Below are 144,179 nucleotides of genomic sequence, written 5' to 3' on the forward strand. Positions count from 1 at the left end.
AGGATTGGCTTTGCTGGGTTATTTTTTCCCCTCCTTTTTATGCTCTGTCATAACAGATTTGAAAAGGAGAAAAAAAAAAAGCAGACCAAGAGGAAGGACACATTGGGAAATGCAGGTTATATAAAAATAAGATATAAATAAAACATTTTCCCCAGAAAAGTAAAACTAAAAAATTATTTTAAAAATTGTACTTATTTTAGAATTTTGCCAGGAATCAAAGTCAAGCTCACTGTCCTATAGTTAACAGATTACATTCTCTTGTCCTTTTTGAAAATCTCAACATTTGTCCTTTTCTGAGCCTGACCTACCTTTTCTGTTCTCTACAACCTTTCTTTTTTCTTTAAAAAAATTTAATTGCTATCTTTTGTTTTTATATTATTCATTTCTTTTTTTATTAATTTATTTTGAATTATCAACAATCACTTCCATAAGCTTTTGAGTTTTAAATTTTTCTTCCCCTCTCTCCTTCCCAAAGATGGCACACAATCTGTATATCATTCATTTCACAATATATTCCTGACAATAGCTGAGCAATGACATCTGCCAGTTCTTTCAGTACCCTAGGCTGCAGGTTGTATGGGCCTGGAGACTTGAATTCATCAAGGACAGCTAGTATCATCTTGTTGTATCCAAACTTATCTTCAGTATTCACTTCCCTTGAGTCATTTTGACTATCCTTTCCAGCATAAAGATCAATTTTATTTGCAGATAAAGCAAAAACAAGGTAAGAATTAGGTAGCCCTATTTCCTCTTTCAGCTATCAATTACCATTGCTTCATCCACCCAAGAAGCATTGTGCCTTGAGGGACTTATTTTTATAGATTAGAGTTGATCAATCTAGCCTATGCATTTGCCCACCATTGAAGAGTAAATGCTCTCTAAATGGGTGGTTTTATGGTAAAAAGATTAAAAAGACACTCTACACACTTTTTTTATCCTAGTGAAGTTTACTAAAGAATATAGGTTATAGTGGGTATCTCAGTTGAAGAATTGAGAATTTAAAGTTATAAATACTGCAGTTTTCTTCCAGGGATTTTTTCCCCAGGTAATTCTCAAAGCAAGAATGTGTCTTTGTCCAGGCTTTGTTTAGGCCAAGTGTCATGTTAATTGCCTGAGTTACACAAGTGCCCGGTTTCTACCTAAGTCCATGAGATCATAGGACCATTGATTTAGAGTTAGAAGGGACTTGAGAGGCTATTGAATCCGATTCCCCATTTTACAGATGGGAAAACAGAGAGGTTGAGTGATTTTCCCAGGCTTACACAGCTAGTGTGTGTCTGAGGCAGGATTTGAATAGGTTTCCCTCATGTCAAGTCTAGCACCTTGTCTACTCACTATACTTTGCTTCCTCTCAGTAGAGATATAGCAGCACAAAATTCCAGCTTTCCCCTTATAGACAGAAAAAGTCCCATCTCTGGTTGGTAGGTGATGCCTTATTTATTATCTCCTAAGCAAAACAAGTCTAATTTCTCTTTCTCCTGACAACCCTTCAAATACTTGATAACTCATGATAGATCTATTATTGAACATTTTATTTAAACCTACATGAACTGATTTATGCTTTCATAACTCCTGGGATAATGAATTCCACATATTTATTGTTCATCCTGATATGTATTGTGCAGAAGGACTTTGAAGTAAGGGAGAGCCTTTGAAGTGTAAGTGTATTTATTTATTCTTTGACATTAATTGAGTGCCTACAGTGTATGAAGGACTGTACTAAAGAGGTAATAGCTAAAGCTTTTATTAAGTGCTTACTATGTGATAGGTACTGTGCAAAACAGTGAGAGAATATAAATACAAGGGGAAATAAAGTCCCTTCACTCAAGTTACTGTAAAGTAGGATGGATGGGGGTGGGGTGGAGGGGGAGGCAGGAGGGAGGAGGTATGGCATGGAAGGGGAAAACTACCTGTGTGGAGGTGAGTCAGGAGAAAAGTGAGCATAGTTGGCCCTGGGCATGTCCTTCAACAAGAGGTTCCAGGGAAGAATTCATCAATCTGAGAAGGGGGTCACATAGATGAAGGCATCTCCAGGGTGAGGAGCCTGCTGTGGGAGAGGAGGTAGAAAAGTCCAGAGACTTAGGAGGGGAGCCGAGAGAGAAGTGGGATGAGTATGAAGAAAAATGAGATACGTTTCTCAGAGTAACAATAAGGGGACATAAGAAATGAATATATTAAGATATACTATAATACTTAAAACTATTATGGACTTATATTCTTAATGTAATGGTTTACACCAAAAATAAAAGACTGTTATAAATAATGATGCTATAAAAATATTGGAATGGATAGCTTTTTTGTTTGGCTTTCATAAAATTCTTAGTATATATGCTAGACAATGGAATTATTGGGTCACAAGTCATTGCTACTTTTAAACCTTTACTGCAAACAATCACATTACTTTCCAAAAAATATTCTACTCCTTTGCAATTTCACTGGCACTGAAAAAGCACACCCATTTTTCCACAAGTCATGCAGTTCAGTTAGATCAGACCTCTTCATAGAGATGAAGGGGGATATGCAGATAGAGACATCTTAAACACTGTTGAGTATCTCAATATAGTGCTTATTCCAAAGGAATTCTGCTGACCCTGTGCTTCATCTTGTCTGATTACCCAAGACTGGTATATTTACAAATGGATCCACTTCCTGTTGCCTACCCTAGTATAAAACCTCACAGCCCTCTAAATGGTTGGATCATTTAGTTGCTTGGGAAGGGCCTGAGCTTGTTGCTTGAGATTCAGCTACCTGATGGGGTGACTTCACTTTCCCAAAGACTCTATCTTTGTCTACTTTTTTGTCTCTATACTCTCTCACTTTAGTGACCTCATTAACTCCTATGAGTTTGGTTTTCATGCTGAGCTCCATTAATGCATCTCCAATTGCTTATTGAATATTTCTTTTTTTCTTTCATTTTATTTATTTTTAGTTTTCAACATTTATTTCCATAAGATTTTGAGTTTTAAATTTTCTCCCCCCCTCCCCCCTTACCAAGACAGCGTGCAGTCTGATATAGGCTTTACTTATACATTCATATTAAGCATATTTTCACATTAGTCATGATGTAAAGAAGAATTAGAACTGATGGGAGGAACCACAAGAAAGAAAAAATAGAACAACAAAAGAAAAGGAGAGCAAATAGTATGCTTTCATCTGCATTCAGACTTCATAGTTCTTTCTCTAGATGTGGATAGCATTTTCCATCATGAGAATTTTGGAGTTGTCTTAGATCATTGCATTGCTGAGAAGGGAAAGTTAGTCATCGCACAATGTGGCTGTTACTGTGTACAGTGTTCTCCTGGTTCTGCTCATTTCACTCAGCATTGGCTCTTTCTTATAAGTCTTTCCAGGCTTTTTTGAAGTCTGTCTGCTCATTGTTTCTTATAGCACAATAGTATTCCATTACATTCATATACCACAACTTGTTCAGCCATTCCCCAATTGATGGGCATCCCCTCAATTTCCAATTCTTTGCCATGCTTATTGAATATTTCAAGTGAGGCATCTTAAACTCAACATGTGCAAAAATTGAGTCCATTATTGTTTTCCCTAAATCCCCTTCATAATTTTCCTATTTCTGTCAATGACATCACCATTACCCTTGACTCCTTACTCATCTCATCCCCGTATGTCCAACCAATTGCCAAACCTTGTTTTTTCATCTGCAATCTGTCTCTCATAAAATTCACTCGCGAGTCAAGACATCACCCTTGTGATATCATTGGTCCTCTTTAAGTACAAAGGACAAGCAACAGCAATAATGACAACAACACCATCATCATCCTCAAATAAAATTATAATGCACTTAACACAGTGTCAGGCACATAGTAGGCACTTATCCCTTTATCTACCCCCTTCATTCTACTCATCCTACTACCCTAGTTTAGGTCTTAGTAGCTCTCACCTGGACTATTTCAATGGTCTCTTAGTTGACCTCCCTGTCTTAAGTCTCTCCCTGTTCTAATCCATCCTTTGCTCATCTACCAAAGTGATTTTTCTGAGGTTTAAGTCTGACCATATCACTCCTCTACTCAATAAATTCTAATGGCTTTCTATTGTCTCTAGGATCAAATGTAAAATCCTCTGTCTGGATTTTAAATCCCTTCACAGCCTGGCTCTAATATATCTTTTCAACTTTATTACATATTACATCTTTCACCACCATCCAACCAGACTGATTTCTTATTGTTCCTCACAAATGATACTCAATCTCCCCTTTCTGGGTCTTTGCACTGGCTGTCCCCCATGCTTGGAACGCACTCTCTCTTCACTTCCACCTCTTAGAATTCCTTGTTTCCTTCAAAACCATTCAAGTGATTTCTTTCCTATTTTTATATATGTATATACGCACACACACATACATGTATATATGTGTATATATACATATATGCGTATATATACATCCACACACAAACATATATACACATGTATATGTGTATATAGATGTATATGCATATATGTATATATACATATAAGTACATACATACATACATATACACATATGTATATATGTGTATATAGATGTAGATACACACACACACACATATATATGCCTTTCCTGATCTCTCTAGACATCAATAACCTCTTCTCCCTCCTCCTATATTTATCTTGTATTTTTTGGTAAATATTCTGCAGATACTTAGATATGCAAATGTTACCTCCTATTAGAATGTAAGCTCCTTGAGGCAGGAACTGTTTGATTTTTGCCTTTGTATCCCCTAGAGCAAGAACAAAACTGAATCCGAACTTCACAGAACAAATTGGGGATTTGTTGCTGTGAGGTTTGGATTCAGTCAAAGGGCCACACTTGAGGACCTAGAGGCCACATGTGACCTCAGTTTCCCCACCCCTGTTCTAGAGCCTAGCACTATGCCTGGCTCATAGTAGATGTATTAAAAGTCTCTTGTTGATTGGCTGACTTTCCCACACCATGACAAAGGAGTCTTAGTGATGGCAATGAGGTGAAGCATGCACACATTTTGTATGTATGAATGTGTCTTCCTGTGGGACTGCTATACCAGGAAGCTAAAGTTGTGCTCATGCTGGTGGAAACTCACTGTATTTTGAGACCAGGTTCCTACCATACTCACTATAACCAACAGATGGCAGCAGGGAGGCTTTTTCTGAGCAGTCTGCCAGCGAACGCCAAGGAATTTGGCTGGCCTGACTGCATGGGATTTTTAGAATTGTAGGGGAGTGGGGTAGAGAGGGAAAATAAACATTTATATAGCAGCTACATTTTGCCAGGTACTGTGCTAAGTTCTTTCTTTCTTCTATCTTCCTTCCTTCTTTTCTTTCTTTCTTTCTTTCTTTCTTTCTTTCTTTCTTTCTTTCTTTTTCTTTCTTTCTTTTCTCTTTCTCTTCCTCTCTCTCTCTCCCTCTTCCTTCCTTTCTTCTTACCTCCTTCCTTCCTTCTCTCTTTTTTTTCTTTTAAAAATATTATCTAGTGCTTGCTTCAGCAACACATATACTAACATTGGAACAATACAGAGAAGATTAGCATGGCCCCTGCTCAAGGATGACATGCAAATTTGTGAAGCATTCCATATTTTTCTTTTTTTTCCCCTCCCCTTATGGAATATCATTGCCATCTTTGATTCAGCTGATGATATTTGTATTTCTGTATCTTGTTCCTATCATAGAAAACTACAGTGTAAGGGGAAATTCATTCTTTTGTCAAATTGGCATTATGATTTGGGACCAATGAAAAGTTAAGGGGTTTTGTTAAAACATACTATCTAATTTGATCTTTACAACAAGGTAGGTGTTATTATTATCACCGCCATTTTACAGTTTAGGAAACTGAGGCAAACAGAGATTAAGTGACTTGCCCCAGATCACACAGCTAATAAGTTCCTGAGGCTAGACTCAAGGATCTACTGTGCCGCTGGCTTCCTGTAAAGGCCATTAGGGATCATATGGTTCTTTTTACAGAGGGAAGGGAAGTGTAGGGAGTTGAAATGACTTGCCCATGATCGCACAGTTTATAAATGGCACAGCTGGGCTTTGACATGGGGCCTCTACCTCTAAATCCATCTCTTTTGCTGCTAAACCAGCCTCCCTTATCTTGTCTGATCCCTTTCTAGAGCATGAATTCTCTCTCTCTCTTTTTTTGTTTTTTTGTTGAGGCAATTGGAGTTATGTGACTTGCCCAGCATCACACAGCTAGTAAATGTCAAGTGTCTGAGATGGGATTTGAACTCCTGACTCTAAGGCTGGAACTCTAGCCACCGCACCACCCTATGGATTCCCTTCTACAACAAGGACTTAGAGCTTTCACTTATCACTTCCAGGGATGGAAAACTTATTCTTAGATTTTGAGCAGCTCTTGTAGAGAGGAAGTGACTCCTTCTGTTAAGATGAAGCCTTCCTCCCTGTAATTTCCATCCACTGATCCTGGTTCTCCCCTCTGCAGTCATGTGGAATACTCTAATCCCTCTTCCATGTGATGATCTTCAGATAATTGAAAACATCAGTTGTGCTTTGCCCTCTCTGAAAACAGGTGGGTGCAAGACGGCCTCGGAGGTCTCTTCTGAGACAAGTTCTATGGGCGTAGGATGCTGTAGTCCTGTGAAATCTTCTCGTCATCAGACTCAACCTCCTCCCCTTTATAGAATGAACCCTAGTGGAGGAGGCTATAGAGACAACAAAACCTTCATAGATTCTTTATGGCTTTATAGCTTATAAAGTGGTTTTATGTGAATTCACTCAAACTTGAAGACTCAAGAAATCCTCATATTCTCATTATGTTTTGGAAGCTTCACAGGATCTAAAGCTTGGAGGTACTTTAGAAATCATCTAGGGGGTTCTTAAATGTTTTTTTTTTCTTTTAAAAAAACAAGCTTTTATTAGATGTATTTTTTTTAATATTATCATAGTTTCCTCTAGCATCCCTGTCCCCTCACTCCCCAAGAACCATCCCGTATAACAAATAATATTTTTAAGATTAGAAAAAGAAAAAGAAGAGAAAAAGTGAACATAACTGATCAATACATCAAAAAAGTCTGAAGATACGTGCAATCTGCCATGCTTGTCCCCCTCCCACTTCTGCAAAGGTACAATGGGAGTGTCTTCTTAAATCTCTTCTTTCAAGCCGTGCTTGTTCTTTATAATTTTAACATTCATTTTTTTTTGTAATAGATAAAATATTTTATTAGTATCTTTTTTTAAAAAAATAAGTTTTTATTGATATATTTAATTTATGGCATTATCATAGTTATCTCAAATATTCTTTTCCTTTCCTTCCATAAGCACTATTCCCTATAACAAATAGTGTATACATGCACATGTATATGCTTATCTATATGTATACGCATATATGTCTATCTATCTATCTATCTATCATCTTTTAGTGAGGAACCTCCCACCCCCAACACAACTTATGATTACACTGAAAAAGTCTGAAAATATACACAATAGGTAACACCTGTGTGCCTCCCATCTCCATGAAGTGGTGGCTTGGAGGTGTCTTCTCATATCTCTTAATTCCAGTTATCCTTGATCTTTATAATTTTGTTAATTCATTTTTGATTTTTGGTGTGTGGTTGTTCTTCCCATTTACATTGTTGTAGTTACTGTGTATATTATTTTCTCAGTCCTGCTTACTTCTCTCTGCATCAGTTCACACGGATCTTTCCATGCTTCTCTGTATTTATCACACATATCATTTCTTTCTTTTTTTTTTTTTTTTTGGCTAGGCGATGGGGTTAAGTGACTTGCCCAGGGTTACACAGCTAGTGCGTGTTATGTGTCTGAGGCTGGATTTGAACTCAGGTCCTCCTGAATCCAGGGCCAGTGCTCTATCCACTGCACCACCTAGCTACCCCACACATATCATTTCTTACAGCGCAGTAATATTCCATTATATTCATGTACCATGATTTCTTTAGCCATTTCCCAATTGGTGGGCATCTACTTGGTTTCCAATTCTTTACTATCAGAAATAAGTGGTGCTATAAGTATTTTAATACATATGGGAGCTTTCTTATTGATGGATTCCTTGGGGTATAAGCCCAACAATGGATTCTCTGGTTCAAAGGTTATGGAAGTTTTAGTCACTTTGCAGAATTCCAAATTGCTTTCCAAAATGGTTCTATTCTATGAAGAATCCATCTCCACAGACGTGAGAGGTATATGATCTGCTTCTCTTCTATTTTTAAAAATAGTATGATCTTTAATATTAAGGTTGTATATCCACTTAGAATATATTGTGTAACATGGTATAAGGTATTGCTCTAAGCTGGGCAGGTAGGTGGTACAATTCCAGCCTCAGACACTTATTAGCTGTGTGACCCTGGGCAAGTCATTTAACCCTCTTTGCCTCTGTTTCCTCATTTGTAAAATGAGCTGGAGAGGGAAATGGCCAACTACTCCAGTATCTTTTCCAAGAAAACCCCAAGTAGGGTCATGAAGAGTGGACATGAGTGAAATGACTGAACAGCAACAACAATTGGTCTCAACCCTAGTTTTTCCATACCATTTTCTAGTTTTCCCAGCAGTTTCTTAAAAAATCAAAAAAAGATTTTTTTTCCCTAGGTAATTTATATTTTCCTCTTAATCAAACATTGGGTTATTGTGTTTTATTATTTCTTATTCTCCCCTGTCTAGTCTGTTCCATTGACCTATCTGTCTGTTATTTAATTAGTGCCAGATGGTTTTGATGACTGCTACTTTATCATGTAGTTTGAGGTCCGGAAGTATTATTTTCTCTTCATCTCTACCTCTTTTCATCATTTCCTTTGATATTCTAAATCTTCTGTTTTTCCAAATGAATTTTGTTATTTTATCAAATTTTGTAAAGCATCCTCCTCTTGGTTAATTTGATTGGTATAGTATTAAAAGTATAAATTAATTTTGGAAATATTGTTATTTTTATTATATTGGCATGGCCCAGCCATGAGCACTGAATATTCCTGCAGTTATTTAAGTTGTGCTTTATTTCTTTAAGGAGCACTTCATAATTGACTATGTAAGTCTTTTGTGTGCTTTGGTAGGTTGACATCCAAATACTATATGGATTTTACAGTTACTTGGACTGAGATTTCACTATCTATTTTTGCTTCTTGGGTTTTGTTATTATTATATAGAAATGCTGTTGATTTTTTTTTTTTTTTTGACTAGGCAGTGGGGTTAAGTGACTTGCCCAGGGTCACATAGCTAGTGCATGTTATGTGTCTGTGGCCGGATTTGAACTCAGGTCCTCCTGACTCTAAGGCCAGTGCTCTATCCACTGTGCCACCTAGCTGCCCCAATGCTGTTGATTTTTGAGGGTTTATCGTGTGGCCTGCAACTTTGCTGAAGCTATTAACTGTCTCAATTAGTGTCTTCACTGAGTCCCTAGGATTTTCCAAGTATATCAAATATACAAGTATATCATCAGCAAATAGAGATAGTTTTATCTCTCCTTTACCTATCTTTATGCCTTTAATTTCTTTCTTTTGTCTTATTACTATTGCTGGCATATCCAGAACTCTATCAAATAATAGTGGGGAGAGTGGACATCCTTGCTTCACTCCTATATTTATTAGAAAAAGTTTTAGTGTATCTCCATTGAATATGATGCTCACTTTTGGTTTTAGATAGATACTCTTTATGATGAAAAAGACAAAAAAAAAGGTCTCTCTATGCCTATACTTTGTGGGGGCTTTAGCATACAAGAGATTGTGCTTTGTCTAAGGCTTTTTCTGCATCTATTGAGATGATCATATAGTTTTTGATGTTTTGGTTTTTAATATGATTATGTTGATTGTTTTCCTAATGGTGAACCATCTTTGTATCCCTGGTATAAACCCCACTTGATCTTAATGAATGATTTCTTGGACAAATCACTGTAATCTGATGGGATTTTATTTAAAGTTTGTGAGTCAATATTCATTAATGACATCAATCTATAGTTTTCTTGGTTATATTTCCCTGGCTTAGGTATTAGGATCCTATTTGTCTCATAAAATGATTCTGGTAGGATGCTTTATTTCACATTTTTGAGAATAATTTGTGAAGTGTGGGTTCTGTTCTTTAAAAATTTGATAGAACTCTCTTGTCTCATCAGGACCAAAGGAATTTTTTCCTTTGGTAGTTCCTTAACAGCTAGATCTATTTCTTTTTCTGAAACTAGGTTATTTAAGATCTCTATCTGATCTTGTAGTTTGGATATTTTATATTTTTGAAGGCATTCCTTAATTTCTTTCATGTTCTTAATTTTGTTAGCATGTAACTGTACATAATATGCTCTGATTGTTCTTTTTATTTCTTCTTATTTTGTTTTGATTTCACCTTGCTCATTTGCTATTTTATTAATTTGATTTTCTGCTCTCTTCTTTTTAATCAGATTAGCTAAGGGCTTATCAACTTTATTAGTCTTCTCAAGGAACCAGCCCTTAATTTTATTTACCATTTCTATGTTTTTGTTTCTGATTTGTCTATTTCCCCTCTAATTTTTAATATCTCCTCTTTTGTGTTTATTTTAGGTTTATTTGTTGGCTTTCTAATTTTTAAAAGTTCAGATTCAGTTCATTAATCCTTTCTTTTTCTATTTTGTTAATGAATGTTTTTTAAGGATATCATTTCCCCCGCTAAGGATTGCTTTAGCTGAATCCTAGAAATTTTGGTATGTTGTTTCATTATTATCACTTTATTTTATATAGTTACTAATTGTTTCTATGATTTGTTCTTTGGCCCACCAGTTATGTAGGATTTCCTTGTTAAGTCTCCTTGTGGGTTTGTATCTTTTGTTTCTAGTCCCTGAACCTATTACTGTTTTATTGCAATATGGTCTGTAAAGGATGTATTAACACTTCTACCTTTTTATATTTGTTTGCAATATCTCTGTGCCCTAGTACATGGTCAATTTTTATTTTTTAAATTAAATTAAACTTATTTTTTGTTACATTTTGTTTCAAATGTCTCCCTCTCTCCCTCCCTACTCTGCACTAGAGAATGCCATTATTTGATACGGATACACACTTTCCTGCTTTATCTATCTATATCATTCTTCCCCCTTTTTCCTCTTAGTTAGTCAAGTAGATTCCCCGTTCTTTCCTCCCATTCAAGTAGTCCTGTTCATTAGTTTTTTAAATTTCATTTTTGTGCCCCTTTCCAGAAAGGATTTCTTTCACTCTTCATTATCCATCCTCTCTTTCTGTCAATTCTAGATTCTCATTCTCATGACCCTATAATTATTTAATCTCTTTCTATTCTCTGTATTCCTATGCAATCCAAACTTCCAAGATATCCATTCTAGACTCTCCCCTCTAGGAAGCTTTTGTTACTACCTTGGAGAGTTTGTCCCATGGATCCCCCCTTTTCATTATGCCTCACTCTTAGAACAATGCCAATCATTGCAGGAGTCAGAGTGACCCATAGTAGAACCTATTATGTAGCCCACCATTGATCAAGACTCTTTCCCAATTACCCCTTTCCCCCCATTCCCTTTAAAATCTTCACTCTGAGTCTATGCCCTCCCATTCTTCTGGGTGTCAGTTGCCCCAGGAGGTCCAACTTCCCCTTTCCTAAGGTAGAATAAGTGGACTTTTCAAGCACCAGATCTCCTAGATTTCCCTTCATAGATCATCTCTCTTCACCGATAGGAACATTAAGCAGTGGAACCCGCTCCCATCACCAAAGCAAAGCCTTCCTTCTCCGACCCCCCTTTCCAATCCTTCCTTCCTTCATCCTCATCACCCATTCCCCTGCAGAATCTTCTCTGAAGTCCAGAGGAGTCACCTGACCTTCATTGGTAGCTCTCAATTTGACCCTGGAAAATCACACATTCCTCTCTATTCTCAGCTCCCCTTATCCCCTTTCATGTACTCTCCCATGTTATAATATAGTCTCAGAAAAAACATTGATTCAGGAGTAGCTAGGTGGCTCAGTGGTTAGAGCTCCGGCCTTGGAGTCAGGAGGACCTGAATTTGAATCTGGCCTCAGACACTTGACACTTACTAGCTGTGTGACCCTGGGCAAGTCACTTAACCCCGATGGCCTCACCAAAAAAGTAAACAAAAAAACAAAAAACAAAACAAAACAAAAAAAAAACAACCCAACAAAAAACCCATTAATTTACCTGTAGGCACATGTCTACAGGTTTCGCCCCTCATGCCCCATGCGTGCCTCTTCAATGTTGCCTTCCCCAGATTTCCACCTCTACCCTCATCACCTTGTGTACATTCAGAAAGGAGTCTCTTCCTGCTGTCCTTGAGGTCATTGTTTTGCTTTTAGTCTTTGGCTACTGCAATTTAATCACTCTTGCATTTCTGTTGTTTGGGGTGTTCAAGAAGCAGATGATTTCTTTTCTTCTAATTTTCTTTCTAAAAAGAAAAGTTATCATTGAATGTCCACTTTTTTCATTTATGGTTAAGCTCAGATTTACAGGGTAGATCACCTGGAGGTTTCATCCTTAACTCCATTGCTTTCAGGAACACATTATTCCATTCCCTCTTACATTCTCTGGTGGCTGCAGACTTGCATTATTTGAATTTTCTTTCCTTTATATTTGAAAGTCTTTATACTGATAGTTTTCAGGACTTATTGCCTCTGAACTGAATTGTTGAATTTAACCATCATATGTCTTGGACTTATAGCCTTAGGTTTTTTTCTGGATGTGATCAATGAATTCTTTCAATTGGTATTTCATTTTCTATGTTCAGAAGATCTGGCCAATTCTCTTCTATTATTCCCTGCATTATGATGTTGAGGTTTTTTGTCCTGTCACATTCTATTAGGAGACCTGTGATCCTTAGGTTGTCTCTGTGCATCCTGTCTTTGAGGTTAGTATGTTTTGCTGTCAGAACGAACAAATTTTCTTTTAATGTTACTGGTTTTTCTCCTTCTGTTCTATGTTGTCCTTCACTTCTGTGTATTGTATATTATTGTATATACTTGTTGTATATACTGTATATAATTGTATATATTATATATATTGTATACATTTATAGTAAACATTATTGTATACTCTTCTGTGTATGCATAACCAATCTATTATCCTCTCTTTTGTTTCTTTGGTGAGACTTGCCCTTGCAGATTCCAGTTTTTCTATTCTATCCATTGGAGATGCAAATATTATTCAGTATTAGGAAAGCGATCAACATAATTAATCATTTAAAAACTGAAATATCCCAAACCACATGATCATCTTAATAGATGCAGGAAAAGCTCTTGACAAAGTAAAACACTATTTTATGCTAAAAAAAACCCTGCAAAGTATAGGCAAAGAGGAGCCTTTTAAAATTTTCACAAAAGACATTTATCTAAAAACAAAGGCAAGCATCATATGCAAAGAAGATGCACTGGAACCTTTTCTAATAAATATGGGAGTGAAGTAAGGATGCCCATTTTCCCCACAGCATTCATTTTTAAAATACTTTATGGTTGTTCTTTCTTTTTACATTATTGTAGTTACTTGTATATATTGTTTTCTTAGCTTTGCTTTCTTCACTCTGCATTAGTTCATGTAAATATTTCTATATTTCTTTGTATTCATTACAGTCATCATTTCTTATAGCACAATAATATTCTATTATATTAATGTACCACAATTTGTTTGGCCATTACCCAAATGATGGGCATCAACTTTATTTCCAATTCTTTGCAATCATAAAAAGTAATGCTTTTTTGGTACACATGGGAACTTTCTTCTTATCAATGATTTCCTTAGGGTATATGCCTAGTACTGCAATCTCTGAATCAAATAGTATGGACATTTTATAACTAATCACTAACAGCTATCATTTATATAACACTTACCACGTGCCAGGCACTGTGTTAAGTGCTTTATAATTATTGTCTCATTTGATCCTCACAACAACGTTGGGAGTTAGGTGCTGTTATCAGCCCCATTTTCCAGATGAGGAAACTGAGGCAAGCAGAGGTTAAGTCACTTGCCTAGGGTCACACAAACACAGTAAGTATCTGAAGTCAGATTTGAACTCAGATCTTTGTGACTCCAGGCCTGGCATTTTATTTATTATGCCACCTAGTTGCCTATATTAATAACTTAATTTGTACAATTCCAAATTGTTTTCCAAAATGGTTTACTGATTCACCAACAATGCACTAGTATGCCTATCTTCCCATAATGCCTTCAATATTGACTATTTCATCTTTGGTCATCTTTGGCAATTGCAGCATGTAAGGTAAATCATTTCTCCTACTATTAGTGATTTAGAGAAGTCTTTCATGTGGTTGTCAGTAGTTGGCAGTTTTTATTTTGAGAACTGTATGTCCATATCCTTTGACCACATATCTATTGGGGAATGTTTTTTTGTTATACATTTTTACATATATCTATATCTATATCTATATCTAGATAGATAGATAGATAGATCTGTTAATTGTTTATTTATCCTGAATGTCAAACCCTTTTCAGAGAAATTAGATACTAAGACTTTTTTCCCATTTGATCACTACTTCTCTTCTTATCCAAAGCTATCTATTTTACCTTTTCTAATTGCCTCTGTCTCTTGTTTAGTTAAGAATACATTACTTACCTATAGCTGAGACAGGTATATATGATTTGCCTTTCTTCTAATTTTTTTTTGTGAGGCAATTGAGGTTAAGTGACTTGCCCAGGGTCACACAGTTAGTATGTGTCAAGTGTCTGAGGTTGGATTTGAACTCAGGTCCTCCTGACTCCAGGGCTGGTGCTCTATCCACTGCACCACCTAGCTGCCCCTAATTTTTTTTTAATGGCATGACCTTTAATATTAGTAATTAATATTAATACTATCTAGTTAGAATATATTACAGAATATGTTGTAAGTTGGTGGTCTAAGCCTGTTTTCTAGGTTCCTAATTTTTTGGGGTCACAGACTTTTTTGTCTTTCTGAAATCTGTGAATTTCTCCTTTGTTGTTTGTTGCTGTTCAGTCACGTCTGACTCTTTGTGACCCCATTTGGGGTTTTCTTGGCCAAGATACTGGAGTGGTTTGCCATTTCCTTCTCCAGCTCATTTTACAGACAAGGAAACTGAAGCAAATAGAGGTTAAGTGACTTGTCCAGGGTCACGCAGCTAGTAAGTGTCTGAGGTTGAGTTTGAACCCAGGTCCTCCTAACTCTAGGCCCAGCACTCTGCACTATGTTGCCACCTAGTGCTCTGAATCTCTCCTTAGAATAATGTTTTTAAGTACACAAGATAAAATACATAGGATTACAAAGGAAACCAATAACATTTAAATGCAGTCATCAAAATATTTTTTAAAATGTTTACAGAGCCCAGGTTAAGAACCCCTGATTTAATCTGACTTGCTCATTTTACAGATTAGAGAACTGAAGCCCACAGAGGTTGTGACTTGTCCAGAGTCACACAGGTAATGTGTCAGAGCTTGTTTTCAAACACGTTTGGCTCCCAATCCCACCCTCTTTCAACAATATTCTCTTGCAGACCTCAGAGCTGAAACTCATCTTTTTCTTCCTCCCTACTTCCTGCTCACTCCTCCTCACCCTCTAAGCCCATGCAGTTAATTTATGGATCTAATTGGGGCAGCCAGGTGGCGCCGTAGTGCACAGAGCGCCAGGCCTTAAGTCAGGAAGACTCATCTTCCCGATGAGTTCAAATCTGGCCTCAGACACTTACTAGCTGTTTCACCCTGGGCAAATCACTTAACTCTGTTTGCCTCAGTTTCCTCAACTGTAAAATAAGCTGGGGAAGAAAATGGCAAACCACTGCAGTATCTTTGCCAAGAAAACCCCAAATGGGGTTATGAAGAGTCAGACATGATTGAGAAATGACTGGACAACAACATATAATTATCCTGATCATACATTCTCCTACCCCTCAACCATTCTCTCCATCTGGGAAACATTCCTCTCTCCTCTCCATACATCCTTAGCACTATTTTTGCTTTTTTAATAATAAAATTTTATTGTTGTCATTTGATATCACTTACATTTCCCTGCCCTTTCCCTCTTCCTGAGAACTGTTACTTATAAGAAAGAAGAAAAAAGTGGGGAAAGATGTTCCACAAAATGAACTAACATATCAAAAAAAAATCTGATGTTGTGTGCTGGGCTTCACATCCGGCACTTCCCATCTCTGCAAAGAAGTAGGTAGAGGTGCCTTCTCCTATCCCTTCTCTAAAATCAGACATGGTCATTTTCATGTAGCAGGAGCTGGGATCTCCACAGAGTGCGTGAACACGCTCAGCAGATGCAAATGCCCTGCTTGGAGAGTCTGAGGCGCCTGCTTCTCAGGGAGTCCACAGATAGCCTTAGAAAGACTGTCTAGCATCTGTGGCCATTCTGTAACTGAGTCCGGTCAACTAGCCACGTGGTGTGAAAGGAGGACCTTGGTTCAGCTGGCTGCATAAATGAAACCGGAGGCTTCTCAGAAAGTCCCGCATCCGCGTCAGCCTGGTCCCTTCGGTCCATTTCTCTTGGTCCGCCTTCTCGGCAGGTCTTTTGGACTCTTCGCTGACAGAGTCCAGTGAGGGTGTGCTGTAAGGGGCAAGGCCTTGGACCCTTCCCGCTGAGGCCATTTGCCAGCTATGTGACCCTATGCAAGTCACTTAACCTGTCTACCCTAGACTCTTCATCTGTAAAATGGAGATATTAATAGCACTTATCTCCCAGGGATGATCAAATGGGATAATACTTGTAAAATGCTTTGCAAACCTTGAAGCACTATATAAAAGCTAGCTAACATCATCATTATCATCATCATCATCACCATCACCACCATCATCATCATCATTACCATCACCATCACCACCATCATCACCATTATCATCACCATCACCACCACCATCATTATCATCACCATCATCATCACCATCACCATCACCACCATCATCATCATCATCATCATCACCATCACCACCACCATCATCATCATCATCACCATCATCATCATCATCATCATCATCCAGAATTGATGCTGCATTTGGATGTGAAGGTAGAGGGACCAATGCTATATAAAAATGAATTTTGAGTGTGCCCCTAAGGTGTTGGAAGGAAATATTTATACTTTTGGTTTTGCTATATTTTTGAAGTAAATATCCCTTTGTGAAAGCCAACCAATGTTAAGTGGTTAGATGGAACTTGTGCTCTGTTCACTGGCACCTCACAGCAGGGGAAACACAGCTAGTGGGTTCAAGCCAATGGCAGTAGAGAAAGAGACACTCAAACCCTTCAGGCTACCCTAAAAACCTGAGGGGCAGGTGTAAGCCTGCCTGGCTCAGGGAGAGTGAATCAGAACATACTTTCTATAGACAGATTTCAGTTTTAATTCTTTTGTGTTGTTCTTTTCATTTACATTATTATGGTCATGCATATTATTTTCCTGGTTCTATTTCTTTCATTTTGCCTCAGTTCATATAAATCTTCTCATGCTTTTCTGTATTAAAAATTGTTTTATTGTTTTCAAGTGTCTTACACAGTTTACCCATTTCCCAGTCAATTGGTAATCTGCTTTGTTTCCACTCCTTTGCTAGGAAGTATAAAGTAAAGCCAGATTTAGGATCAGGAAGACCTGAGTTTGGATTGAGCTTCAGATCCTTAGTATCTATGTAATCCTGGACAAGTCACTTAAACTCTAAACTTTAATTTTCTCATCCCTAAAATGGGGGAAATAGTGACACTTCACAGAGTTGTGAGAACCAAATGAGAATAGATATGTGTTTATATATATGTATTATATATGTATAATACATATATATGTATATATGTATTTATTGTTTATATATATACATACACACATATATATACATGCACACAGCTTTGTAAATATTAAGTATTAACTATTATTATGATTATAAAAGTGCTGCTATATTTTGGTGTCTGTGGGACCTTTCTCTTTGAGGTATATGTCTAGCAGTGGGTCAAAGTATGGAATATTTGGTAATGTTCTTTGTATAATTCCAAACTGCCTTTCAGAATGGTTGTATTAATTCATGGTTCTACCAACACTTTATTAGGATGTCTCTCTTTCTTCCAACACTTCAGCTTTGACTATCCCTGTATTTTACCATCTTTTCCAATTTGTTGGACATGAGGTGAAACCTCAGGGTTATTTTGATTCACGTTTTTCTTATTATTGGTAAATTGGAGCATTCTTTCATATGGTTGTTAACAATTTGCAATTCTGCTTTTCCTAACCGTATTATGTAGCCTTTAACCTTTTATCTATTGGGAAATGACTCTTTTTTTTTAAGAGTTGTTTTAGTAATTTTTTGGTGGTTTTATGTCCCTGTTTCTTCCCTGCCTTCCTCCATCTCCTCTATTCTGCCCATGGAACCTTTCCTTACAGCAAAGAAAAGCAGCTAAATAAGACAAATTGTTCCAGCCAAAAGCATCTGACAGTGTATGCAAAATTCCAGCAGTGTATGCAAAATTCTATATCTAGAATCTACCACCTCTCCACCCAAAGAAGGAGAGTGTATTTCATCATCAGCTTTCCGGAATCCAAATTGGTCATTGCATTTAATCTGCATTTTAGCATTTTCATTTGCATTAATTTAGTCATGTATATTTTTATATTCATTTTGTCTCCACTGCATTATTTGAATGAGTCATCCAGATTTTTTCTGAATTCTTCATATTCACCATTTCCTTTCCTGTAATAATGTTCCATTGCATTTATGTGCAACAATTTGTTTAACCATTCTCCAACAGATGGGTACCCACTTTGCTTTTGATTTTCTGCTACTACAAAAAGTGCTGTTGTGAATATTTTACTAATACATGCTTGTTGACATATAGGACCTTTCCCCTTTGTCTTAGGTCATTGTGGGATATATGTGGATGTGAACAGTTCAATGACTTTTCTCACATAATTCCAAATTGATTTTCAGAATGATTGAATCAACTCATAGCCCCAACAGTGTGTCACTGTGCCTGCCTTCCTGCATCTCCTCCAGCATTGACTATTTCTGTCGTTGATTATCTTTGCCAATCTGATGGTTATGAGATGAAACCTTAGAATTATTTTAATCTGTATTTCTTTCATCATTAGTGATTTGAAGCATTTTTATATGGTTGTTGACAGTTCCTTTCATTTCTAAACTCTATTGGAAACTTAACCTTTTTCAGGTTAGGAAAGACTTACCTTGATCCTGTTTGATAATGCCAGACCTCTTCTCATCTCTTGCCACCAATGGTATTACTACCCCTGACAACTACAGCAGATGATCTAACCTCCTACTTCACTTAGGAGATTGAGGTCACCTTCTGAGAATGTCTTTGTTTCCCTTCCTCTATTTCTCAAACCTAAATATCATCAGCCCTTCTCCTTTTTTTCTGTGAAAGAAATATCCATCCTTCTCCTTAAATCTAATCCCTGAAGTGGTGGTTATCTCTAGTTGTCCTGATCCATATCTGGCCACTGGACCAAGATGGCTCCAGGAGAAAGTGAGGCTGGTGACCTTGCACAGCCCTCCCTCACTTAAATCCAATTCATTTGCAAGTCATGGCATCACCTCCTTGATGTCATGGTTTTCTTCAAGAACAAAGGACAAACAAAAATCCCTCTAATAATAATGGCTGGTATTTATATAGCACTTTATTGTTTGAAAAGCAATTTACAAGTACTATCTTATTGATCCTTATAATAGCTCTAGGAGGTAAGTATTATGATCCCTATTTTATAGTTGAGGCTAAGAATCTTGCCTAGGGGCCACACAGGTAATAAATGTCTGTTGTCAGATTTGAACTCAGGTCTGTCTTGACCCTATGCCCAATGCTCTATCCACTGGACCACCTAGCTGTCTCCTGCTATCCATGGTCTTCATCTTTTCCTCTCCCACTCCCTCCCAATTCCTCTCTCTTCCTCTCATGCATTTTTTTTTTTTTGATAAGGCAATTGGGGTTAAGTGACTTGCCCAGAGTCACACAGCTTGTGAGTGTTATGTGTCTGAGGTCAGATTTGAACTCAGTTCCTCCTGACTCAAAGGCTGGAGCTCTGTCCACTGCATCACTAGCTGTCCCTCTCTTATGCATTTTCAGTCTGTCCTTCACCATTGGTTCTTTCCCAACTGCCTGTAAATAAGCTTTGTTTTCCCCAATTTTATATTGCCTTCTCTGACTTATTCAAGCCCATTCAGCCCACCTCTTTTTTCCCCTTTCTCTTCTAAACTTCTGAAAAAGGCATCTATAACTAGAAATCAGATTAAAGGCAGTGACTAATCATGGTTTCAGGGGACTGGTGGTGGAACTCACTTCCCTCAGGAGAGAGGTGGTAGACTATGATGTGATGACTATAACATGATTTTTCTTAATTTGTTTTCTTTCTTTCTAGGCAGAATTCTGCAGGGGTGGTGATAGTGTTTGGGAAGTGCCAGTGGTGTGAAAAGCAAAAAGCATCACTAAAGTATTAAAAAGAATTGTCTACACCAAATGGCTCTAATTTCTTGCCACTGTCTCCACCCTTGCAACTGAGCTTCCACTCCAACCATAATACTGAAACTGCTCTCTCCTAGGTCATCCATGTCATCAGCAAATCCAGCCACCTTTTTCTGGTCCTTAATCTCCTTACCTCTCTATGGCTTTTCATCCTGTTGGTCACCCCCATCAGAATGTATCCTCTTTCTTTCCTTGGCTTCCTTCCCTCGTTCTCCTCCTCCCCCTAATGACCAGAGGAATGCTTCCTCTTGGTGAAGGTGACTGCCTCCTTTCTGTCCTTTGCCCTTTTCTCCTCTCTCCATACTCTCTTCCTTGGAGATCTCATAACCTCCTGCAGTTCAACTAGCCACCTTTGTATGGATGGCTCTCAGATCTCGATATATGGTGCTCACTTCTTTTCTCCTCTCTCCATACTCTCTTCCTTGGAGATCTCATAACCTCCTGCAGTTCAACTAGCCACCTTTGTATGGATGGCTCTCAGATCTCGATACATGGTGCTCACCTCTCTTCTGAGCTCTAACCTCCCATCTCTTCTACCTCCAGCTCTCTTTGTGTGACCTGTGCTCACGCCAGAATGAGAAGCTCTCTGGTCCTGATGCATGCTCTGTGGGCCCTTCACCTCCTTGCTTTTGCACATGCTGCACCCTATGCTAAGGATACCCTCCCTTCACCCCCTTTGACTGCTGAATTCCTATTTGATCCTGGTGGAGATAGGGGGCTATTAGAGTTTACTGAGTGTGGAGGTAATAGGAGGTCCTGGCAGGCTGAATGACTTAGGAGGTCACAGACTTAGAGCTGGAAGAGACTTCCAGGACTATCTAATTTAACTTGAGTGTTTTTTCTGATGAGGAAAATGGAACCTAGGGAAGTTAAGTAATTGTAGAAGGAAGTCGCATGTAGGATTTGAACCTAGGCCCCTCCCTGCAGAGACAGGGCTCTTTCCCCTGTGCTGAGTCCTTTTGCTCGTATTTCTATAGTAATGAAAATGAGGATGACAAAGTTTGTGTCAGCCACCTATCAGGGTCTGTTGTCTGGACTAAAGAAATATCACAAAAGTATTAGATTAATCAGTCAATGCTGAAAGCAATGGGCCCTTTTGTTTGGCCTGCTGAAGGGAAGACTTCTAGGCTTAACTGGAAATACCCAATGTAGTTAGAGGCCAGGTTATCTAGGGTAGGGTAGTGGGTGGCATGTACTGGAGCTGGGGCTGATAGCTGCAAAGCAAGCTTGGGAAGGGGTAGGGAATGGATGCGACCAAAGACGCTCTTTGTTGCCAAGAGCTCCATGGCCCAGCAAGAGGTTTCTCCTGAGACTTGGTGCATGGACACATCAAGTGCCCCGTCTGAGGCTCCTGGGTCTGTGCTTCAGGGGACCTCCCTCAGCTCTGAGGTCTGAAGCCTTCAGGGAGGGGATGATTATGTGTGTCTGATGAGCTTCCCAGCCCTGAAGACACAGATAAAGAGACCCCAATCATCCAGGAAACTGGAAACTTTTAAAAAAATATTTATTTTAAAATTTTGATTTCCAAATTCTCTCCCTTCCTCCAACCCCTACCAACCCACTGAGAAAGCAAGCAATATGATACCCATTATACATGTTAAATCATGCAAAAAATGTCCATGTTAGCTATATTGCAAAAATAAAATAAATTAAAAAAAATGAAAATTTAAAAATATGCTTCAATTTGCACTCAGATTCTCTCTCTAGAGGTGGGTAACATTTTTCATTGTGAGTTGAAACTAGAAGTTTCTAGCCCAGAATAGAAGATTCCAGATATGAAAGCTTTCTAAGAAGGAGCAGGAGGGACTACTAGGAGGAGACAGAGTATGGCTAAAGACAAGACTATTTACTTGTTGGACAGAAAAAGACTAGACCACAAAAATCAGAGGTTCTCCAGATTACATCATAACTTCATAGGTTATTGTGTAAAAAATTATCTGTCCCAGCTCTGCTCCCAATTCAGTAGACTTTGGTTTCTCCTCAGTGGCAGACTCCTCACCCTAGACATGCTTCTGCCCCATTGTCCCTCTCTTCTGATTGATGGGTCCTTGGCTGGGACTGGTAGATACTCAGAGCATCCATTCTCATTCTTCTCTTGAATTCACTCCTGACTCTCCAGACTTTTCCACCTCCTCACTAGCAGCCTTGCCCCTGGGGATCCTTCCTCCTCTTTCCCCTCCCTGTTCATTTTTCTAGCTCCCTTTTTATGTGTTGTTCCTCACCCCCATTAGAATGTAGGTTCCTTGAGTGTAGGGACTATCTTTTTTGTTGTATTTCTATTCCTAGTGTTTAGCATAGTGCCTGGTACATAGTAAATACTTAATGAATGTGTACCATTTCTCTCTCTTTCTTTCCATATGTTTGTCTCTCTCCATCTATCATCTATGTAATCTCCATCTCCCTATCACTCTCTCTTTCTGTATCTCTCATCTGTCGGTCTATTTGTACCTCTCTATTCTTCTGACTTTATCTATCTCTATCCATCTATCATCTATCCATCTAATCTCTTTCATTCTTTCTATCATTCTGTCTCTCTATCCACTGGTCTATTCATATTTGTCCTTCTGTTGTGGTTTGGGGTGCTGGGAACCCCAAAATGTAAGGGTACAAGGCAAATCTGCCTGGAATGAATTCAAGCACTCAAGTCTTCTTTTAGTCAAAGTAGTGAGTCTACTGTAACACCAGTGGCAGGAAGATTCCTAGTAAATCTGCAAATTAATGAGGATGGGACTGATACATAAAAAAAAGGGGGAAAGAGTCAGTGAAAAGATCTTAATGGGATTAAGGAGTGGTAAGTATCTTGGGGTGGGCCAGGGGCAACTGTGAAAGGTCTAGATAGGATTAAGGAGTGGTAAATAGCCTGGGGTGGGTCAGGGGCAGACAATGAAAAGAGTTAAGTGGTGGAGAGCCGCTGGGAAAGGGGTGTTAAAAGGATTATTGAGTATCTAGGAGGGCTGGGATGGACCAGATGGCTCTAGCAAATGCCAGTGTGGGAAAGTTCAGAGACTGAACTGCTTTCAAAGACATGGTCTTTTCCTTTTAGGGGTCCGGGTCCCAACACTCCATCACTTCTATGTGTATCTATCTATCTGTCTATTTATCTGTCTTTCTATTCTATATGAATGCAAGTTATTTTTATTGGGGTCCTCTAATCCAAGTCCTGTCTGAAGTCTTCTCTACTATAGCCTTGACAAGTGGCCACCCAGATTGAATGCCTCCACTGATGGGGAGTTTATTATCCACCAGGACGTCCCATTCTACTATTGGACAGCTCTCACTAGTAGCAAATTATAGGTGTGGTAATAAAATAGAGCCCCAGATCTAAAAGTCTGAAGACCTGAGTTTAAATCCGGCTAGCTCTGCCACTCACTGACTGTGTTCCTCATCTGTAAAATGAGGGCATTTGATTGCATGACCTCTGAAGTCCCTTCAAGCTTGAAATTTAAGTTCTTTCTTATACTGAGCCAGAACCTGCCATCTTATTGCTTCAATTTACTGGTCCTAACTCTTACTAGCTGTGTGATCTCTCCTGGGGAAAGCTGCTACCACTTGGATAGCAAGGAGCTCTACTAAGGTGCAGCATGGACAGGGAGATTGAAGTATGAGTTCCTGAGGCCCCAGGCCAAGAAGGCAGTGATGGGTGATGCCGTAGATCACTGTTGTTGTTCAGTTGTTTTCAGTTGTGTCTGACTCTTCATGACCCCATTTGGGGTTTCCTTGGCAAAGATACTGAAATGGTTTGCCATTTCCTTCTCCAGCTCATTTTCCAGATGAGGAAACTGAGGCAAATAGGGTTAAGTGACTTGCCCAGGGTCACACAGCTAGGAAGTCTTTGAGACTGTATTTGAACTCACAAAGATGAGTCTTCCTGGCTCCAGGCCAGGTGTTGTATGCACTATAGTGCCACTTAACTATCCCCATAGATCTCTGAGGAGCTTTCAGTGATCTTCAGGCTCCAGAGCTCCCTTCACAATTGGCCGGAGAGCAGCAGTAGCTACCTCTATAGAAACTGGTGGATAGAGATCCTAAGCCAGAAAGATCTGGGTTCAAGTCCTGCTTCTGACACAAATTGACTGTAAGTCACTTAACCCTTCAGTGCCCCATGCAGCTCTCTAATACTGTAAATTGCAGAGAAGGCATCAACCTGTATTGATAAAAAGACTCCTTCATATGGGAGTTCCCTATACCAGTGAAATCATTGGTCCAGAGGCTGTCTCCTGTGACTGTAATATTAGTGTGGATAAATAAATGGTAGTCCTCATCTGCCAGCAGCGCTAGGGAATTAACATTCCCTTGAGAAAAAGGAAACGATGGACTGAGTGAGGAGTTCAGAGTTCTAGATATGGTGGCCACGGAGGACTTTTTTATGTTGTATCTCATACAGTAAATATACTTTAGACTATAATACAAGTGTCTTCTTTTTTGGGTCATAGGGTGTTGGAAAGGATGAGATAGATAGACAGGCAGATAGATAGGTAGGTTGAGATATAGATAGATTGATTGATCAATCGATAGACAGGCAGATGGACAGATAGGTAGGTAGAGAAATAGATCAATCAATAGATAAATAGATCAATAGATAGATAAATGGACAGACAGATAGTTAGATAGATGGATAGGTAGGTAGGTAGGATAAAAAGACAGCTAGATAGATTCAGGAAGAAAAATAGATCAAAAGAGAGCATTTATTAAGTGCTTACCATGTTCTAGGCATGGTGACATTAGTAACTAAGCAGGTTAAAGGGAAATGGGGGCACATACTCTGTCTGGAGGTTTTCTCAGAGTGTAAGCAGGATGGAGTCAAATAAGCCTATTTGTGCTATTTGTGAAATATTGTGTGCAATTGACTTTACATTTTAAACTCTAGACTAAACTGAGAGGAACTCAGTCCAAGACACTGGGCGGCAGGACCCAGAAAGGTTCCTGGGTACTGTTGACCACTAATCTGTCCCTCCTCTAACTGTGCCCACATAGGGAGCAACTGCTCCCTATGGCAAAGTATACTGGAAACCATCCTGTCCCACAGGCTGCAGTAGCCTCAGTCACTTACGCCTGGGGACACTCACCCTTTCTATGTGCCAACAGATAGTGGTCCTGAGGGCCAAATGAGATAATGGACTTAAAGTGCTTTTCAAATTGAAAAGCTCAGTAAAAATCCCCAGCTCTTGTTATCAGCTGTGGTGCATTGCAGTGGGACCTTATGGCAGCGGAGTGGGAGCTGGACAAGGAGTTCTCTCGATTATTCCATTGAAAATAATTTGAAATATTTGTAGCCCAGGGGAACTAGGTGGGTGGTAGGGTGAAGGGTGGGGAAGTTTGGTATGTGGGAGTCAGGGGGCTGCAGAAAGGAATTCTCAAGTCGTTCCTTGGTATAGGGCCAATGAGCACTTTAGAAAATGAGATCTGGGGGTGAGAAGCAAAAGATAAGCTTTATATCCTTTATTAAGTTTGTTAATCGTTGGGCCAAATGGGGGATGATGGGGAGGCTGCTGAGATTTGGCAGGCAAGAGGCATAAAGTTATCTCTCTGGAGAAAAAAAGCAGGACAATCTCACTTTCTTTCTTTATCACTGTGGCTAGAGAGCAGGGAAAAATTGGCAATTTTCAATTCCACCTAAGAGCTCTCTTTTCATTTTCACAGAGACCTTGGAAGGGTGTGTATGAGTCATGCTTCCAAGAGCTTTGGAGACAGGAGGCAGATTCCAGTAGTCTAGATTTAGATCACAGCCAGCAACAGTTATGCCTCCAAACTTACCACCCCTTTCCCTCTCCATCCTGCCCCCATCCCTGCTATGTGTCTATACTGGGCTCTTCAGGGATTCATGAGAGAAAGGTTTACAGTCCCTGCCTTTGGTGAGCTCTTGGTATGGATATGGGAAGACAAAGTTGACCCTAGGGAGCTTCCAGTATCATTGAGTGAAATGAAAATACACATAAACAGAAATAATTTAAAAAAAAACACATAATCAGGATACCAGTATTTATTTTGCTCTTGAAGTAGAATCTTTGCCTGTACTCCCTGTGAATTTGATATAGTCTTATTTGCACATGATGGGAGTATAGTATTTCCTCTCTGGGGCTATCCCTTCTCCCCTACCTCACACTCAAATATTGAGTAATCCAGATGACACACATCTATCCTGTGTTTAATGTATTCTGTGGGTCTATATACTTGAGACTATAATTCATGAGCGCCCACCAGTGCGTTTACTTTTAATAGTCAGCCATTTCACACAATTAAATAAAATGGCAAAATATGAACAGTGGCAATGAAACATTCCCCCCATAAACCTGGGATACACTTTGCCACAAATACAAACAATGCCAGTGGGAAGAGTGGGCGCACGCTGCTACCACTACTATGATAGTATGGTAGTCATAGAAAGGCAAATATCAGGAACATGTATGGTCAAGGGAACTCATACCTTTATCACTGTAGGACCTAGATGTCCTTTCTCTTTTTGTGGTATATTTGTGCTTTTTGCCCTGAGCACAGCATTTTTGCTGATCAGGTTGTTCAGATGGTTTCCCTGAACCTCCTTCTATCTATAGCTTAATTCCTAACTATCAGGAATGACTGCCTACTCTGCAGCTGAACTTTCTGGATTTGTTGCCTTCTGAATTAATTAATTTAATTAATTTTCTGCATCTCCTGTTGGTCAGACTGCTTTGTTGCAATATGTTGTTGCTAATGAGGGAGGGGGTGGGGAAGAAAAATCCCTTCCTCCCACTGGACTCTGGAAGAAATGCAAAGGAAGAGGCAAAGGAAGGTTTTCTCTTAGAATTGGGTTCTTCCTTCATAGCTGGTCTTCTTTTTCATTAATGGAGATGAATTTCTCAACTGAGATGGCACCTGTAATAGGACTAGGGTTTGCCTCATTTTCCAGAAACTAAGATTAGTTTTTCTTAAAAGGTAACTAAACTGTACCTGGGACTTGACTGCCCCTTGTTTCCCTTTCTGGTCACTTAAGGATATAAATAGTCCCACCCATGTGAAGTCAGTATGCCTCCAACTACTGTATGGTTAAACACTATTCAAGTCATCTTAATTGCCCTGCTAACCAGATGTATTTCCAGATATAGATGAAGAAGGGCTGTAGCCAGAGAAACTAAATGCCATCGTATCCTGTTGTATATCACAGATGTTCTAGAGCAAAGTAAACTTTATTTTGTTAATTTTTCAGTGACTTGTTAGAGCCCGATTTTGTCCCATCATTGAATCTGAACAGGATGCTAGAATTAAGGCCTCCCCTAATTACCTCTTTTGTCTTAACCACCCTCAGAGCTGGAAAGCTTGATTTTTTCGGGGGGGTGGCAGTTGGGTTTAAGTGACTTGCCCAGGGTCACACAGCTAATAAGTGTCAAGTGTCTAGTCTGAGACCAGATTTGAATTCAGGTCCTCCTGACTGCAGGGCTGGTGCTCTATCCACTGCATGAAAGCTTGATTTTAAAGTCCACAAAGGGTGTGGTTCATCCTGTCAGCCAATGGCTAACCACTCTGGGTGCCATCCCGTTTGATGGAGGAGCTTCATAACTCACAAAGTAGGAACTCTTTTTTTACAAGCTATGAACACAACTAATTATTTTCTTTGTTATCTGAGGGACCAAATTGATTAGGGTGACCTGACCAAACCCCTTACTACAGTAAGAAATTGGAGTCAGGGTAGATCTCTTGATGACAGAAGACATATTGAAACTTACAACTGGAACAAAACTTATTAACAATCAAACCAAAACCTCTCTTATTCATTACTTATTAATTATGTGATTCTGGACAAGTCACATTACCTCTCAGACCCTCAGTTTTTTCATCTGCAAAAATGCAATAATAATACTTGCACCATCTCACAGCGTTGTTGTAAGGTGTTTGGTGTTTAAAACCATTCATAACCTGATCTGTTCTTACCTGTCCAGTTTTCTCATACTTTACCTCTCTCTGTATACTCTGCAATCCAGTGACTGGCTTTCTTGATAATCCTCAAACAAAATATCCCATCTCAAACTCCAAGCATTTTCATTGGCTGTTCCTTATGCCTTGAATGCTCTCCTTCCTCATACCCATCTCCTGGCTTCTCTCTCATCCTTCAAGTGCTGAGCTAACATTCCACTTTCTACCTAAAGTCTTTCCCAATCCTCCTCAATGCTAGTGCATCTCCTCTGTTGATTCTCTTGAATTTGCCTTGCGTATAGCTTGTTTGTACATGGTTGTTTGAATTTTGTCTCTCCCTAAAAAGCAGGGACTGTTTTTATTCTTTCTTTGTATCCCCAGAGCTTATTATTGCCTGGCAACTAATAGGTTTTTTGCATTTCCAGTCTATTATTCTCTCTTTTGTTTCTTTGATGAGGCTTACCATTGCACTTGTTTTTCTATTCTGCTCATTATTTTTGTTGTGCATGACATAAATTCTGCTTTCAAAATTCTCAATTCTCTTTTAAACTACTCAGGAACAATGTGATGTGGTTCCAAGTTTTCCTCAAGTTCCACAGGGTCTTCTGTTTCATCAAATGTTAGATCATTTTCCAAATTTTGCAGTATTTATTCATAGATACCTCAGCTTGTTTACTAGATTTTGAGGCCATATTTGCTTCCATTGTTATTGTTTTTCCTGTTGATTTATCTGCCTATGTTCAAGATCTTTGAGTTTTCTTCTTCCTGAAATCTTTGGTGCTTTCAGTTTTTTTTTTTCTATCTTATCACTCACTTCTCCCTTCCCTCTGATTGTGGCTTCTTTGGGGGCTGGATCTCAAAACCTCTCAGCCTCCTTTCCTACTGGGCAATTCACAGTTCACCAGCCTAGGTCTCTACCCCAACTGACTTTTGGATGGTCAGGCCTGGCTCCACCTTGATACTATGCCCTTTCCGTCAGGACTGGTGGAGTGCTGCACAGTCAACCACATGCATGGTGTGCTGTTCTGGTGACCTGTCCCACTCTCTTTGTTCCTCAGTTCTCTGGCCTAGCACCAGGAAGTTCAGAGTTTTGCAGCACTGGTGCTTATGGGTTGCAGCTCCCAAGCAGGCTTTTGCTTCTGAAGGTCTGTGGCCAAGGTGGTTGTTGAGCTCTGAGCAAACTTTCACAGCCTGGAGCTGGAGGCTTCACAGCACTGGAAAGAGGGAGGGGCGACTGGGGTGTAGGGGTGGATTTAAAAAATATTTTTATTTACTTAAATATTTTCCAGCTACATTAAAATTTTTAAACATCTATTTAAAAACTTTTTTGAATTTAGGGGTAGGTTTTGATGTAAGTATGTGTTGTGTCCTTGCTAGTGCAATCTTGATGTTGGTAGTGTGGGAGTTGGGGGAGGGGTTCTGAGTAAGCTCAGGGTCAGGGAGTATCAGTTTCTGGTTGTTTTTTTTTTTTAAACTTTATTTTGGATACTGGGTATCCTTGGACACAGCTGAAGTTGTTTTATCTTTGGTGCATAATTTCTGTTTTGGAGAAGTTTGGGATGTTGTAGGGATCAGAGAAAATGTCTCATCTGCCATCTTGCTGTTCACATGACACAGAATAGTAACTCTTAATAAATGCTTTATGTCTTGACACGGAATCATAGAACCTTAGAGTTGGCAGGTATCTCAGGGAGCATCCAGTTCAACCTGTACCTGAATCTCCTCTATAATATGCCAGACAAGTGGTCTTTCATCCTCTGCTTGAATACATCCAGTGAGGGGGCACCTACCACCAATGAGTGATAAGATATCTTTAATTATTAGGAAATGTTTCCTGATATCAGACCTAAACCAGATTTTTTGAAACTGCTACCCATTCTGCTTGGTTCTGTCCTCTGGACCCAAACAGGTTTAATCCTCCCACCACATGACAGCTTCTTAAATACTTAAACATAGCTATCATATCCCTCCCTTAGTCTTCTCTTTGCCAGGATGAACAGTCCTTGTTCCTTCTTCTGATCTCTATACAGCATTAATTGAAACAGATAACTACTTATCACCTGTATGAGTTGGGACAAATCACTTCATCTCTCTAGGCCTCAGTTTCCTAATCTGTAAAATGATAGGGTTTGACTAGATGATCCCTAAGATCCTTTCCAGCCTGAAATCTATGATCATGGACTTTATAATATTATATAAAGTGCTTTATAAACTGTGAAATGCTATGTAAGTATAATGAGGGACTGGTCAATAAGGATGTGGTCCTTAAAGCATGCACTTTGTCCATGTGGAGCCTTGGTGAGCCTGCTTTGGGAAGTGTATGACGGAGGGACCCTTTTCTTCCATGATTCAGAGCATACACAGGTATTCAGCTAACTGTATGGAGATTTTAATTATCTTTTTAATTGTCCTTCTAGTTTTATGGAAAGCCACAAATGAGTGTGCATACAAGATTCCAACAAAATCTTTCTCTTTCCTGGTGACTAATGAGGCAAATGAGTACCAGAGATGGAATAGAACCATTTATGACCTTGTTTGCTTCAAAAGGTCAGAAGAGCCAGTAGAATGCCTAGCAGAGTCTGTTGGTAGCTGCAACAGCCAAGTGTGGACAGCAGCCAACTCTGAGGAGTCCAGCAGCCAAGAAAAACAAGGGAAAGACTCATCCACCAGCTATGCCACACCTTGAAGTAAACTTGGTGGGGGGAATGTTTTGAGACTATCCCTTAAAATTTGAGTCCACTCTCTCCAGGGATCAATGTGGTGGAGGAGAGTGGACTCTTGGTTTGGGATTTTGTTGTGTTTTGAGTCTTCCTATTTGATATGAATTAGCTAGGTGATATTGGGGACATATTAACAGCCACTCAATGAAGGAACATATTGGATGGAGGCTTATTATTTTAGAGATGTGTTCACCCAGCTAATTTAGAGCTGAGACAACTTCCCTGTCCAGTGTTATTTCCTCTCTAGAAGCTTAATTTGTTTTATTATTATTTTTTTGCCTTTTTTTTTCTTTCGGCTAGGCAATCAGGGTTAAGCGACTTGCCCAGGGTCACACAGCTAGTAAGTGTCAAGTGTCTGAGGCTGGATTTGAACTCAAGTCCTCCTGACTCCAAGGCCAGAGCTCTATCCACTGTGCCCCATCTAATCCACTCTAGATAAATAAAAGCTAATCTCAGTGGGAGAGACTGTGATAGTCATTCCAAAGATAGTCTGGGGCTGAGATGAGTGTAGACAACCTCAGAACCATAACTAGCAAGGACAATAAACTGTAACTGGAGCAAACCTGTAAGGCTTCTGCTGGGGAGGCTTTAGAGGTGGGGTGGGAAACAGGGTCAGGCCCAGGAGGACCTCACATGGGATGCTACTGTAGTAGAGGAGGTCAGGGAGAGAAAGTTGATCACAGTGTGATGCAGGGGAAAGAACACCTGCTGAGGAGTTAGAAGACCTGGGTTCAAATCATGCCTCTGATGCTTATTACCTGTGTGACCTTTGGGTGAACCACTTGGCCTCCTTGAGACTTTGTTTCCACACATGTAAAATTAAGGGGTTTGATTAAAAAGCCTCTGAGCTCCCTTATAATTCTAGATTGATGGTCCTGTGATTTAGTAGATTCTTATTTTAACTAATTATTCTTGATTATTGGGTGCTAAGCTCTATTGTTCCTTTGCTGCTTAATGATGGCCATCAAATTGGGCGGTACCCCTTAAATTTAGTCCACTGAGCAAAGCTCTAGTTGCCTCACCCTAGGTGTGACTGGGGTCACCATAAATCAAGAAAGTGCCTTTGCTCACCTCTCCCCCACTTCAGGACCAGGCTAATGCTCAGTAAAGGGTACATGGTTTGCAGAATGTTCCAAAAGTCTTAGGGCAGTTTTAAGCTTATAACTGCCCTAAGACTTTTGGAACGTCCAGTTCTTTGGTATTGAGTACAAAATGGATCTACTGATAAAAGCTCTTAATCAGAGAAAAGGTAAGAGAAGGACATCAGCATTTACATAGCACCTATTATGTGCCATTTGTATAGCACCTACTACTGTGCTAAACTGGGAGGTAGGTGATATTATTTTCTCCACTTTACAGTTGAGGAAACTGAGGTAGGCAGAAGTTAAGTGACTTGCCAAAGGTCACACAGCTAGTAAGTGTCTGAGGTCAGTTTTGAACTCAGGTCTTCCTGATTCCAGGCTTAACCTTCTATCCATTGCACCCTCTAGCTGTCTCAACATCACAAGAGTTTCAAGATTTAGATGAGATAATGCATGTAAGGCAGCTTTGAAAGGGGATCTATCCCAACTCTCACTTGAACTGATGAGTCAGGTCCCCAGAGCCATGCTGCTCTGTCCCCTCAGGTCTCCACCTATATGCCATGATTGTCAGTTGATATTAATTTGTTAGCCAGACTTAGTTCAATTTTGTTATTGTTGTTGTTGTTCAGTCATTTCCAACTCTTTGTGACCTTACATGGGGTTTTCTTGGCAAAGATACTGGAGTGGTTTGCCATTTCCTTCTCCAGTTCATTTTACAGATGAGAAAACTGAGGCAAACAGGGTTAAGTGATTTGCCCAAGGGTCCCTCAGCTAGTAAGTGTCTGAGGCTGGATTCGAACTCAGGAATATGAGTCTTCCTGACTCCAGGCCTGTCACTCTCTTCACTGCACCACCTAGCTGCCCCTATTTTAGAAAGGAATATTTACCAAGGTGTATTAGTAACAACAATTGGTACAAATATCTGTGGTTCACTCTTCCTTCACGTAATTGGTATCGGGGAAAATGGGCTCTAGCTTAGAGACTGCATTGTGGTGAAGCAGTAACTTACAACTCCTGGAAGTCTGTTTGCTGGAGCCCTACAGACATTCTCTTTTGGAGACAAATGGTGGAGTTTTTCTGCTGAACTCTTGGTAGGACCTTGGATCTCCTTTCCTTCATCTTGTCCAGTTTGTCCTTGGCTCCGATGGAGATACTGCTGCTAGCTGCTGCTGCTATCTCAAGGTTACTGCTAAGATGCCAGCAGGAAAATGAGAAGTCTAAAATCCTTCTAAGTACTTGAGGTCCTCCTCTGATTAAGGGGGAAGAAGGAAACCAAGACAAAACCTTCCCTTATTTGATTCCTTCTAAGAGGTTTATCTGGAGCACTCTCCTCTTCACTTTCTTGGACACAAACTGTTTCAATATTTTATAGATGACCCATGGAGTATGATCAAAATGAAAATACTATATGTTCAACATTGTTCCAATTGTTCAAGTACTTTTCCATACTTCGTTTAAAGTCTATGATTAATTGATTCAATGGAGAAGTATTTTCACCTGGTTAAGATATCAGGGCCTAGCATCTTGATATTTGCATATATATACATTCGCTTTAAATAGGATGGGGGATGATTTCATTTATTTATTCAGTTGGTCCTTGGGACAGTTTTCAAGTAGGTGCTAAATGATCACCTGTGGGATAGATTATAGTGGGGATTCTTTTTTTCCATCATCATTTATTAATTTATTTTGATTTATCAATATTCACTTCTATAAGCTTTTGAGATTTAAATTTTTCTCCTCCTCCCTCCTCACCTCTCTCCCCAAGATGGTGCGCAGTCTGATACAGACTATACATACACATTCCTATTAAACATATTTTCACATTAGTGATGTTGTAAGTAAGAATTAGAGCCAATAGGAGGAACCACAAGAAAGAGGAAACAAAATAAAACAGAAGAAAAAAAGAGCAAATAGTATGCTTCGATTTGCATTCAAATGCCACAGTTCTTTCTTTGAATGTGGATAGCATTTTCCATCATGAGACCTTTGGAGGTGTCTTAAATCCTTGCATTGCTGAGAAGGGCTAAGTCTATCAAAGTTAGTCATCATACAACGTGGCTGTTACTGTGTACAATGGCCTCCTGGTTCTGCTCTCTTCACTTAGCATCAGTCCATACAAATCCTTCCAGGTTTTTCTGAAGTCTGCCTACTCATCATTTCTTATAGTACAATAATATTCCATTTCATTCATATACCACAACTTGTTCAGCCATTCTCAAATTAATGGGCATCCTCTCAATTTCCAATTCTTTGCCACCACAAAAAGAGCTGGTATAAATATTTTTGTACATTTGTATGATCTCTCTGTGATATAGCCCTAGAAGTGCTAGTGCTGGGTCAAAGGGTATGCAAATTTTTGTAGCCCTTTGGGCATAGTTCCCAATTGCTCTCCAAAATGGTTGGATCATTTCACAACTCCACCAACAATACATTTGTGTTCCAATTTGTCCACATCTTCTCCAACATTTATCATTTTCTTGTTTTGTCATGTTTGCCAATCTGATAGGTGTGATGTGGTACCTCAGAGTTGTTTTGATTTGCATTTCTCTGATCAATAGTGATCTAGAGCATTTTTTCGTGTGAATATAGATGGCTTTAATTTCTTCATTTGAAAACTGCCTACTCATATCCTTTGACCATTTATCAATTGGGGAATGACTTGTATTCTTATAAATTTGGCTTAATTCTCTGTATATTTTAGAAATGAGGCCCTTATCAGAGACACTGGTTGTAAAAATTCTTTCCCAGTTTTCTACTTTCTTCCTAATCTTGGTTACATTGGCTTTGTTTGTGCAAAAACTTTTCAACTTAATATAGTGGGGATTCTTTTGTTTATGGGTTGAACTCAATGGGGCAGCTAGGTGGCTAGGTGGAACATAGATGAGTGGAATGAAGAAGACTCATATTCCTGAGTTCAAATCTGGCCTCAGACAATTGCTAGCTGTGTGACCCTGGGCAAGTCACTTCACTTTATTTGCCTCAGTTTTCTCATCTATAAAATGAGCAGGAGAAGGAAATGGCAAACCACTCCAGTATCTTTGCCAAGAAAACCACAAATGGGGTGGGGTCACAAAGAGGCTGAAATGATTCAACAACAGTGAACTGAATGGCTGCTGAGGTCTCTTCCTACTCTCAAATTCTGGATCTTAAAGTTCGATAGAAATACCAGTTGTTATTGTGTTAGGGAGGTTGGTTGTTTGGGATGCCCCTTGTGGGCTGCCTTCCAAAATTATTCATTCAGTATTTCATTATTATTACTCATAGTTGTTTCACAGGTAAACACATAGGTAACACCATTTGTTAGGCAGGAGAACATGGGAGGGCTCTTAACACTAACAGGTGTTTTAGCACAGGTTCACTTTTGATCTGGTCAGATAGGAAGACAGCTTTGGAGGGTTTAAATAAGTTTACTTTATTCTAGTTTAGTTTTCTCAAAAGGGTTGGTGATAATGGGAGCTCCAACTCCCACAGCATTCCCTAATCACTCTTCTCACTGGGGTGCGGGAGAATGGTAGGAGCTACGACTCCTACTGGTCCTCTAAGTCTCAATGGAGACCGGGTAAGGCAAACACAGATTCCCCCCAAGCCTTGATGGGGGCTGATCAAGGCAGGTACATGCATTACCCAAATCCCCAAAATGGGTTCCCCACTTACTGAACAGTGCCTACTTCCTTTATAGGGCAACAGACAAAGAAGGCATCTTGCCAACATTAAGCTCACAGGCTAACTTCAGCAATATCGTCATGACTCAGCACAGCACAAGTGTATATTATGTCACCCCTATATCTCTACTGCAACTGCACAGTAGAAGTTCTTTTCAACCATAATTTGTGAGAAATATTGTCTGGGATACTGGAACTATTATCTAAAAAGAATAACAAAAATTCTCTTTACACACACTAAAATTTACCCTACTTACAATAGCAGTATTAGCTTTGATGACAACTGTGACAATGGGCAAGTTCTTTCTGCCTTCAGCATTGGTTTCCTCACCTTTAAGATAAGGAAATGGAACCAATTCATCTCACAGAATCACTGGGAAACTAAGAGGATATAAAACAGAGATTCTTATCGTGAGGTCCAGGACCTCTCCATGGATAGGTTCCAGGGGGTCTGTGAGCTTAGATGGGAAAAATTAAAATTTTGATTTATTGAAATTTTATTTAATATATTAATTGTAATTAATTAATTTCTTAATTTCACTAACCTGTAACTGAAATTTTGCATTTCCTTCAGTTATTTAAAAACCTATTCTCATTGGAAAAGATCATGTTATTGGGAAAGACTGAAGGCATAAAAAAAAAGGGAACAGCAGAGGAGGAGATGAATAGTATTGTGGAAGCAATGAATATGAGCTTGGACTGCTTTTGAGAGACAGTGGAGGATAGGAGGGCCTGGCTGTTGTGGTCCATGGAGTCATGAAGAATTGGACACGACTGAACAACAGCAACAAGAAAATTCTCTGAAGGGGTCCCTAGCTTTCAGCAGACTGCCAAAGGGATCTATGACACAAAAGACGTGAAGGACTTCTGCTATAAAGCGTAGGAACACGTCTACTGGGGATGACACACACAAGGGAGTCTGATTGCTGCTTTCGGATGCATAGCAAAGGCTACCTTCCTGTTGCCCCCTGAGGTCATCTCCCCACTCGTGTTTCTTCTCCTTTCTCACCCCCCTCCCCAGCCGTTTGAAAGGGCAGGCCCTGGGTCACTCCATCTAGCTGGCTGGTAAGAACAGGCAAATGTATCTCCTAGGAGTCATTCTGGTTGCCATGGAGCTTCGTCCAGCCTCCTCTCAGGTTGCAGTGGGGAGTGAATAACTTTGAAGCAAATAGAGGAAGGCAGAATTGTTTCTCCTAGGCATGTGGGCAACTGTAACAACTATCTATTCTTGTTGAAGACCTCATCTAGCACCCAGCCTAGCACAGCACCCCCTCCTCTCACTAAGGGAATACAAATTCAGAACCACCAGGGGTCTGAGACATGAGTTGGTTCAAGCTTCCTATTTTACAGAAGAGGAAAAGGAAACTGAGAGAAATTAACTGACTTTGAACCCAGGTTCTCTAGCTCCAGCTAGGTGGCTCAGTACTGGGACTGGAGTCAGGAAGACCTGAGTTCAAATTCGGCCTCAGTTACTTACTAGCGCTGTGACCCGGAGCAAGTTACTTAGCCTCTGTTTGCCTCAGTTTCCTCATCTGTAAAATGAGGGTGTTGGACTTGATGACGTCTAAGGTCCCTTCCCACTCTAAGTCTGTGACCTTCAGTCACAGTACCTGGCACATAGTAGATGCTTAATAAATGTTTATTGAATGAATGAATGAATGTAATCCAATTTCTTCCTGAAGTACAACTTTGTTCTACAACATACTTATAAGTTGCCATCCATCTTTTAACTCATAGACTTGTAGTGATGGAGAACTTACCATCTCCTGAAGTAGCCCATTCTATTGTCAATTAGGTCTAATAATTATGATATCTTCCTTATTTTGGGCTGAAATCTGGTTCTCTGTAAGTTTCTCCTGAAACTTCAGCAAAAGGATATTTTGGATCCTCAGTCAGAGAATTCAAAGCCACTTGATTTAATTCTTTTCTCCCATCTCTGTGCCTTTGTCCTGGCCATCCTCTATGATTGGCGATGGCCCTGGATGCGGTGGATGATCTTTGATGTCAGACCAAGCTCTAAGCTCTTGTTGGAACAAATTATTGTCATTCACCCATTCCACCGGGGCAGGGGTAGGGAACCTGTGGCCTCGAGGCCACATATGGCCCTCTAGGTCCTCGAGTTCGTCCCCTTGACTGAATCCAAACTTCAGAGAACAAAGTTTGGAGTCAGTCAAAGGGCCACACTTGAAGACCTAGAGGGCCACATATGGCCTCGAGGTCACAGGTTCCCCACCCCTGCACCAGGGGAAGTCTTCACATGCTTGGGGTAGACATCCCCCTAACTCACCACTGTCAGTTACCCTCAACCTGGTTTAGCTGGCTGCTGAGATGGTTTACTGGGGTGTGGCCGATGTGCATGCTATAGCTTCTTGGAGCCACAGGTGAGAGCTGGGTGACAGGTAGACACCAAAGGTGGATGAACAACCCAGCAAAGGGCTCAGCAGCCATCACACCAGAGGTGCTGATTTTCCCTGAACATCCCACGCACCCCTGTTAGAATGTAAGCTCCATGTGAGTAAGGATTGTTTTTTGTTTTGTTTTTTTGGCTACGCAGTGGGGTTAAGTGACTTGCCCAGGGTCACACAGCTAGTAAGTGTTATGTGTCTGAGGTCACATTTGAACTCAGGTCCTTCTGAATCCAGGGCCGGTGCTCTATCCACTATGCTACCTAGCTGTCCCTAAGAATTGTTTTATACTTTCTATTGATATCCCTAGTGTCTAGCACAGTGCCTGGCACATAGTACGCACTTAATAAAGACTCAACTGATTGATGGGAAGCAGGGTAGACCAATGTATTGATGATGCCTAGGGCCAAGATTCCTCACAGCTCCCTAGCTCATTCCCTTCAAACATTTTCTTCTCCTTTTAAGTGCCCAACTACGCCCTCACTCTGAAGCTTGCAGCTGATCACCTAGTTTGCTACATCACCGAGAAGATGGGAGCCACAGATGGGAGCTCTTTCCCCTTCAAAACACCCACTCTCTCCTCTCCGGTTACCAAAGAAAAGATGTCCTACCTTTGATCTCATTCCTTCCTACCTTCTCTAGAACGGTGCTTCAGCAGTCATCCCAGCTCTGTCATGCACCTTCTGTTTCTCCCTCCCATTAGCTCCTTCCCATGTGCCTATACCCATTCCTTAGTTTCTTAAATATTAAAACAAACAAACAAACTCCTGTCTTTGATCATTCTTCCTCTATCCTTGTTTCATTTCTTGCTTTTCCTCAATGGACAAACTTCTTGAAAAAAGTTGTCTATATCTGATATCTCCACTTTGTTACTACCTACTCTCCTCTACCTCTTGCAATATGGCTTCTCCCATGTAACTCCTCCCCTGCCCTCTCCCCGATTCTCTCATAGGTCATCAATGTGCTCCTAATGGGCAAATCCAGTGCCTTCTTTTTCAGGCTTCCTTGTTTTTGTCCTTCCTGTTGCATTTGACTGGTTCCCTTTGCTCCTCTTACATACCCCCTTCCCCACCTCTTCTTGGCTTCAGAGCCATCATACTCTCTTAGCTCTCCTCCTGCCTCACTAACCACTTCTTCTCAATCTTAAAAAAAAACAAAGACTAGTTCCTCATTCTCATCTTGACCCTTTGAAGTTAGCATTCCTCAGGGCTCTGTCCTCTTTTCTCTCCGCACTTGCCCTCTTGGCATTTTCTTTCATAGATCATGGACCCAGAGCTGGAAGGGTCCTCAGAAGCCATCCACTCCAACTGCTCTCGTTGTGACATATGAGGAAATTGAAGCTTAAGGAGATTAAGCAACTTTGCCAGGATCACACAGGCAGACAGTGGCAGAGCTGAGATTCGAACCCAGGTCCTCTGACTCCAATCTGATGCTTCCCTTACTTTACCATCCTCCCAAGGCTTCCACTCTCACCTCTGTGTAGGGCGACTCCCGGATCTAGAGCTCCATCTGTGACTTCTCTTTGGAACCTTAGGCTTAGATTTCCAGCTGCCTCTGGGATATTTCCCCCTGGATATCTTACCAGCATCTCGAACCAAACGTGTCCAACACAGAGCTGCAGTTTCCTTTTAAACCTATCTCTCCTTTCGACTTCAGTTTGTCAGTGACACCACCATTAATTTACCCACCTCTTACGTTCAAGAGATCCATGTCATCTCTGACTTTTTCTGCTCTCTCAATTCCCACATCTAATCTGTTGTTGAGCTGTATTGATCCTCTCTCTGTCTCTAGCATCTTCCACATATGTCCACCCCTCACAGTTCTCACTGGTACTACTCTAGTATGGGCCCTCACTCCCTGCCCAACCTATTGAAATGGGTACCTAACAGGTATCATCATCCATGGTTTTCCCTCTCTTCAATTCCTTTTTCATATTGCTACCAGAATAATCTGTAAATGTAGATGGGGTGTTGTCATGCTTTTGCCCAAAACTCTTCAGTGATTCCTGAGTCTACAGAGTAAAGTTCATACTCCTTTATCTGTTATTGGAGGCTTTCCATCTGATCTTTCCAAACTTCTCTCCTTTTTCCATGGACTCTGTGCTCCAACCAGGTTATATTTCTCTCTGTCCTACCAACATATCCTTTGCTTTTTTTGTTTTTTTACCTCTGTGCTGTTCCCCATGCCTCAAATTTTTGTCTTTTCCCTCTTCATGCATTAAATATCTATCTTTCAGATGCCGAGCTCTCCCCAAAGCCTTCTTTAATTAGTTCTCTTTCCTTCACCCATTAAATATCTATCTAGCTATTCTTCAGATGCCTAGCTCTCCCCAAAGCCTTCTTTAATTGATTCTTTCTTCAACTGCTTTTAAACACTCTTTGACCCTCACATGGTTTTTTGTTTTGCATCTCTCTAAGACATTTTTCTGTATGTGTGGCTTAGGTGCAAGCAAACTCTAAGATGGCAAGGTACAAGAAGTAGCCTAGAAGATAGTCATGGAGGCAGAGCAAAGGAAAATAGACAGACAGATGATAGGCAAGGTCCCTGCGTTATCTAAACTTGCCATCTCCCCCTGAGCTTAGCAACAACAATCTACATTCTGTAGTAGGTACTTAATAAATGACTGTTGAATTATTTAACTGAATGGAAGGAGCTCTCGTAAGGCTTGGGGCTGTGAACACTCAGTCTGCCTGTACCTTAGATAAATCCTATAATTCCTTCTAAGGAGAACTGGGATAGGAGTGGATTTGGAGGAAGGAGGAGATATAGGCACTGCTTATGGGAAGCTCCTATTTTATACCCCCATAGCCCCACCCTAGTTGTAGCTCTGGAAGCAGATTTGCTGCAGAAGCCAAGAAGGTGGCAGGGAGTAGGCTAAGGTTCAAGAATCAAATGATGCACAGTTAGAGAATGAGGAGCAATTAGAGACAATTGGATTTTATGATTAGGAGAGCATAGCCATCATAAAGTGACCTTAGAGCTGGAAGGTCTTCTAGATGTCATTTAGTTCAACTCCCTCATTTCAAAAATATTTTAAAATATCTTTTCTTTATATTGCTTACATTTCCCCTTGTACTTATTCTCTCCTACTCCCAGAAAGCAAATCCATATAACAAAGAATATTTTTAAGAGAAAAAAAAGAGGAATAAAGGGGGTAAAATTAGTAAAACTGATCAATACACCAAAAAATCTGACAATACAATGTATGTGATGTTCCCAATCTATGGACCTAAAACTCTGCAAAGGAGTTGGGGGTGGAGGATGGTATCTTATCTCTTCTTTGGGGGCTAAGCTTTTTTTTTTTTTTGTAATTTCACAACATTTGCTTTTGATTGTTTTGTGGTGTTCTTTCCATTAACATTATGATGCCCTTCTTTTACAGATGAGGAAACTGAGGCCTGAACAGGTGACTTTAACATAGATAGTAAGTGGCAGAGCCAGGATTTGAACCCATGCCCTCAGCCCAAAACATAAGTCTCTTTCTACTACCGTTACGGGTGGATGTGAGTAGGTGGAATAGGCTCCAGTTTCTTCATGCTTGGAGCTTTTGCTGTGTTGGGGAGAATCAAACTGATGGATTATCTAAGTTCCATCTCTATCTCCACTCCAAGCCATTCCTGATTGACTGGAAGACTATAGTTGCCATAAGGTTCTTATCTGAGGGGGCAGGAGGTTGTGGAGATCTGAACTGAGAGTGGAAGGAAGTTCCAGGAGAGTCTGCTTCCAGGAACCTCCAGAAATTCTTGCTCTAGGGCAGAGGTATGAGTGAGCCTGCACAGCTCCCTCTCCCCACTTGAACTAGGGAAGAAGAAGGAAGAGGTGTGGGTGGATGGGTGGGATACTGTAGAGGTCAATTATCTAAGCTAATTGTGGGAGGCAGGAGTAAAGAACAGCAGATAATAAAAAAAATTGTCATGCTTGGTTCTGGAATATCTTCTCAGGCTTTGTTACTGCAAGTAGAATGTCCAGGACTAGCAAGAAATTGTCCCATTGTCTATTGCCCTGGTTAGACTACGTTCAGAGTTTTTCATTCTGTTTTTACATGTTAGGACAGATATTGAAAAGCTACACTGTAGGGGTGGAGCCAAGGTGGTGCAGTAAAGGCAGGGAATGACCTGAGCTCTCCCAAATTCCCCTCCAAAGAACATTAAAATAACACATCAAAATGAATTCTAGAGTGGCAGAACCAACAAAATGATGGGGTGAAATAATTTTCCAGCACAAGACAACTTAGAAGGTTGGCGGGAAAGGTCTATCTTGTTGGAGTGGGAGTAGAGCATAGTCCAGGGAAGGCCACCCAAGGCAAGTCAGCATTGATGCCCCAGGCCCCTGCCCCAGGCAGCCAGTGGTGGACTATACATAAAGTTAAAAGTGAACAGAAAGTTAACAGTCAAGAAAAAGGCTAAAAAAATGAGCAAACATAAAAAAAAGAACCCAATCAAAACACAAACTCAGAAGACAATGAGATCAAAGCAGCTACATGCAAAACCTCAAAGAAAAATTTAAATTGGTCTCAGGCCCTGGAAGAGCTCAAAAAAGATTTTAAAAATCAAATAAGAGGGACAGGAAAAATGGGAAAAGAAATGAAAGTGATACAAGTAAGATCAATAGATTAGTAAAGGAGGCACAAAAATTTGAAGGAAATAACACCTTAAAAAGAATAGGCCAAATGTCAAAAGAGGCAAAAAAAATCTACTAAAGAGAAAAATTCCTTAAAAAGCAGAATTGGTCAAATGGGAAAAGGGGTACAAAAATTCACTGGAGAAAATTAACTCTTTAAAAAATATAATTGGCTAAATGGAAAAGGAGGCACAAAATCTCACTGAAGAAAATAATTACTTAAAAATTAGAACTGGACAAGAGGAAACTAATGACTCCATGAGACATCCAGAAGTAACAAAACAAAATCAAAAGAATAAAAAAATAGAAGAAAATGTGAACTATCTCATTGGAAAAACAACTGATCTTGAAAATAGATTGAGGAGAGATAATTTAAGAATTATTGGATGACCTGAAAGCCATGATAAAAATAAAAGAGCCTCAACATCATATTTCAAGAAACTACCAAAGAAAACTGCCCTGATATCCTAGAACCAGAGGGTAAAATAAAATGGAAAGAATCCACCTATCATCTCTTGGAAGAGATCCCAAAATGAAAATTCTCAAGAAAATTAAATTCCAGAGCTCCCAGGTCAAGGAGAAAATATTACAAGCAGCCAGAAAGAAACAATTCAAATATCATGGAGCCACAGTCAGGATAACCCCAAATTTAGTAGCTTCTACATTAAAGGGGCATAGGACTTGGAGTATGATATTCTGGAAGGCAAAGGGGCTGGAATTACAAACAAGAGTCACTTGCCCAACAAAACTGAGTATAATGCTTCAGAGGAAAAAATAAACATTTAATGAAATTGAGGACTTTCAAACATTCCTGATGAAAAGACCAGAGTTGAATAGAAAATGTGAATTTCAAACACAAGACTCAAGAAAAGCATAAAAAGGTAAATAGGAAAGAGAAATCATAAGGGATTTAATAAGGTTAAACTTTTTACATCCTACATGGGAAGATGATACTTGTAACTTCTAAGAAATTTTTTTCTTATTTAGGACAGTTAGAAGGAGTGTACATAGACAGAGGACATGGTTGAGAGTTGACTGTGATGAGATAATATCCAAAAAAATGAAGTTAAGGGGTGAGAAAGAGGGATGCACTAGAAGAAGGAGGAAGGGAGAGGTACAATGGGATAAATTATCTCACATAAAAGAGGTTAAGAAGAGCTTTTACAGTGGAGGGCAAGATGGGACAGGGGTGGCAGGCAACACTTGAACCTTACACTCATTGGAATCGGCTCAAAGAGGAAATAACATACACACTCAGTTGGGTATAGAAATCTATCTTACCCTATAGAGAAGTAGGAAAGGAAGGAAATAAGAGATGGGGGGGACTAATAGAAGGGAGAGCAGAATTGGGGAGGCAGTGGCCAAAAGCAAAATAATTTTGAGGAGAGACAGGGTGAAAGGAGAAAGGGAGAAGGATAAACAGGGAGAAAATCGGGGCAGAAGAAAATAAACGGTAATCATAATTGTGGATGTGAGTGGGATGAACTTACCCACAAAATGGAAGTGGATAGCAGAGTGGATTAAAAACCAGAATCCAACAATATGTTGTTTACAAGAAACACATCTGAAGCAGAGGGATACACATAGAATGAAGGTAAAGGGCTAGAGGAGAATGTATTATGCTTCAGCTGAAGTAAAAAAAGTAGGGTAGCAATTGTCATCTCAGACAAAGCAAAAGCAAAATAGGTCTAATTAAAAGAGATAAGCAGGGAAACTACATTTTGCTAAAAGGTACCATAGGCAATGAAGTAATATCAATACTAAACATACATACACCAAATGATATAGCATCCAGATTCTTAAAGAAAAAGTTAAATGAGTTACAGAAGGAAATAGACAGTAAAACCATACTGTGGAGTGTCTCAACTTGCTCCTTTCAGAACCAAATAAATTTAACAACAACAAAAAAAAAACATAAAAAAGAAGTCAAGGAAATGAATAGAATTTTAGAAAAGTTAGATATGATAGACCTCTGGAGAAAACTGAATGGGAATAGAAAGGAAAATATCTTTTTCTCAGTGGTACATGGCACCTATGCAAAAATTGACCCTGCTTTAGGGTATAAAAATATCATGACCAAATGCAGAAAAGCAGAAGTATTAAATGCATCTTTTTCAGATCATAATGCAATAAAAATCACATTCAATAAAGGTCCATGGAAACATATGTTAAAAATTAATTGGAAACTAAATGATCTAATCCTAAAGAATGGGTTGGTCAAACAACAAATCATAGAAACAATCAATAATTTCATTAAAGAGAATGACAACAATGAAACAACATACCAAAATTTATGGGATGCAGCCAAAGTAATACTTAGGGGAAATTTTATATCTGTAAATGCTTACATCAATAAAATAGAGAAAGTGCAGATCAATGAATTGGGCATGCAACTTAAAAAAAACTAGAAAAAGAACAAATTAAAAATCCCGAGTGAAACACCAAATTGGAAATACTGATAATCAAAACTGAGATTAATAAAATTGAAAGTAAAAAAACCATTGAACCAATAAATAAAACTAGGAACTGGTTGTATGAACAAAAAATCCCCAGTAAAATAGACACATCATTGCTTAATTTGATTAAAAAAAAGAAAGAAGAAAACCAAATTACCAGTATCAACCATGAAAAAAGTGAATTCACCAATAATAAAGATAAAATAAAAGCGATTGTTAGAAACTATTTTGCCCAATTGTATCCCAGTAAATCTAATGATCTAAGTTAAATGGATGAATGTTTACAAAAATATAAATTGCCTAGATTAACAGAAGAGGAAATAGAATACTTAAATAACCCTATCTTAGAAAAAGGAATTGAACAAGTCATCAGTGAGCCCCCTAAGAAAAATCTCCAGGACCAGATAGATTTACAAGTGAATTTTACCATACATTTAAAAAGCAGTTAATTCCACTACTATATGAACTATTTGGAAAAATAGGCAAAGGAGGAGTCCTTCCAAATTCCTTTTATAACACAAATATGGTGCTGATATCTAAACCAGGAACAGACAAAACAGAGAAAGAAAACTATAGCCCAATTTCCCTAATAGATATTGATGCAAAACACTTAAATAAAATACTAGCAGAGAGATTACAGCAATATATCACAAAGATCACACATGATGACCAGGTGGGATTTATATCAGGAATGAAGGACTGGTTCAATATTAAGAAAACTACCAGCATAATTGACCAAATCAATAACAAAGCCAACAGAAAACATATGATTATCTCAATAGATGCAGAAATAGCTTTTGGCAAAATACAAACACCTGTTCCTATTAAAAACACTGGAAATCATGGGAATAAATGGAGCTTTCCTTAAAATGATAAGTAGTATCTACCTAAAATCATCAGTAAGCATTATCTGTGATGGGAATAAGCTAGAAGCCTCCCAATAAGATCAACTGTGAAGCAAAGATACCCACTATCACCACTATTATTCAATATTGTACTAGCTATAGCAATAAGAGAATAAAAAGAAATGGAAGGAATTAGAATAAGCAATGAGGCAATAAAACTATAACTCTGCCGATGATACGATGGTATATTTAGAGAATCCTAGAGAATCAACTAAAAAACTAGTTGAGATAACTAGCAACTTTAGCAAGGTTACAGGATATAAAATAAACCCACATAAATCATCAGCATTTCTATATATTATGAAGTTCAGCAGCAAGAGATAGAAAGAGAAATTCCAGTCAAAATAACTGTAGAGAATGTAAAATAGTTGGGAGTCTACCTGCCAAGACAAACCCAGGAACTATAGGAACACAATTACAAAACACTTTTCACACAAATAAAGTCATATCTGAACAACTGGAAAAGTATTAATTGCTCATGAGTACCTAAATTTACTTATTCAGTGCCATGTCAATCCAACTATCAAAAATTATTTTATGAAGCTAGAAAGAAATAATAACAAAATTCATCCAGAAGAACAAAAGGTCAAGAATATCAAGGGAATTAATAAAAAAAATGTGAAGTAAAGTGGCCTAGCTGTACCAGATCTCAAACTGTATTATAAAGCAGTAATCATCAAAACCATCTGGTGCTGGTTAAGAAATAGAGTGGTGGATCAGTGGAATAGATTAAGTACACAAGACACAGTAGTTAATGACCATAGTAATTTAATGTTTGAGAAACCCAAAGACTCCAGCTTTTGGGACAGGAACTTACTATTTGAGAAAAAACTGCTGGGAAAACTGGAAAACCAACATTTCACACCATATACAAAGATAAGGTCAAAATCGGTACATGATTTAGACATAAAGAGTGGCGCCATAAGCAAATTAGGAAAGCATAAAATAGTTTACCTGGGGGCAGCTAGGTGGGGCAGTGGATACAGCTCCAGCCTTGGAGTCAGGAGGATCTGAGTTCAAATCTGGCCTCAGACACATGACACTTACTAGCTGTGTGACCCTGGGCAAGTCACTTAACCCCAATTGCCTACAAAAAAAGAAAGAAAGAAAGAAAGAAATTAATTTACCTGTCAGATCCATGGAAAAGGAAAGAATTTATGACCAAACAAGAGACAGAGGGCATTACAAGTATAAAATAGATTATTTTGATTATATTAAATTAAAAAGTTTTTTCAAAAACAAAATGAATGCAGCCAAGATTAGAAGAAAAGCAGAAAGTTGGGAAATTTTTTTAAAAAAGTATCTCTGATAAAGGCCTCATTTCTCAAATATATAGAGAAACTGGGTCAAATTTATAAGAATACAAGTCATTCTCCAATTGATAAATGGTCAAAGGATATGAACAGGCAGTTTTGTTTTTAATTAATTAATTAAATTTTTAGGCAATTGGGGTTAAATGACTTGTCCAGGGTCACACAGCTAGTAAGTGTCAAGTGTTTGGTCTGAGGCCAGTTTTGAACTCAGGTCCTCTTGACTTCAGGGCCAGTGCTCTATCCACTGTGCCACCTAGATGTCCTTGTTCTTTGTTTTGTTTGTTTTGTTTTTAACAGGCAGTTTTTGGACAAAGAAATCAAAGTTATCTATAGTTATATTTTAAAATGCTCCAAATCACTATTGATTAGAGAAATGAAAGTTAAAACAACTCTGAGGTACCACCTCACACTTCTCAGATTGGCTAATATGACAGAAAAGAAATGATAAATGTTGAAAGGGATGTGGGAAAAAAATGGAACACTAACGCACTGTTGGTGGAGTTGTGAACTGATCCATCCTATAAATCTGTGCATACCTTTTGACCCAGCAATACCACTATCAGGTCTATATCCCAAAATGATTTAAAAAAAGAAAAAGGATTATTTGTGATGGGAATAAGCTTGTACAAAAATATTTATTGCGGCTTTTTGTGGTGGCAAAGAATTGGAAACTGAGAGAATGTCTATCAATCGGGGAATGGCTGAACAAGTTGTATAGATGATTATAATGGAATACAATTATCCCTTTCACATTGTGGAAAATTTATGTAAAAGTTTTGGCTCTTTCTTTGTAGCAGAGAAGAAGTCTGATTTTTTTCTTTTTCTTTTATGGGGTGTTTGCAGTACCTTATTGTAAAAATTGGGTTAAAGTCATAGGCTCTGTGTTGCCTTCTTCACTTATTGCCTGTGGCTTCTGCAAAACTCCCCCAAAACTCCCATTTAATTTCTTATGCTGCCCCATGATATATTGAAACCATGATGGGGAAAGTCACAATGTGGAAAGGATAACTATACTATTGTGCTGTAAGAAATGATGAGCAGAATGCTTTCAGAAAAATCTAGAGGGGCAGCTAGGTGGTGCAGTGGATAGAGCACTGGCCCTACAGTCAGGAGGACCTGAGTTCAAATGTGACCTCAGACCAAATACTTGACACTTACTAGTTGTGTGACCCTGGGCAAGTCACTTAACCCCAATTGCCTTAAAAAAAAATCTAGAAAGGGGCAATCAGGTGGTGCAGTGGTTAGAGCACTGGTCCTGGAGTCAGGAGGACCTGAGTTCAAATTTGGCCTCAGACACTTGACACTTACTACCTGTGTGACCTTGGGCAAGTCCCTTAACCCCAATAGCCTCCCCCTGCTCCCCCAGAAAGAAAAACCTGAAAAGACTTACATGAACTGATGCAGAGCGAAGTGAGCAGAACCAGGAGAATATGGTACACATAAATAAAGAGAAAATAGTATAATGCAATCTGTATTCCTGTTCTATCAGTTCTTTCTCTGGAGGTGGATAGCATTTTCCATTGTGAGTCCTTTGGAATTGTCTTAGATCATTTTTTGCTGAGAAGAGTTAAGTCATTTACAGTTGATCATCATACAATATTGCCATTACTGTGTACAGTGTTCGGGGAGGTAGATTTTAGCTGGAAAGACTTCTAATTGGATCTGTCCAGCAGTAGAAGGGGCTGCCTTGGATGTTCCTAGCTTAACACAAATAGAAAGAGATCCCTGCAGGTTTCATATTGACCTAGAAAACCACAAATTAATATTATCTATATTGTAATGTATTTTTATTTATTTTTGTTAAACATTTCCCAATTGCATGTTAATCTGCTTTGGTGACGCTGGCGAGTTTTGGGGGCAGTGAGTTTGACATCTTTGCTGTGGTTCACACTGCAACAAAAGCTCCCATTTCTTTGGTGATTTCCAACTCACCAAGTGCTTTCCTCATAACAACCTAGTGAGGTAGACAGTGCAAATGTTATTATTCCTATTTTGTAGAAGTGAGACCTCAAACACAGAGAGAAGTGGCTTGCCTGACGCTTGTAAATTTCTGAGCTGGTATTTGACCTAAATGCAATCTTAGGAGACATTAAAAGATGCTTAATAACTTCCAGGAAGTGGAGAATGACCATTCTGCTAAATTTTGCCCTTGTCAGGCCATATCTGAAGTATAGTTCTGAGAATCAGACTTTAAGAAGAAACATTAATAATAAAGCTTATCTAGAGGAAACCAACCAGATGGTGCCTTGAGTTCATGTCATATGAGGATGTTCTAGTTGATACTTCAGACTGGAACAGACCTAGACAGTCTCTAAGGTCCTACTAATTCTGACAGTCTCAGATTCTATGGAATGATTTTCTTCCACATTAAGTATATGTAACCAGATCTCATGGGTTAGGCTGAAATGAGTTTTCACTCCATATCTACATAGGGATGATAGAAATAAAACAAGAGCATGGATGTAAATGTGTTTAGAAATGTGAAATGCCACACAAATGCAAAGGATTGTTGTAGCTTTCATTTTGGTCTCACCATTTTATGTTTCTTCTGTAGCTTGTGCTGTCAAATGGGGTGAAGGGAAATGGAAATATGAAGGAGATGTCTGGTTAAGTCTGATAATGTCACTGTACTCAGTCCCAGACACATGTATAGTCTTCTCTTTGTCAAGCAAGACCTACATTCCCATGTGTACCATTTTCAATAGTTTCCCGAGGGATTTCCTTCTTGGTTTGACTCCTGTGAGTTTTGGGTTTGGGGGAGGGGCTGGGTTTGGCCTCTTGCATCCTTCTGACATCTTGGGGTAGTTCATGCTTTTTCTCATTTCATTGCTTTAGAAGTTGGGAATGGAAACCCGTTAGAGAATTCTGGAAACATCAATCACCCCACTGACCTTGATACTGAAGGACTGCATAATGGAGCATGCAAAAATCCAGCGTGTTTTTGGTGATTCATCATCAATTCCCATGTGAAAATTACCCCCATATGGCAGCGGAAATGATGTATTCCTTTCTTTCTAGCTTATTCTTTAATACAGAATCATTTTAGAACAGAGAATGTCAGCGCTTAAAGGGGAATTAGAACACAAAGGGTCAGAAATGGAAGGACATTTAGGACACATAAGATCAGAGCTGGGAGGAATCTTAGAACACAGAAAGTCAAAGCTGGGAGGGGCCTTAGAACACAGAATGTCAGAGCTGGGAAGAACCTTAGAACACAGAATATCAGAGCTGAGAGGGATCTTAGAACACAGGAAGTCAAAACTGAGAGGGGCCTTAGAACACAGAATATCAGAACAGGGAAGGACCTTAGAACATAGAATATCAAAGCTGGGAGGGATCTTAGAACACAGAATGTCAGAACTGGAAGGGGCTTTACAACATAGGATACTGGAGCTTGGAGAATATATAATACTAGAGACAAAAGGAATTTAGAGTTGAACCAGCCCAACCAATTCATTTTATAGATGAGGAAATTGAAGCCCAGGGAGGGGGAAGTGATTTGCTCATTGTCACGCAGTTGGGAATGGAATGTGTTGACTGACTTCTAATTTAATGTACTTCTTCCCTAAACTGGCACTGGGAAATAATTTTATTTTCTTTTTTAATTTAATTTTTTAATAATATTTTCCCCAATTACACGTAAAAACAATTTTTAACATCTCTTTTTAAAATTTTAAGTTTCAAGTTCTCTCCCTCCCTTCCCTACTTTCCTTCCCTTACTGAGATGGTAAGCAATTTGATATAAATTATACATGGGCAATCATGCAAACATATTTTCATATTAGTCATGTTGTGAAATAAAACACAGACCAGACACACACACAAAAGTGAAAAATAGTATGCTTCAATCTGGATTCAGGTTTCATCAATTCTTTCTTTGGAGGTGGATAGCATTTTCATCATTAGTCCTTTGGAATTGTCTTAGATCATTGCAGTGCTGAGAATAGCTAAGTTATTCACAGTTGATCATTGTACAGTATTGCTGTTACTGTGTACATTGGCTCACTTCACTTTGCATCAGCTCATAAAAGTCTTTTCAGGTTTTTCTGAAATCTGCTCATCATTTCCTATAGCACAATAGCATTTCATCACAATCATATACCACAACTTGTTCAGTCATTCTCAAATTGACAGACCTCCCTCCATTGTCCAAATCTTTACACCACAAAAAGAGCTGCTAGGAATACTTTTGTACATATAGGTGCTTTTTCTTTTTCTTTGGTCTCTTTGGGATACAGACCTAGAAGTGGTATTTCTGGGTCAAGGGGTATGCACAGTATGTCCTTTGGGCATAGCTCCAAATTGCTCTCCAGAATGGCTGGATCAGTTTCAGAAACTATTTTCATTATTAAGTTTTGAAAGCTAACATGATTCTCTAATAGCCACTTAGCTCTTTGCACCTCAGTATCTTCCAATGTCAAATGAAGGGATGAGACTAGATTGTCTTTAAGGCTTCTCCTAACTTGGACATTCCATGCTCTAAGGGCCCTCTCATCTCTGACATTCTCAGCTTCCATGATTCTAAGATAGTTTATACAGAGGTATCAAACTTGGGCCAAACAAAAACAAAGATAATGTTAATTTGTGGCTTTCTAAGTCAATATGCGGAGCAGCTAGGTGACTGAATGCATAGAGCACTGGGCCTGGCATCAGGAAAACTCCTCTTCCTGAGTTCAGCTCTGTCCTCAGACACTTACTAGCTACATGACCCTGGACAAATCACTTCACCCTGTTTGCCTCAGTTTCCTCATCTGTAAAATGAGCTGGAGAAGGAAATGGCAAATCACTCCAACATCTTTGTCAAGAAAACCCCAAATGGGGTCATGAAGAGTTGGGCACAACTGAATAATAACTGAACAACAGTCCTTTTGAGTTTGACACCACTGGTCTATGAGTAGAGTCACAACCACACATAGCAACGATAACACTTGGGTGCATGTCTGGTCAGTGGGGCCATCTCTATGGGTTAACTGCAAGAGGTATATGGTCACATGAGGGCAGTGTTGGGTGCAGAAGTCACCCCCAGACTCAAGGACTGGGAACTCATTTCCACTGGTGCCTCTTTTATTGGGGGACTCATTTTGGGGGTTGGTTTGGGGGAAAAGGACAGCACAGTGACTCTGCTGCATCTTGGGTAAGGCTAGGAGACAAGCTGAGCAAATAATCATCACCTCCTCCTTCAACTCAAGGATTCTTGTCTCTACTCAGTTCACAAATTTAACTCAAAATTTAAGTGCCTATTATGTGCAAATGCATTTGGCTAAATGCTGAAGAAACAAAGATAAAGAAGATCTTGTCTTCAAAGAGTTTAAGTAAAATCATGGATGAATAATCAGTCCCATCCACTCTTATAGCTCCAAACATCACTTCTGCGGAGCTGACTCTATAGCTAGATATTTATCTTCTTTGAGCTCCAGGCCCACGTCTCTTACTTCCTGCTGGACAGTTCCACCTGGGTAACCTGCTGGCACCCTTATGGAAATGTACCACATTCAAAATTGGCCTCATTGTTTCCTCCAACTCCTGAACTTCTCTGTTAATGGTACCACCACCTTCCCATTTGTTATAATCAGGAAAACCTTTCATTTTTCTGAACTCATCTTTCTCTGTTTGGCAGGCTGTTTATTCACCAGACTCCTCCTCCTATCTGGTACCCTCTCCTACTTGCTCTGCTCCTTCTCTGAAACCCTCCTCCCCCATATTTGGAAAATTCTATTCTGGGCTAAAATCTCCCAGTTTCCTAGCTGATTGGATTCCCCTCTCCCCACCCCAAACCTCAGGGATAAGAAACCAATCGCATCTGCCAGAGCAGACCCTTCTCCACCTCATAAAACATCTGAGCCACTGATCCCCAAGGTGTCTGAAGTGCCCTAATGCATGGATCCCTGCCGGAGTCCTAGACCATTAGGAATTCCTACCATTGCCTTGAAGAGCATAGTGCCTAAGGTCCCCTGGCAACATCCCTGATGTTTTCATTTGCAATGTGGCTAATATGGAAATATGTTTTGCATGACCTCATGTGTATAAATAATTAAACTACTTGACTTCTCAAGGAGGGGGAGGCATAGGAGGGAGGAAAAGAATTTGGAACTTAATATTTAAAAAAAATGAATATTAAATTTTTTTACACGTAATTTAGAAATATTTAACAAAATAAATAGAATTTTATTTAAAACAACAACCCTGCCTGAGACATGAAAGGGCTTATTGCTCTCTACCATGACTAGCTCATCTGATTCTTTAATCCCAGCACCAACCTCTGACAACATTCCTCCAGGCTCAAAGGCTCATTATCATCACAGACTCTTTCCTTGGTCCTGAACATCCAGACAGTTGCCAGCCCCTGTCAATCCTACTTTCTACAAAATCAGCTCTCTCTTTTCTTCCTCTAGTACACAGCCTCGTCACCTCTGGCATGCACAATGACAACAGCCTCTGGACCCATGTCCTGGTCTCAATCCCTTCTCTTCCCTCCCCAGCCCTCCAATCCAGCCTTAATGCAGTTGCCAGGGCAATTCTCAAACCACAGGTCTGATTATCTCCTTCAATATTCCTGTGCCTTCTCCACCAGTCAGTCCAACCATATTTCCAGTCTGGTTGTCCTTCTTGCTGTCCTACTTTGCTGTTTTCCAGTTGAGCTGGATTACCTATTCCACCCCCTCCTTCTCATCTTTCCCTTTTTCGTCACCTCTGTGCCTTTGCAAACCTGGACTGGTCTCCCCTTTATCTTGGTCTGCTGCCTTCTTTCCCTTCTTTCAGGGCCTGGTTCAGGCTTCCTAGATCTTTTCCTGATTTCCCCTCCCCAACCCTCTTGAAGTGAATGATCTCTTCTTTCCAGTCTCTCAGTCCTTTTTCCTGTGCACTTATTTACCTCCGGACTTGTACTGGAGTTATATGTGAACTTGTCATTACTCCCCCCTCTCCCCTCCCCAGACTGTAAAGTCCTTGAGGGCTTCTTCTGTCTCATTTCATGTATGGTGCCCAGCACCTACCTAGCACAATACCTTGCAAACAGGATAATAATAATAATAGTTCACATTTACATAGTTATTTATGTATATTATCTCACTTGATCCTCACAACAACCCTGTGAGGGAGGTGCTATCATTATCCTTATTTTACAGGTGAGGAAACTGAGGCTCAGTGAGGTTCAGTGACTTGCCCTGGCTGACAGAGTGAGTGTCTGCGTTGGGGTTGGGACTCAGGGCTTCCTCATTCCTCCTGACTCCATAGACAGTACATTTTCTGCCTTGCTTCACCTTGATTTAGGACTGAAAGAGAAGTCAGAGTACCTCTAGTGCATGGGTTCTTAACCCAGGATCTCTGAATTTGTTTTTAAAATAATCTTTTGATGACTGTATATAAATATAATTGGTAAGAATAAATGACTAGCCCAAGGTCACACTAGCCCAAGGGACCAAGAGACCGAGGCAGGACTCGAACCCAGATACTCTGTCTCCAAAACTAGAGTTTTGCACCAGGTAGCCTGCGACTGTATACGCTGAATTAGTGTTGTCAGTCAGTCAATGAGCATTTATTACGTGCCTACTATGTGCCAAGTACTTTGCTAAGCGCTAGGGATACAAAGAAAGGCAAAAGACAGTCCCTGTTCTGGAGGAGCTCACAGTCTAATGGGGAGAAAACATTCAAACGACCAGCTACAAACAAGAGGTATATAGGATAATTTGGAGATAATCAATAGATCGAACGCAGCCCCACATTGCTAGCCAGGCTGCACCAGGACCAGTTGGGAGCGGGGGTCTGGTCTGCCAGGCTGATGCAAAGTCCGCCCCCGCAGCCTGGCAGCTGCCCACGTGGTGCACCACGTCTGAGGAGCCGGCAGGTTTTCTAATAAATCGCGCCGGGGCTAGGAGTGACGGCGAGTCAGGGCTGGGGCGCACACTGGAGGGGGAGCCCGAGGAAGCCGCGCTGCGGCTGGCGAGGAACGAGAGTGATATCCCGAAAGCCAGGGGGCTGCAGCCTGCCCGCCTTGGTGTCGGGGAGCTGTCTCCAGGGTCAGCCGCTCCTTCCCCGCAGCGGGGCTGGGGAGTGCCAGGGCTGCGCCTGTACGCGCTAAGCGCACAGCACAGCGCTGCAACCCCCGGGGGCTGCCTCGGTGTACTGGCTCGCCCAGTGGCCAGTCACTGCAGCCTGCTTGGGCTCCCTGTTCCAGTCTACGGGAGAAGGAGTGAACCGGTTCGACCGTCCTGTCCCATCCCGACCCGTCCCGTCGCGTCCCGGTCAGTCCCAGCTCTCCCAGTTCGACCCTGCCAGTCATGGAGCCGGTCCTTCTGGCAGACGCTGAGCAGGCGCCCCATTTCCTTGCTAACTGCTCGGGCGCCAACGCTTCGGAGCCGGAGCCGGAGCCGGAGCTGGCTAGGGGCGGCCGCAGCGCCGCGTCCATCGCGCTGGCTGTGGCTATCACGGCTCTCTACTCTGCTGTGTGTGTGGTAGGACTGTTGGGCAACGTACTGGTCATGTATGGGATCGTAAGGTGAGGCCGGGACCTGGGGCGAGGGCTGGGGGTGGGGGAGGAGGCATCCGGAGGCCTCCAGGGTGATGGACAGCGCCCAGGAGCCCCTGGTGTGCAGTGTGTGGTGTGTGTGTGTGTGTGTGTGTGTGTGTGTGTGTGTGTGTGTGTGTGAGTGTGTGTGTATACCAAGTGCCTGTGGGCACTTGGGCCCTATGCAGGAGAGGATGATCAGAGGCTGTCCCAGTGTGTCAGATGCAGACTGCGTGCCGCCGCTGCCACCGCCGCTGCCGGGGCTTTGTTTGAGGGGCTGCTGCTGCTGGCCGGAACCGTGTGTGTGTTCCTGTGCGTCCATCCACATTGCAGAGCTGGTGTCTGGAATTTGACACAGGTGGCCACAGGTGCCCTGCCTGCCTATACTTAGCTCCCTTTGCAGGGGGCCAATCTGCCTGCCGGCAAGCCTGTCTCTTGACATAAACTGAACTGAACTGCCATCCCCATCCCTGCTTCCTTAGACCTTCCTACGGGCGATCTCAGGTGTTCTGCTTGCCCTTATTTCTATAGTCTGTGTGCCCTCACATGTGCAAGTGTCTTGTATCCTCAGTCCTGTTTCTTAGTGACCTCAGGTGCTCTGGGTTCACTACAGCTCAATATTTGTGTGCCCATTTGCACTTGGAGAGAGAGCCCAGGTTTCCAAGTCACCTATGTAGATATAAGTGCTCTCATCTCTTTCCCAGGAGTCATTTGGCCAGGAGTGTCTGAAAGCACTTGATGATTACTCAGTCCTCACGTCACATGAGGTCTCCCCTACCCCCAGGTTCAGGGTTGTATTACTATTATTTTTTGAAGAAGGCCACAATGCAATGTTGGAGAACTGGTAAGATATTGATAAGCTGGAGGGTAAGCAGGTTGATGAAAGGATTGGTGACCACCCCAAAGAAAGATCATTTGAGGGAACTGGAGATTTTTAACCCAAAGAAGAGGAGATGTGGGTGAGAGGAGGTAGATGAGGGATGCCACATGAACATTATTTCCAAGTATTTGAAAGAATGTCATGTGGAAAAGGAATTAGGGTTTTCCTTGAGACAGAAATCTTGGGAAACCCTGGAAAGAGCCTTGAATTTGGAGGTAGAGAATCTGGGTTTGAATCTAAGCCTTGTTTTTGAGTACTTGGGTGACATTGGGCAAGTGACTCTGTCTCTCTGGGCCTCAGTTTCCTCCTCTGTAAAAAAAACAAGAGTTGGACTAGATGATTTCTTAGGTGACTTCCATCTCGAAATCTATAAACCTGTCCCTAGTTCTGCTTGGCCCTGTTAGCAATTTAGACACTTTAGACATCCAGTCAGGCTTGATGTCAGGAAGAACTTCCCAGCAATGAAATGGACCCCAAAGTGGAAGGGGCTACCTTGGGAGCTGGTCTCATCTCCTCCATGGGAGGTCTTCAGGGAGACCAGATGAGCAGATGATCATTGAGGATGGGGATACCTGCCTGGGTGGATGGCCTTTGAGGTCTCTCCCTGATTCTGTGAACTTGTTTTGCCTGTGGAAATCTTTGATTTTCTGGGACAGGTTTATGCCTGTAGGCAGCCCAAGAATCCCACAAAGAAAGGTCTAAACACCACCTCTCCCATCTCTCATCTCCAGCTGGGGATAAGCCTCAGTCTAGTAGAATTCTTTTGGAAAGGGCAAAGAGCCTCTCATGTTTGCCTAGGGTGTCATAGGGCCCCGAGAGTAATTTCTCTAAGAAGTCCTGCAGAGCTAACTTCAGCCCCGTCAAGAGAAGGGAGATGGAGAATCATTTGTTTTAAGAGGGTGAAGGCAGCCCTGATTCTGTGGCTTCCTTGGGCGTTACATGGTTCCTGGCAGATGGTGAGATGGTTTTTTTAACTGTGCCTGGAAGAGCTACTCTGTCTCCGGAGAGCAGTGCTTGAGAGGGCTTGTAAAGTGTTCTTTTCCCGATGACCTGCCTTTGACCTTGCCCTTCTGGGTAGTGCACTCCGGGAAGCAGGGAGACCCTTCCCTTCCCTCACATCCATTTCCCACTGGCTGTGTTCTCTTATATGACGGGCTTCTACTTCTGCCCCCACCCCTACTGTGAGCTGGCCTTGGTATCCCACAGATATCACACTGCTGGTAGATTTCTGCTGAATGGCAAGGCAATAGTGTCTGCCTTATCTAATGGTCATTTATACCACTCTGCTTGTCCACTTATCCAGATTCCCTGAAAGAAGCAGGGGGGAAGGGGGAAAGACTTTGCAGCCACAGCAATTCATAATGCCCTTCAGTCACTGGAGACTTCCTCAGGTCCTAACTCCAAGCCTATTGTCTCTTATTTTAGACACAATTCTGGCAAGCTTAATTAATTTGTGTGGACTGAAAATTCAGGTAGGAGCAAGACTGCTGGAGACAGGTACTTTGACAAGGTACCTCATAGCTTGAGAGACAGGAGAAGAGACAGAAAAATTATTTTAAAAAACCAGTCCTGACAACTCAAAAAGCAAAATAGTCTAGGACCAGGGGTGGAGAACCTTCGGTCTTAAAGCCACATGTGGCCTTCTAGGTCCTTGGGTGTGGTCTTTTGACTGAGTCCAAATTTTACAGAACAAATCCTTTTATTAAGGGGATTTGTTCTGTGAAGTTTGGATTCAGTCAAAGGGCTACACTTGAGGATGTAGAGGGTGGCCTCGAGGCTGCAGGTTCCCTACCCCTGGTTTAGGACCATTCAGTGTGGTAGCCAACAGCGTGAAATCATTCCCTCTGCCTTGATATCACTTTAATATAGTCTAGAATAATGGATACTTACAATGCTTATAACCAAGACCCAGAGTCATTGAGAAAACTGTGGTTGGTATGCTTTTTTTGAGAAGGCATTTTCAGGAAGGTTTCCATGTTGTTGTTCAATCATGTCCAGCTCTTTGTGACTCCATGGACCATATTGTCCATGGAATTTTCTTGGTAAAGATACTGGAGTGCTTTGCCATTTCCTTCTCCAGTGGATTAAGGTAAATAGAAGTTAAGTGACTCGACCAGCATCACACAGCTATTAAGTGTCTGAGGCTGGATTTGAACTCAGATCTTCCTGACGCTAGGCTCAGCACTCTATGCCCTGAGCCACCTATCTGCCTCCTTGAATATTTCCATCCCAAATGATTGTAATAAAAAAATTCTGGCATTTAAAAGGTGAAGCTTTGATATTCTAATGCCATTTCAGAGGCCTGGGTTCAATTCCTGTCCCATACAGGTACCTTTTGAGAAGGAGAATGGTATCATGAATTGGACATTGGACTTGGAGTCAGGGAGACCTGGGTTCAAATCCTGCCTGAGCCACTTACTAGCTGTGTGACTCTGAGCAAATCACTCAACCTCTGTTTGCCTCAGATTCCTCATCTATAAAATGATGGGATTGGACTCAGTGACTTTCTAAGGTTCCTTTTGACTCAAGATCTATGATTCTGTATGTCATCTTGTTTCTCTGGTCTTCAGTTTTCTTATCTGAAATATGAAGGGGTTGAACTGGGTGATTTTTAGGTCCTCTCTAAGGCAACCAGATGATGCTATGCTTCACAGAGCACCAAGGAACACCTTCCACAATGCAGATCGTGATTCTTAGGAGTCCATCTGAGGGGAACATAGAGATTGAGTGACTTGCCCAGTGTCACACAGCTAAGTAAGTGTCAGAGACAGGATTTGAACGCAGCACTACATGAATAAGTCCTTCACTCTATCCACACGGCCACATTGCCTCTAGTTGCTACTGATGCCTGATCAAAGAGGCATCACTATGCAATGGAGTCACCTCACGAAGGCATTTAACTTAAGTAAATTAAACTACTACCACTAAGCAAAGAAAAAGTGAAAAATAGTAATAATGTGAGAAATTTCACCCTTCACCTGCCATTTCAGTCAATGAGCATCTGCCCCAGAATGAGCCGAGCTGGAGATGGAGAGGTGAATTTGCTGTTTCTTCAGTTGGATCCGGTTCCTTCCATCCCTCCTCTCCAAGGATGAATGTCTCCCTTGTGCTGAATGGGATTCTAGAGCCTCACCTTCTTCACACCTACTCACAGTCTATTTATTCTGCTTAGGTGGGTGAAGTTAATGAGAGGGACGGCATCCCTTGGCCTTCCCAGAATTTCTGGTTAGCTAGAAGGCCCCTGCCATGGATGCCCTTCCTCTTGCCTCTAGGCAAGAGAAGAATCAGTTTCATGGGATCCATCAACTCTTTAATATTATCACATTGTGTAAAACCCTTCCAACACAACCAGCAGCTTTCCAACTAGCTAAGTCATTACCTATTCCTGTTTTCTTTCCATTTGAAAAATAAGTCTTAGTTCCTGATTCTCTCTGGATCAATAGCTTAGCTGGGTGTTGTGAAAAATAAAATTTACATTCAGTTGTTTCCACAGCAACCATCTTAGCTCCTTCTGCTTCCTGCCACTGACTGCTTTTTAAAAAAACTTTGGTTGCAGAGCACTGCACATACTGTCAGCCTGGGTTGATGGGTTGGTTAATTCCACTGAACTGTTATTTTTCTCTTTTTTTTTTGCCATGAATTAATTAATGTATGCATGTATGTTACAAGGGATGGATTCCTGAGTTTTGTGTGTATGTGTGTGTGTGTGTGCAGGGGAGGGAGTGATGTATTCAGAAATGGAGGTGACGTGATACAAAAACTACCAATAAAAATGATAAAAAATGATCCTCTCTCCAGCTGCAACTGTTTAAAGACACTGAACTTTATGGGTAATTTAAGGGATTTTCAAATGAGCTGACTTTAGAACCTCACCTCCGCAGTAAGATATGACTCTGCTGTAATTGATAATTAGCACATCTTCCCATTCTCCTTAAACATGGTACAACCACCCACCCACACAGAGCCAGAGATGGGAAAAACCCTATGACTCTTGCTGAAGGAAGAGATTCATTCTCCCACAACTATCTGAGGTGTTGGGGTGACCTTGTTTGAGTCAACTAGGCACCCATGTATGCCTCTCATCCCTTCAGGAGGACAGGCTACATACTATTGATAACATAGCCATGGTGCCCCCATGACCACCACCCCCTAACACTAACCCCTTCCTCCTATAACCAGGTTGGGGGGAGGAGGATACCCACTTCGTCTCACTCACCAAGAAATCAGTATTGTGAGTGCATGTGAAGGGGGGACCCTTCCTCCCCCTCCATCCTTAGGCTCAGCTCCAATCTGATTCACTCACATTATATCATCTCTCTAGCCCCCCCTAAAGCTGGAAACAGGAGGGAGGCTTGGCAGGGTGAGGGGGCACCCCTATCCTGAGGTATTAGATGGAGTTGGGACATTTGGGTACCCCATCCCTGATTTCCCCCAGCCTTGAATCTCTCTCTCCTCCTGCCCTTCCTTCCCCTCCAGTAAGTGTCTGAGCCCTGATCTCCCCTCCTTCCCCTATAGTGATTGTCCCTGGTGATCACTTTTGATCTCTGTATCAAATGACATTTCTGATAGGAACAAAACATAGTTAATATTTAAACCTAATGTAATTTTCTTGGTCACAGCTTTTATTTTACCTATATTTACTGTAATCTTATCTGAAATTATGATTACTACCCTAGCTTTTTTAAGCTAGCAAAGTCTTTTACATACATTATTAATGAGACTAAAAACAACTCTGGGTGGCAGGTGTTATTATCATTTATTATTTTTATAGATGAGGAAATTTCAGCTCAAGTGAAGTGATTTGCCCAGGTTCACAAAATTAGTCAATGTCTTAGGTGAGATTAGATAGAACCCAGGTTTTCCTGACTTGATTCATTATGTCACCTTCCCTCAGGTAGCTAATACAGTAGTGTCCAGGAGCTCAGGGTATAGTTCCTCTAGCATACCTCTCTTAGCACAGGGACCTTTGCTCCAGAGCCCTCTCCTTCCTTTCCATTTATACCAGCCTGATTCCCAACCTGGAAAATTACCACTGGATGACAGATGAAAACTAGGGGCCGGTATTCACTCTTTTGAAACCTGTAGATCGTTGAATGCTATATCCAGATCAGCTCCCTTACTCAGTGAAGGAGGACAGTGGAGCTGTCAGGGAGTTCTGTCATAACTGCTCTTGAGACCTTCATTATCTTGATTTCTCTCTCCTTTTTATCAACTCTCTCCTTCCAGCTTAGCAACATCAGTTCAGTTTCCCCCTCAAACGGCCTTTGGTTCTTTGTCATCATCACCATCACCCAACCCCCACTTTGGTGTACAGGAGGTCTCACCATTCTATTTCTGAGTAGTTGAGGCCAGAGCACCTCGCAAGTATCTCTAGACCAGGGGTTATGACCTTTTTTTGGGGGGGAGTCATGGACCCCATTGGCAACCTGGTGAAGCCTATGGACCCTTCTTGGAATGTTTTTAAATGCATAAACACATGGGATTACAATGGAAACCAATTAAAGTGAAATAGCTATATATGTATGTAATTTGGAAAAAAAAAAAACAAGTTTAGAGACCCCAGGTTAACAACCTCTGCTCTAGACAATCCTGTCCAAGTGGATCCTAGGGTGTGGGGCAAGGTGCCAATGGATAAACTGACAAATCCACAGAATGGGTAGCTAGAAACCTGGTATCTCAAAGTGCACCCCCACACACACACACATACCCTGAGGCACTGAATTATGGAGACACAGAGCATCTGAGGCAGCCTATCCTAATGTCCCAGAGACTCATTCTGGCCATATGAGAACACAAACACTCAGAAGTCTGTGGTTGCACCTGGAGTCACCTGTCCTAAGATTCTAGGAACTATGCCTGGTGATATGCACACATAGAATCAGAAGACCTGGGTTTTGATACCAACTCTTATTAGCTGTGTGACTTTGGGCAAGTCACTTGACCTGCCCCTCCCCCATCCCCCATCTCAGTTTCTTCACCTGTAGAAATGAGGGAATTGGATTAAATTATATCAAAGGTCCCTTCCAGGTCTAACATTCTGTGAGTCTTAAGTGCAAGGAGGAGCCCAACCTATGGGACTTCTCCGAAGCTGTGTTGGCAGCTTCTTTCTTTCCTCTAGTGTACTACTTCCTCAGTTTTCACATTTGTAAAATGATGGGCTTAGACTTAGATGGCCTAGAAGGTCCTTTCCAGATCTAAGTCTGGAAGGAACTTAGTTTGACCTGCAAGATTTGGAAGAAATGCAGGGGCTGAAGAAATTGACTTGAGTTCTTAGCTACTCTTTGTTAAGATGCATACTTGGAAAAAGTAGCCAGAATAACTTGGAAACTCACCAGAAGCATTAAAGAGTATTTGAAAATGTGCACCTTTAATTTTCAATCAAGAAGTTGTCATCTTGACCATGGCCATAACTAATGGAATAACCATTCTCTTTATTCAATCCTTTATTTTTTCCCCCTCAGTTGGGGATCTTGTGTAGATGGCTGTCTTCAAGGGGCAGATTCTGTCAAGCAAACAAAAGAATGAAATCTCTCTCTCTCTGTCTCTCTGTCTCTCTGTCTCTCTGTCTCTCTGTCTCTCTCTCTCTCTCTCTCCTTAACTGGTTATATATAGAGATCTCTCCCCAACACCAGATTAACACCAGCACTTGAGGTAGTGAGAGGTTAAGTGATCCGCCCAGGGTCACACAGCCATTTATGTTTCAGAGGCAACACCTGAACCCAGGTCTTTTGGACTCTGGCTCTCTCTTCATTATACCAGGGCTGCCTCTTCTGCAGCCCTCTTACAGTCTTTCCTGAAGACTTATAGAAGTTCCTTGAACAACAGCAATTTATGAAGCTCATTCACTGATGTCAGTCAAGGAGAAATGACCTCAATTTCTCCAGAAAGGTGAGATGGTACAGTCCTCAGCTGCCCCTCTACTCCAGCATTGTCACCCCACTCAGCCAAAGCCTTTGAGTTGGCTTCTAACTTTGAAGGTTGCCATCACCTTGGAGAGCTCCTCTGTCAGCGGGTTGGGTTTCCCCAGAATTTGAAATCTTTGACGGACATATTATGTAAGGGTGTTTAACCGTGGGATTGATTGGACCCTCAGATTTGGGATTGTTTCTCTTTTTCTTTCTCTGTATCTGTCTGGGTCTCTGTCTTTCCCTTGTTTCCTTCAGTCTCTACCTTTATCCTTTTGTAAGTCTCTCCCTTTCCACCTCCCCCCTTTCTCTGACTCTTTGTCTTTTCCATGTTTCCTTTGATCTCTCTCTCTGTCTTCCTCCCCCCTTTCTTCCTTGTGTTCCAGTGATTTTTTACTTTGTGTCTCTTCCCCTTTCTGTTCCTTTCTCTTTCTTTTTCTATCTCCCCTTCTCCTCCCAATGTGTTTCTCTCTCCCTGTGTCTCTTTGTTTCTTCCTATCCATGTCTCTCCCTAACTCCCTCTGCTTCTTCCTCTCCCTTAGTCTGTGTATCTCTCTCCTTCTCAAATCCGCCCCCCCACCCCATTCTCTGTCCTCTACCAATCACCAAGCTCACATCCCTTTCCTTTTCCCAGCCTCTTTGGTCAGACACTCAGGAAGCCAGACATTTCAGCACCATCCCCACTGACCATCCCCTTCTCTCCCTAACATGCTGAGATGCAGGGAGCATCTGATTTCTGCTCTTGACATCACTCTCTGAACAGGCCAGCTCCCTCTGGAGCTGGAGCTCCACTGATTTCTCTGCTGAGGGTCTATGAGACAGCTCTCATCCTGAGAACAAGGTGCCAGCATCATCCGGTTGGTTGGCTGGCCCAAAGTCCATGCTTCGCTACACTGGGGATCCCTCACTTCAGACCTTCACATACGTCTGCCTTTGGGAAAGGAGCTTAAAAAAAAAAGCTCATTCTTGTTAATGTTTGGACAGAGAGGTGTGATAGAGTCAATGTACTGAGTAGGAGTAGGGAAGTGGGGTATAATGAAGTAAGCTGGGTTTGGGGTGAGCTCAAATCCCAGCTCTGCTGCCTACTACCTGTAAGCAGTCACTTACCTTCTCTAGGTCCCAATTCCTCATCTATAAAGTGGAGATCAGAGTACACAGCCTCTAAGGTCCCTTCCATCTCTAAATGGATAATTCTCTAACATACTGATGAATCATACTCTTCTTTCCTCTCCCTCTTCTCCTTCTCTTCTTCTTCCCACTGTTCTCCACCCACTCCTCCCTGAATCCTTAGCTTTTGTTCAGACAAGAGGAGAGCCAGGCAGTCCATATAGAGATATTGGCTCGAAGAGCAGGGAATGAGCATGATCTATTCAGGGAAAGCTGAAAAGAGTTATTTAACTGGAACAGAGAGTTCCTATGGGAAGATGGTGAAAGCTAAACCTGGAGAAGTCAATAGGAAAGGCCTTGAATGTCACTCCAAACTTTAATGTTTGGGCATTGAAATAGTTTTGAAGGCTTTCTGCGGAGAGGGATGACATTGGCAGTGGTATTTTAGGAGGGTTAATCTGACATAAATCATAATCTATCATTTATGATTATGATTATAAATCATAATAAATCATTTATGCCATAATCTGGCATAAATCAAAAGTGTCAAACACTGCAAGTGGCCCGCAACACTCTCAAGTGTGGCCAGAACCAGCCTAAAACATAACTGGGAAATAATTAACAGAATAAATAAAAATAAATATGATGTAAATAATATTACATTTAAAAACTAGGTCAATTTGTGGCACGCAGGGATCTTTGTGGATGAACTAGTGGCCCTACTTTTCCATCCGAGTTTGACATCACTAGTGTAAAGGATGGATTAGAAAGTCAAGACATTGGAAGAAAGGACATCTGGTTATTGCCATAGTCCAAACATGAAATGGTGAGGACCTGAACTAGGAGGGAATATTAAGAATGGAAAGGAGGTACTGTGATCTTGGACAGATTCCATAACCTTTCTGGGCCTTGGCTAAAAAATGGGAACACAATGGCTCAGTAATGATAACTCTCATTTCTATGGTACTTTAAGATTTACAGAATGCTTTAAAAATAACAATGTTGTTTTTCAGTTTTCTAACTCTTTGTGACCCCATTTGGGGTTTTCTTGGCAAAGATACTGGAATGGTTTGCCATTTCCTCTTCCAGGTCATTTGGCAGATGAGAAAACTGAGGTAAACAGGGTCAAATGACTTGCCCAGGGTCATCCAGCTAGTAAGTGTCTGGGGCCAGATTTGAACTCAGGAAGATGAGTCTTCCTTACTCCGTGTTCATCATTCTATCCATTATGGCACCACCTAGTTGCTCCCAAAATAACAATAGCTTACATTTTTATCATACTTTGCACAACAACCCTGGAAGGAAGGTGCTATTATTATTCCTATTTTACAGATGGGGAAACTGAGTTTCAAAGCAATTAAGCGACTTATCCAGGGTCACACAGTAAGTTTCTGAGGCAGGATTTGAACCCAATCTTCCTGACTCCAAATCCAACTCTACTACCCTATTTGATTGGAAGGTAGGAGTAGATCACATGATCTCTTGAGATTCCTTCCATGCCTGAGTTCATAGGATCATATGGTTAGATCTAGAAGGGACCTTAGAGGTCACCTAATCCAACACTCTTGTTTTATAGTTGAGGAGACCTGAGCAGAGAGATGTTAATAATAATAATTAACACTTATTAAGCATTTATTATGTGCCAGGAATTGTGCTAAGCACTTTACAATTATTATCTCATTTGGTTCTCATAACGACCTTGGGAGGTAGATGCTATTATTATCCCCACTTTACAGGAGAGGAAATTGAAGCCAACAGGGGTTAAATGACTTGCCAAAGGTCTTACAGGGAGTGAGCCACCGAGGCACAATTTGAATATGGGTTCCCCTGACATAAGAGCCAGCTCTCTGATTCTTTGAAGGAACTTGAAAAAAGGAGAGGAGTCTTGGCCAAGAGAGAGGTCTGAGAATGCAGAAGAATTCACCTGACCTCCACACTATTGACAATTTCTGCCCCTGTTCTTCCCTCATCCTTGACTGGCTCGCTGGCTGCTAGCCATGACTTAGTTTATCCATTATCCATTCTTGACCAATCTGTGATGACCCATAGACCCATCTGTTTGTCCAGAGGATACCATGAAGCTCCAGCCAGCCGCACCTTGGGAGGAAGGAATCGTGCAAGTGCAAAGTATGATTTCATTACTGCTGAGGACTGGGGCCTCAAAATCAAATTGGCTCCCAGGGAAATCAGAGCAAGCACAGGAAGAGGGTGAATAGTGACTGAGAGAAGAAAGGCTGGGTTAAAAGCCATTCACCATGCAGATGCCCTGGAGCAGTCCTGGCTCTCCCTAATGGGAACGGATGCTCTGTTGGAGCTTCTGGTTGAACTAGCTAGCACAGCTGCAGAAATCAATGGAGACTTGTCTCTGACCAAGAAGGGGGGGGTGGGGAGGTAGGAGAGGAGGACCAAGAAGCCTGTCTTCTAAAGTGTTCTGAGGGAGACTGAGAGACAAAAGGGAGAAGGCTCAACAGAGCAACAGATGCCATGTCCCTGGATGGGACTGGCCAACCTCAGGAGGCATTGATGTACCTACTACTAGGTAGTTGTCTAGTTGTTTCAATTGTGTCTGACTCTTTGTAACCCCATTTCAGGTTTTCTTGGCAAAGATATTGGAGTGGTTTGCCATTTTCTTCTCCAGCTCATTTTATAGATGAGGAAACTGAGGCAAACAGAGTGAAGTGACTTGCCCAGACTCACCCAGCTAAAAAGTGTCTGAGGCTAGATTTGACCTCAGGAAGAGGAATCTTCCTGACTCCAGGCCCAGGACTATCCATTGAGCCACCTAGCTGCTTGGGTCATTACTGGAATGAAAACTATGTCTACCTATCAACCCACTCTAGCAACACAGCAGTGAAAGTACCTATCTTGTATCAGGGAGATAGTGGGGACATGCCCTTTTGGGTTTTCTTCCCGCTGAGGAGGTTTTGGAGACTCGTAGATTTAGAGAACGAAAGGAACGTAAAACCTTTCTAGTCCAATTTTCTCATGTTTCAGATGGGGAAACTGAGGCCTCAGCAGATTAGGTGATTTGACCAAGTTGGGGATACCCACCACCTAGGAAGCTCACTCTACTTTTGGATATTTCCAATTGTTAAGAAGTTTTCCCTGACATCAAACCTGAAGTCTCATAGGCAGGTGACAAAGTCTGGCTTTCATCCCAGCGGGAACTAGACCAGATGAGGTATGGGACTCCTAATACTGCATGGAGTGGTTACTGAAAAGGTTCAGAAATTTGGAGGTAGAAGGGAGCTTAGAAGTCATTGGGTCTAACTCCATTTTACAGATGAGGAAAGTGAGGCCCAGCAAACATAAGTGACTTATCCAAGGTCACAGAAATAGAAAATGGAAGATTGGGCCAGTATCTCAATCCCATTCTTCTGACTCCAAATCCAGTGATCTTTCCCGTACATCACTCTCCAGGAAAGGCCTGAGTCTGAACTCCACTTTGGACATTTATTGTGTTCATGACCTCTCTGACCCTTAGTTTCCTCATTTATAAAATGGACTATGATAGCACCTTTTTCACAGGGCTGCTATGAAATGAGATAATATATGTAAAACATTTTGCTGACCTTAAAGCATTATACAGAATCTGTGGATTTCTGATTCTCTAGGCCGACCCCCTCATCGTACTAATGAGAGGCATAGTGTAATTAAGTGACTTGCCCAGACTTACACAGGTATGTATTGCCAGACCTAAGATATAAATGTTAGATTAAAAAAAAAAACTTGACTTGTGATTTTATCCCTATAAGGAGCTCCTGGTGAATAACTTTCTCCACTAATAACGGTCACCACTATTTCTGCAATCTATAGTCTTAGCGAGCTGTCTGGGGCCCTGCAAGATTAAATAATTCATTCAAGGTCACAGCCAGTATGTGTCAGAGGTGGGATGGTTATTATTATTATTGTTAATTTACCTCATGCTACTTCCAGGGACCAGGGCAGGGAGCAGCTAAATCTGCCCTGATTAGCCTTGAGGTCAGATCATGGCATTTAAAGGGGGTGAGTCAGGCTTCACTCACCAGCCTCCTAGGGCCCTGAATAGCAAGCAAGGAGAGCTGCAGAAAAGGGAAAGGAGAAAAAGGGAGGACAGAAGGAGTCCATTCTAGCCTCCCTCAAGCTACTGTAGAGGAGAAGGAAAGAGCCAGGGGCATGACCCACTGCTCTACCCCCAGGACTCCTGGCTTACCTCCTTATATTCAGGGTAGCTCCCTTCCCTCTCTACGTCTCTTCCCTGAACCTCTGGGAGTGAGTAAAGACATTTAGAAAGGATGTGGTCTTTCTGCTGCTTCTGGAACTCTGGGCCCATGTAGTTGGAGCTGAAGCCCTGAGATTTGTTGGGCAAGCATGTCTCCTGCTTGGGCCACTTGGTGACTAGCATCTTCCCTGGAGTGGATTAGGCTGAAGCCTGTTCCTGCCATACTAGATACGGTTCGTTGTAGGTGGCATAATGGATAAAATGCTGGGCCTGGAGTCAGGAAGACTTATCTCTGTGAGTTCAAATCTGGCCTCAGACAATTACTAGCTGTGTGACCCTGGGCAAGTCACTTCACCCTGCTCGCCTCATCTATAAAATGAGCTAGAGAAGGAAATGGCAAACCACTCCAGTGTGGTCATGGAGAGTTGGACACAACTGAAATGACTGAACAGCAAGAACAACAGGGCCAGTCAACTGTCATTCTAGGGAGAAGATCATGGAGTCATTGACTGAAAGCTGGAAGTGACCTGAGAGTCCAACCCCTTCATTTTGCAGATCAGGAAACTGAGGCTCAGTGAGGTTAAGTAACTTCCTCTAGGTCACACAATAAGTATATGAAATAGACAGATTTCCCCCCTGAAGTATATTTATATTAAATTAAATTTTAATGTTTTTAAACCAACAAAATCTTTCCTCTCTCCCTCCCATCTCCTCCTCAACGTAGAAAGAAAGAAAAACAGAGCCCCTGTCACATACATGCATAATCAAACAAAACAAATTCCCCTATTGGCCATGTCAAAAATAAAAGTCTCGATGTGCATTCTGAGCTCATCACCTCCATGAGGAGACGGGTAGCATGTTGCATCATAAGTCCTCTGGAATCATGATCAGTTATTTCATTGATCAGAGTACAAAGTTGTTTGTCTTTATACCACTGTTGTTATTGTATAAATTGTTCCCCTGGTTCTGCTCACTTCACTCTGCATCAGTTTGTACAGAGCTTGCCAAATTTCTCTGAAACCATCCCACAGCACAATAGCACTCATTCACGTTCATATGTGATAACTTGTGCAGCCATTCCCCAATTAATGGGCTCCACACCAGTTTCCAGTTCTTTGCCACTGCAAAAAGAGCTGCTCTAAGTGCTTTTGTACATATGGGTCCTTTTCTTCTTTCTTTTATGTCTTTGGGATATAGACATAACGTTGGGATCACTGGGTCACAGGTACACGTAATTTAATAACGTCGTGCTAGGCGTTGAGCGCTACAAAAACAGAAATCAAGTAATATATTTGCCTTTGTATTTTCTGTGGCTAGCAAGTACCTGGCACAGAGTAGGTGCTTAATAAATATTTATTGAATCACATTGAGGCTGGGGTTGGGTCTCCTCCCTCCTGTGTGTCCAGGAAAAGTCCCTCCCTTAGGATACAATCTGTGAGCTTGTAGTGTCTGGGAATCTTTATTTCCCACTGCACAAAGCATGCATACCTGCCTCATGCCTGGTAACTTCATTCAGTTTCACTGTGATGAATATTTATTAAATGTTTCCCTTGTGTTCAGAAGTATTCTGAGAGGCTGAGAAGAGGAAGGAGTGCCTTCCGGACATGGGGATCAGCTTGAGTAAATGGATGGAGGCAGGGGACAGCATGTTCAGTTTTTTGTTGTTTCTTCTTTTCAGTCATGTTCTCTGATCCCTTTTGGGATTTTCTTGGCAAAGATACTGGAGTGGTTTACCATTTCTTTTTCTAGCTCGTTTTACAGATGAGGAAACTGAGGCAAACAGGGTAAAGTGACTTGTCCAGGGTCATACAGCTAGTAAGTGTCTGAGGCTAAGATTTGAACTTGGGTCCTCCTGACCCAAAACTCCCAGTTCTGTTGAATTTAGGGGGAGAAACCTAGTAGTCTGGTTTGACTGAAATGTAGATCGTGTCTTGTGAAATAAGGCTGGAAAGATGGGTTGGAGTCAGACTGTGTGAGAGCCTTAAATACCAGGCTGAGGTAGGTGTTCATATTCTATCCGAAGGAAAGTAAGATCACAGACTTAGAGCGGGAAGGGACCTAAAAGTCATCTCCCCCATCCCTCATTTTACAAACAAAGAAATTGAAGCTCAGGGAGGTTGAGATTTATCCAGGGCTGCAAGGGTAGGAAGCATTAGAGTTAGGGTTTGAACTCAAATCTTTTCACAGTACAGCTGGCACTCCTTCCATCATAGCAGACTTTTGATCAAGAAAATAATATGGTCAGATGTGCACCTCGGGAACATTCTTTAGACTGTAGTTTGGAGGATGGATTGGAGCAGAGAGAGATGGGAAGGCAGGAGGGAAATCAATTAGGAATGGTTCTTCCATTGAGAGCTGAGGAGGGTTGAACTAGGATGGTTGGGAATGTGAGTGGAAAAGAGGGGATGGGTGGCAGAGATGGGCTGTGCATCTTGACTGACTGATGGATGTCAGACCCACTGAAGCCTGCATTCCAACTTGAGTGTGATGAGGATAGAACCAGCCTCAAGGGGGAAATTTTAACCAAGTCATTTCAATTCCAAGTAATGTCTGCTTCCTCTCCTAGGCAGACCAGATTTCCCTGTTGGAAATAGATGATAGGTTTTCCCTGGTTACAATAAACACATACTCTTGATTCTTCAGTGCTAGGAAACACTTTACATCCAATGATTTTTGTTTATCATCCGGAGCAGAGCCTGGTTTTGTGCCCATGGATTCCCATTTCCCTCTGCTGGAGTTGGAAGGCAGGGAGGGTGTGAGGTGGGCTAATTGTGGTATCTAGGAGGGAAAATAGCACAGATTACCTCCCATGCCCAGTTTTCTGAATATTCTGTGACCCCTTTACACATCTGGAGGCCAGAATATAGAGGCATCCCTTTCCCAGAAATGGGGAGTAGGGGCATTGGGTAATCATTTGCTTTTCTCTGGTCATTGTCCAAATTATCCAGATGGCCCCTGTTGGTCCAGTCCCTGGTCATGCTTTCTGATAGGAGAGGACTGCTTTTTGTTGTTTTGTTTTTAAATAATCTTTCCTTAATTCTGCCACGTGTATCCCTGTGGGTCACAGAACTGGAAGGGAGGTCACAAAGGGTATCACCCTTGTTTAAACCTGAGGGTGATATGGAGGTGCTCAAGAACAATTGGGGTTTTATCGAACAGATTCAACTTAGAATGTCAGAGCTGGGAGGGTCCTTGGAACACAGAATGTCAGAGGTGAGGGGGCCCTTGGAACACAGAATGTCACAGCTGGGAGGGACCTTAGAACACAGAATGTCACAGCTGGGAGGCCCTTGGAACACAGAATGTCAGAGGTGAGAGGGCCCTTGGAACACAGAATGTCAGAGCTGGGAGGGACCTTAGAACACAGAATGTCAGAGCTGGGAGGCCCTTGGAACACAGAATGTCAGAGGTGAGAGGGCCCTTGGAACACAGAATGTCAGAGGTGAGAGGGCCCTTGGAACACAGAATGTCAGAGGTGAGAGGGCCCTTGGAACACAGAATGTCAGAGCTGGGAGGGACCTTGGAACACAGAATGTCAGAGCTGGGACGGCCCTTTGTGATCATCCAGGCCAACACCCTTTTCACTGAGGCCCAAAGGAGAGAAATGCCCTCCCCAAAGACAAACATTTAGTGGCAGAGCCGTGGCAAGACCTCTGATCACTTGATTCTTGATCTTGCGTGTGAGTCAGCACATGTCAGTACACTGACTTTGCTGAAGAAGAAGGCTTATTTTGGGGAGTAGCAGAAGAGTAGACTGGACAAATCAGGTAGGGCTTGATTGTGGGAGGTTGGAATACCAGACCATAGAGTTAGGACATGATCCTCTAGGCAGTGGGAAGCCTAGATTCCAGGTTCATAGAATAGTAGATTTTGACCTCATAGGACATTTCCTCCAACCTTCCCATTTTTTTTTTTGGCCTTTTAGTGAGGCAATTGGGGTCAAGTGACTTACCCAGGGTCACACAGCTAGTAAGTGTCATGTGTCTGAGGTCATATTTGAACTCAGGTCCTCCTGACTCCAAGGCCAGACTGTGCCACCTAGCTGCTCCCAACCTTCCCATTTTATAAATGTGGAAACTGAGGGCCAGAGTGATAATTTGCCTAAGGTCACACAGATAGGAAGGGGCAGAGTTAGAGTTTGAATGCAGATTCTCTGACTCCACCTTCAGCTTTCTTCCCATTGAACCACACTACCCTGGTCCTTACCCTCCTTTTCTATAGTAATCAGTGGACTTTATAATAATGAATTACTTTCCTTTAACTCACTTTGCCAAATCCCAGCCCAGGTCATTAGCTTCTGGCCCCCTGCCACTGGAGAGGGAGCAGAGGCAGAAGGACACAGCCCGGTAGTCCCAATGCTGAGCCAGGATTGTTGGGCCTCTTTGCCTGTATATAGAGGAGGCTCCATATGGAAGGCAGCAGCAGGGACAGCAGGTTTGCAGAGGGCCTCCCACTGGGTACGAAGGATCTGCCTGGCAAGGATATATCAATGCCAGAGTCAGAAGGAGAGGACTCATAGGTCTGTGGAAATGAGGAGTCCTGGGCTTGCTTCTACATTTCTAGCTAGACCATTAGAAACAGAATGAGACTTAGAGGTCATTTAGTTGAACCCATTTGACACTTGCTTAGGATCATAGGGATAGTGGAGGACCAGGAATGACCTTGGGCTTCTTCTTCTTCTTCTTCTGCTAGTTGGACAGACTTGCTGCCTCCTCCTTACATAGTCCCCCCATCCCTTAGTCCTCCAGGGAGCACAGAACATAAGCTCTATCTCAGCATGCCCCACTCCTAGGACAGCTGTTGTGAATACAGTAGATGCTTAACAAATTCTTCAAATTCAGAGTGGGAATCTCATCTCCTTCTTGAAATTTCTCTTTCCTACCCAGTGTCCAGTGTCAAAGAATTACCCCAGAGCAAGAGATTCTCACTGAATCAAAGCATAGCTTTATTACTTATTGCCTTAAGGGAGAGAGCAGTTAGCACAGAGAATTTCCATGGAGAAGCTACTCATCTAACTGCACAAAGCAAAACATTGTTGTACTCTTTGAAGGAAAAAAAGAAAACCACAGGAGTGTTTGATAAGCTTAATGGAGATGGACAAAGTTGGGAGATCAATGGAGGTGCAAAAGATAATGGAGATGTATAAAATGGAATCACCGAGGGTCAATTGTTGGACTGTTTGGAGAAATGCAAACTATTAACAGATCATTAATTGCAGCAACTAGTATACACACTTCCATTGTTCTGAAGAAAACAGGGTTTCTCACGGGGAAAAATTTTTCTCCTACCCAAAGTTTCTTCTGTTTATCGATGTCTAGTTCACCTATAGTCCTTTGCAGTTTTCCCAAAGTTTCAAGAAGCACGATACAATGTTGTTCTGTCGTGTCTGACTCTTTGTGACCCCATTTGGGGTTTTCTTGGCAAAGATACTGGAGTGGTTTGCCATTGCCTTCTCTAGTTCATTTTACAGATGAGGAAACTGAAGTGAACAGGGTTAAGTGAGTTGCCCAGGGTCACACAGCTAGTAAGTGTCTGAGGCCAGATTTGAACTCAAGAAGAGGAATCTTTCTGACTCTAGATGTGGCACTCGATCTGCTGCATCACCTAGCTGCCCCCACTTTTTACCTAGCTATCTTTTTTTAAAATAAGATTTTTCTAAAATCCACTCTCCTACAATCTCAGGTCAGAAATGTCCAATCACCATCCTTAACTATCATGAGCTATAAAGTTCATTGTTCCTTTCTTTTCCTGTGGTAGTATCTACAAATGCCTGTCTTTCACCTCAAAGTTCTTGTAATCTAATAGTCAGCATTTAATAATAATAATGTTTTTTAAAAAGGCATTATCTCATTTGATCTTTAAAGTAAGCTTGTGAGGTAGGTACTGTTATTATCACCATTTTTACAGATGAAGAAACTGAGTCTGAGAGAAGCTGTATCTAGAGTCACAGAGTTAGTAAGTGTCTGAAGTAGATTTGAACTCATCTTCCTGACTCCAAGTCCAACACTCTATCCATTGAGCCACCTAGCTAATACAACAGGGGAGATAAGCTATGATAATAAGTCTGTTATAAGGAAGACTATAAGAGAAAGGCGAGATCTAGATGAAATGCTGTAAGACTCTTAAGAGAGATAGTTTTCTTTGGGAGTTGGGGAAGGGAACGTGTCCCCCGTATCTAATGTGGCACCTGCCCCACAGTAGACATTTAGTAAATCCTGGCTGGTTGACAGATTGATTGAGGACATGGCACCTGAGTTGGGTCTTGAAGGAAGAGATTTTCATTGGACAGAAATGTGGAGGGAATGCTTTCCAGACATAGTAAATGGCTTGGTGTGGGATAGGGTCAGAGAAGAGCCAGCTGCCTGGTGGTTTGGTTGGAGTGTAGAATTTGGGAAGGAGCACACAATGAAGGTTGTGCCCTTAAGAGCTTGGCCAAGGAGCTTCTGTTTTATTCTGTGGGCACTGGGGCATCATTTAAGATTTTTAAACAGGAGACTACTAGGGTTAGATGAGTTTGGTAGGAAAATTTGGAGACCTGTGTGAAAGCTGGATTGGAGAGGTCAGAGCTAAAGGCACAGAGAACTTGGCATGGAAGCAAGGCCATTGCAAGGATTTCTAGACCATTGATGGGGCAAGGGGGTGGGGTGGGGGTGGGTGGGAGGGAGCCAAACTGTTCAGCTTTGGAACTTCCACCCTGGGGCCATGCTTTCCCAACAGGTGAAGGGCCATTATAGCTAACCAGCCCTAGACTGGACCATGTTTCACCCTGGCAATCTTCTTGCTATCCACTTTAGTGTGTTTTCCCTCCCTCCTTTCCTCTTCCATTTTCCACCTCTTGTTCTGGTACCAGTAATCAAATCAACTCTGCGACTGTTCCCAGAATAAACCCATTCCTGTTGACTGCCTTCTTGTTCCACTTACCAACCCTATTATTTACCAGAACAAAATACCCTTCCTTCACATCTCACCTATATATGTGTTGTCTCCCTCTATTTCAACGTAGGCTTCTTGAAGGCAAGGGATGTCTCATTTTTGTATTTGTATCGCCAGCATCAAGCACGGAGTCTGGCATATAGTAAGTGTTTAATAATTGCTTTTTTTCTATCCATCCATCCATCCATCCATCCATCCCACTCACTCCTTGCTGGTCAGAATCAAGTCCAGAAAAGCTTTTCTCATCATGCCCCTTGAAATTCTGACTAGCCCTTGAATTCCTAGAGATTTCCTTAATCTCTGAAGTAAGCTAGAGATTCTGAGTGATCCCAGCAGCTTCTAGGCAAAGTCTTTGATAGAGAGACTGCCTTTTCTATCAGAGCTTTGGTTTCTGATGCTCCTTCTCTGCAGCTCTTATACCACCTTGTTCTCTATTTTCTCTCCTCTCTACGAGGAAAAGGAACAGCCCTCCACAGAGAGGGAAAGGGCCATGTAGGTCTTTGTCCTACTCCCATTAACACTCCCCAGGGGGCTATCTCCAGTTATCCTGATGTATATCTTGCCACTGGACCCAGACGGCTCCAGAGGAGTGAGGCTGGTAACTTTGCACAGACCTCTCTCACTTAAATCCAATCCACTTGCATGTCGTAGCATCACCTCCCTGATATCATGGTCCTCTTCGAGAAAAAAGGACAAACAACAACACCCCCCCAACCTCCACCACCTGAGGGCACTATTGGTGCTGCTTGCCCTGGTGCTGTCCAGGGTACTTGCCCTGAATACAAAAAATTCCATCTGAATGACTCTGAGAAGGACCAGGATACTGAAATAAGAAAGCAGCGTTTCTGAATGTGAATGTGGTCATCCTATGGGTACCTTATTAAGTGTAAATGGGGGTAAATACACTATGCCCAGTTCTCTCTTTCCCTTTATTCATGGGGGAAACCGTGGTATGATAAATAATGACTGGAGTTCCGAGCCACTAACTCGCATATGACCTTGGACAAATGAGCTTCCTTTGCTGAGCTATAGTTCCTGCATTTCTAAAATGAGGGTTTTGGACTATATGCTCTTTGAGGTCCCTTTCAGCTGCAATATTTATGCTTTTATGATTCATCCACTCATTTCAGGCTCCCCCTTCTGTCTCTACTCTCTTCTTTGCAGAAGTGGGGAACTATGGATATTGAATACAGCATATAATACTAGACTTTTTCAATTTGTTAGTTTTACTGAACTGTTTATTTTCCTCTTTTTATTCTTTATTGTAAGAAATGACTCTGGGAAGATATGCTGAAACATGTAGGGGATGTGAAAACAAGATAGCCATAAAATTTATTTAGAAAAGACATTAATCCTGCATCCCTCAAACATCATTTACAACTTTTGTGGCCTTGGGTGACCCATGTCACCTCTAGGGCCTCAATTTTCTCTGAAAAAAGAATAAGTTGGATTAGATGACCCCTAAAGTTTCTTCCAACTCGAAATCTAAGATCCTATGATATTCCCTGCAGAGCCAGAGAAAAGAAACCAAAGAAAACCTTTCTTCCTCCTTACTTTGTGACCAGAATCATAGAATTTAGAGCTGGAAGAGAATTTAGAAATCATCTCAATTAGCCCCATTTTAAAGAGGAGGAAACTGAGGCCTATAGGGGTCAAGTGATTTGGCCAAGGTCATCTAGATAATAGATGGCAGAATCTAGACTCAAACCCAGGCCCTCTGACTGAATATAATATTCTTTTCACTGTGCCACATTTCCCACCTTGATGTCCAAAGAAGCTTGTTCAAAACCGAAGTTGTTTAGTTCTCCCCCCCCAACCCCCGCCCCAGCCCCAAGTCCACTCTCCCTTCTGGCATCCTATTTATCCTATAGGCATCACTGATCCTCAGCCAGGTCCTCTGATTCTGAATCCTGCATTTTCCCCACTTGATCAATGTGCAAGCCTACTTGTCTCTGACTGATGCCCAGAATAAAGGTGAATATTGACTAAATGTTCCCTTTTTCTGGAAAGGAAGTGGCTCTACATCCAGAGTTCTTAGAGTCTGGAAGGGGCTTAGGACCTAAGGTTTCTGAAAAGTCCACAATCCGATTTCTTCTCCCTCCCCTACTCCCACCCTCACCCCCATGAAAACCACCCAGTTCTTAATGTCAAGACAAATATGAATCTGTTTTTGGAGGGAGGAAAGGCCCGGAGTTGGAGTAGGGTGTGTGGTTCTAGCAGCAGCTTTTCCTCTCAAGGATGCCTCAGTCAACAGGATGAGGTTTGCTTCCCTTAAATGAAGTTTGGCTCTGGGAGCCTCAATGTCCCCAGCACCAAGCAGCATCCTGTTGCCAAAGGCTTTGAAAAGCTTTCTTGTACAGCTCCAGGGATGATTTCAAGGCTCATGGGTGATGAGGGATCCAGAGAAGCAGATGAAATCTTTATGAGCTTGGGAAGGAGTTGAAGAAGGTACACTTCGTAGGCCCTGTGGGCCTGGTTTCTTGGTACAGCCTTGCCTAGGGTATGGCTCACTTTAAAGTTTAAATTCAAAAAGCTTTTTTTTTCTTTTAGAGTTCCTACTTGCTCACTTGAAAGCCATTCTAAATTAGAGCATCTTACCTCTTGGTTAGTCCTCTGACCAAAATGGATTTGATCTTTGGGTCTCAGTTTTCCATATCTGGGAAATAGGGATATTGATAACAACCCATTTTCTACAGTGATTTACAGTTTATAGTGCACTTTACCTACACTGTCTCATTCAATTCTGCAGTGGGTAGTAATATTACCTGTCAATTCTATAGAACTTTTTGATTTACAAAGCACTTTACACATATTATTTTATATGGCCTAATACTTCCATACGATCCATAATATTAGGATTATTATCTCTATTGCATAGATGAAGAAACTGAGGGTCAGAGAGGTTAAAATGCATAACATAGTAGAAATTAATTGACAAACATTCATTGAGTACCTACTATATTCCAGGCCCTGTGATAGGCACTCAGGATACAAGGATAAAAGGGAAAAATAATTGCTGCCTTTAGGGATCTTTTACGTTAGACAGGGGAGGCATAGACATATATAGTTCTACACCAAATTGATACAAGGTGCTTTGGGAGAGAAGTCTCATGTAGAAGGTAGCACTTTGGCTAAGCCTTGAAGGAAACTATTGTTTCTGAGTTATAGAGGTGAGGAGGGAGTGCATTCTAAGGCAGGGGGTGCTGCCAGGGCAAAGACATGAAGATGGGAGATAGGAGACAGAATGTAGTTTGTGAGGAACAGTAAGAAGGTGAATTTGACCTTCTGAATAAGGTATGGTCAAGTTGGATAGGTAGGTTGGGACAAGGTTTTGAAGAGCCATAAAAACCAAATAGAGGAGTTTATATTTGATAATGGCAGTAATAGGGAGCCATTGGAGTATATTGAGGGGTAGAGTGACATGATTAGATTTGTCTTTAAGGAGAATTTGTTTAGTTTGGAAGCTGTGTGGAGGATGGATTGGAAAGGGAGAGAGACTAGTGGCAGGGACCTCAATGGGATATCAGAGAAAGACTAAAATCTTATCTCTTCTCCTTGTTTCCTTTATGGATTTAGCCAAGTTATTTAATAAGTCCTTATGTCTTATTTTCCTCATCTGTAAAAAAAAAAAAAAGGCAGCTAGTTGGCACCATAGTGCATAGAATGCCAGGCCTGGAGTCAAGAAGACTCCTTTTCCTGAGTTCAAATCTGGCCTCAGACACTTCCTAGCTGTATGACCCTGGGCAAGTCACTTAACTCCGTTTGCCTCAGTTTCCTCATCTGTCAAATGAGCTGGAGAAGGAAATGGCAAACCACTCCAGTGTCTTTGCCAAGAAAACCCCAAAATGGGGGTCACGAAGAGTTGGACAAGACTTATATGACTCAACAACAACAAAAGAGTAGGGTTAGATGGGAGGGGTTCGAATAAATGTAAGATTGAATGAGATAGATACTATATGCAAATGTGCTTTGTAAACCTTAAAGTGTGTCAGTGTCATCATCATCATTCCTTGAGGGCCAGATCATTTTTTTTTCACTTTGAATCTCCAACACCTGGCATAAGTCCTAAACATAGTAGAGACTTCAGTGCCTGATTGATTGGATTGGATTGAGATCTTATACAGCAAGTGGGAGGGATAATCAGTGGACAGGCCATGCTCTACATTGGCATCCATGTAGGGTCAAGGAAGCCTCTTGGAATCCCTGGCTTTCCTTCAAGATGCAACTCAAGCACCATCATCTGTGTGAGACCTTTTCTGGTCCCCTAGTGGCTATTGCTTTCCCCCCACAAAGCTACCTTGTATCTGGTGTGTGTGTGTGTGTGTGTGTGTGTGTGTGTGTTGTATTTGTATTGTATGTGTGTTTTATATCTAGCTATATATGTGTATATTATCTCTTCCTATTAGAATTTAAGGTCCTTGAAGGCAAGACCTATTTCATTTTTGTCTTTGTATTCCCCACGTAGTAGATACTTAATAAATGCTTGTTGATGGATTGCTCCCTTGTAAAGCATTTGTGGGAGTATAGGAGAAGATGTGGGTTGTTCAGGTTTGTACCTACGGAGGAAATACCCACATGGGTGAGATAATAGCTCTGTTGAGGTATTAACGTGTTATTCAATTCAATTCAACGAGCATTTATTAATTGTCTACTGTGTGCCAGGGACTGTGTGAGACCCTAGAGATACAAAGACAAAAACAAGGCAGTCTCGGTCCTCAGAGCTCACATTATTAAGTAATTATACATTCTACTTCTTTTGTCACACCTGAGTGGCTATTTTCCCAAAGTCTGGCTTGGTATCCCTCTCTTAATATTTTTTCTAGCTTTGTGGCTATGAGCAAATTACTAAACCTCTCTGAACCTTAGTTTCCTCATCTTCGAAATGAGCAGTTTGGACTGGGCAGTCTCTAAGGCCATTTTGTGTTCTAACATGCTGAGTCCTAACATCCTTTCTAGCATTGACTTTCCACGTTCTGAGGTCCCTTCTAGCTGTGACCTTTTGTGTCACTTGGCTCGGATGGACTATATTCTCAGTTTTAAAAGTGGTTGTTGAGGTTGAAAGATCATGGAAACAGGAGAAACATCACAAGACTGGAGAAAGGCATATATCTTGATTTTCAAAAAAGAGAAGAGGACAAAAGTTTTCAAACTCATTGGGAAAATTCTAGAATGGATTATTAAAGAGACAGTTGGAGAATATCTAGGGAAGTAGGGATTACAAAGAGCCAGAATGGATTCAATAAGAACAGGTTACGCTGGACTAACCTTTTATTTCATTTTCTAATGGGAATACTAAACTGGTAAATGAATGGAATGCTGCAGCTATAATTTATTTATTTATTCATTTATTAATTTTTTTAGGCAATTGGGGTTAAGTGACTTGCCCAGGGTCACACAGCTAGTAAGTGTCAAGTGTTTGGTCTGAGGCCATATTTGAACTCAGGACCTCCTGACTTCAGGGCTGGTGCTGTATCCACTGCACCACCTAGCTGCCCCTTGCAGCTATAATTTAACTAGATTTTAGGAAGGTGGTTGATGAAGTACCTTATACTACTGGTTATGGAGGAGATGGAGAGCTATTGGCCTAGACAATAATGCAATTAAATGAATTCTAAACTGGTGGAACAGATTGAATGAAAATTGTTGTTCAGTTATTTCAGTAGTGCTCAATTCTTCATGACCTTCATGGGGTTTTCTTGGCAAAGATATTGGAGGAGTTTCATTTCCTTCTCCAAACTGAATGATAAAACAGCCAGCTAATTAATGGTTCAATGTCAATATGACAGGAAGTCTCCAGAGGAGTATCCCAGTAATAATGGTCAATGACTTGGCTCGAGTCATCCAATTTGCAAATGACATTAAGCTGGGAGGGGGAGCTAATAATATACTGCATGACAGGCAAGATTCCAAAAGATTTTGACAGGCTAGAATATGGGACTGAATCCAATAGGATGAACATAAGGATCAATGTAAAGTTTTACACCTGAATACAAGAAACCAACCTCACAATTTCAAGATGGTGGTAGGTTAGTCAGATGGCATTTTGTCTGAAAAATATCTGGAGGTTTTAGTGGACTACGAGTTCAATATAAATCCATGGTATGATGTGACTACATATGAGTCAGCAGTGGGATATAGTAGCCAAGAAAGCTAATGGGATCTTAGGTTGCACTGAGAGAGGTACAACTTCCAGGAACTGGGAGGTGAAAGTCCCTCTGTATTCTGACCTCATCAGGCTTCATCAGGAGTGTTGTATTCAGTTCTGAGCAACATAATTTAAGAAGAACATTGATAAACTGGGTAATGTCGAGAGAAGGGCAACTAGGATGCTGAAGTGACGTGAGTCCATGTCATACGAGGATCAGTTAAAGGAATTAGGAGTGTTTAGCCTGGGGAAAAAAGACTTAGGGGGGACATAATATCTGGCTTCAAGAATTTGAAGGTTTATCATATGGAAAAAAGGATCAGACTTGTTCAGTTTGGCACCAGAAGGCAGAACTTTCCGCCCTCCCCTCCTTCCTCTCTTTCTTCTTTCCTTTTTTCCTCTTTCCCTCCCTCCCTTCCTCCTTTCCTCCTTTCCTTCTTTCTTTTTTTCTTTTTTCCCTCCCTTCCTCTCTCTCTCTTCCTTCCTCTAAGCAGTCTATGAAGATATCATCTCCACTTGTCCAGTTGCTTAGGGCTTGCCTGGGGAAAGAATTCTTATTGGCAGCTCAGTGGGCAGGTCATGTTCCAGCATTCATTCCCCTTATAACTCAGACTCTCCCTCTTGGCCCCTAAACATGCACAACTCTCCAAAGGCTCTTGTATTTGGCCAATTAAGCATGAAGGCCACACTCCAATCATGGAGAGCCGCAGAATCCAGGTAAGAGGGAGAGAACAAGCCAGAGCAATGCTAATTGCAGTGGTGATGAGGCTCCCTGCTGATGAGATTCATTTGAAAGAGTGAGAGAGCTGGGGCTGCTGCTCAGAGCTGCCGTTTGGAATTGCCATTAGCAGGAGGGGAACACGAGGGCAAAGGGGGTGGGGGCCCTGGGACCCTAAAGCTTCATCATGCAGAGAATGAAAAAAAGAAAAGCCACTTTCCTAGAACAAAAAAGTCTTGTTTTTCTTTGAAAATTCATTTAAGTATATGACTGCTTATTGCTTTGGTGTTATTCTAATATGTTAGCCATTCTAATATCTCAGAGGAAGGACCACCCCTGCCCACCCCCCACGCCCCCAATTCCTGATATGTTACTGGGCCATACCCATTCTTAATCTACCCCTGTCTAAGTCTGAAGGAGATGCGCTTGTGGCTTAAGCAGTGTCAGGAAGAGAGAATTGGTTGGTCCCAATGGACTGGATTATACAGGAGACCTTTTTTTTTTTTAAACAGCTTTCTGGAGACATGACAAAATAATATAAGCTTCTTGAGGGCAGAGATTGAGCCATTTTTATTTTCTTTATAACTCTAGTTTCCTGCCTCCTGATTGGTCTCTCTCTTGAGTCCCACCCCACTCCAGCCCATCCTCCCCACTCCAGCCCATCCTTCACACTCCAGCCCATCCACACAGCCACCAAAGGGATTTTCCAAAAGCGCTGGTTGGACCTCGTTCCTCTCCTTCACAATAAACTCTAAGCGGCTTTCTATCGCCTCTAGGATCAAATAGAAAACTACTCTCTTTGGCATTCCAAGCTCCTCACAACCTAGTCCTGATTGAATATTCCCTGTTTGTTATACATTCCCCTCCTCCATATTCTCTTCAGTCCACTCAAACTGACCTTACTGTTCTTCACAGACAACACTCCATCTTGGGTGTCCAGGCCTAGGAAGCACCCCTTGATTCCATTTCCCAGAATCCCTTACTTCCTTCCGGAAGTTGCCCAGGCAGCACCTTCTACATGACTCCACCCCATCCCCCTCCCATGCTAATGTGTTTCTCCCTCAAAAAAATGACCTTCTATCTGCTTTGTGTGTGTATGTATATGTATATGCATATACACATATATGTACATATGTCTATGTATATATTTTACATATAACAACAACAAAAAGATACATATGTGTTGGCTTCATTGATAGTAGATTTCTTGAACACAGGGGATTGTTTTTTCTTGTCTGTACATCCCCAGTGCCTGTCACATAGCAGGTCCTTAATAAATCTTTGTTGAATAGTGGATTACACATACAGGGTAGTTAATAAATGTATTGAATTGAATTAAATGAATCAGAAGAGGCCCATTATCTTGGCCTGCTCTTGTTGGGACAGATAGTAGAGGAGGTACCTAATAGGGAAGGAGCATAATTCAGTCCGATGGAAGGCAGGTGGGACTTGGAGTACAAAGAAGTGGGTTCCAGTCCAAGCAGTGTCATTTTTAGCTGTGTGACTGTGGGCAAGTCTCTTACCCCATCTGAGCCTTGGTTCCTTCATCTATAAAATCTGCCCTTGAAAGTCTGTTGGCAGGCTCGAGTGAGATAATCTATGTGAGGAGCTTTGTAACTATAGCGACTGCTCTCAGGGCATGTAAGAGGGACCTGCCAGCAGAGAGCTGCTGGTGATTAAAAAAAAAATTTACTTAATTTTCTTTCCACCGCTCCCACATTCTGTAGTAGCAGTGTATGGACTGAGTGAGATAAGCACAAGCCACAGCTGGGGTGTGTCTAGAGGAGGGGATCAAGGGAATGATCCCAAAATCTGAAATAGTTTTAGAAAGAAATTTATTAGGTCATTTGGTAGAGGAGAGCAAGCTGGGTAGGAGCTATGGCTCCCTGTCTTCCAGGATCTAGAAGTTGGCATTATATAGAATTCAGATAAGGGTGCCCTGCAAAGGAAGCCAAAACCCAAGCTTGGGTGGACCCATTACATGTCCTGGGTACGGTAACCCAAAACAAGAATGATTTTGGTGGATCCAAGACCTGGAGGAGCCCCAAATACCTTGAAGCCATCTCCAGCATTCCTAGAGAGTTGCCTGGAGTCAGGCAACATTCTGAGTGTGGACGATCTTTCATCATATACGGTTGGATTTAAACAGTACAATCATTTTTCCAAACAATATAAGAAGTCATTTCCCCTACAGGATCATTCAATCAACAAATATTGACAAAGCATTTTACTATGTGCCAGGCACTGTGCTAAGTACCAGGGATGCAAAGAAGGCAAAATGACAGTTTCTGCTCTCAAAGAGCTCGCATTCAAGTAGGGGAGATAACTCACAAACAGCCATGTACATACATGATCTGTACAGGATTAGATTGAAGCATCTCAGAGAAGAAAGGATGAGGGGGCTGGAGGCCAGGAAGGACCTGCACAAAGTGGGATTTGAGCTGATTCTTGAAGGAAGTCAGAGAATATAAAGGGGGAAAAAGAAGACAGGGAGAATTCCAGGAAGTGGGCACGGCCAGTGAAAAAGAACATACAGATCCTGGGCAAGTCACTTAACCCTGATTGCCTCACCAAAAAAGCAAAAAAAGAAAAAAAAAAAGGAACAGACATTGGAGAAAAAAGGTCATGTCTAAGGAGTAGCAAGAAGGAAGGTGTGGCTGGGTTGTAAAATACACTAATGGGAATGAAGTGTAAGAAGAGTAAGTAGGAAGGTAGGAAGGGGCAGGGTCATTAAGTGCTTTCAATGACAACAGAGAATTTGACATTTGATGGTAGAGGTAATAGAGAGCCACTGGAGTTTGTTGGATAGGGAAGCGAGGAGACCAGATCTGCATTTTAGGAAAACCACCTTTTTTGGCCGTGCAAAGTATGAACTGGAGTAGGGAGAGACTTTGGGACAGGGAAACTGACCAGCAGGCTATTGCAGTAGTCTAAGTATGAGGTGATGAGGGCCAACCACGATGGGGGTTGTAGGAGTGGAGAGAAAGGACATATGGGAGAAATGTTGGGAATGTGGAAAAGATAAGATTTGCCACATCTCTCAAATACTCCCCCTTCTCTCCTCTGACACTGCCACCACTCTAGTGCAGGTCCTCATCACCTCACATCTGGATTATTGCAATGGCTGTTAGTGGGTCTGCCTACCTCAAGTCTCTCCCTACTCCAATCCATCCTCTGTTCATCCACTAAAGTGATTTTCCTAAGGCGAAAGTCTGATCACATAACTCCCCTTACTCAATAAACTCCAATGGCTCCCTATTGCCTCCAGGATCAAGTAGGAAATGCTCTGTTTGGCATTCAAAGCCCTTCATAACCTAGCCCCTTCCTACCTTCCTGGTCTTCTTATACCTTAGTACCCAACACATATTCTTGGATCTAGTGACACTGGCCTCCTGGCTGTTCATGGAACAAGACACTCCATCTCTCCAGGCATTGGGTGTTCTTTCTGACTGTCCCTCATGCCTGGAATGCTCTCCCTCTTCTGCCCAAACTATGGACTTCCCTCGCTTCCTTGAAGCCCCAACTAAAAACCCAACCTTCTATAGGAAGCCTTTCCCAACTTCTCTTAATTTCAATACTTTCTCTCTGTTAATTATTTCCTATTTATCCTATATATAGCTTGCTTTGCATCCAATTTTTTATATGCTGTTTCCCCCATTAGATTGTAAACCTTTTGAGGGTAGGGACTGTCTCTTGTCTCTTTTTATATTCCCAGCACTTAGCACAGGGCCTGTCACATAGTAGGTCCTTAAAAATGTTGATTGATTGATTGATTACAACAAATTGGATGTGCTGAAAGAGTGTGGGGGGAGTTGAGGATAGCCCCTCAGTTGCAAATCTGGGTGAACGGGAGATAGTGGTGCCTTTGATGGTAATAAGGAAGTTAGAAAGAGGGAAGGGTTTAGGAGTAGCTGTGGTGGAGATAGCAAGTTCAGTTTGGGGCATGTTGACTTTGAGATGTTTATAGAACAACTAGTTTGCAAAAGGCAGACGGGAGTAAAATGACTTCCTGCCAGGAAGTCAGGATTGAGGTTGGATGTGGATGAAGGGCCAGCAAAGGAGACCGAGAAGGAGTAGATGGGCAGGAAGAGAACCAGGAGAGAGTAATGTTATGAAAACCTACTGAGGAGAAGGTGATTAGCAGTGTCAAAGGCTGCTGAGAGGTCACGAAGGATGAAGAATGAGAACAAACCATTAGATTTGACAATTAAGAGGTCACTGGTAACTTTAGAGAGAAAAGTTTCAGTGGAATGGTGAGGAGCCAGATTGCAGAGGGTTTCCAAGAATGAGAGGACAGGAAGTAGAGGATGCTGGTGGTAGACAGCTTTGTCAAGGGCTTTAGCCAAGGAGAGAGGAGAGAAATAAGATACTAGCTAGAGGGAATGGTAGGAGCAAGTGAAGGTTTTTGGTATACTTGCAGGCAACAGGAAAGGAGCCAGTAAACGAGGAGAAATTGGAGATTAGAGAGTTGAGAGTGAAAGAGGAGCCAATCTGCTGGAGAAGACTGGCCCCTCCAGAAGGCAGGCATATATCAGTTGAAAGAATGTGGATTGCTTGTCCTGGAGAAGAAAAATTTGGGGGCTAGTGAAGAGAGATGGTAATGTTCAAATATTTGAACATTACCATGTGGAAGATGTTGCCTTGAATACTACTTGACCTGTCTTTTTGAGTTGCCATATTTTCCAGAAACACTAAACCTGTGCTGGAGACCCTGAACATATCAAGGGTAAACCCTCCTCCCTCTCCCTCCTCCCCCCCCCAGCTGACATAATGTATCATTTGCATCCCAAGCTGGACTCCCTGTGTGTGTTTGGGAGTCAAGACAGAAGCCAGTCAGGCTGCATTAGGCTGAGAAATTGCTTGTGCAGCTGGGACCCTTGTAGATAAGCAGACCATCCTATCTTCATGGTCTAGCCGCTCCCAAGGGAAAAGAAAGGGCTTTTTGCCCTCACCTTGCTCCTCCCCTTTGGGAAAGGTTTTGTCCTTTTCTTGCCTCTCTTGCACCTTTCCCCCTCCCATTCCATGCCCCTTTAGCTGGACATCTGTTTTCTTTTCCTTCCTTTCTTGTATTATCATAAATATGCAAGCTTTGGGAACTCTTTGCCCTGGCTTAGGATTCCACATGCATGTTAATATCTCTTGTGATCAACCTAGTTTTCACACACATGAAGTTGTGATTGCCTGTTGACAAAAAGGATTAGCTTTGTTATGGTTGGCCCCAGAGGGCAGAATTAGGAAAGATGGTGGGGGAATTTGCAGAGAAGGGTCAATGCACTAAGGAAATACTTTGTGATGAGAGCAGCCCAAACAGGGCCAGGGCTGCTGGGGAGGGAGCAGGTTCCTCCTTATTGGTGCTCTTCCAGCACAGTCTGGATGTGGGCTACCTGCCAGGGAGGATTCTTGTCCAGGTAAGGACTAAGCTGAAGTCCCTTCCAACCCTGAAATTCTGCCGTTCTAGGAGAGGTGGATTCCCTCAAGATGTGGATGGGTGACCACTATGTCTTAAGGAGATTACTCCTGGAGGAAGATCTGTGTGCCTACCTGAGTTTTATTCAGCTCAGCTGGATACCCAGGGAAGCATGCCCCCTGTGGAGATGGTGGATTGACTACATATATAAAAAATTGCAAAAGCAATAAAGTCACCAAGCATTTACTAAATGCCTATTGTGTGCCAGGTACTGTGCTAAGTGCTAGGGACACAAAGAAAGGCAAAAAACAGCTCCCAAGACGCCAAGGAACGCAGAATCTAATGAGAAAGACAGCACGCAAACAACTATGTTCACATAAGATATAGACAGGATAAATTGGAGATCATCTCAGGGAGAAGACAGTAAGATTAGGGAGGTTTGGGAAAGGCTTCTTGCAGAAGATGGGACTTCAATTTGGGCTTCACAGAAGCCAGGAAGCCAGGAGATGAGGAGGGAGAGTAATCCTGGCATAAGGCACAGCCAGAGAAAATGCCCGGAGTCAGGAGATGGAGTAAGAGGCCAATGTCAATGGATCCCTGAATAAGTAGAAGAGAGTAAGGTTTGAGAAGACTGGAAAGAGAGGAAGGGGCCAGTTTATGAAAGACTTTAAAAGCCAAACAAGACCATTTTATGTTTGTTCCTGGGTTTAATCCCGGAGATGATCAAATAGTGAAGGGTGAGCTGGTCAGACCTGGGTTTTAGGAATCTCTCTTTGGTTGCTTGTGGAAGATGGACCAGCATGGGGAGAGATCAGAGGCAGGGAAACCAACCAGCTGGCTAGGGCAGTAGTCCAAGTGGGAGGCGATGAGTATGTTCCAGGACCCCCACTTGATAGGGTGCTAATCATGGGAATGAATTAATAGACATTTACTAAACCTTTACTATGGGGGGTATCTTGCTAGGTTCTGGGGGCACAGTGACAAAAATTAAACAACCCCTGCCTATAAGGAACTTTGCCCTTATTGAAGGAGAAAAGATAGACACGAATAAGTATATGCAAGGGGCAGCTAGGTGGCGCCATAGTGCACAGAACACCAGACCTGGAGTCAGGAGAACTTACCTTATGAGTTCAAATCTGGCCTCAGATGCTTACCAGCTATGTGAGTCACTTTACCTTATTTGCCTCAGTTTCCTCATCTGTGAAACAAGAAGGAAATGGCAAACCATTCCAGTATCTTTGCCAAGAAAACTCCAAATGGTGTCATGAAGAGTCAGATATGACTGAACAACAAGTATATACAAAGTGTTTATTTTGTACTGGATCTGTGATTTCAATGGTACAACTCCCAGGAAAGGGCTTTATTTTTCAAGGCAGATCTGGACCAATTTATAGCCTCAGGGAGTTGCCTGGGCTAAAAGGGTTAAGTGACTTGGCTAGGTTCCCACCTCCACCAGTGCATATCAGAGGCAGCACATGAACTCAGGTCTTCTTGACTCTGGGGTCAGCTCTCTATCCACTAGACAAGGCTGTGTTTTATACAAAAATACACACAAAGTACATAAAAGGTCATACGGAGGGAGAGAGACATGAGCAGCTAGAAGAGGATGAAAAAGGCCTCATGTAGGAGGTGGTGATTAAGAGGGAGAGGTGCAGAGGGAGTAATTCCAGGCAAGGGGGACAGACAGCCTATGCAAAGGCCTAGAGGGGGGAATTAGAACATCTCTTTGATGGAGGCAGCTGATGAGAAGGAGGAGGAGGAGCATTAACCTTTGGGCTAAGACTAAGCTGGCTCTAGTGAATACCATTGCTCCAAAGGAGTCCTAGGTGATAGCACATGGATAGCTTGACACCACTCATCCTCAAAACCAAAGGTTTTTTCACAGGAAATCATTATTCCTGTTGATAAAGCATTTTAAAGTTTGCAATGCACTTTACATACATTATTGTTGTTCAGTGTGTCTGACTCTTTGTGACCCCCTTTGGGGTTTTCTTGGCAAAGATACTGGAGTGGTTTGCCATTTCCTTCTCCAGTTCATTTTACAGATGAGGAAACTGAGGCAAACAGGGTTAAGTAACTTGCCCAGGGTCACACAGCTAGTAAGTGTCTGAAGCCAGATTTGAACTCAGAAAGATGAGTCTTCCTGACTCCAGGCCTGGTGCTCGATCCACCTATTTGATTCCCATAACAACCTTGGGAGGTAGGTGCTATGATCATCCCAGTTTTACTAATGAGGAAACTGAGGCATAGAAAAGTTAAGTCTTTTGTCTATAGTCACACAGCTAGCAAGCATCTGAGGCAGGACCTGAATGCAGGTCTCCCTGATTCCAGGCCCATCACTCTATCCACTGCACAGCATTGGTGCCTAGGTGGTAGGTTAAGATCATTATCTTCACAGCCAAAGGACAACACCTTTAAAACAACAACAACATATTTTTAAGTTTCAGAGGCTGGCAATGTTTAAAAAAAAAAAAGCAACCCAAAAAATTAGACTAGCTAAAGAAAATGAATCCCATAATTCCCAGGGTCCCAACCCCCTGTGGCAATTGAAAGATCCAGCACGAATCAAAGCAGCAGAAATAGAAAGGCATCTAATTGTTGAGTTGAAGAGAAAAGAAATTCAAGGAGTCAGCTGTGGGGTTGAGGCTGCATCCCACACAGCTGTGATCTGCACACAGCTGAAAGGAGCCAACTTTCCAAGACGTTTGAGAAAGACGCTGATGTATTTGTACTTTCTTGGAGCAAAAGCATTTCTCTGCAGGCCCAGAGAGTAAATGAGGGATATTTTGGGACAGAAGTGGGACAGATGCTCTGCCTGCCCAACAATGGATTGAGTTAGCCAATTTTAGTTAAAAAAAAAAACAACAACAACAAACAACTGAAATCAATCAAACCCTTTGAAACATCAGATGGAAAGAACCTGAAGGCTCAGCAGATCTGGAGTCATTCCTTCAACAAGTCTTAGTGGGCACTTGCTTTACTGTGCCCTGAGTTTGGTGCTGTTGAGGTGACAGGAGAAGTTGGGGCTTTTGTCATTGTTCAATTGTTTTCAGTCATGTCTGACTCTTCTTGACCCCATTTGGGGTTTTCTTGACAAAGATACTAGAGTGGTTGGCCATTTCCTCCTTCAGCTCATTTTATAGATGAGGAAACTGAGGCAAATAGACTTATGAGACTTGTTCAGGGTCACACAGCTAGTAAGTGTCTGAGACCAGATTTAAACTTAGCCCTTATAGCAATGAATAAAAGAGAAAGAAAGAGAATAAAGCAGTCAACAGAACTAACCAACATGTAGATTGAGTCTGATGGTGTAGGCAACATTCCACAGCCATAGTCCCCCACCTCTGCAAAGAAGTGAAGAGGACACATTTTCTTATGCTTTTTCTGGGGCCAAGCTTGGTCACTTGAATTACATAGCATTCAGTTTCCAGTATTTTATTCTTTCTATTACATTGTTGTAATTATAGCACATTTTTTCTTCAAGCCCTGTACAAAAGTCAAATGAACTGCCTTGGAAAGGAATAGGTTTCTCCCTCAAGAGAAATCTTTAAACACAGGCTGGGTGACCACTTCTATAATCAATTCATTTGAACTCAACAAACATTAATTATGTCTATTCTATGTAAGACACTGTGCTAAGTGCTGGGGATACAAAGAACCAATCTCTTGTCCTCAAGGGGCTTACACTGTGCAATGTATAGGAGATCCTGATTAGTTTCAGGTTAGTATAGATGACCTCTAAGGTATCTTTCAGGTCAGATTCTATGGAATAGAAGTGGAATCAAGCTAGCAATAATATTCCCTATTACAGTCTCCTCTGCCCCATTGTGGTATGTAGGGGACCCAGGGTCTCAAAGACCATGCTACTGGTCCCTAAGCTTTTGAAGTTCTCATTAAGCAGGAGAGCCTTCAAGGACAGGCTGGTGATGGCCTGACTACATGTCCATGACTTTGAGCAAGTCTCTCCACCTGTCTGGATCTCACTTTCCTCACTTGTGAAATGAGGGGGGAGGTTAGAATGGTCCTGTGAATCAAATAATGAAATGGCTCCTTCCTCTCAATGGGGGGGGCAATTTAAGGGGATCGGAATCTGTCATCATATTGATTGTCTGAGCTGCTTCTCATTCTTTCAAAGAAGAGTTGGATTTTAGAATAGTGCCTGGGTGCCATCTCTAGAGATGACAGTAGTAGGGAAAACAAAAATGGCATGAGGAGAGAGTGAGGCTGATGACTTTGCACAAGTCTGCCCCTCTTAAATCCAATTCAACGTAAATCAAGACATCACCCTCATGACGTCATTGAAGGACAACCACCCCTGCCAATGACACAACAATGACAACAACGACAAAAACAACAAATTTTTTAAAAATTAGTTAAGTTGGACTAAATGACCTCTAAAGTCCTTCTGGGGTCAAAATCTCCGTTCCAAAGATCAGCCCTCAGTAAGTTGAGACAGGCTGTCCACTGAGGCATGGAGGGGTTGTGGGTTGCATGGGTGGACCCACATGAATGAGCTGTGGATCCTTTCAAATGAGACACAAAAAGAACAGATTTGTAGGACACAGCTGACGGTGGAGCGAGCCCTAGATTTGGAATTGGAGGAGATAGATTTGGGTCCTTGCTCTTCTATTTATCTGCATGACCTTGGACAAATCGTTTAATGTCACTGGTCTTCAATTCCCTCCTCTGAAAACTGAAGAGGTTGGACCTTTTAGACCCCTTCTAGATTTAGATCTGAGGTCCTACAAATAGAAATGTGGATAGTGTTTAACCTACATCATCTTAAACAAGATCCTCAAGATGCCTCATTCATGTATTATGTTCATGTATTATGAACCCTCTTCCACAGATTAGGAAACTGATGCCCAGTAAAGTTAAGTGACATACCCAAGGTCACACAGCTGGTAAATGACTGAGCAGCAGCTCTGTGCTCAGGATTCTCTCCACTGTGCCGCTTTGCTTCTCAAAATAGCTCGTATTTCAAAAGCAGTGGCATATACCACACCATCTGAGCCTTATGGCAGCTTTATGAGATGTCGTTAACCCCACTTGGAAAAGGAAGAAACTGAGACTGAGAATAGAAGAGACCTTCTCATTGGTATCTTACCCACCTCAAGTCTCTTCCTTCTCCAATCCATTCTCCACACAACTTTCAATTGTTTTCCTTAAACAGCCATCTGACCAGGTCACTCCCTTACTCACTAAACACTGGTGGCTCCTTGTTGCCTCTAGGATGAAATAGAAATCCCCATGTTTAGCTTTGAAAGCCCTTCACAACTTAGCTTTAGCTCTGGCCTCATTGTATATTCTTCCCCAGCTTCCATTCTTTCATCCAGCCAAACTGGCCTTCTCTCTGTCCCTCTATCTCCCATCTCCATGTCTTTTCACTCACTGGCTGTCCCCTATGCCTGGAATGCACTTCGTCCTCCCAGAGTCTATCATCATCATCATCATTATCTTCTTCTTCATCTTCATCTTCATCATCATCCTCATCATCCTCTTCATCATCATCATCATCATCACCTTTGTCATCATCTTTGTCATTTCCCAAGATCATCTTTGTCATCTTGTCATCTCTCAAGACTCAGCTCAAGCACCACAAGGATCTTTCTTATTCTTATCCCCCAACTATCAGTGAGTGCCCTCCTTCCTTAACTACCTTGCATTTAGCTTCAAAGATTTCTTTGCATTTTTCTTTGTATATGTTATACACACATATGTACATATATGTGTATACATATGCACATATATGTACGTGTGTATGTATATACGTGTGGCCTCCCTAATATTGAATTTAAACTCTTTGCTTCATTTTTGTGTTTGTTCTTGCCCCCAGTACTTCGCACAGTACCTGGCACTTTTTTATTGCCCAGTCATTTTTCATTCATGCCTGACTCTTCATAACCCTATTTGGGGTTTTCTTGGCAAAGATACTGGAGTGGTATGTCATTTCCTTCTCCAGCTCATTTTTCAGATGAGAAAACTGAGGTAAACAGAGTTAAGTGACTTGCCCAGGGTCACACAACTAATAAGTGTCTGAGGCTGGATTTGAATTCAAGAAGATGAGTCTTCTTGACTCCAGGCCCAGCTCTCTATCCACTTCTGACACCTAGATGCCCTTACTAAACACTTGATAGCACTTAGTGGCACTTAGTAGGTGCTTGTTGATCAGCTGATTGACTTGTCCATAGTCAGACTTACAGCTTGGAAATGATGGTGCCATTTTTGACCCTCTCTGTTGAGATTTCTATATGCTAAAATACCTCTCTGCATCCCACTGGCCCACCCAGGTTGACTGTGGAAATATTTACAAGAGTCAGAAGGGACCTCAGAGCCATCTGGTTCAATCTCCCCATTTTATAGCTGAAGAAACTGAGGCTCAGAGAGGTGATGTGACTTGCCCACAGTCACACAAGTAGTAAATGGAAAGACTGATTCAAACCCAGGGCTTCAGACTCCCAAACTAGTGCAATTTCCTTTGTGTCTCTTTCAGCCTCCTTTATGTCAATTATTTCCCCACCTTGTCATCATCTCTGCTACCATTCAACGTGAAGATGAGCTAGAGTCTGAGCCGCTGCCTTTGTGTGGGCGTTCTTAAATGGGAGATGAGAGGGTCTGGGGAATAAGACTTGCTTTGACATTTTTAGTGATGTCTTTTGTTTTAATATTACTTTCATTTCCCAATATATATCTCCTCTTTCCTCTCCCCAGAGACCTGGCCCTTGTAATGAAGAATGAGAAGAAAGAGAGAGAAAGAGAGAGAGAGACACAGAGAGAGAGAGAGACAGAGATGAGAGAGAGACAGAGAGACAGATGAAAGAGATAGAGAGACAAAGATGAGAGAGACAGAGACAGAGAGACAGATGAAAGAGATAGAGAGACAGAGATGAGAGAGACAGAGATGAGAGAGAGACAGAGAGACAGATGAAAGAGGTAGAGAGACAGAGATGAGAGAGACAGAGACAGAGACAGATGAAAGAGATAGAGAGACAGAGATGTGCGAGAGACAGAGACACAGAGACACAGAGACAGAGACAGAGAGGAAGCAATTGAGCAAAATTTATCAACGTTAGTTGAATTGAATAATCTATGTCGTGTCCCGCAATCATAATCCCCCCCCGCTTCTGCAAAGGAGTGCAGGAGACACATTTTCTCCCCTCTTCTTCAGGACCAAACTTGGTTCTTATAATTAATTACCTAGTGTTCAGTTTGGACTTTGTTGTTGTTTTTCTTCCATTTATATTGTTGCAGTTGTATGAATTGTTTCTGCTTATTTCATGATGCATCTGTTCATATATAATATTCCCATGCTTCTCTCTATTCTTCATAGTTAAAGGGCCAGGCTTGAAGTCAGGAAGACCTGAGTTCAAATCCAGCCTCAGATACTGTGTGACCCTGAGCAAGTCATTTTAACCTCTGTCTTCCTTAGTTTACTCAACTATAAAATGGGGATCATAATAGCACTACCTCTCCAGGTTGTTGTGAGGATCAAATGAGATAACAGGAAAGTACTTAGCACAGTGCCTGGCACATAGTAAGTGCTATTAATAATTAATAATCATTATTATTATTTCTAACGGTGCGGCAATATTGAATCACATTCATGTGCCAGTTTGTTTAGCCCCTCCCCAATGGATGGCCATCTCTTTTGTTTCCAGTTCCTTGCTCCCACAAAAAGTTCTGCTACTGATGTTTTTGGTATGTATGGGACCTTTCTATAAGCCAGCAGTGGACAGAGTGTTGGATTTGGAATTAGAAAGATCAGTGTTTGTTTGAAATTCTACCTCAGACACTTAACAGCTGTAGGACCTTGGGCAAGTCACTTGTGCAGCCTCTCTCAGCCTCATTTTCTTCATCTGTAAAATAAGAATAATAGTGGCATTCTACCTCACAGTTATTGAGAGGATCAGCTGAGATCATATATGTAAAGTGCTTTTGAGACCTTAAAAGTGCATGCCCATCATGATCATGGCTGTGACCCAGGCCCGGTGTGAGTATGCTGATTCCCCAGATTCCCTTGGAAATGTACTGCCTGTTGGGTAGCTAGACCCCTGTTGCTAGAAGTGTCCAAGTCAGTGGTTATGAGCCAGGCAGCAGAGAGAATATGGGCTCCATGTCGGGGCTAGCGAGAACTTGCAAAACATTGACCAGTAAATACTACCTATTATGATGATGATAGCTTTCCTTGGGAGTATACACCTAGCAATGGGATCTTTCCATTAAAGAGTATGGATAGGTAATTCCAATTGCTTTCCACAATGGTTGAACCAATTCATATCTCCAACAAAAATATATTAGTGTGTTTGGGGGCAGCTAGGTGGCGCAGTAGATAGAACACCAGGCCTGGAGTCAGGAGGACCTGAGTTCAAATCTGACCTCAGACACTTGACACTAGCTGTGTGACCCTGGGCATGTCACTTAAACCTGATTGCCTCACCAATAAAAACAAAAACAAAAAGCCAGTATATTAGTGTGCCTGTCTTTCCACAGCCCCTCTAACACTGACTTTCTACCTTTTGCCATTTTTTCTAGTTTTATGGGTATTAGATGATACCTCAGAGTAGTTTTGATTTGCATTTCTCTTATTGCAAATGAACTGAAGACTGAGCAGTAATAATAATGGTGATGATAATAATAATTCCTGATGTTTATATGTTGTTGTTTTGTCATTTTTCAGCCATATCTGACTCTTTGGGACCCTATTTGGGGTTTTCTTGTCAGAGATACTTGGCAGAATGATTTGCCATTTCCTTCTGCAGCTCATTTGACAGATGAGGAAACTGAGGCAAACAGGATTAAGTGACTTGCTCAGGGTCACACAGCTAGGAAGCATCTGAGACCAGATTTGAACTTGGGCAGATGAGTCTTCCTGATCTAGGCCCAGCATTCTATCCACTGTGCCACCTAGCTGCCATATATGTATTTACATAATAGGGATTTAAGATTTGCTGAGTGCTTTACACGAATAGTGTTGCATCATAAAAGAAAGGATCCAGGGACCCATTTTCTAGCTCTGCTTGAGTAAGAGCTAGCCAGGAACATTCCCAGGACTTCAGACAAATGGTAGAGTTTGAGTATTCTAGATTCTCCTCTCTCCCCCACCCCCATGTTCCAGCAAGAATAAAAAGTTCTTTGAACCTCTCATTTCATTCACCTTTGGCAAATCACTTAATCTTTCTGGGCCTCAGTTTTCTCAACTGTAAAATAAGGAACTGGATGACCATTGGAGGTCCTTTCCAGCTCTAAACCTGCCTTTCTCTCTTAGGTTCCCTCTTTTCCTCTTTCTTCCTCTGGTCAAATGCCCTATTGACCCCTGCCTATTATGGAAAGTAAGAAAGCTCTCTTTGGGTGCTTTTCCCTTTCCAGATACACCAAGATGAAGACAGCCACCAACATCTACATCTTCAACCTGGCCCTGGCTGATGCCTTGGCCACTAGCACACTGCCCTTCCAGAGTGCCAAGTACCTGATGGAGACGTGGCCCTTTGGGGAGCTGCTCTGCAAGGTGGTTCTCTCCATCGATTACTACAACATGTTCACCAGCATCTTTACCCTCACCATGATGAGCGTTGACCGCTACATTGCTGTCTGCCACCCTGTCAAGGCTCTTGACTTCCGCACACCAGCCAAAGCAAAACTGATCAACATCTGTATCTGGCTTCTTTCCTCTGGCATTGGCGTGCCCATCATGATCATGGCTGTGACCCAGGCCCGGGGTGAGTATGCTGATTTCCCAGATTCCCTTGGAAATGTACTGCCTGTTGGGTAGCTAGACCCCTGTTGCTGGAAGTGTCCAAGTCAATGGTTATGAGCCAGGCAGCAGAGAGAATACGGGCTCCATGTCGGGGCTAGTGAGAACTTGCAAAGCATTGACCAGTAAGAATGCTTGACTGATCAGTGGAGAATGTTGATTGGCCAGGGAAGCATATGAGTAATTGATCTCTGAGAGCAGGGTACTGGCTAGTATGGGGCTAGACAATCCCAAATATATTTCTCCTGGTCTCATCTTTGAGCCCACTCTGAGGAGACTTATCCCTTGCCTTTGCTCATGAGCTAGGGTAAGAAGCTCCTTTTGTGAATCCCTACCTGGGGTGACTGTTTAGCCTAGGCCCTGGGGTGAGGTGGCAAGCTGCCAATTGCCAGAAAAGCCCAGCTTGGGGTAGTGGGCCTGATGGAGTGGAGAGCTGAGTTTAAGACAAAGAGGTAAGTGAGATAGACCAGTTCATCACATCCCCTAATTGTTGCAAAGTAGAGAGAGCTGTTGACTGGGAAACAAAGAGCTGGGTTCAAATTCTGCTTCTGACAATAATTCAGCCATAGAACCTGTCCAGGGCTAAGACTCAAGTGAAGAGAGATCTCTCTGAGTCATTTCCAGGGAAGAATCATGAGAACTGATGTTTAAATAGTACTTTAAGTTTTGCAAAGCATCTTCCACACACGATTTCATTTAGCCCTCATGACAAACCTATAAGGTAGGTATTATCATACCAACTTTACAGATAGGAGGATGAGGCTCCAAGACATTAATGGACGTCACTATGGCCACGCAATTACTGGCTGATGCCCCTTAATTCTAGTACATTCCGTCTTTTGGTTATTTCCAGTTTGTCTTGTCTATACCTTGTTTGCACATGGCTGTTTGCATATTATCTCCCCCAATAAGACTGTGAGCTCCTTGAGGGCAGGGACTGTCTTTTCCCTTTCTTTGCATCCCTCAGAACTTAGCATAGTGCCTGGAACATAGTAGGTGCTTAATAAATATTTATTAACTGGCTGACAGCTAGAAAGTAGCAGTCAGGATTTGAACTCAGATTGTCTGGTTGGCCACTATGCCACACTGGCTCTTCAGGGTAGCTTTTGATCAGTGACTTTCTCCTTACTCTCTGTGATGCTCTCATTATAGAGAGAGTGAAGCTGACACTTTTGCATAGCTGTGCCACACTTATTTATTTATTTATTTTGGTGAGGCAATTGGGGTTAAATGACTTGCCCAGAGTCACAGCTGTGCCTCACTTAAATCCAATTCATAGACAAGTCACCACATCACCCATGATGTCATTGGTCCTCTTTGAAAATGGTGGACAAACAGCAACAACCTTGACCTAGCTCAGAGGGGCAGGTCCTCTGCAACAGAGCTGGAGGGATACATGCGAGTGGAATGAGTCCTAGCTAATCAGTCAACAAATATTTACTAAGCACCTACTATGTGCCAGGCACTTTGCTAAGTTCTAGAGGTATGAAAAAAGTCCAAAGACAGTCCCTGCCTTCGAGGAGCTTACAATCTAATGGGGCAGACAACATGCGAATAACTATGTACAAACAAGCTGCGTACAGGATAAAGTGGAGATAATTAATAAAGGGGAGGCGCTAGAATTAAGAAGGACTAGGAAAGGCTTCTTGCAGAAGTTGGGAGTTTAACTGGGATTTGAAGGAAACCAGGAGGCAGAGATGAGGAGGGAGAGCTTTCCATGCATAGAGGATAGCCTGTGAAAATGCCCAGGGTTGGGAGATGAGGGTCTTGTTTGAGGAATGAGAAGGAGGTTAGTGTCACTGTCAGTGCTCAAGGGAATAAGATAAAACAGAAGAGGCTGCGATGCCCCTCACCTACCTAAGGAAGGCAAGCAGAGGTGCCTACGTCTCCACTGCAAACATCATACCACTGGTACAAAGAGCCAAGATTGACCCTAATGGGCCATAGACAGAGGGATAGACAAACATCTGTCCTCTCAGGAAAGAACATTCCTTATATTTCTTTGGAAACTCATTGCCTTATTATGTAATAAGTTTCCTGTCACTAGAAGTATTCAAGTCAAGGCTGGATAACCATTCATTGGCAGTGGATGTCAAAGAATGAGATTCTTCCATTGGGCAGGATAGGCAGACTAAATGACTTCCAAGGACCCTTTCAACCCCAGGATCCTATGAGTCTGTGCAACTCATTTCAGTGTTCCCTGACAACCTCAGGACAACGTCCTTTGGTAAATATCACCTTAGTGTCCCCTTCTAAAGACCCAGTCTATTCCTTCTTGTTGGGAAGCAGTGAGGAAAGACACCCACTGGATTCTCCCCTCCCCCATGACCACATTTGTGGCTCCACTACAATGGAGGCTGTTGTACTCACCAATACGGGGAGCCAGAAATTGGTTCAGACTGACTCTTCTCAGAGCTCATCAAAGAAGGTAATGGGGGAGGAAGGGCAGGATTGACTGCTGTTGCTGCTGCCCACCCTTCTCTCAACTCCCACTGGTGAGGACTCAGCAGCCAGCAAGCCTTGCCCAACCTGCTGACTTGGTCCCAATGGGTAAGGTAGTGGGGGAGAGAGGGAAGAAGGTCAAAGAGGCAACTGGGAGTAGCTCCAGTCAGAGATCAGCACCTCCCTTCCCCACAGGCTGTAGTATGTCCTGTCACCAGCCACAGTACATCCTGTCACCGGCTTCACAAAGCATACCAGTCACTCGGCATCTACTACCTGCAGGCACCGAGCTAGTCCCTGTGAAATTTTGAAGCAGGTTCTCTGGGGGTGGCCCGCATTGGTCACTGTCCTCAGCCTCTTCTTGTCTGTCAAGTTAACTCTACTGAGAAGCACCTAAATGGCTCAATAACCTTCAGTGCCTCCCTATTACCTTGAATTGCCTATTGCCTCCGATATTTCATCAAAAACCTTTTAAGACCTGGCTTCAGCCGACCGTTCCAGCCTCATTACACTTTACTTCCCTTTATACCCTCTACCAAGCTAGCCTTCCCACTAGTTCCTCAGTGAACACACTTCATGTTCTCATCTTGGGGTGTCTGCACAGACTGTCCTTCATTTCCCCCACCCTGCCATGCTTAGAATTCTCTCCACCTCCATGCTCTAGAATCCCTAGCTTCCTGGAAAAAGCTTAAACACCACCTCTCAAGGGAGGCCTGTCCCAATCCCTCTGCTCAGAAATGACCTCCATTTAATTTTGCACATATAGGGTGTCCCAAAAGTCTTAGCACATTTTTAAATTATTAAAGCTAAGACTTTTGGGACACCTTGTATTTTATATATAACATGTGGCAGCTAGGTGGTGCAGTGGATAGAGCACTGGGCTTGGAATCAGGAATATGTTTTCCTGAGTTCAAATCTGGTCTTAGATACTTCCTAGCTGTGTAACCCCAGGCAAGTCACTTCACCCTGTTTGCCTCAGTTTCCTCATCTGTAAAATGAACTGGAGAAGGAAATGGCAAACCACTCCAGTATCTTTGCCAAGAAAACCCCAAAGGGGGTCACAAAGAGTCAGTGCCTGGCTTAATAAATGCTTGTTTCCCTCTCCACCCCCGCCGCCACATTAAAGTTTCATCTCTTTAGAGACACAGGGCTAACAGACCCCAAATTGTGCAGGCAGGTGTTTTGTCCAAGTGATTCTACAAGATTAGTGATAACTACATCAGGAACTTGGAGATGGACTTCCAGCCCAAACTCCCAAACTTCATGGAAGATTCAGAAGTCAGAGATTCTGCCTGTGAAGTTGCTCTGTGATCTCGTCTCCTCAGCTGGACTATGAGCTCCTTATGGGGTCATCTCCAACTCCTGATCGATATCCCACCGCTGGACCCAGATGGCTCTGGAGGAGAGAGTGAGGCTGGTGACTTTGCACAGCCCTCCCTCCCTGTAATCCAATTCACTTGCAAGTCATGGCATCACCTCCCTGATGTCATGGTCCTCTTCGAAGGAGCTCCTTACTACCTCCTTTGCCATACCTCCTCCCCCTTTGCCTCTCCCCAATCCTTCCTCTTCCTTCCTTCTCCACAAGGGCTGGTACAGAGTAGGTGGTCCCTCATTCCTGGAATGCTTTGCTTTTAGATTGGGAGCTCATCAAGGGCAGGGACTGTCTTTTTCCTCTTTTCACATCCTCAGCAATTAGTGCAGTGCCTGGGACATAGTAGGTGCTTAATAAATGTTTGTTGACTGATTGTTTCCTCACCTGGACCTCTTGGAATATTTAGCTCCTTTCAAGGCCCAACTCAGGTGCCACCTTCTAAAATACTAAACTGTTGCAATCCTCTGGCCCACCTATAAACTCTCCCTCTTTTTCAAGAGGATGTGGCAAAGGAGGTAGTAAGGAGCTCCTTCGAAGAGGACCATAACATCAGGGAGGTGATGCCATGACTTGCAAGTGAATTGGATTACAGTGAGGGAGGGCTGTGCAAAGTCACCAGCCTCACTTTCTCCTCCGGAGTCATCTGGGTCCAGTAGTGGGATATCGATCAGGAGTTGGAGATGGCCCTGTAAGGAGCTCATAGTCCAGCTGGGGAGACAAGACCACAGAGCAACTTCAGAGGCAGAATCTCTGACTTCTTCTGAATCTTCCGTGAAGTTTGGAAGTTTGGGCTGGAAGTCCCTTTCCAAGTTCCTGATGCAGTTGTCACTAATCTTGTAGACATCACTTGGACAAAACACCTGCCTGCACAATTTGGGATCTGTTAGTCCTGTGTCTCTAAAGAGATGAAACTTTAATGTGGTGGTGGCAGGGTGGGGGGGAGATAGGGGGGGAACAAGCATTTATTAAGCCAGGCACTGGACTAAGAGCTTTATAAATTTTGTTTCATTTAATCTTCACAACAGCCCTGTGATTTAGGTGCCCATATTATTATCCCCATTTTATAGTTCAGAAAGCTGAGGCAGACAGAGGGTTAAGTGACTTATCCAAGTTCACATAGCTAGTAAGTATCTGAAAGCTGGATCTGAACTCAGGTTTTCTTGGTGCCTGGCCCAGTGCTTTCTCTGCACTTGGCAACCTATTTGCCTCTAGGTGACAGCAAACAGTCCTGATACCCAGAGGCTCAGGATGCCCTGTTAGGAGGTCTGGAGCTCAACTGAAGGTGCTGATCTTCTGTCTGCCTTTTGCTCCCATTTCTCCTTTACTCAGATATATGGGATCAGACGGAAGAATGAGAATTTGAATGCTTTAAGGCCTCAGAGAAAGGCAGCATCATTGCTAGGGACAGAGACAGGCAGGAAAGACTCCTTCTAGATGCTGGGGTTTGAAGCGTGTCTTGAAGGACTGAAGGACAGACAGTGTTTAGCGAGGCAGAGGGGTAGAGAAGAGGGACCCCTGGCCTCCCTGCCGGGTCTTTTGGAAATAGTTGTCAGGATCTATGAGATAAGGAGTCCTGCCTGGTTCATTCGTCAGGAACAGCAGCATACACAACACCTACAAAAATGTAAACAGAACAGAAAAATCCTAAACTAAATGCTTTGGGATTTATAATGAGTGAACTTGCTCCAGCCCCAAGAGCAATTGAGAAAATGCATCTCCCTCCCATCTTTGCATAATGAGAGAGAAAATGCACTTCTCTTCCATTTTTTAAGGAGGTGGAGGACTATGGGTGTGGAATCTTGTATGTTATCAGACATGGCTGAGTTGGTTGCCTTTGCTGAACTGCTTTCTTTTCAATCTTTTTCATCTTTGTTAAAAGGAAAGGCTCCCTGATTAGGGCATATGGGAGGAAATGGTTTTTTCTTTTGAGATGAGGGTGATATAAAAGACAAAATATAAAAAGATTTTATTTTAAGTATCACCGGGAACATTTCAGAGGCAACATGTTCCTGTCAGTACACATAATACCTGCCTAATAAATGATAGTTGACTGACTGATTGACTCAGTCTGCCTTTCTGTTCCTTGTCCTCACTCTTGGGAGAGTTAAGAAATCGACATGTTCCCCAGCACATGGACCCTCTGTGGTCATTCCCTCCCTCCTTCATGCTGGGGGAGGGGCGGGATTTGCTAAGCAGGTGCTACCTACAGGGCAGGGGTAGAGGAGGTGGCTGAAGATCTAAGTCCTGGTTCTCATTCTTCTGCCTTGGTGACCCCAGGGCCATAAAAGGAGGAAATGCCCACCGGGCAGGGAGGGACCCAGGCTCATTGCTTTGCTGTCTATAATCTTGGCACTGTCCTCCCCCCCACCCCTCCTGCCCCAGCGTGTGTCTAGCGAGCCTATTAGATAACCCAGCTATGTGGAATGGTCATTGGCAGTCAGTCTCTTAACTCTACTTCTGTCTCCCTCTGTGCCCCCCAGACGGGATGGTGGTCTGCATGCTACGGTTCCCTAAGCCCAGCTGGTACTGGGACACCGTGACCAAGATCTGCGTGTTCATCTTTGCTTTCGTGGTACCCATCCTGGTCATCACGGTATGTTACGGGCTGATGATTCTGCGTCTGCGCACCGTGCGCCTGCTCTCCGGCTCCAAGGAGAAGGACCGCAACCTGAGGCGCATCACCCGCATGGTGCTGGTGGTGGTGGCCGCCTTCATCATCTGCTGGGCCCCCATCCACGTCTTCGTCATCGTCTGGACCCTTGTGGACATCGACAAGAGGAACCCGCTGGTGGTGGCCAGCCTGCACCTGTGCATTGCTCTGGGCTACACCAACAGCAGCCTGAACCCCGTGCTTTACGCTTTCTTGGATGAAAACTTCAAACGCTGCTTCCGAGAGTTCTGCCGGCCCTTCCGCCGGGGTCCTCACCGGGAGCCCAGCAGCTTCAGCCGGGCCCGGGAGGCCACGATCCGCGAGCGCGTCTCCACCTGCTCTCCCTCAGACGGCCTGAGTAGGCCGGCCTGACTAGAGCTGGGCCCGGCCTCCCGGTCAGCCCCAGGGGCCGAGCTCCACTCGGAAGTGACCCAGGTCACCACTACAGAGTTTTAGTAGTGTGGTGGGTGGGGGTGGGAAGGGGGCTGCAACAGAGATGGGAGGGTGCTGTAGGAAATACTGGGGTCTCTGTCCTCTTTGCCTCCTCCCCCACCTCCATCCACTCACGCCACAACTCCCAAGAGGGTCCAACACGATTGGGGCTTAGAGTTTTTTGGAGACCCCAGAGGCTGTGGTTGATATTTCACGCCCTCCCCGTTCCCTTAACTCCCCAAGACTTGAGCTTTCCTACAGTTAAGGAAAGGTGAGACTCCATCTCTGCTGGAGTCCACTAGAACTGCCCTGGAATTGCTAAGAACCTTAAACCAGGCTGGCGGTAGAAAGTACTCCTGGGCCCTGGTAGAGGTTCTATCTGTTGGGATTGGGTGAGAGGGTCAGGGGTCTCATTTAGTGCAGACTTATCAGTGAGGAAGTGGAGGAAATCATTTGTGGCATTGGCCCTCTAAAACTGGACTCTGGAGAAATCCTGTTCTCTTTCCTTCCCACCCCTTCCCTCCACACAGCTGATGTCCCTTACCCATGGACTGGTTTCTCCAGAATCACAGAATGTCAGAGATGGAAAGGAGCTCAGAGGTATCCAACCCAACCCTGATCCTAATAGTGATCCCTTCTGTGGCAACGTGCCCACTAAGAGGTCATCCAGCTGCTTCTTGAAGGCCTTCAATGAATGACCCCGCCACTTCCTAAAGCAGCAAATCCCATTTTGGGATAGCTCTGGATGTTGTGACTTTTCCCCTGGCATCCAATCTAAACCTGCCTCTTTGTAACTTTTACCCAATAGATTTTTTTGAGAGGAGGTAGGGAGATTTGAGGGCAGGAAGAGAGAGAGAGAGAGAGACTAAGACGGAGTCCATCTGGGAACTCCCTTTGTTATTGTTGTTTAGCTGTCTCAGTCATGTTTGACTCTCCGTGACCCCGTTTGGGGTTTTCTTGGCAGAGATACTGGAGTGGTTTGCCATTTCCTTCTCCAACTCATTTTGCAGATGAGGAAACTGGGGCAAACAGGGTGAAGTGACGGGCCCAGATTCACCCACTTGGTAAGTATCTGAGGCCAGATATGCGTTCAGGTCTTCCTGACTCCAGATCTAGCACTTGATACACTGTGCCACCCAGTCGCCCCTCAGAATGCCCTGCCCCCTCCTTCTAGGCTTGCCAATCTACAACCTGTGAGGTCAGACACCCTTACCCCATGACCCTCCCTGTAGCGTTTCTTTCCCTTCATCTAAATTACTAATGGCAGGAAAGGTGGGGGAGGGGCAGGGGAGTCCCTGAGTTAGTGGCGGTGGAGTAGGTTTGATTTATTTTTTTCTAAATCTTAATGAAGCAATTTTTAGATTTGCCCCTCACTTGCTATATGGCCCTGGGCAAGTCCTTTTTCCTTTTTGAGCTTTAGTTATCCTTTCGCTAAAATGAGGGGTTTGGATTAGATGATCTTCTCATGTTCAAACATTCACTTCTGTGATTCTCTTTCCCCAGAGAGCAGAATCTCTTCTCAGATCCTCTCCTCCCCCTTCCCTGTTCTGCTCCTTCTCCCTTCAGTCACGCTAACTTGGGCTCCCATGTTGAAGTGTCGAGCTGACATCCTTGTAAAAACAAATTTAATTTTCTTCCTTTTTTGGGACAAATTGAGGTAAATTGACATTTTTATCTCAAACAGAAAAAAATGTGAACAATCCGCTTCTCCTCTCCCCTTGACAGTCATTTCCATGGAACAAAAGCCTTTCTCCCCTCTGTATCTATGGCGCTGTCACTCACCTTCGAGTGCTCAGGGGGCCAAGCACCCTGGCTGGTGAAGAAAAGCATTGGTGGAGTGCCAGAAGAGGGGGAGGCGGGGCAGCCTAAGGAGCAGGGAGTTGGGGGAGACATGAGCTCTCTCATCAGCCACCCCTTCCATATATGTGTGGGGACTGCTTCTCCCCCAAACCCCATCATTGTTTCTTGAGTGTGGAGAACAGGGGAGCCTCAAAGACACACTCTGAACTATACCATATGGAACCGGAGTCTCATCAGTGGCCACCTCCATTTGTAATTTGACCAGCCTAGGCCACTTTCTTGGTCCTTCTTTGTCTACAGAGATCATCACTCTGCTGGGGATACACAGACAAGACAAACCTACTGGAGCGCTGAATCCCATGGGATTAAACCCTAGGGAGATGCTAAAAACCACCTGACTGGCAATCCAATGTCACCATGGTGGAAGGAATTTCTGAAGGGCTATGACTTTGCTCAAATCTGCTGCTTATAAATTGCACAGCTCAAAATAAAAATAAACAAATAAACAAACAAGTGAAAGGCCCGGGCTTACCCGAGGCCAATGGCCAGTTTAACTGCTCACCAGCGCCAGATGTGCCTCTGCTGCTGGCTTTTATATTGCTTCTCATTCATGCTTCTCATTCAATCAGAGGTAATTATTAATAGTGTGTGATTGGTCCGAGCTGTTCTTCCCAAGCACTTGTACATGTGTACCTATTTTCTCTCTACTAACAGCTCTCTTTCAACATTGTGAATAAGTTCAGACCTGACTTTCTTTGCCTTTGTATGACTTTGTTCCCTCAAGCTGCTAAGACTTGGTTAAGTCACCTGGAAATCAATCTCTGGGATTTTTTGCATACGGAGTAAATTCAGAAATTGCTCCCTAGGCCAGGAAGGAGGAGGTAGGGTATAGAGTTACTAAAGGTGACTCTGATGTAGTGGACCGCCACCACCACCAACGAGGAGTTGTCATGTCCACTGCTGGACTATTCAGCAGCAACTCAGAATCTTGCTTTAGACCTTTGGATGGGCTGGCCACACTCCTCAGCTATGGTTGTGCCCAAAGGAGCTGGAAGGGGCCCAGCTGCCTAGTGACTGAAACCCAGCTTCCTTCCTTCTACTGATTATCTCTCTTAATCTAGCCATTCATTAAGTTTACCGGGGAGTTATTATGCCTCTGACAGAAATAGCATGAGGGAGTTCATTTTTGGTGCATTCGATTTCAGATCTCTTCCCCTGAAACATCCAGTGACATTATGGGCCCATCCCTAGTTTGAGGCAGGGGGGTGGGGAGGGTGGAGAGAGAAAGGGACAAGGGACAGAGACAGAAAGGAGAGGGAGAAACAGAGGGAGAGGGTGGAGAGAGACAGAGGGAGAGGGGGAGAGAGGACACAGAGAGAGGGAAAGGGAGGACAAGAAGAGCAATGGGGAGAGAGAGGAGAGAGGGAGGTGGGGGGGAGAAGGATGGGGGGAGAGACAGAGAGGAGAAGGAGAGAGAGAGGGAGAGGAAGGAGACAGAAATGAGAGAGATAGAGAAGAGGCAGAGAAAGGGAAAGGGAGGACAGGAAGAGGGAAGGGAAGAAAGGGGAGAGAAAGGGAGAGAGGAGAGAGGGAGATGGGGGAGAGACAGAGGAGGAGAGAGGTGGGGAGAGGATGGAGAGAGAAAGGAGAGAGAGAGGGACAAAGGGAGAGGAGGGGAGAGACAGAGAGGAAACATAGAGGGAGAGAGAAACTAGAAGATGAAGGGGGAGAGAGAGAATAGAAAGAAATGGGAGAGACAGAGGGGGAGAAAGGGAGAGGAAAGAGGGAGAGAGAGAGAGAGGAGACAGAGAAAGGGAGAGGGAGGAGAGAGGGGAGGGAGAGGGAAAGTTAGGAAGAAAGAAGAGAGATGGAAATGGAGGAAGAGAGAAAGAAAAGGAGATAATGGAGAGACAGAAATATATATATATATAGAGAGAGAGAGAGAGAGAGAGAGAGAGAGAGATGTATATGTGTGTGTGTGTGTTTCCTTTTGGAAATGAGTTTTTTCTTTTATGTTCCCCTAAAGAGCTTGAACCCTTATCTACTAGTCTGTACCTATGAATTGGAATAGGAGGGATGTGGGAGAAATAGGTCCAGAGCTGGTTGTGCTACCAGGGGTAGGTGATAATGAGAATCGTCCGCAGGCTAAGGGCACAGAATGCAATTTGGAGGGTGCAGCATAGTTTCACTGCATTTTAGAAGAACATTTGATAGAGTATCTCATACTATTTTTGTTGAGAAGATGGAGAGCTATTGATTGGACGATAATATATTCAGATGGATTCCAGTGCCAGGCACTGAGGTTCAAAGAAAGGCAAAAGACAATCCCTACCCTCAAGGAACTCCGAATCTAATACTCAAAGAGTGATTCTTAATTAGTCAGGAGGTTTACAGTGAGGAGTCCCAGGGATCTGGGCTTAGCTTTGTGCCTGGATAAAGGCATAGATGGTCTGCTCATAAAGTCTGGTGGTGACACTGAGCTGGGAGGGATAGCTCACATGGGATGACTAAGTCAGGATCCCAAAAGACCTTGACAAAATTTAATAAGAGGATGAAAAGTTATAGGAAAAAAAGTTCTTTCCAACTTCACAGTTAGGGAGGGATGATAACACAGCAGCTGTGTCAAGACAGATCTGAAGGATTTAGTGGACCTCAAGCTTCATCAAAGTTAGCACTGGGATATGTCAATCACAAAAATTAATGAGATCTTGGGCTGTATTAAGACAGACATAGTTGCCAGGAAAAATGGAGATGATAATCCCATTGTCCTCTGTCCTCATCAGACCTCATCTGGAGCACTGTATTCAGACTGGGTGCAGCTGAAGCAAAAAATTGATAATCTGGAGACAGTGCAAAGGATAACCAGGGTGGTGAAAAGCCTTAGGTTCATGTCATATGCCGATCAATTGAAGGAACTGGGATGTTTATTTTGGAGAAGATGCATAGTACATATCATGTATTTGAGGAATATGCTATCTATCTTCAGATATTTGAAGGGTTTTTATGTAGACAAAGGATGAAATATTCTATTTGGCCCCAGAGGTTAGAACCAAGAGGAGCTATTTAAGGTTTTGAAGAGACAATTTCTGACTTGATGTGAGGGGGAAAATTACATAAAAGTAGTCCAGAAATGGAATGGACTGCCTTGAGGGGATGGTGGGCTATCTCTTCTAGGAGAGGACAGGATCTCAAAGGACATAACTAAGATTAAGGAAGACTAGGGAAGACTCTTGCTGGAGGTGGGATTTTAGCAGAGACTTGAAGCAAGCTAGGGAAACCCTGCCCCCCAATACTAGGAGTCCCATCTCTCAACACTCAGAGCTGGGAGATGGAGACTCTTCAAGGAACCACAAGGAGATCAGTGTCACTGGACTGCATTCAGAGTACTTGGAGGGGATTAAGTTATAAGAAGAGTGGAGAGGCAGCCATGAGCCAGGTTATGAAGGGGTTTGAGTGCCAAACAGAGGATTTTATATTTGATCCTGGATTTGATTGAATAGTGGGAGGATGACATGGGGGCCTTTAGTATGATTAACTTGATGGTTGAGTCAAGTGAGACTGGATCGGGGAGAGGTATGAGGCAGGAAGACCAGCCAGCAGGCTACTGCAACACTGCAGGCATGATGACCTACACCAGGATGGTGACAGTGCCAGAGGAGAGAAGGGGACATACAGGAGAGATGTTACAAAGGTAGAAGTGACAAGAAGTGACAAGACTTAGCAACTAATTGGACCTGTGGGTTGAGAGAAAGGGGTCATGGATAAACTTTAGGATGGGAACCTGGGGAACTGGAATGATCTTGGTCACTTCCAATTCTGAGACTTTTCTATCACCCAGTGAGCAAGGCTAGAGCCTGTGACTCCAGGAGTGGTCCATCTCTTAAAGAGGCCAGCAGTGTAGACCAGAATACCCCACACACCAGAGAATAACTTTGACTTTGGGATAGTTTACTAAGTCAACCCAAGTAGGCAAGTATAAATAACTCCCGTTTAAATAATAGTAACAAGATTAAGAGCAAGGTCCATGTGAGAGATTTCTGGAGGAGAAGCTCTTTTTTCTTCAGCCAGTGCTTCTGATAACACAAACAAGAATTTGTTTAGCTTCTGGAACCAGCCTCTAGACTGATCTTTGTGGCCCTTGGTGACCTATACTGGGTATGTTCTCTTAGTAGCTCTGTCAGTGTTTCAGTGTTATAGTTCTTGGAAGAGGTGGTTGGGCAAACATTTGGGAAGAGTGATGGATTTGGAGTCAGAAGACCTGGGTTCAAATATTGGCTCTGCCATTGACCGAGTACTTGTGTGACCTTTGAGTCTTTGTGTGTACCGAGTACTTTGTGTGTACTGAGTACTTTGTGTGGCCTTCATTTTTCTGGGCCTCAGATGAGGGAGCTGGGTAAGATAATCTTGATTTCCTTCTGGCTTTAGATCCTATGGTCCCTATCATCTCCACTCCCTCTGCAGAGCCCCATGCTAGACACTATGGGGGATGGAGGTGGGTGGATTCCAGGATCTCTGCCCTGAGGGTGCCTTCCCCCCCACCCAGGTGGGAATAGAGCATATGAATAGCCCAGTTAGTTACTAAGCAACACAGTGAGTTACTCAATCTGCCAAAAGGAATTTGGAGGAGCACAAAGCTTTCCAGCAGGTGGGCTTAATCAGGGAAGGCTCCCCGGAAAGAGTGAGTTCTGAGCTGACTTTCCTCTTTGAAGGATAGAAAGAGCCTGGTTTGGTGCAGATGGGGTGGGGAAGGGCCTGCCAAATCAGCGAGAGATTTTGTGCCCAGGAGCTGTGCATGTGGGCTTGGTTGGAAGGGCTAGTAGATGTCAGAACAGGATTGAGTCAGGGTTAGGACACCAGTGACCTAGGTTCTGGTTCTGGTACTGGCATGGACATTATTAACTCACCATGTGACCTTGAGGCAAATGACTTCCCCTCTCTGGGTGTCCTCTGTAAAATGATGGAGCTGGAAGAGATGAACTCAGAGGTCCCTTTTGTGTTTGACCTCCCATGATTCTGTTCCCATGTTCCAGGGTCCAAGGAAACATATCTCAGTGAGATGCCAGAAAGGAAGCTGGAAGATCTGAATTAAAATGGAAAAATCAGATTCTGGAGGGAAGGGATTTTTGGAGTTTGTTTCCTAGGCCTTTATTTTCTAGGGTTTTTTTTTTTTTTAAAGCCAATTGCATATGTTTTTATATACTAATTTAGCAGTGAGTTTATATCCATAGAGGGTGTAATGAGAAGCAGCATGGAGTAATGGTTGGAGAGTCAGCTTTGATGGCAAGATGCCCTGGGTTCAGGTCCTCCTCTAACACATACTGTCTGTGTATGTGTTACTGAGCTGCTCAGCACTCTAGACAGCTCCCTAAAACTATCTGCTCCCAAACTACTTGCTAGAGCAAGTGTCCTCACTTGGGAGTTCCCTGTATCAATGATGTCACTCGTCTAGTCCCTATCCTTAAATAAAAACAAAAACAAAAACAAAACAAAACAAACAAACAAAAAAAAGGAAACTGCAATCACCCAATCTCAACACAAACAGGCTATACCACATGGATTTCTATTGCCCTCCCCCCCCCAAAATTTTGTCTTCTTCATACTATCCCAGAAGTTTATTTTTTTTCATAGTTTTACATTTTTTTAGAGATTGTTGCCTCTCTACAGGGACTTGGAGATATAAATTTGGAACTCATCCCTAAGATATGATGATCCTATAGAAGTGAATAACCTTGCCAAGGAAAGGAGTGCAGAGAAACTCAGACTTATGGAGTATCGCACTGGAAAAGTCATTAGAATGTGTGAGGTGGGAAGAACCTTTGTTTTTTAAAAATATTTTATTTTTTTCCTCAATTACATGTAAAAACAATTTTAACATTTGTTTCTTAAAACTTTGTTTTAATATTTGTTTCTTAAAACTCCCCTCTCATTGAGAAAGCAAGCAATTTGACATAGGTTATACATGTGTAGTCATGCAAAACATATTTCCACATTAATCCTGTTGTGAAAGAAAACATAGACCAAAAAAGTATGTTTCAACCTGCATTCAGACTCCATCAATTCTTTCTCTGGGGGTGGATAGCATTTTTCACAATAAGTTATTTGGAATTGTTCTGGATCACTATAGTGCTGAGAATAGCTAAGTCACTGTTGATCATTGTACGATATTGCTGTTCCTGTGTACACTCTTCTCTTGGTTCTGCTCACTTCACTTTGCATCAGTTCATGTAAGTCTTTCTAAGCTTTCCTGAGAACATCCTGCTCATCATTTCTTATAGCACAGTAGTATTCAATAACAGTCATATATCACAACTTGTTCAGCCATTCCCCAATAGATGGGCATCGCCTCAATTTCCAATTCTTTGCCACCACTGACAGAGCTGCTATAAATATTTTTGTACATATAAGTCTGTTTTATTTTTCTTTGATCTCTTTGGGATATAGACCTAGTAGTGGGTCAAAGGGTATACACACAGTTTTATAGCCCTTTGGTCATAATTCCAAATTGCTTTCAAGAATGTTTGAGTCAGTTCACAACTCCACCAATAGTGCATTAGTGTCTCAATTTTCCCTCATCCCAAAGAAAGGACCTTTCTAAGTTCTACATAGAATGTCAGATCTGGGAGGGGCCTTAGAACACAGACTGTCAGAGCTTCAGAATATCAGTTGGGAGGAGTCTTAGAACACAGAATTTCGGAGTTGGGAGGGACATCAGGACACAGAATATCAGAGCTGGGAGGAGTCTTAGAATACAATGTCAGAACTGAGAGAGAGCTTATACATGCAATTTTAGAACTGGAAAGGACCTTAGAAATCATAGAATCCAGTGAGGGGGATGGTAAGGAGATTTTATTTTCTAGATGAAATTCTGGGATAAAGAGATGAAGTGACTTAGCTAAAACTACCCCGTTCTAGGCCTAGTTGAAGTAAATGGGAATGTTTAGGTGGGAAAGAGTAGGTGGTGTGGGAACAGATAGAGATAATAAGATAGCTGTCTTCCCATAGTTGAAGGGTTCACTGGACTCATTCTTTCTGACTTCAGGGCAAAACCAGGAAAAAAAGGATGGATTTCTAAGGAACGTCCTTTTCAACTATAGGATCTTATGAAGTTGCAGAGACAGATTTTGGCTCTAAAGAGAAAGACCTAACAACTGGTCAGTCAGTCAGTCAACAAACATTTATTAAACATCTATTATGTGCCAGGCACTGTGCTAAGTGCTGGGGATTCAAAAAGAGGCAAAAGACGGTCCCTCCCCTCAAGGAGCTTACAGTCTAATGGGGGAGAAAACAAGCAAATAAATAGATACAGACAAGCCATATACAGGAAAAATAGGAAGTAATTAAGAGAGGGAAGGGACTAGAATTAAGAGGGGTTGGGGAAGATTTCCTGTAGAAGGTGGGATTTTAGTTGGGACTTAAAGGAAGCCAATAGGCTGAGATGAAAAGAGAAGGCAGTCAAAGAAAGTACCAGAACCAAGTGATGGAGGGTCTTATTCTTGTTCGTGGAGGAGCCAGGAGGCCAATGTCACTGGATCTAAGAGTACATATTGGGGAATAAGTTGTAAATAAGACTGGAAGGATAGGAGGAGGCTAGGTTATGAAGATCTTCAAATGCCAAATGAGATTTTGTATTTGGAGGTGATAGAGAGCCACTGGAGGTGTGTGTGTGTGTGTGTGTGAGAGAGAGAGAGAGAGAGAGAGAGAGAGAGAGAGGGAGAGAGAGAGAGAGAGAGAGAGATGGTCAGATCTGCACTTTAGAAAATGACCTTAGTGGTTGAATGGAGGATGGACTAGAGTGAGGAGAGACTTGAAGTAGGCAGACCCACCAGCAGCTAGTGCAATAGTCTGGGAGTGAGGTGATAAGGGCCTGTACCAGAGTGGGGGCAGTGTCAGAGAAGAGCAGGGGGTATATTGGAGAGATAGGGGAAAAGTGACATAGACAGGCCTTGGCATCATCTTGGATATGGGCAGAGAGAGGGTGAGAGAGAGTGAGGAATCCAGGCTGACTCCTAGGTTAGGATCCTGAGGGATTGTCATGGGGAATTTCATAGAGGGGAAATGTCCAGGGGGAAAGATGATAGTTTCATTTGGTAAATGTTGAGTTTAAGATGTCTCTTGGGCATCCAGTTGGAGATGTATGAAAGGTAGTGGAGATATGAGGTCCCCAGAGAGGTTAGGGTCAGACAGATAGATTTGAGAATCATTAGTATAGAGATGGTAATTAATCCTTGGGGGGTGATGAGATCACCTAGTGAAGTAGGCTAGAGGGAAAAGATAAGAGGGCCCAGGACAGAATCTTGGGGGACACCTATGGTTAGAGGTTATGATTTGGAGGAGGATCCAGCAAAGGAGACAGAGACAGGTAGGGGGAGAATCAGGAGAGAGTGGTGTCCTGAAAACCTAGAGAGGAGAGAATCACAAGGAGCAGAGAGTGACCAACAGTGTTAAAGGCTGCAGAGAGGTCTAGGAGAATGTGCACTGAATAAAAGATCATTTGGAGCTGTCCAAGAGTAAGGAATCCTTAGCTTTGGAAGGTGGAGAGTTCCTGCCATTGTTTGAAGTTTTTCAGCAGAGACTGGAGCAGTACTTGGGGATATAGAAACGAATCTTGCTCAGACTCCGGTTGAACTTGATGGCCTCTGAAGTGCCTTGCAATCCCGAGGTTCTATGACTAGTTCCCTGTTTGACTTTACGCAAGTTAGACTCCTCTGCCTCAGTTTCTTCAGCTGTAATAATAAACATTTTCATAGCACATTTATGATTTATGAAGTACTTTACAAATACTGTCCCATTTTATCCTCAGGACAACCCTAGGAGATAAGCTCTATTATTATTCCCATTTTACAGATGAGGACTTGCTATATGAACCTGGGCACTTCCGGTGCTCAGGATCACACAATTAGTAAGTGTCTGGGTCAGATTTGAACTCAGATCCTCCCCACTGCAGGTCCAGAACAATATTCATTGTGTCATCCAGCTGCCTGTTTTAGGTATAGAATGAAAAAGGTATATGAGGTAATTTCTAAAGATTTCTGCCAGCTCCAAACTTGTAGGAAAAAAGGACTGACCCTGCAGCTTCCCACCCCTCCCTCTGTTCCCCCAGTATCTGAAGTCTATAGGAGAAAGGAACTGGGGCATTTCTGAAGGGAGGAGTGGGAGAGAGGGGTGGCCTTTACAAAAATAGGCTTGAGGGCCTGAAGTTTAAACTTATACTCCAGGGAAAGGTGATATCACAGCCTAGCCCTCCAGGGTTCTTTTAGGGGATAAAAAATACCTGAAGGATGTATAAAAGAATATTGATTGGGGGGGGGGCTCTTCTCTAAGCCCTACCTAGCTTGGAAACCAAGCTTCAGGTCAGCTGCCTTCTAAAAACAAAAGGGGGAGCTATTACTTTATAGTTCGATTACCTGTGTATTGGCCCTTCACTCCCATCTCCCTCCTTTGTGATGCTGTCAAGTCAATTTCTGAATCTCGAGACAAACATTCCAATCATGCAGCTGATTTGGGACTCATGCTATCTCTCCTCTGAACAATGAATTAGTCCTTGGGAACTGTGAGTCAGTATTACAGATGGAGACCCATTGACAAAAGTAAGCCTAGTGTGCACCCTGGATTCCAGGAGGGAGAGCTCTTGGACTATCTTGTGTTTGGGCTCCTCTGTACCCTTTGGTGCAAGGAAATCATGACTCTCTCTGGGCCCTGATCCCAATTCTTAATGTGCTAACAATCCCTAAACAGGGTGAGAACATCCTTTTGCTTTGTCCTTGGGTTTCTTAAGGTGGATGAGTCTAATTTCAATAAACGGCTCTTGGTGGAATATGCATCTCCCGTGTGGTTTCTGTGTGTCTTGCTCTGAGGGTACATAGCTGGGTGGGTTCCACCACGGTCCTAATGTGGGGAAGATGACAACTCAGTGCATTCTAGGAGCATCCCCCCCCCCCAAAAAATGGAAAGCATACTTCTGTGGAATCATTTGAACCAGTAGTTTGGTGTCTTTGTGAGGACATTTGACCTCCTAAAGACACTCCTCCTTCCAACCTTTCTTCTTGGGTCTCCTCTGGTGCAATAGAGAGAATACAGCACTGAGCCAGAAGACAGTAGGTCTGGATTCAAATCCTGGCTCTTCCATTTCTTGCTGGGCAACCTGACCCTGGTCACTTTCCTTCACTGAGCCTCAGTTTCTCCCTCTGTAAAATGAATAGGTTGGACTCAATGAACCATCTCTAAGGTCCCAAGTTTGCCAGTTTTATTCTTTAGACTCCAGGGACCATTTTTCATTTACAAAAGTTGGTCATTTGCTCATGGATAAAGGGATCTATCAATCTCTATCTGTTTATCTATCTATCCATGTCATTTAAAAAGGTTTGAGGGACATAATTCCTAAGTAACTTAATCATTTTATTAATAATGCCAGCTTTTTAATAGAAGGATGCTCATTTGGCCATCTCTCTCTCTTAGACCAAAGACAATCATGGCAGCAGGTTCATGGTTTATAATCCCATTGGAAGAGGGGTGTTCCTGAGGGTTGCAATCAACTCTGATTGGTTAACAGTTAATGAGAGAATGAATATTACAGTGAAAGGCTGGATCTGAACTTTGATTATGTCATTTATTTCTTAAATTATGCCCAGCCGTGGGAAATCTATTCAAAGAATTTATCCCCACCTAAACTTGAGTAGAGTACAATGGCTTCCCTACCTTGAGTGGGGGTGGGACCTGAATGAGAAAGTTAGTTCAATCTGACTATCAGTAATGTCCTTCAAGAGACTGAAATTTTAAAATAAGTACTTTAGAAAAAGGGGACAACCCTAGTTCTCCCCAAATCATTGGTTATTAATAATCATTTCTCTTATATCTATCTACCTGTCTATCCATCTATCTAGTCATTCATCTAACCATCCATCCATCCATCTATCATCTATCCATGTATGTATGTATGTATGTATGTATGTATGTATGTATGTATCTGGCTGTACTTTTCCTGTATCTCCTAGGCTTTTTCAGGAGTGTCCTGGGGCTGGTTGATGCCCGGACGGGGCACTCTCAGGCTGGAAGGAGATGGTGATGATCTTCAGGTGGAAGGGCTACTGATCTTCTGCCCCTACCTCAGTCTCCAGGGCTGCTGATTTGAAGATATTTCTCTACCCAGGAGAAAAAAGTTTGTTATTCTCAATAAAGTGGTTTCTCTAGGTCTTGGAAGCTGTTTTTTCTCTCCTATAGTGGGAGAATGAGGGCAGTCACAGGGCTAGGCCTGTGCAGCTCCTGCCCTGAGGGTCCCTCTAGGCAGAGCTGGGCATTTCTGTAAAGAGGGGTGAGGTACAAAAATTAAGCCCTCAGTCAAACAATGCCTTTGCAATCAGATAGCCCTTGACTTGAGGGGCAGGGAGAACAACTTGATGTCAAGGAAAAGCAATAAATTATCATCACCCAAGAGTAGACTGGGGCAGCTAGGTGGCACCATAGTGCACAGAGCACCAAGCCTGGAGTCAGAAGATTCATCTCCCTTGGTAAAAATCTGTCCTTAGACACTTAATAGCTGTGTGACCCTGGGCAAGTCACTTAACCTTGTTTGCCTCAGTTTCCTCATCTGTAAAATGAACTAGAGAAGGAAACTGCTCCAGTATCTTTGCCAAGAAAACCCCAAATGGGGTCACAAAGAGTCTGACACAACCGAAAAACTACTCAACAAGGATAGACTGTTTTTTGGGGAAGCACTGGGTTGGATGTTGGAAGACCTAAATTCTAACTCTGGCTCCCAGAGGGCAGGATGATGAGGACTTTGTGTGGGGCACCAGAGGAGGGGGATTGGTGTGCTAACTTTAGAGGGTACTGCCAACATTTGCGATCCTTTGAAGACATAGTTAGCAAGAATAAATAGTTAAAATAGGAAGCTACCAGATAGCAGGTAGGGTGAGGTCTTCCTGCTTCCTCTTGCCACTCTCAGCCTCCCTAGCTGGCATCCTAGCTGGCATCCTTGCTATCTCCCTCCCACGGGGTAGCATCCTGCCCCTCTCACTACAGGATCACTTTGTGGACTTGTTCTGGAAGCTCTGGGTTGTCTCTGTCACTGACTTGCTGTCTGACCTTGACTTCCACAGGGCATTGGAGCTGGCTCCTACCAGCTCTCTGACTGCTTAATTTTCAGTATGAGCATTTACACCTTGAAAATCAGTAAATGTTATAGATCAGAGCTTAATTTATTGCTTTGTTGATTGTCTAGACTGGAGAAAGCGACAGAGAAAATGTTAATAGAAGAGTAAATGTGAAACCAGGTCCTACTTTTATTTTTGGAGAGCTGGTTGTTAAACATTTATCAGCAGACCTTTGCTTACTCCCCCCCAACCAGGCAACAATATCCTCTTCTGTTAAATGAGAAAATTGTTTCTTCTACCAATTAAAAATAAACAAACAAACAACCAAAAAAAAAAAAACCCAACATAGACCCCTCACTTTAAAGCAACAGGTAAGAGGCAGGTTAGGCCCTGATCGTAAAGCCCCCTCCCCTTTAGAGGTTCCATGCTGGGAAAGCCATGAAAGCTATGACTGGGGGGCTTGGGGAATGAACGACTTTGTGGTCACGCAGGGCAGCACTTTCCTTCTACTTCTCCTTCTACTGTTCTCTCCCTACCAAAATCTGCTCTGACGCAAAGATCTAACATTCATACACAGTGAGGTATTAATAACTCAGAAAAGTTAAAGATGCTACCTTTGTGGGGAAGGAAGGATTTTCCACTCTAGTGGGAATTCAGCTTGTAAGCTGAAGGAGCAAGTCTCTAAGGGTGGAACGTAAGGCCCTAAGAATTTTAGGACACTCTGTACTATATTGTACCAAATACCAACTTCGCTAAATGTAAACTGCACTCATCAACTAATCTTGATTCCAGAGGACCAGAATGAACCACACTTCCCTCATGTCCATAAAGAGACAAACAGGGAGAAGTGACTTGCCCAGGGTCACACAGCTAGGAAGTATCTGAGACCAGATTTGAATTCAGGAAGATGTGTCTTCCTGACTCCAGGCCTGACACTCTATCCACTGCGCCACCTACCTGCCCATATGTTCTTAGACATGACTGATCTTTAGATTTATCTTAATTAACTGTATACTTCCTTGCTGGGGTGGTGGTGGTGGTGGTGGGGTAGGGGAGGAGGTAATTGTTGGGAAGTTGGCATGCCGCAATCCACAGAGCACTGGACCTGGATTCAAAGAAGATCTGTGTTCAAATTCTGCCTAGCCATGTGACCCTAGGCAAGTCATTTAACCTCTCTGACCCTCAGTGTCCTCATCTGTAAAATGGGGCTAATAATAGCATCTATTTTACAGGTTTTTGTGAAGATCAAATGAGACAATATACTCTTAAAGAGTTTTGCAAACCTTAAAACACTACATGAATGTTAGCTGTAATTATTATTGGAAAGTGACAGTGATGTGTAAAAAGTTATCAATTTACTATTCATTATAAAGAAAAATTATACCTTCAAGATGAGATTTATTTGTTTTTACAACCATTTATTATCTCCCTTCCACTGAGCTTCCCAACTGAACAATTAAAAAAAGAAAGAAAAGAAAAAACTCTCATGACAAACACGCCTAGCCCAGCAAAACAAATTCCCAGATTGGCCAGGTCCAAAAGTATTCATCTCATTCTGTATTTTAAGTCCATCACTTCTCTGGCAGGAGGTAGGTAGGATGATGACTCATCTTCAGTCCTCTGGGCTCAGGGTTTTCCATTGCATTAATCAGAATTCTAAAGTCTTTCAAAGTTGTTTTTCTCTATAATATTGTTGAGGAAAAAAACCCAACCTTTTTTTTTTTCCTCTGTAATAGTGTTGAGGGTAGCAAGATGGTGCGGTGGACAGAGTTCTGAGCCTAGAATTAGGAAGAATCGTCTTTGTGAATTCAAATTCAGCCTCAGACACTTATGAGCTGTGTGACACTGGGCAGGTCACTTCACCTTGTTTGCTTCAGTTTTTTCATTGGTCAAATGAGCTGACGAAGGAAAAGGCAAACCACCCCAGTGTCTCTGCCAAGAAAACCCTAAATGGGGTCGGGAAGAGTCAGACGCCACTCGTCAACAACAACAACAACAGCAACAAAGCAATGTTGTCATTGTACAAACTGTTCTAGTTCTGCTCACTTCACTTAGCATCAGTTCATAGAGGTCTTTTCAGTTTCCTATGAAACTATTTTATCATTTCTTATGGCACGATAACATTCCATTACATTCACATATCATAATTTATTTAGATATTCCCCAAATGGTGGGCACTCCTGCAGTTTCCATTTTTTCCACTATCACAAAAACATTTTTGTACATTTGGGTCTTTTTCCTTTCTTTAATATCTATGGAGTATACACCTAGTAGTGATATAATTGGGTCAAAGGTTATGCACAGTTCAGAAACTTTTGGGGGATAGTTTCAAATGGCTTTCCAGAATGACTGAACCAATTCACAATTACTCCTTCAACTAGAATTTATTAATCACCAACAATGTGCCAGGCACTGTGCCAAGTCCCACCAAGAGAGTGCCCGGGTACCTGTTTTCCCACAGCCCCTCCGATATTTGTCATTTTCTTTGTTATCTTTGCCGTCAGATGAGGTGGAACCTCAGTGTTGTCTTAATGTTCATTTCTCTAATTATTAATGATTCAGAGCATTTAAAAATATAATCACCGATAGTTGGGATTTTGACAACTAAGGATGGGATTTCTTTGAAAGGAAAAAAAAAATATAGGTACGCATCGAAGCATATATAATTCATTATTGGCTGCAAGCAGGATTCATAAAAGCCATTGGAGGAAATATTTATAGCAGCACTTTTTGTGGTGGCAAAGAACTGGGAACAAAGTAAATGCCAATCGATTGGGGGAAATGGCCAAACTGTGATACATGAATATAATGGAGTATTACTGTGCTGTAGAAATGACAAATGTGATGGCTGCTGAGCAGCCTGTTAAGATGGACGTGAACTGATGCAGAGAGAAGGAAACAGAGCCAAGAAAACAATATACCCCAGGTCTATAACAGCATAAATGAAAAGAACAACTCGGTGCAAAAAACCTGAAACCAAATGTGAAATTCTCAAGAACAAGCTTGGCCCTTGTTAACCCCCTCTTAACCTCCCCCAACCCCCTTCATCAAGAGAGCAAAGCTATGTCTCTGATACATAAAGAAGAGATATGAGAAGACACCTCTCCCTACCCAACTCCTTTTTAGAGGTAAGGGGTCCATAGCTTTGGAATATTGCACAGATTGTCAGATTTTTCCATGTATTTATTCAGATTTGCTGATTTTCTTCTTTTTTTTTCCTTTAAAAATATTATCATATGGATGACTTTCTAGGAGGGGAAGAGATACAGTGGGAAATTTATGGAGTATAAAAACAAAAGATAAATACAAATTTAATATAATAATAATCTTTTAATTAAAAGGGGGAGAGGGAGGAGCCATGACCTATATTCATCCCAATATAATACTTTTTTGAAAGAAGGTTGGTCCTCCCAAGTGCCCAGGACATTCCAGCCCTAAGTGGTTTTTCTGGCTGGGGTCAGCTGGGGTTTGATCCTAAGGTAGGCTGTGCTCTTTGCCTTAAAGATCTTTAACTCCCTTGGAAGATGGATTGCCAAGGAAATATTTTCTGGATCCTGCTGCCTCCTACACTCAACCCCTCCTTTGCCCCAGCAGCCAGACCTTGACTGCTCCTAATCAGCTCCTATTAGAGGAAATTAACCTCCCTTGGGCTCTGGGGCCTCCTCTCTCTCCCAGTTTCCAGATGTCACCTCCCTCATGCCAGGACTGCCTGCCCAGAACAGATGCCCAGATTCTAGTCTCTGCCCCCTGCTTAAGGCCAGGGAGCTGGGGTGACTCACTGATGATAACAGCCTGCCTTCCCCATCCTTCTCTCTTCCTCCTCCAACAAACCCCTCAGTGGACCCAGCCTGGGGGAGAGGGAGGTCTGGCATCAGGTTATTCATAGCTCTGCTCTCCATGGTCATCCTAAAGGGAGGGTGACCAGAACCAGAGGACAGATTCATCTCCCCCTTACCCCCACCCCAACTCCCTGGCAAGGATGTTGAAGTACTTCTAAGCCAAGGGGCTTGGGTGAGACAGGGCAGGGGGAAGGAGGAAAGGATTGGGGAAAATCTTATTCAGCTTTGTGGGAAGATATGGGAAGGCAAGGGAATAAACATTTATGAAGCACTACTGAGACCCTACATATGGACATCACCAGATAGTTAATATAGAAATCAGATGGATTATATACTTTGCATCCAAACATGGAGAAGCTCTATATAGTCAGTTATAACAAGTTCTGACATTGACTGTGGCTCAGATCATGAGTTTCTTATGGCAAAATTCAGACTTAAATTGAAGAAAACAGGGAAAACCGTGAGACCTTATAGGTATAACCTAAACAACATCTCTTATGCATACAAAGTGGAGGTGATGAATAGATTTAAGAGATTAGATCTGGTAGATGAGTGCCTGAAGAGCTATGGACAGAGATTCGCAATATTATTTAGGAGGCAGCAACAAAAACATTCCAAAGAAAAAGAAGAGTAAGAAAGCAAAATAGCTGTCTAATGAGACTTTATAAATAGCTGAGAAAAGAAGGAAAGGAGAAAGGGAAAGATATACCCAGCTGAACGCAGAATTCCAGAGAATAGCAAGGAGAGATAAGGTTTCCTTAAATGAGCAATGGAAAGAAATAAAAGAAAATAATAGAGTGGGAAAGACAAGAGATCTCTTCAAGAAAATTAGAGATATCAAGGTAACATTTCATGCAAAAATGGGCCTGATAAAAGACAAAAATGGTTGGTGATTGTTCTTCATGCTCAAAGAAGACCAAAATGAAATCACTATGTTGAGGTCAAGGTGCAGTGTTTCCAACTATGGCTAATCAGACTGTTATAAACTTGGAAGGCGCTACCATGGGACAGGCACAAATAATATAAATATTTGAAGTGGAAATGTCTCTAAATTTAAGTATCTTATGCTTCTCTTGAGCTACTGCGATTCTGCTTTGCTCATAGAGCACAGCACCTTCTTTGATGTGGGCATGTCATGCTGGGCAGTCCTCTGTCAGTGTCTCCCATGTCTCACAATCAATTCCAAAGTTCTTCAGAGAGAGCTTGAGAGTGTCCTTATATTACTTCTTCTGACCTCTGTGTGAGCACTTGCCTTGTGTGAGTTCTCTATAAAATAGTCTTTTAGGCAAATGTATGTTTGACATTTGAACAACGTGGCCAGCCCATTGGAATTGAGCTCTCTGCAGTAGAGTCTGAATGCTTGGCAGTTCAGCTCGAGAAAGGACCTCTGTGTCCTGTACCTTATCTTTCCAGGTGATCTTCAGCATCTTCCTAAGATAATTCAAATGGAAGTGATTCAGTTTCCTGGCATGGTGCTGGTAGACTGTCCAAGTTTCGCAGGCATGCAACAATGAGATCAGCACAACAGCTCTGTAGATCTTTAGCTTGGAAAGCAGCCTACTACCTCTTCTCTTTCTTTCAGAGCCTCCCAAACACTGAGCTAGTTCTGGCAATGCATGCATCCACCTCATCATCTGTGAACATTCCTGGTGAGTATACTGCCAAGGTAAGTGAACTTATCCACAGAATTCAAAATTTCTCCATTTGCTCTAACCAATGGTTCCATTTATGGGTAGTATGGTGCTGACTTGTGGAAAACTTCTGTTTTCTTGGTGTTAATTGTCAGGCCAAAATTAGCATAAGTGGCAGAGAATTGATCCATACTCTGTTGCATCGAAGTCTCAAAGGCTGCATTGAGTGCTCAATCATCTTCAAACAAAAAGTTGTGCACCAACTCTCCCTCCACTTTAGTCTTGGCTTGTAGCCTTTTCAAGTTAAATAATTTACCATCAGTGTGGCAGCTGACCTTGATGGCATTTTCATCCTTGTTGAAGGTGTCTGACAACATCACAGAAAACATCATGCTAAAAAGCATGGGAGCAAGCACGTAGTTCTGCTTCACTGAGTTGGTGACTGGTAAAGCTCAAGAGCATAGTCCATTATCCAGAACCCGGGCAAGCATGCTGTCATGAAATTGACGTACAATACTGATGAACTTCTCTGGGCAATCAAATTTTACCATGGTTTTCCACAAGCCCTCATGACTGTGAGTATAGGCCTTGGTCAGATCGATGAAAGTTGTGTACGGACCTCTGTTCAGTTCCTGGCATTTCTCTTGGAGTTGTTGGGCAGCAAACACCCTATCAATTGTTCCTTAGCCCTTTCCAAAGCCACACTGGCTCTCGGGTAGAAGACCATCTTCCAGGTGAAGGATCAACCTATTAAGAAAGACTCTGGCAAGAATTTTGTTGGCAATGACTAAGAGAGAGACCCTCTTGTTATCATCTTTTTTTGTTTTTTGTTTTTCGTTTTTTTGTTTTTTGTTTTTTGTTTTTTTGCTTTATGGTGAGATGATCAGGGTTAAGTGACTTGCCCAGGGTCACACAGCTAGTAAGTGTTAAGTGTCTGAGGCTGGATTTGAACTCAGGTCCTCCTGACTCCAAGGCCAGAGCTCTATTCACTGCGCCATCTAGCTGCCCCTCTTGTTATTGTCACAAGTCAACCTGTTTCCTTTTCTTTTATAGAGATGGACAATGGAGGCATCCTTGAACTTCTGGGGGATGACCTTCTCTTGCCATATAACCTGGAATATAATCAGCACCAAGTGCTTTGCCACATGGGAGGAGCCTAATGACATTCAAAACCTCTTATTCAGTTGGAAGTTTGGGTTGAAAGTCATTGACTTCAACCTGAGGTAAACTTTGGTCAATGGCTTCAGCATTGGTTGATGACGGTCTATTGAGAACACTGTGGAAGTGTTCAGCCCATCTCTCCAGGATCATGTCCTTATCACTAATCAATGTGGCTCAATCATAGCTGAGTAGTTGAGAGGCACTTTGGCCTATAAATAACCTTCAAGGTATCCTAAAAGGGCATCATAATCTGTTCCAGATGAATAAATGTGGTGCTGTACACCAAATCTCTGAAAACTGCCCACTCATTTTCTGCTCCAATGTTGCCACCACTGTGTTGGCTCAGTTTTCCCTCCACCTTAGCAACAAATTGTTGATGCATGGAGAAACCCTCTAATCTGTTGACATTAAGTCTTCTGGTGGTCATCTTGCCTTGGAGGTACCACTATTACTGAATGTGAATGTTTAACTTGGAGAGTTAGGGTAACCCAGCTCATGAAGGTCTTCAACATTTGCTTTTATTAGACTTTGGGTTTTAAATACGCCCCCTCCCTCCACTCCCTCCTCCCCAAGACAGCATGAAATCTGATATAGGCTATAAATGCATGATCATATTAAACATATTTCCACATTAGTCATGTTGTCAAAGAAGAATCAGAACAAAAGGGAAAAACCATGAGAAAGAAAAAAACAAAAAAAGCAACAACAAAAAAGAAAATAATATGCTCAGGTTTATGTTAGGTGAAGCAGACAATTTTTAGGGTACCTTTTCTAGCCCTTTCCTCACACCAGGAAGTGAGTAATGCAGCCCTTCAGAAAGGCTGCTCAGACACCCAGGGGGCTGCTGAATCCCACTGCTGCTTCAGTCTAATGAAAAGACAACCCTATGGTCTAGGCTGCTTCTGTGCAGGGCTGTGACCACAGCTCCTAGTGCCATACTTGCTGCTTTATCACTTGCGCATTGCCACAGGATTCTGCGGTAGGTAAAAATGGAAAATGGTATGGATGACGTCTTTTGACTCACACATGAATTGGATCTAAGTGAGGCAAAGTTTCTCAAAGTTATGGGTTTCACTCCCTCTTCCAGAGTCATTGGAGTCCAGTTGCAAGACAACTGGGCCAGGAGGCAGTGGATGACTTTGGTATCTTCGATGTCAAGCCAAGCTCTAAGTGAGCTCTCTCTGCTTCTCCACCTTCGTGACCCATTGGAACAAATTGTTAATCTCTTCTCATTCCGCCAGGAGAAGTCTTCATGTGCTTGGGAGAGACACCCCCCTGACTCACCAACAGGTTTAAGGCCTATCAGTTACCCTCAACTTGGTTTAGCCTCTCTACTGACACGGTTTATTGGAGTGTGACGGCTGTGCATGCTACAGCTTCTTGGACCAACAGGTGAGAGTTGGGTGAATCAGGAGTTCACCAAAGGTGGAAAGCAGCCCTGAAAAGACCTTGGCAGCCCTCACACCAGAAGTGCTAGTCTTCCCTGAACACATTCTACACCTCAACAAAAATGGTAGGGACTTAGAAGCAGAAGAGATTGGCAAGAGGTGGCAAGAATACACAGGAAAAACTATTCAAGAAAGATCTTAACATCACCAATAACTGCAATGGTTTGATGACTGATATAGAACCAGACTTCCTGGAGAATGAAGTCAAGTGGGCCTTAGGAAGCATAGCTAACAATAAGGCTAGTGGAGGTGATGTCATTCCAGCTGAGCTATTTAAAATCCTAAAACATGATGCTGTTAAAGTGCTACACTCGATATGCCAGCAAATTTGGAAAACTCAACAGTGGCCTCTGGATTGGAAAAGATCAGTTTACATCCCAGTCCTAAAGAAGGGCAATGCCAAGCATCAGACTACCAAACAGCTGCACTCATTTCACTTGCCAGCAAGATTACGCTCAAGATTCTGCAAGCTAGGCTTAAGCAATGTATGAACCGAGAATTACCAGAAGAGCAGGCTGGTTTTTGAAAAGGCGGAGAACAAGATGCCAACATTCACTGGATGATGGAGAAAGCAAAGGAGTTCCAGAAAAATATCTACTTCTGCTTCATTGATTTCACTAAAGCCTTTGACTGTGTGCGTCACAACAAAATGTGGCCAGTCCTCCAAGAGATGGGAGTACCAGATCATCTTACTTGTCTCCTGAGGAACGTATAAGTGGATCAAGAAGCAGCAGTTAGAACTGAACATGGAAAGACTCATTGGTTTAAGATGGGAAAAGGAATATGACAAGATTATATATTATCACCTTATTTATTCAATTTATATTATGTGAAACCATGTGAAATGCCATGCTAGATGAATCAAAAACTAGAATTAAGGCTGCCAGGAGAAGCATTAACAATTTCAGATATGCAAATGATACCACTCTGATGGCAGAAAGTGAAGAGGAATTAAGGAGCCTCTTGATGAGGGTGATAGAGGAGAGTATAAAAGCTGGCTTGAAGCCTATTACATATTAAAAAAAAACCACTATGATCTTGGCAATTGGTCCCGTCATTTCCTGGCAAACAGAGGGAGAAGAAATGGAAGCAGTGTCAGATTTTATATTCTTGGACTCAAAGATCACTGCAGACAGAGACTACAAATCTGGACAGCATACTAAAAAGCAGATACATTATCTTATTGACTAAGGTCCATATAGTCTAAACTATGGTTTTTCCAGTAGCAATGTATGGCTGTGAGAGGTGGATTGTAAGGAAAGCTGAGTGCTACAAAATCCATGCTTTCGAATTGTGGTGCTGGAGAAGACTTTTGAGAGTCCCTTGGACAGCAAGGAGATAAAAATTAGTCAATGCTTAAAGAAATTAATTCAGACTCTTCACTGGAAGGTCAAATACTGAAGCTGAAACTTAAGCACTTTGGCCACATAAGGAGAAGACAGGACTCATTGGAAAAGTCCCTGATGTTGGAAAAGATTGAAGGCAAAAGGAGAAGGGGATGGCAGAGGATGAAGTGCATAGTTAGTGTCATGGAGACAACAAATATGAACTTGGACAGACTTTGGGAGATAGTAGAGGACAGAAGGGCATGGTGTGCTGTGGTCACAAAGAGTCACTGAATGACTGAACAACAACAAGGTGCTATTACTCCCCTCAATTTAAAGATGAGGAAACTGAGGCAGACTGAAGAGAAGTGACTTCACCAGGATCACACAGCTAATAAGTGTCTGATGCCAGATTTGAATTCAGGTCTTCCTGACTCCAGGCTCAGCACTAATCACTGTACCAACTGTCTTGTATAAGATAGGTTTACACAAATGTTAGATCCATTGGCCATTGCCTCCTTCCTTCAAAAAAATCCGAACACCCACCCCTTTTTATACTATTTGGAGACATAATCAAGGGTTTCCTAACTTGGAAGGAAGCTTCATACTCAACGTTAAACTCCCATCTCTTCACTCCATTCACTTTAATAAATCTTAACACTTCCAATGAGCTCTTGGGCTTTCACCATCCCCTCAGTAAGTCTCTTTCCCCTCACTGAGCCCCTCAAGACTCATTGAACCCTCATTCCATGCTATGTGCTCCCATTCAATAACTGAATTACATAAAGCTCCTACTGTCTGCCAAGCACTGTGCTTGGGGATTCAAAGACAAAAAAAATGGTGCCCTCAATGGGCTTGCATTTTACTACTAGGGGTTGCAATATTTACATAAATAAGTAACCATGAGGTAATTGAAGGAGGAAGAAAGCACTGGCAGGTACAGAGATAAGGGAAGGCCTCACACAGAATGTTGCCACAAAGCTGAAATCTACCCACCCGCCTTGATGGCCACATACCCCCTTCTTGAATTTCTATGACCTTACTAACCCCTCCACCCATCCACCCATTTCATGGACATTGCATTTCTTTTACTGAGCTTCTTCTCCATTCATTCCCTCACCCCAGCTCCTTTCAGTAGGGATTGCCCTCACTGACACCTGGCTTCCTTACCTTTTCCCATTGTTGAACATCCAACCCCCTCTCTCAGCCCCAGAAGATCATTCAAGCTTCATCTCTTTTTCTGAGACTCCATCCATCTCATCAAGCTCCTATCCCTCACCAAGTCCCGTCAACCTCAGTGAATCCTTATTGCTTCACTTAGCTCCTAGACCCCTCCCAGAGCCCCCATCTATCTCAATAGACAGAAAGTTGAACTTGCGTCAGGAAGACCTGAATTCAAATCCTGCCTCAGATACTTCCTAGTAGGGTCATCCTGGGCATACCACTTAACTTATCTGGATCTCAGTTTCTTCATCTGTACAATGAGGGAGTTGGACTGAAGGGCACCTAAGGTCCCTTCTAGCTCTAAATCTGTAACACTATGAAACTCTAGTTCTTCTCAGTGAACCTCTGTCCTATCACTGAACCTGCTCATGGACTCATTATTCAGCAAATTTTCATCCCTCATGTTGAGCCCCCATTTTCACACTGGCCTGAATGCCCTAAATAAGTCTCTGTTCCTCACTGAACCATTAAATCCCATCCATTAATTGAGCCCACTTTCCCCTCATTTTGGCCACATCCCCTGACAGCCACCACCTCTGTTGCTGGGCTCCATAATGGCCATTGAGCCTCCATCCACTTCACTAAGCTCTTATCCCTTTTCTGAGCCTCATTCCCTCATTGAGTCTCCGTCTCAATGCCCTTAATGTGTCCTATTCAATTCGCCAAACCTTTATGACCATCACTGAGCCCTCATCCTCTTTCTGTATCCCCATCTCCATTACCAAGCTTACATTCTTTCTGGAAGCCCTCATCTTCCTCTGTAAGCCTAGTCACCCAATGAGTCCCATCTTTTCAGTGATCTCAACCTACCCCCTTTTAAAGATTCTGTTCTTTCAATGGGTTCCTATTTCCTTTAATGAGCCTCCAAGCTCTCATTGAACTCCTGTCCTTTCACTGATACTGTCACTGATAGTGATATCCCATCACTATTCTCCTTGTGGAGCCCCTCTATCCTCCCACCAATCCACCTTCCCCCTAAGTTACATCCCCTCACTTAACCTTCTTTCAGTTAATTAATCAATATGAGATTCTTGAGTGCCCACTATGTGTGAGGCACTGTACCAAGTAGTGGGGATACAAATATAAAAATGAGACAATTCTTGGTCTCACAACAATTTCACAGATAAGTGCATATGGTATGCATACAACAGAAATACATAGTGATTTGAGCAGGGTACTAACTACTGGGGGGGGAGGAAAAAAGCCCCTTCATTTAGTGTTATCATCCCATAGGATGATCAGTGGGTGCCACCCAATCATTGTGAGAGAAATGATTATTTTTACATTAATAAATTATTTTTACATTAATAATCAATTATTGAATTAGAACCAGAATTTCCCCTCCAGAAACCTGTAGGTTATTTAGTCTCTGAAGGACATTGTTGACAGAAATATTATTTCCCTTTTATATTAATAATCAATTATTGAATTAGGACCAGAATTTTCCTCCCAGAAACCTGTAGGTTGTTCAGTCTCTGAAGGAGGTTGTTGATGGATGAGATTGCCCAAATCCCTGGGTACATGCTTTTCCATCCTGGGTTTTCCTGGCTTTTCCACCTACCCAACTGGAAAACCTTACAAAGAATTTAACCTAAAATGACTTCTGGCCCATTGTGTTCTACTCAGGCTTGGGGGTGGGGTGGTAGATCCTTTGTCTAGATTGCCTGAGGCTTGGGGTGATCTAGGAGTGAAAGTGATCAAAGTCAAATTCCTCAGCCCCTCATAAGAATGGGTCTGCCTCTAGCTATAACAGTCATTCTTCTCATTAATTGTTAACCAATCAGAGTTGATGGCTACTCTCAGGAATACTCACTCTTCCAAGGGTATATGTGTTGAGTGGATTCCAAGAGGTGTTTGTGGCATCTGAGCGAGCTACTAACCATTTCTATTAATTATCTACTAGCTTGATTAATTACCCAGAAACTATGTGTCTCAAATAGACACTCCATCTCTTCATAGAACTCCTATTCCTTCAATGACCCCCATCTTCTCACTAACTTCCATCACCCTTATCTCTTTCCTGAATTCCTGATGCTTTATTAAACCCCTATCATCCTCACTTATCCTCCATCTTCCTCAGTGAGCCCCATCCCCTCAATAGGTCATCATTATCTCACTGAGCCTTTATTTCCCTCACCCCAGCTCCTTTCAGTAGGGATTGCCCTCACTGCCACCTGACTTCCTTACCTTTTCCCATTGTTGAACATCCATCCCCCTCTCTCAGCCCCAGAAGATCATTCAAGCTTTATCTCTTTTTCTGAGACTCCATCCATCTCATTAAGCTCCTATCCCTCACCAAGTCTCATCAACCTCAGTGAATCCTCATTCCTTCACTTAGTTCCCAGACCCATCCCAGAGCCACCGTCTATCTCAATTAACCACTACCCTCTTATTTAGCATACATCCAGCTCACACATTTATCCCTCATATCTTCCTTTCTTTCTTTATGAAAGAGTATCTTATTTTTTCCAATTACATGCAATTTTGAACATTCATTTTTTGTAAATTTTTTATTTTTACACTTAAATACAAAATAAGAAAAGAAAAAACCCATTGCCATGTACACAGCAGATCATAAGAGACGATTCAATATAAAACAATAAATTTCCATTTCAAGAAAACCTATGTAATAAATACTACAAGTTGTTTTCAAAGTTGCCCAGCTTTTCTTTTCTTCCTTGTTGGTTTTCTTTGGTTCTCTGCTCTGCACTTTTTACTTTATTTTCCCCCTTTCTCCCCCCATCCCTCATCTTTCAAGAACCTTTGGGTGCTTCACTGAACCAGAGGGAGTATTATCCCCATCTTCCAGTCAAGGAAACAGATGAGGTGAAGTGATTTTCTTGTATTCCCAAAAGAAGTAGGGTAGCCTGGGCTAGAAACCAGGTTTCCTGGCCAACAGTGCATATGACCTATATGATGTGTGCTCTGTGAGGGCAAGGGCTGTTTCATTTTTATCTCTGTAGCACATAGTAGGTGTTTATTAATTCTGCAAATCAGCAGAATTCTCAGCCTCAGTTTCCTCTTCTGTAAAATAGGGATAATAATAGCACCTGCATCCTAAGGTTGTTATGAGGATCAAGTGAGTTAACACATGTCAAGTGTGTTGTAAACCTTAAAGCGCTACATATATGCTTGCTGTCATTATTAATAAACCAACTGTTTGGGGGCAGTATGGCTTGGATTAGTGGATTGACTGGTTTGTATCGCTACCTAGTGGTTGTAAGTGAAAGTACATAGAATCAGAAGGAAATAAGGAAACAGCCTCTCCCTGCCCGCCCCCACACCCAATTAAATGACTTGCCCAGAATTATATTATCATAGACTTAGAACTGGAAGGAACCTTAGAAGTCACTGAGTCCAGCCCTTCTATTTTACAGATGAGACACAGGGAGGTTGTCTGTGGTCACAGAGCCAGCAGGTGGCTGAGGCTGGATTCCAGGTCACTGCGCCATGCCTGTAAGTGTCAGGGCTACGGTTTGAGCCCCTGTCTTCCAGCCCCAAGTATAGCACTCTTTCCTTTATTCCATTCAGAGAATATGGGCAGTGGGTTCCCTGACGCTGAGCTACAGGGGGCTAGCAGACTGTGCCTCCCCATGAGGTTTGGAACAGGACCTAGATCTGAAGCTGGTGATCTGAACCTCCTTAGGACCCCCAAATTTGTGAATGTTCTTATCTGAAGGAGGGAGCAGAGATTCAAAGTAGGGTCAGGGAGATGAGAGTTCAGTGGCCATCCCAGAGAAATAAAATAGTCATTCTGGAGGCTGCCTCCCAACGAGAGCCCTCCACCCCAAACGGTCCCGTTCTCCCCTTCTTGGCATATCTTCCCTTCTTCTCCACCTTTATAAATCCTACCATGAATCACAGTGAGTATACGTGAAGGACCCCTAAGCTGGAGTCCTAGCTCCAGTGTTAAAACTCACCTTATATAACTCTTAAATGGGCCCTAGTTTCGTCTTCAGAAGAATAAGACCATTGGACTAAGAGTCCTTCCAGCTCAAAGTGTAATGCTTCTATGAGTTCATAGTGCAGCCTTCATGGCTCTACCCAACCCTGAGTATCTTCTGCCTAGTCAGACTACATCTGGAACTCTGCATTCAGCTCTGAGAAGTTGAGGAAGACATTGATAAGATAAAAAACACCCCAAGTAGGATAACTGGGATTGAAAGGGGATCTTGAGCTTTTGCCATGATCAGTTGAAGGAACTAAAGATGGTTAGCCTAAAGAAAAGAAAACTTAGGAGGCACATGATAAATGTCTTTAAGAATAGCATTTTGTGGAATACTATTGTGCTATAAGAAATGATGAACAGGCTGACTTCAGAAAAACCTGGAAAGACTTGTATGGTCTGATGCTGAGTGAAGTGAGCAGAACCAAGAGAACGTTGTACACAATAACAGCCATGTTGTGCGATGACTAATATTGATAAACTTAACCCTTCCCAGCAATACAAGGATCTAAGATGTCTCCAAAGGCCTTGTGATGGAAAATGCTATCCACAAGGAAGGAACTATGGAGTTTGAATGCACATCGAAGCATACTATTTGCTATTTTTTTTCTTCTGTTGAGTTTTGTTTCCTCTTTCTGGTGGTTCCTCCCATTGGTTCTAATTCTTACTTACAACATTACCAATGCGAAAATATGTTTAATAGGAATCTATATGAATAGCCTATATCAGATTGTGCATCATCTTGGGGAGGGTGGTGGGGAGGGAGGGGGAGAAAAAATTTAAACTCAAAAGCATATGGAAGTGATTGTTGGTAAATCAAAATAAATTAATTAAAAAAGAATATAGCATTTTGAGGTGCCCCCTTAGCTCACTAATGAGTCCCCCATATGAAGCTACAGAAGGATTAATATTCACCATTGGGTAGACCCAGATACCTCCTCCTTTCCTCCTTTAACAGGAATTGTTGTTGTTCAGTTGTATCTGACTCTATGTGACCCCTTGGACTTTCTGTCCATTGGGTTTTCATATTGGAGTGATTTGCCGTTTCTTTTTCCAGTGTGTCCCCATTTTACAGATGAAAAACTGAAGCAAATGGGGTTAAATGACTTGCCCAGAGTCACACAACTAGTGTCTAAGGCTGGATTTGAACTCAGATCTTCTCAGATCTTTAGTGCTCCACCCACAGCACCACCTAGCCACCCAATAGGTAACAAAGATTACCTTTTTCTTAAAGGAGACTAAGTTGTCCCTGGGACTTGATTGGCTCCAGTTTTCCCTATATAGTTTCCTGGTCATCTAAAAGTATAAAAAATTCCAGTCATGGGCAGTGGGAGGGACCCTCAGACTTGGTGAATTTCTGAAGAACCACTGGAATCACCACGTCCTTCCCCATATCCTGGTCTAAGAGAAGAGGAGGACATTATTCAGAGGAGCTAAGTGCAATTGTACCCTTGTTACATATCCTTGCTGTATTGGAGCAATTAATTTTCCTTTTGTTAACTATTCAATGACTTCTGAGTGCTTATTGCAACCCAACGTTGAACCTGAATTAAGAGAGTGCTGTTGGTAGAGTGACTTCTGACACAGGTTATTCCAGATTCAAGGCAATTTATGGCTCGGTATCTCCTCCAAACTGTAGCTCATGAGCCCCCACCAATATATTTATTTTTACTACTCAGCTGGAGGACAATATTAGTTCAAAGTAAAATGAAATACCTTAGCAAGAAAGGTAGCAATGCTTCATTTTCTCCCCTATTAGCCTGAGGAATGCTCTCCCACAAATTAAAGTATTAGTGGTAAGGGAGAACTCATTTAGGGAACACATGTGGCCAGGACATACAACTAGAGTAGCAACTCAAGCTTTTGATGTCACAGGTTCAACAATGTCTCCTGGTGATGTCCTCAAGCTGTTCTCTGCCGGTCTCAGTTGGGAATCTGAGTCTTTGCCTAATGCTTCTTGATGGCCTCGTATGTCACTGTTGGACAGTCCTCTATTAGTCCTGTAGTCACTGCTGGTTGCTTCTAGCCATGACTAGTGGAGTCATAGAGAGTTGGGGGAGTGTCTGTCTACTTCTACCTTCTGGCTTCACCAGGAGTTCTCATCTGAGATTCTTTTCCCCATAGCTAGAGAGTGGGCCCTACCTTTGCACCTTTATCTTAAAGCTCAGAGATTATTTTGCTATAGCTCTTTTTAGAAAAGCAGCTAGCTACTTCATTTACCCAGTCATAGGACCACTGGAAATAATAATGATAACATTTATATAGCACTTTAAGTTTGCAAAGTGCTTTACAAATGTTATATCAGGTTATCTTTGGAACAGCCCTGGGGGGTAGGTGCTATTATCATTCCCATTTTACAAATGAGGAAAATGAGGCAAAAGTTAAGTGACCAGTACAGGGTCACACAACTAGTATCTGGAGTCTTTCTGACTCCAGATTTAGCAATCTAGCCACTACACCATCCAGTTGTCTTATCAACTTTTCTTCCCACCAGGAAGAACTGCCTATTAGGAGATATGAAAAGGGTTATGAAAGGTGTTTCTTTTCCAAAAGGAGACTCCTCACTTCAGCAGTCAAACTCTTTGGGACACAGAACAATCCCAGCTAACTAGTGCTCCAGGCTTAAGCATATTTTTTAAACCCAATGTCTTGTTTATCCAGGGTAGTGTCGAATGTCTCTTTTTGACTTAAGATTGGAAAGTCCTTGTAGTTCTTCATTTAATTGCCTTGTGGGGATTCTGTATCCTCAAGTTAGGGGCATATTGGTAAATGTTTAATAACTAGCTCTCCAAAAAAAAAGCATGCAGGATATACTTTTCAGTTAAGTCTATAATATTAACATTTCCCTTTACTTTATGAAGTCTGAACAATCAAGCCCTAATTTGTAGGATTCACCAATTTTTGAAGTGTATTGGTTTTTTTGTTTTTTTGTTTGTTTTATTTTTGCTGAGGCAATCTGGGTCAAGTGACTTGCCCAGGGTCACACAGCTAATAAGTGTCAAGTGTCTGAGGTCAGATTTGAACTCAGGTCCTCCTGACTCCAAGGCCAGAGCTCTATCCACTGCACACCTAGTTGCCTCTAGGTTTAGTTTTTTTGTCTCTTGGTTTGCCACCCTGGTGTAAGGATCTACAGGAGTGGGAACTCCCTCTACCATCACAGATCAGTAACTACTCCACAACTTATGGTCTTAGAGACTTGCCTGGATTACTGAGAGGGTACATGATTTTCACAGACTCACACAATGTGTATCAGAGATAAGGCTCAAACCCAGGTCTTCCTAACTCTAAAACCAACCCTTTACTACTACACCAAGTAGTAGAGAAGCAAAGGTAAGACAAAACTTCCAAGTAATAAGAGCCGCCCTAAAATGGAATGGGGAGCCTAGCGAGATAGCAGTTCTCTCCCTGCCCCCAGCTCCCCTCCCCTCAGCCCCCTTCACCCCCCCATCACTGAATGTCTTCATGAAAAGGACTCTATATTGGGAATGTTTGATTCAACCTGCTTTTATTGAGTTCTTATTATGTACTAGAAGTTGGGGATACAAAAGGGTGAAAAAGTGAAAGCTGTCCTCAAGGAGTTTATGTTCTGCAGGAGGATGCTATCCAGGGGATTCTTGTTCACATGGTTTCTCAGGTCCCTTCCAACATTGAGATCCTATGCTTGGGCTTCCCAAAGGACTATGGGCTCCTGGAGAATATGGATGGAGTCTTCTTCTGCCTCCCTCTCCCTTCTACCCTACAGCCTCCTCTATAGGGGCTGAGCCTTGGTACCAGCACCCAAGAGGTCTCAGAACCTATGACAATTCAGGACTTGAATTGTCTTGTGTTTGTCTTTGTAATTCCATTGCAGAGCACAGAGCCTGACACATAGTAGGTGCCTAGTGCATTTTGAATGAACTAATTCATCCTCCCTCTATAATCTAACAGGCTCACTTTCCTTTCTTACTAGGGATTGAGAACCCAGGGCTATGCTGGTAAATGTTTAACTCTCTTGGGGAGAAATGTACTGGATGACCTACTTTTAAGTTTAATCTACCATTAATACTTTCTTCATTGCTTTCTTAAGCCTAGAAGTCAACAAAATAATAAATCAAGCCTTGATAAGTAGCATTTGTTGATTACCAAAGTGTAGATGCTCACACTGAAAAGTTAACAATCAGCTCTCCCAAACTGGGTAGAGATGACTCTGGTTCACCTCTGTGGGCTCCCCTCCCACTAATAAAGCAAATGCCAATGTCCAACTCTTAGTTGTTTCTTTGTTTAGTGATAAGAAAGGGATAAGATGGTGGAACTGCAGAAGAGGAGTAGGGAAATGGGTCTCGGTATCTGAGGAGCAGAAAGTAATAATTTCCTGCAACAATACAACATTCTCCCAGAACCATCCAGAATCTCTTCCAGCCCTCATATCTGATGGTGGGTTTGTGTAAACACTGTGATTATGCAACCATGTTTGTAAATGTGAGCACATGATGTGTGTGGTGTGTGTGTGCATATGTATGGTATCATAGAATCATACTATGATAGAATTGTGAGCTGGAAGTGACCATAGTCCAACTGTTTGTTTATAAAACACAGTGCCTAGTAACATAGTAGGTGTTTTTCCCTTCCCTTTTAGGATGGGAAATTGATTTCCAGAGAATTTAAATGAGTTTCTCAAGGTAACATACAAGTAAATACCTGAACTTACTTAGTGTATACATACATAGGTTTCTGAGTAATAAATATATGTATGAGAGAGAGGAAGTAAGTATGTTCAAGAGGATGTAATAATAATAGCTAGCATTTATATAGTGCCTACTCTGTGCCAGGTATTGTGCTAATTTACAAATGTTATCTCATTCAATCCTCACAACAACTTTGTAAGGTAGGTGCTGTTATTAACATGGTTTTACTGATGAGACAGACATTAAGTGAGCTGTCCATGGTCACACCACTAGGACAAGTCAGAGGTCGAATTTAAACTCAAGTCTTCCTGACTTCAGGGCCAGTGCTCTACCCACTGCACCACATAGCAGATAACCAAGCAAGCAATTCAATTAAATATTTGTCAAGTGCTTACTAAGTGTAAAGTAGACGAGATGAGGCCTGGCAAAGTGAGCAGAAGGCCATTCGTGGCCTCAGGAAGTCCTGCTTCTGACTTATGTAACCATGGACAGTTCATTTAACTTCTCAGTGCCCTGGAAACTCTCTCTGTAATTACAAACAAGTTGTTGATCTGCATTGTTGGAGGGCCTTTCCACAAGGGGAATTCCCATATATAGATGAAATTGCAAGTACAGATTTTCTCTGATATGTGTCAAGTGGCTATATAGTTGTATGCCTCTAGGCACCAAGAGGCTGGGGTAACTTTGGGGAATATCATTCTTCTTTCTCAAAAAGTGAGGAAATTTCTTACTTGGTGAGCCTGGTATCTGATTCTAATCCCTTACGTGCGAGTTATAATGTACCAAAGAAAGACTTATTAAAAGGGCAAGAAGGACACAAGAATTACAAATGAGTGCTATGTAAGAACACTGCAACAAGCCATTTTTCTATTGCAAAGAACTGGAAACAGAGTGAGTCACCCATTAATTGGTGAATGGCTGAACAAATTATGGCAAAGGACCTTAATGGGATATTATTTTTTAGTTATTTATTTTATATTTTATTTTCCCCCATTACATGTAAAAACAATTTTTAGAATTCATAAAAATTTTTTTGAATTCCAAATTATTTCCCACCTTCCCTCTCTTCCCTCCCCCTCATTGAGAAGGCAAACAATTTGACATAGGTTATACATGTGCAAAAATGCAAAACATGTTTCCATATTACTCATGTTGTAAAAGAAAATACAGACCAAAAAAAAAGCCTAAGAAAAATAAATAAAGTTTTAAAAAGTATGCTTCAATCAGTATTCGGACTTCATCAGTTTTTTCTCTGGAGATAGATAGCATTTTTTATAAGTCCTTTGGAATTATCTTGTATCTTAGTGGGACATTTTTGTACCCTGAGAAAAGATGAATAGAAAGGATTCAGAGAAACTTAGGAAGACTTCTGTAACCTATAGAGGGATTGGGGCGGGGAGAGGGAATAAGCATTTGTTGAGTACCAACTATGTGCCAGGCACTGTGCTACAAATATTATCCCACCAGAGCCAGAAGAAGAACAATTTATACAAATGACTAAAATACTGTAAAGGAAAACAACTTCGGAAGATTTCAGAAATCTGATCAATTCAATGACCAATCATGACTTTGTAAGATGAATGATGGCCACCACTTAGCAGAGAAGGGAGGGACTAGAGGTGCTGAGTGAAATATTTGGTTTCAGACAGCCAATGAGTTGATTTGTTTGGCTTGAGTCTTTCTGCTTATTACAAAAGAAAGCTTCAGGGAGCAGTGAGAGCAAAGTAGTAAGAAATGACAGAGGAGGAGGTGGGGGGGACAGGGATAAGGTTCATCTCCAAATGAGAATAGAAGGAATCGCTGACAAGTGTGACAGCTCTAAATATTATATGTTAAATTTATTATACACTTAAAAAGAAAAGCAAGCTTGTGCCTAATAGAGATTCACAGTTTCATGTATAATCTTTTTATGTTCTACCATATATGTAGAACTCATTTGATAGGGTATTTGACACATTTTTAAAAGAAAGTGATGATAGAGATTTTTTTAAAAGGAAGCAAAGGGCATCAATAAAACATTTAAAAATAGGGGCAACTAGGTGGTGCAGTGGATAGAGCACCTGCTCTGGAGTCAGGAGGATCTGAGTTCAAATCCAACCTCAGACACATAAAAACTCACTAGTTATGTAACCCTGGGCAAGTCACTGAACCCAGTTTGCCTCATCTGTAAAATGAGCTAGAGAAGGGAATGGCAAACTACTCCATTATCTTTACCAGGAAAACCCCAAATGGGTTCATGAAGATCAGACATGACTGAGAAATGACTAAACAACAAAAGTTAAGTTGAATATGCCCTTTAAAAAGAAAATTATTCATAAGAGAAGTTCCCCATTTTATATACAATTCTCTTTTTTGTTCTTTGTATATTAGAAAATTTGTGTTCATCGATGGTTGTTTTAAGATTTAAAAAAAAAAAAGACAAAGAATGCTGCAGCCAGTGAATTACATTCTCTCCACTTCCTTCCTACACTGAACATGCTCCAGTGTCATTTACTGCCTTAGTGGGAGGGACAGATCTTTTCTCTTGGAACCCCCTTATTCCCACTTCCACCTGTCTCTCCTGGGAATTCAGTTGTAGTTGCTGGATAGAGGCATTCTCTCTTTGTTGTGACCTCTAGTGGCCACTAGGGGGACCTACTGTCTTTAATAATCTGTAATAGCCATAGTGAACCTAGTTTTAAGCTTTCAGACAATTTTGTCATCTCCTCCGCCCTCCTAGCTCCTCCAAGTGTGACTTTGCATAAGGCACTTCCCCTCCCTGGGCCTCAGGGTGTTTGTATGCAAAATAAGCTTCCCCAGTAGTCCTAAGATTGATACCATCATTTGTCTGCCTCACCTACCCTTTCCCAAGTGTTTATGTCCCTATATCGGACTAGATTCCTCCATTTTCCCTCTGATTATTTCTCATATGTCCATCCAAATCTGTCTCCATGCCTATATCTCCATAATTGTCCTTCATGTAGGGACATTCTAAGAAGTAATAAAAAGCTTACAGACTTTGGAGTCAGAGAACCTGTCTGGGCTACTTACTATCTGTGTGACCTTGGCTAAATTATTCAACTTCCCTGGACCTCATCTTAAATGTGGGAGTTGGAATTGTCCCACCGTCTCTGGATTCCCCCTGACATCCAGGTCTATGTCTTCATATGTGTCCTTCATGTCTGTGTCTCTTTCAGTTGGCCATCAACTTCCTTATCATGGGGCTCTGGGCATGGGCGGGTATGCACTAGCAAGAACTGGGTAGGATAAAGAGCAGATCTGGAGGTCCCCGTGCTGGGGTTGGGGGTGGGGACAATGTGAGGCAGACACAAACAGGCCCCAGTTTATCATCTCCCCACAGGCCAGAGTTCTTTGGGGACTGTTTCAATTCTATGAATGAGAGCCTGGGATTAGGGGTGGGGATGGAGAGGGTGAAACAGGAAAGCTAGGGAAGAAAGCTGCCTCCTTCCTCTGTTTTCTTTATACTGCTTCCTGCCAGAATCTGGGCAGATAGACTCCTCCCCATAGAGCTGAGGAGGTTTCCTCAGAGTGGGATAAGGGGGTGGAATGGAAGAGTATGCTAAGGAAGGGAGTGAACAGACTGCCAACCAGATGACAACAGCCTTCACCAATACACACAGACATAAACATCGACACAGTCCTGTAAGCACACACACAGATTTCCACTCAGAATCACGTAAATAAACAGCCACGCTCTGGAGAGATGAGCTCACAGAGATTCCCCGCAGGCATTGGCGAACTCAGAAAGACAAACAAGTTGACTCAATTACTCATTCCTATCTTTCTTGTCTTCCCCAGCACAAGACTGGGCACACGGTGGGTGTTCTATACATGTGGATCGAAGCTGATGCTCAGTTACTTGGTGGTAAAAAACATGCGGATAAAAGCTCAGTATCACAGAAGCCCAGCCTTGGAAAAGAACTTAGAGGGCAACCCTTATCAGGACTCCCCTTTACAATGTCCCCAGAAATGATCTTTTACTTGAAGGATTCTAGGAATAGAGGAAAAATCGATACACACAGAGATGCACACTTAGAGTCCTCTAGGCTGGTAGCCAGCTTCCCTTCCCATCCTCCCCACCCCCCACCCCTCAGCTCAGCTCTCAGCTCCTCAGACTTATCAGGCCCAGGCAGGAATGTATTGGGTGCTGAGTCACAGGCAGCGCTATGGACTGAAACTAAACAAGTGACTGTCCTGCTCCTAATTTGAGAGAGGAGGGGAAGAGGTGGGGGGGGGAGAGCTGGGCTGGTCAGGCCATTGGCAGGTCAGCGTGAGGGCTGCCTGGTCGGTTACAATAACATCCCCCCACCCCAGGCCCTTCTTAGTGTTTCCAGCTCACAGAACCATAGAATTGTTAGAGCTGGGAAGGCCCTTAAAGCTTAGGATGTCTGAGCTGGAAGGGACCTTAAATCACAGAACAATAGTAGCATTTATATACCACTTTAAGGTCTGCAAAGCAGCATATATAATATCATAATATTATATCATATATCATATATAATTGTAAGAATTAGTGGTTATATCGATGGATAGTCTAATTTAATTCTCACATCTCTGTGAGGTAGGTTTTATTATTTCCTCCATTTTACAGATAGTTGAGAGAAGCTGAGTTTTTTGCCCAGGGCCACAGAGCTATAAATTATCTGAGGGAAGATTTAAACTTGGGTACTCAACTCCAAGGCTGGCACTCCACCCACTACACCATTTAACTAAATGCCAGAGCTGGGAGGATCCTTAGAACATCGAATTTCAGTACTGGATGGGCCCTTAGAACATAGAACATCTGAACTGGACGGTCCTTAGAACACAGAATGTCAGAAATGATAGGACTTTAAAATAGCATGGTAGAGCTAGAACACAGGGCAGCTAGGTGTCGCAGCAGACAAAACACTGGACTTGGAATCTGGAAGACTCATCTTCAGGAGTTCAAATTCGACCTCAGATACTTGCTAGCGGTGTGACCCTGGACAAGTCACTTAACTCAGTTTCCTCATTTGTAAAATGAGCTGAAGAAGGAAATGGCAAACCGCTTCAGTCGTGAAGAGTTGGCCGTGACTAACAACAAAGAGCTAGAACATACAGTGTCGACCAGGAGGGACTTTAGAACACAGAGTCTTAGAAGGTAGAAAGTATCCTACAGAGGAAATGTCTTCCCTCCCCTCACTGAACATGTAATCATAGAATATTAAGAGAGGTGTAAGAGAGTTTGGAATATAGAATAATATAAAAGATCTGAGCCCAAAGGATTTCATATCATAGATTGTTAGAACTGAAAGGGACCTTCAAGATCATCTAGTCCCAGAATCCTAGAGTTGGTAGGGACCATAGAAGTCATCTAGTCCAATACATAACAGCACAGAAATCTCCTCTGCAACATCCATAAAAAAAGGTCATCCAATCTTCACTTGAAGTTGAATTAGTTCATTTTACAGATAGAGAAATTGAGACATAGAGAGAACTTAGATAACTTGCCAGTGGTTCCATTAAGAAGAGCTGGATCTCCAGATTTTTCATCCAATGTTCTTTCCCTAAAATAATTTCCCCCCTTTAGGGAGCTGGCCGTGAGTTGGTTCCCACACTACCCAGAGATCTGGGCTGGTAGAGTCACTGATCTAAATCTGGAGAGCAAAATGCTGCCTTCAGAGCATACAGGGGAGATCATAGTTTGAGACAGAGGGCATAGTTTGAGACTCTATCTTTGTGCTTGTCTGTTAGCACCCACATCTGAGTGCATGTGGGCAGCTCTGTGAAGGTCTCTTCAAGTATCCACTTTGCTAAGGGCTGAACGGGAACCCTGACATACCAGCTTCCTTCCTTCCACCTTGACATCCTTTGGGTCAGAAAAGGATACAGCGTGGTCTGCAGAAGGGAACAAAGTCTTTCTAACCCCACCCATCAGCTAGACCCCAGGAAAGCATATGCAGCTGAAAATAAGGTTCTCTAAATATGGATTTATATACATCTCTCTATGCCTTCAATGCCTTTTCTAGACACTTTCTTCAAAGGGGTCAGAGAATTCTCCTGACGTACCCAGGGTTAGCAGATAATTCTTACTCTAGGGTGGAAATTCTGGAGGGGCCTGAAAAAAAGAGAGGTTGTGGGCGGGGGAGAACTGTAATTAAGAGGAGAGTTAATGGAGCCTGTTTTACTGGACCAAAATCTGGAGAGTGCTGACAGCACTTTTGCTTCAATAATAGAGAAACAACTGCCTAGCACTGTGGACTAA

The 144,179-nt window shown here is 42.3% G+C and overlaps 1 protein-coding gene and 1 non-coding gene across 2 annotated transcripts; both read left to right on the forward strand.

Annotated features, from left to right (window-relative positions):
- Positions 1–5,446: 5,446 nt before the first annotated feature.
- On the forward strand, positions 5,447–5,553 carry LOC114045005. The gene has a single exon (XR_003569319.1). It is a non-coding gene; the product is annotated as a U6 spliceosomal RNA (small nuclear RNA).
- A 50,103-nt stretch (positions 5,554–55,656) lies between these two features.
- OPRD1 (opioid receptor delta 1) lies at positions 55,657–104,766 on the forward strand. Its single transcript, XM_027864713.1, has 3 exons — positions 55,657–55,874; positions 97,546–97,895; positions 104,225–104,766. The coding sequence occupies exons 1-3, from the start codon at positions 55,657–55,659 to the stop codon at positions 104,764–104,766; spliced, it is 1,110 nt and encodes a 369-aa protein (XP_027720514.1).
- Positions 104,767–144,179: the final 39,413 nt, after the last annotated feature.

Source organism: Vombatus ursinus, unplaced genomic scaffold (genome assembly GCF_900497805.2).
Source record: "Vombatus ursinus unplaced genomic scaffold, bare-nosed wombat genome assembly UNPS02014775.1, whole genome shotgun sequence".
In the NCBI taxonomy this organism is placed as follows: domain Eukaryota; kingdom Metazoa; phylum Chordata; class Mammalia; order Diprotodontia; family Vombatidae; genus Vombatus; species Vombatus ursinus.

What these genes read in the sequence shown, in the direction of transcription:
- OPRD1 (XM_027864713.1), top strand. Translation starts at nt 55,657, where the DNA reads ATGGAGCCGGTCCTTCTGGCAGACGCTGAGCAGGCGCCCCATTTCCTT. An exon ending in GTCATGTATGGGATCGTAAG is followed by an intron (nt 55,875 to 97,545) that starts GTGAGGCCGGGA and finishes TTCCCTTTCCAG; the next exon opens with ATACACCAAGATGAAGACAG. An exon ending in GGCTGTGACCCAGGCCCGGG is followed by an intron (nt 97,896 to 104,224) that starts GTGAGTATGCTG and finishes TGTGCCCCCCAG; the next exon opens with ACGGGATGGTGGTCTGCATG.